This window comes from Gossypium hirsutum, chromosome A05 (assembly GCF_007990345.1).
Source record: "Gossypium hirsutum isolate 1008001.06 chromosome A05, Gossypium_hirsutum_v2.1, whole genome shotgun sequence".
Classification (NCBI taxonomy): Eukaryota; Viridiplantae; Streptophyta; class Magnoliopsida; order Malvales; family Malvaceae; genus Gossypium; species Gossypium hirsutum.
The window spans coordinates 5,924,836-6,065,860 of NC_053428.1; the positions used below are offsets into that span (position 1 = coordinate 5,924,836).

Consider the following 141,025-nt stretch of genomic DNA (forward strand, 5'->3'; position numbering starts at 1 on the left):
CCCCTGTTTTGACTTTGGAAAATCACTAAAAATTGAATAAAATTAATTAGAGTCTCAAATTTATATACTTAGAATCCTTAATGAGTCTATTTTCAATAGAAATCAATGGGAACATTATCCGAGTTTTGTACTATGATATAATTAATTTTTAGTGAAGAGAGGTCAGAACTATTGGATAGTGAAACAGGGGAAACTTAAATGAATAAACTGTACTAATTGGCTAAACCAAAAATTCTTAAAATTTTATTGTGGAATGATATGTGAGTCTAGTTTTAGATAAAATTTATGGATCTTAATTTTGAGCTCTGTAGCTCTAATTATAAATAATTGAGTGACTATGACTCGTGTGAACAGATTGATGTGAGCATTAATAAGTAAATTGTGAAATCGTACTTACAAGAATGTTATATACATTAAGGATGTGGAATGGAGAGGAGGAGGAGGAAAAATATATATGAATATTCAGTTAGCATGGCTAATTTGCATGTTTTAAGCTCATGGACTAAATTGAATAAAAGTAAAACTTTAGGGGGCAATTTTGTAAAAATGTCAAAAATGACTAAATTGAAGAGAATAAATTGTTTTATTATCTAAATTAATAAATTGAATGAAATTATCAATTTAAGATTGGGTGAAATTTGGGAAAATGGTAAATTACCAATATGCCCCTAAATCTTGGTATTTCTGCAATTTAGTCAGGTAGGTTCGGATACCCTGAATGAGCATGTAAATATGAAAATTTAAGTATTGTATCGTATTTTATATGATATTTTGAATTGAATATATGAAAAGGATGTTACATGAAACATGAAAATGAATACTAAATAATATAAATTAATTGAAATTATTCTGAAAATTTCGGTAATGCCTCGTATCCTATCCCGGTCTCAGGTACGGGTATGGGGTATTACAAAATGTGTAAGACCATGGTTGAAAGATACCATGGCAACATTATATGAAATGTGTAAGACCATGGTTGAAAAATACCATGGCAACAGGATATAAAATGTGTAAGACCATGGTTGAAAGATACCATTGCAACATGATATGAAATGTGTAAGACCATGGTTGAAAGATACCATGGCAACAGGATATAAAATGTGTAAGACCATGGTTGAAAGATACCATAGCAACATGACGGGAATTAATAAGACCATCGTTGAAAGATACCATGGCAATATAACATGAAATAAACAAGACAATGGTTGAAAGATACCATGGCAATCTGACAGAAAATGAGTAAGACCATAGTTGAAAGGCACTATGGCATCATGTCAAAGATAAATAAGACCGTGGATGGGAGACGCGATGACATCTATTGAACAATTGATATTCAGGTAATATGTATCAGATGACGAATGGTTATATGAAATGGTTGTGTGAAATGTTTACAAGAACTGGTCATATGGAAATGTATGTACAAAATAGTTGTATGAAATAATTATGACGATAGATAAACGAAATAAGAATAAGTATATGGAATATAATTTATGTTAAGTTTGATATAAAATTTACCGGAACAAATATACATAAAATAAATGGAAATGATGGAGCATGAATATTGATATAATGAAATGATTGATATATATTTATGAAGAAACGGTAAGAGAATGATATGTTTCATGACATGTACATAGATATGTTTCATGACATGTACATATATGATTATCTTTGATATGTTGATACAAGGAAATTATGTAAGTAAAGACAATTATTAAACTCAAGCGTGACATGTCGAGAAAATAAGTATATCAATGTTGAATTTATATGAAATATGTGCAAGTATACTAACAATGATGTTGTTTGACGCTTAGACAAGTGTCAAGCTATTGATTGAATGGTAACATGTTTAATTATAAGAAGCATTGAAATGGTAAGTACTTAGATGAAAATATTTAAGATTTTGTGAAATTTTTTTATGATCTCGATTTAATTCCGGTTGGTTTTTAATGTATGTTTGGGGCTTCAAGGGCCCAATAGAGAGACTGTAATGACCTGAAATTCACGGGCACCGGAAAAGTGAGTTATAGGGCCTCCGTCATAGTGAAATAAGTTCGAAAATAATTATTAAAAATATTTATGAGCCTAGTGGTGTGTCTAATTAGGATCTAATTAAGTGAATTTAGATTAATTTAGAGTAAGTAATAAAAAGGATTAAATTGAATAAAGGGTAAAAGTTTAATTATAAAGCAATAGAAAATAAAAAGGATTAAAATGGCAATTAAGCCATTGACTACAAATGAGGTGGCATATTGGTGAAATAAAATCAAATATTTTTTTTAGGTTTTATATATTATAATGATTATTATTATGGTTTTATATTAAATTGTTATGATTATTTAATTGATAATATATTATAAATAAATTAAATAGAAGACAATTGTATGGTAATAAAATATATATGTGTAAGAATTGTATGGGTACATTTGTAATTTAAATATTTAATTACTTATAATTTAAGTATAAAAATATTTTATAATTATTAATTGTATTAATTAAATCATGAGATTTTTATTTAATAAGCAAATTAGATAATGACATTTGTAATAATATAAATATGTACACTTGTTATATAATTATTAATTTACTTAATATTAAAGTAAAAGATATTTTAATATATTATATTAATATTATATTATGTTAATAAAATAATAAAGTATAAAAGAATTAAAGAAATAAAGAAACAAAAGGAAATAGAAACAGAGTTGAAAAAGAGAAAAAAAAAGGGAAAGAAAAATAAAAGAGAAAACTAAAGATTTGAAGCTTGGAGTTAATTTGGTAAGTCAATTAAGTCCTTTTTAGTTAATTTTGATGTTTTAGGAGCTTCGAAACAAGATTTTGATGAAATTAAGTTGATAGTTCAAGAGTTCATATGTTTCCAAGTAGGGTTCATGTTGGAAAAATTATGGAATTAGGGATTTAATTGAATGAATTCTAAGTTAGAATTGATTAAGGGATTAAATTGTAAACTAGGCTATAAGTTTTATGTTGTAGGGACTAAATTGAAGAAATTTCGAAATTAGGGAAATATGCTGGAAATTTTATAATTAAATATAAGTTTAGACAAAATTTGAATAGAAAAAGAGAGTGAATTGGATTAAGAAAATAATTAAGTTTAGTTAGGATTAAATTGGGAATAAGGTAGGAGTTGTGTAACAGTCAAATTATTCAGTGGTGTCGGTGTAATAGCCCGATTTTAGGCTTAGTCGGAACAGTGGTTTCGGGACCACAAATCCGACGAAAAAAAAATGTAATGGCTTGAATTTTCAGAGGTGTCGGAACGGTGATTCGAGATCACTAAATTCGACAAATGGGTAGAAAATATTATTAATTTAGTAAGTATAAGTTAAATATGAAGTTAGGAAAATTTTTGAAATAGTGAATAGTGCAGTAGAAATAAATATTAAAATAATTAGAATCGAAATGAGGTATCAAGACCTCGGGGATTTTAAACTAAGCCATAAATATTTTTATAAATATTTATGGAGTGTTAAAAAGTTAGTATTAAAGTTTCGTTAAGAAATTTTAAAGTTCCGATAATTAATTGAACAAAAAGGACTAAATTGTAACAAATGCAAAATTTTGGGAAATGATTAAATAGCTTAAATGATAAAAGGAAGAGGGCTTAAAAGGCAAATAGACCCAAGGTCTATTTGGGCTGGACGGCAGAGGCATGAAATCAGCAAGAAAGTAAGGAGAATTAAGGGCAAAATTGGAAAATTGCAAATTTTGCTTAATAAAGTTAGGACCCAAGTGGAATTATCCAGATTTCTCTTCATTTTTCTGAATTCTCATCAGCTAAAACACCATGGAAGGGCTTCTTCAAGCTGGTTCTTCATATTTTTATTACAAGTAAGTTCAATTCTTGACTATTTCTTGAAATTTTTGTATTTTTATGACTTTTACAACTAGGCCCACTTGTTAAATCCATTAGTTTTTGATTTTATAAAAGAAGTTGAAAGTTGATATGAATATGTGCTGGAAGTATATGATGATTTAGCATGAAATTAGAGCTTTAAATTGTTCATATGCTGATTTTATTGAAAGAATTGAATAGAAAGTGAATGTTTGGGACCTAATAGTAAAAGAGTTTGAAGATAGAGTTATATGTGGAAATTCTGAATTTCAATAGTTGTGTAACAACTTATAATGTCTAGTAAAGTACTAATTGAGAAAATTAGATTAATTGAGGGGTTAATTGAGAAAGGACCGAATTGTATAAACTGTGAAATTTGGGGCAAAATGGAAATCAACATTTTGCACTAAAGCAGTTTTGGACAGCAGCAGTAGTGTAACTTTGAAAAATCACCAAAAATTGTAGAGATTGAATTAGAGGATGAATAAAATATGAAACTAAAGCTTATTGAGTCTAGTTTCTTATAAAAGAAATGATGTGAGCAATGGAATTGTAAATCATGAGATATAATAGATTTTGTGAGACAAGGTCAGAATGAATTCGGGTTCCCCTGTTCTGACTTTGGAAAATCATTAAAAATTGTACAAAAATGATTATGAGTTATAGTTTATATGGTTAGAATCCTTAATGAGTCTATTTTTATAAGAAACAAGCTAAAACATCATCCGAATTCTGTACAATGAGATAATTAATTTTTAGTGAAGAGTGGTCGGAACTGTCAGACAGCGAAACAGGGGAAACTTTAAAGAATAAACTGTACTATTTGGCTGAACCAAAAATTATGAAAATTTTATGGTATGAAGATATGTGAGTCTAGTTTCAGGGAAAATTAACGGATCTTAATTTGGAGCTCTGTAGCTCCAGATAAAAATAATTTAGTGATTCTGACTCGGATAAACAGCTTTGAATATACATGTTAGTGAATATTGAAATTATGGTTAATGTTGTTTAAGTGTGTTATACACATTAAGGATGTGGAATGGAGAGGAGGAGGAGGAAAATTGGGAAATATATGAATGATTCGTGTATAAATGGTCATATGTTTGATTATAACTCATAAACGATGAAATATGAATGATGCTTATTTTTGTGCATTATTGGTCATGGTTTAAGCTCATGTGTGAAAATAAAGTTTCATAGTATGTGTGTATGGTATATTCAGTATATGATTTGGCATGAAATAATACCATGAATGGTTTATGAATTAACACATGTTGGTAAGCCTGATATATGAATAAATGATCAAATTGAGCGGAACGCCGGATTTGAGTACTTCTGATCAAGTGACAAAGTGATAAGTGATAGCTTCGGCTACACTTATCTGATCAAGTGACAAGTGAAAAGTGATAAGTGATAGCTTCGGCTACACTTATCTGATCAAGTGACAAGTGAAAAGTGATAAGTGATAGCTTTAGCTACACTTATCTGATCAAGAGACAAAGTGATAAGTGGCTACACTTATCTGATCAAGAGACAAAGTGATAAGTGGCTACACTTATCTGATCAAGAAACAAAGTGATAGGTGGCTACACTTATCTGATCAAGGACAAGAGATAAGTGATCATACGTAAGACCATAGTTATACTATGGCAAAGTGAAAGTGAAGTACTCAATTTTCCGTGACCGTTCCCTAATTTGATTAAGGATGGTAAGTGACAAATGGGCCCAAAAGAATTAAAGTAAATGGATAAGTGGTAGTGTATTTATATCAGGACGATGTTGTTATTCAAACTAAAGTGATATTTTCATTGCTAAATTGAGAATTTCATAAATGTGTTATTGAATGGTATAATCAATAAACATTGAGTTAAATGGTAAATACGTATTAGTTTTGAATTTGATGTCATTGAATTGTACGTGAATTAAATGGAAATTTCTAGTGATATGATTTAAATTATGAGCATGAGAAATTGCGAATTGAATGAAATGGAAATGAAGCATTAAATTGCATGAGTATGTATCGGGTCTCGCAGGCCCTAATTATTATGATTATAATATTTTGAGGATATATTGTGAAAAGTTATAGAAACATGTTAATTATTTTGAAAGTTTTAATTTTGATGAAATTTTATAACTCGGTTAAATACGTTTACAAGTGTATGTGTTTTGGTAATGTCTCGTACCCTATTCCGGTGTTGGATACGGGTAAGGGGTGTTACAGTCGGAAACAGTGATTCGAGATCATTAAATCCGATGAGTAATTTTAAAAATTTTAACAAATAATAATTATAGGCCAAGCGCGAACTTAAAAGAATTATTTTTTTATTAGTGAATTTTGCGACTTTAAAAGAATTAATCAAGAAATTAGGGTGAAAACGAGGTATCGAGACCTCAGATTCATAAATCGAGCCATAAATATTTTTATAAATATTTATGGAGTGTTATTAAGTTAGTATTAAAGTTTCGTTAGAAAATTTTAACGTTTGGTTAGTCAATTAATTAAAAAGGACTAAATTGAAAATAGTGCCAAATTTATTAAATTGTGATTAAATAGTTTAAGTGATTAAAAAGAAGGGATTTAAAAGGCAATTGGACCCAAATTGTATGGGCTGGACGGTTGGGCAAGAAAATTAACAAAAAAGACAAGGAGAAACAAGGGCAAAATGGGAAATTTTGTAAATTAAACATATAAAACAAGACAAATTTGAAAAATCTAGAGATATCATCATTTTTCTTCAGCAAAAACACCATGGGAGGTCTGGAAGCTGCTTTTTTTTCATACTTTGACATATGTGAGTTCAATTCTTGCCCTTTTCTTTGATATTTTTATGTTTTTGTGACTTTTACAATTAGGTCCAAGTGTTTAATTCATTAGTTTTTGATTTTATGAACAAAATTAAAAGCTATCATTGATAAGTGTTGGTTGTTTATGATGATATAAAATGAATTTGAAGCTTTGATTTTGTTGCTTGATGATTTTATCAAGTAATTTCAATAGAAATTGATTTTAGGACCTAATTGTGAAAAAGTTGTGAATTAAGGTTTAGTGTTAAAATTCTGATTTTCAAAGGTTGTGTAATAGTTTAGAATGATGGAATAAAATGTTAATTGAGAAAAATTAGCTTAATAGATGGGCTAACTGAGCAAGGACTGAATTGTATGAGCTGTGAAATTTAGAGGAAAAATGGTAATAAACATCTTGAACTAAAACAGTTTTGGACAGCAGCAGTAGGTTGACTTTGAAAAATCACCATAAATTGTATAAATTGAATTATAGGATGAATAAAATATGACATTAAAGCTTATTGAGTCTAGTTTCTTATAGAAGAAACGGTGTCAGCAATTGAATTGTAAATTATGAGATATAATGAATTTTGTGAGACAAGGTTAGAACGAATTCAGGTTCCCCTGTTTTGACTTTGGAAAATCACCAAAAATTGGATAAAATTAATTAGAGGCTCAAATTTATATGCTTAGAATCTTTAATGAGTCTATTTTCAATAGAAATCAATGGGAACATTATCCGAGTTCTGTACTGTGATATAATTAATTTTTAGTGAAGAGAGGTCAGAACCGTAGGATAGTGAAACAGGGGAAAATTAAATGAATAAACTGTACTAATTGGCTAAACCAAAAATTCTGAAAATTTTATGGTGGAATGATATGTGAGTCTAGTTCCAGGGAAAATTTACGGATCTTAATTTCGAGGTCTGTAGCTCGAATTATAAATGATTGAGTGACTATGACTCGTGTGAACAGCTTGATGTGAGCATTAATAAGTAAATTGTGAAATTGTACTTACAAGAATGTTATATACATTAAGGATGTGGAATGGAGAGGAGGAGGAGGAAAAACAAATGATATATGTTTATAAGAAAACAGTATGAGAATGATACATATCATGACATGTATATATATGACTAGTTTCAATATGATGCTTGTTGGGTATGAAGTTGGATTGAAATGTCTAAGGCAAGTATTTTATTCCGCGCATCTGAAATGTGGTATTTTATAAGATATGATCTAGCTTTAAATATATATGCCTGATGATTAAGCTGAAAATATTTGGTAAGATGATAATCATGGTATAAAAGTATAAGTGGTACCATAATAGACAAGGTAAAATGAGTATGAGAGACACATGTATGATGACATACAAATGCTATGTTTGTAGTTTAATTGAGAATGTTTAATCATTAAATGAATACCATGTTATATGCTTTTGATTTTGTATAAGTGTGTAAGAGATTAAGGTCGACCAAGGCTTGGAAAATAGCTTAGATATTGACCACACAGGTAGAGACACGGCTGTGTGTCTCAGCCGTATATGGAACACGACTTTAGGACACGGGCGTGCGATGTGGCCGTGTGCCCCTAAATTGATGATGATGTCATAAACAGAAAGCTCCACAGACAAGGGACACAGGCGTGTCCCAAGCCACACAGGCGTGTGGAATCCACACGGCCTAATCACAAGGGCGTGTGGGTACTGTTCACAAGTAAACTTTTTTAAAAAAAATTAATTAAGCGAAAATTTTTACGAGAAATCAGTTGAGCTCCGACTTGATTTTAATGTTCATGTTGGGCTTCAAGGGCCTAAATAAAGGTCGTTATATATATATGATCTCAGAAAGTGAATAGTAATGTTTCGATTAATCTGTAAATGTTCTGTATGTATTGGTAACACTCTGTAACCCTGTTTCGGCGATGGATACGGGTTAGGGGTATTACAAGTTGTTTAGAAATTTAATTATTTATTATAATTAATGTTGTAAATAATAATGTAAATTACTATTATTTTCGTAGCCAACAAAGAACTGGAAGCATCAGCATCGAAAGGAAATGAGAAAGTCATCGAGGACTAAAACGGGAGAATTACGGTGTGTATTACTATAATTCAAATTTTAATTATTATTGATTGCTGAAATTTTAATTGTTATGTATGGTAAATAAGACTTGAGGTAAGTATGTGAAATCGATATGAATATTGAGTGAAAATGAAAGTGATATAAATTGAATCAAATTGAATTGAATAAGTGAATTATGGAATATGTGATTATTTGAAAAGTGTATTGATTGAAAATAAATAAATTGTGACAAATGTATTGTGTTGATGGTATACACTTGTGTGAAAATTAATTTGTATATGAATTAAGATAATAGATATTTGAATTGAATGAGTATTGAAAATTTTTGTGTAAATGAAATTGAAATTAGAAAAAAAATAAATAATACCCTATTAACTTGTCGGACTAGATTCGATACAAATGGCATGCCATTGGATTTGTGATGTGATGAAGAGATTGTAGTTCGGCCGAGAGGATGTTTCTGTTATTATATACTTCGGTTTATCCGAATAGGCATTTAATGCCTTATTGGTGTGTTTGGGAGGATATATTATACCGGTGTGTTATGGAGGATTTACAATATTCCGGGTGTGTTTGGGTTGGACATTCTGGTGTGTTTGGATGGAATCCACGTATCTGTCATAGTCCGAGCTTTGTTAATAGGGTAAATAATTGAAATGAAATTTTGAAAATGAGATTATTTGTTTTAGTACTATTGAAAAGTACAAGAAACGAGAAAGAATGTATGAACTAAATTATGAATTGAGTTAGTATGAGAAAAATAAATTATGAATTTAAGATTTATGAAGTAAAATAATTTTATATAAAAGTAGTTTAAATAATTATAAAATTTATGGTTGATGTTTGTAATTTATTAATGTTAAATAGTCTTGATTTATAGTAATACCACTGAGTATGTCCATACTCAGTGTACGGTTGTTTCCGTGCGCAGGTTAGTAGAAGTCAAGTGTCCTGGCTCAGCATCCAGAACAATCCCGACTCCAACACAAACTTGGTGATGTATATTTTTCTTTTGGGTAAAGGTGGCATGTACATAGGTGTTATTTAGTCACTTGAATATGTATATTACTTTGGGTAGTGAAGGATGAATTATAAAATTTAGATGGTTAAATGAAATGGTAAGGAAAGTACATGATATTTTGATACATGAACATTAAGTTGTTAAATGAATGAAGTTTTTAATCAATTTTGAATGATGCTATGATAGTTATTAAATTAAAATTTTGTTAATAATATAAATATTAGTATATGAATGTGAAATATTGGTGTTGCTTGTTTTGGTTTGAATTTGCAGGAGGTTTAGGTAAAAATAAGCAGAAATGCTGCCGAAATTTTTATAAAAAAAAAAAATTGGAATACTCGAACAAGTCCCGTTCTACTTTTAATATGTGTTTGAACTTCGAGAGTTCAAGATAGGGACTTAATTATTATATTATACTATGAAAGTTATATTAATTGTAAATTTATTCGTAAGTTGTCTGATATGTCTGGTAATGCCTCATAACCTCGTTCCGGTAACGGTTTGGGGTTAGCGGGTGTTACAGAGACGCTATGATTATTTTCAAAATATGAATAATAAATGACTCAGAATTATCTGAAAATGTTCAATAAACTCCGGTAATGCCTCGTACCTATTCCGGCAATGGATACGGGTATGGGGTGTTACAGCTACAACCTACTCAACCATCCACCCTAGCTAAAGGAGTATAGACCTTTCGTTTTCATAACCATCCGTCTAGAAATCCCTTATAGCCTACCCCTCTGCTTCTAGGAATGGGGCAAGCATCTACTTTTTAAATGCGAACACTTCTCAAGTGTAAACACATCTTCAAAACCACTTAGACCATCTAGGCATAACAATCTCATACTGAATGACAAAATGAACCACACTAATGCATGTCCTTCGCATATTGCATAATGGCAGCATCCTTCATAACAACCTACCGCATCACGCTAACGGACAAGGGACTATAACACCCCTCACCTAATTCGACAATAAATCTGAATAAGAGACGTTACATTTAACACTAAAGTCGTCACTTAAACTTATTATTTCATTATAACCAAATTAATTTATAATACAAAACATTATGCTTCATACATAATTCACATTATTACTAATAATCCTAAGGGCTTGCTCTGCAGTGCTTAAAAAAAGTATTTCTGGCTCCAAAAACACTTTTGGAAGAAAAGCTCTGCTAAACAAGCTGCTTTTGGCTGAAATTTTTAGCTTTTCAGAAGTGCTTTGAAAAACACTTGTAAAAAGGAGAAGCTAAAATTTTTAGCTTTTCCTCTTCCAAAAATACTTTTAATGCTTAATTACGTTTTCACTCCTCTAATAACATAATACTTTCCCTTTTTTTTTTCTTGATGCTTAATTACAAATGTGTTAAAATCATTAATTAAAAGTAAACAAATATTTTTTTAAAAAAAATACTAATTACAAATATTTAATTGTTATATTTAAATATTTAAAATATATTTTATATATTGTAATTAAATTTTATAAATAATTAATATTTATTGCTTGAAAATATTTAAAATTTCTATTTCATATATTAAAATATTAACAAGTTATAATAATTTTTTTATATTTTTACTAAAATTTAATAATATTAACTAATTTAAGTATTATTTAAATGTATATTTGTTACTTGATAATAACATGTCTAAAATGGACATTTTATTTCTCAAAAGTATTTTTTGACAGCAATGCTAAACACTCAAATTTTAAACTAAACTTTTCAAAAGCACTTCACTTTTCCACAGCATTTTTTAAAAGTATTGCCAAACTAGCCCTAAGTACATGTCAAACTAAGTCCAAATCTATATCCTAGAGGGCTTAATTTTGAAGCTTGTGGAGTGGTGTGATCCAAATTGAAGTAGAAATCCTTGAATCTTTATTGCTTTTGTCTTTCACTTATGTGTTTAAAACAAACATGTTAAGCTACGTGAATAGCTTAATAAGTATCTAATTTAATTTAGTAGCATACCGATTCATTTGTTTCAACATATTTTAAATTATTTAAATTAAAGCAATTAATAAACTACTTATACTGCGAAGTAATATAAACATAAACATATCGTAAATAGAACTCCAGTATCCCTTTCACCTATCGTAACTCCCAGTTCACTAACCCTAATCCCAACCAAACCCGTAGCCCCTCATCACACCATAATCGTATCATGTATCATTTCATTTATTCATTTTAGTTCATTGACATTTATCTTTGCATATAATCATATACTAACTTTTCAATTTCCTTTGAATGCATGTATACGTAAGCATTTCTTTTTAATTTCACATGTACTTTCTTTTCTCTCTTACATTATTAACTTAATTCTATTTACATATTCATCATTAAATTTATTATACATATTTAAATACCAAAGTATGTCTTAGACTCACTCATAAATTTTGACATCCATGACTTACTTCTATTTAAACATAATTATTACAATAATGTAACTTAATCAGATAACTTTTAAACTTTATTCATCATAGTATACCTTTAAATTTATATTTTACTTAGTTATTTTATACTAAAATTAAATACTCAAGCATCTAAATTAAATTAAGATAAGCAAACATAAATTGAATTAAGAATTTATCTATTCTCTTCATTTAAACTTTAACATTTCTCTTTGCAATTCAAAACTTTCAAATACATAAATACATAAATACATAAAACATAATATCATGTTTTCAATAAATCTCTACATGATTTCACTTTCAAATAACATGAAAATATTGAGAAAATCATAAAATCATACTTCTTTCCTTTACTTTCTCATTACTTTGCTTAAGTTTTTCCTTCACTTTCTTCTTCTTTTGTTTTTTTGTTTTTGTCTTTGTCTTTTTCCTTTCCTTTATATTTTTCTCCCTTTCTTTTTTTCCCTTTTATTTTGCCGCCCCAAGCTGCTGCCATTCAGCCTTCCAGTTGTATAAAAAATTCTACACTTTTCTTTTTCTTTCAGTTTCATCCTTATCTTATCAAGCAATCACATTTCAACACATTTCATACTTAATTACCATTGATTTTCTCTCCCTTATACCTTATTACATGGATATTTTAATCTCATCATTATGTCTCCAAAAATCTATTAATAATGGTAAAATTGCATATGGCCACTATCTCACAAAATGGGAAAATTGCACTTAGTTCTTGCACTTTTCCACTTTATTCAATTTAGTTCATATTTCGATTTTCCAATTTCATGTACCAATATGTATTCATGTCACATTCATAATTAAATGTTCACCCCTTTTCTTAAAATGATAAATGTGTACTTTTAGTCTTCCAACTTTCAAGAATCCTCAATTTAATCCTTACTGAATTTTATTATTCGTACTTCCTCTCCAAATACTTATTTCGCATTCAATATTTTTTTTTTCAAAAACCAAAATTTTGGACTATTACATGACCTCTCTTATAAATAACTTCCAAACAATGAGGAAGGAATCGACCTTTTAAGCTTTGAGTATACTCTGAGAAATCACTCTTTCTTCCTATACTAAATAACCTCTCTTATAAATAATTTGTATTCTTGTCCATTTAAGGCTCTCCGTCTCTTTAGCTGAACTGACCTCCTCAATACCACCATACACTTATCTTTATCTCTTCCCTTGTTGTACATTGTACCAGCACCCAGGACATTAATCTGATCCTGAAGCATCGAGAGCTTCTAAATGAAAAACGACAGCTTTTAATTCCTCATCCGTGACCTCGACTTCAAGAGTCACCCATTATCTTGGGTGACCACCAATTCAATGGGATTTAACATAGCCTCCATATTAGAGTTTGGAACTTCATCAAAAAAATTGTTGCACAGATCCGAAAAGTCCTTTTACCAACCTCATCTTCAACCCATGTTCCTTCTTTATTCTCGTGATAGCATGGCTTCTTTTATGTATGATTCGCAGCAATGGCATGAAAAAACCTCGTGTTTTTATCCCCAGGATTGAGCCATTTAACTCGTGATCTTTGATGCCAACAGTATTCATTCATTAACCAAAGGGTGCCGAGTTTCTTTTTTAGTATAACAATTTCGAATATGTTGTAATAGGATTGGCTTGCAAGAGAGTGATACAATTGGTGATTCCAGAAATTTCCTAACGCGGATTACCAAACTTTCTTTTATTCCATTCAATTAGTTTATTCCTAGTAGCGGTGATCTTATGCAAGAAACTGTTGTAACTACCCTTTTCATCTTGGCACCAAGAATTTGTAACTATTTCATCCAGAGTCAACTTTTATTCGAACTTGAAGCACTTCCTAACCCCTCTTCTTTAATGAAGCTGAACAATAATCGAGAGTGATCTGATTCATTGGCGGCTTTAGCAATCCCATTCGCGTTTGGGAAAGAAATGCTCCTTTTTTATAAAAATAACCTAAAAAATTTAATTAATTATCAAAATAATTTATTTTTAATTAAATATAAAAATAACTTAAAATCTACGGTAAAAGTTGGTGGAGCCAAAGAGTTTAACTCCACCATCATGTCACGTCAGCAACCAGAAAAAAATTAATTTTTTGGTGGAACCATGTAGAATGACATTACATGTATAAATATTAAGAAAATTCTGTAATTTCTTAAAATATAGGGGACTTTAAAAAAAATTCTATTTTTTGGTAGAGCCATTTCATTTGGCGCCACAGATTCGTTGACACCCTTTTTACTTTTTTTTTTGGTCCTTCTTTCTTTCATTTTTTTCCTTTTTTTAAGTTTTATCTTTATCCTTATTTATTTTATTTATTAATTTTAAAAAAATTGAAATGTATATTTGAAATGTTTTATAATATATATTTTTAAATTTTAAATATATATATTTTAAATTATTTTTTAAAATTTTAAATATTATTTTTTAAATATTAAATATATTTTTTAATAATATAGAACATTTAAATATTTTAAAGATACGACCTTTCAAATTTATTATTAGTTTTATAATATTTTAAATGTATATTTTAAACTTTAAATATTTTTTAATTTATTTTATAATATTTAAAACAAATAAGGATAAAAAAGTAAAAAAGAAAAAGAAAAAAGAAAGAAGGAAAAAAGTAAAAGGGTGCTAGCGAATCTGGTGGCGCCAAATAAAATGCCTCTACCAGAAAATGAAATTTTTTTTAAAGTTCCCTATATTTTTAGAAATTACAGTATTTCTCTGACATTTATACAGGTAACACCATTCTACTTAACTCTACCAAAAAATTGATTTTTTTTCCTTATTGCTTATGTGGTATGTTGGTAGAGCTAAATTCTTAAGCTCCACCAACTTTTAATATAGATTTTAGGTTATTTTTATGTTTAATTAAAAAAAGATAATTAGTTAAAATTTTCGAGTTATTTTTATAAAAAAACCGAAATACTCCGCCGGTTGTTGAGAAAATCTCTGTCGAGTTTCTCTTGAATACATTCCGAATCAACTCTATTGTTCAACTAAGTGAAACCCCCACCAGTAACATTTAATTCCATAAATTCACAAACATCAATCCATTCTTCAAACTCCCTACACGCAGAATGATCGACTGGTCTTCCTCCTCTTTTCTCAGTCTGGGATTTGATGGAATTGAAGTCCCCCAAAGTCAACCAAGGCTTCTCTTTGTCATTATTCAAAACCACAATATTGTTGAGCACCCCTCTTCTATTTTTATCTGCGGGCAACCTTATAAAAAATTACATTTCCAAGCAATGTCACTAATCCAATGCATAATTGTATGGATGAAGTTCTTACAGGAATTAGTAATAACCATCCCAACATCAATGGTCCACAAAGAGCGATGCCTCCAGACTAGCCTTCTGGCTCAACATAAAAACCTTCAAAGAAACCCAACCTACTCCTTATTCTTTCAAGTTTAGCACTCTTTTGTTTAGTTTCCATAGGGATGATGTTTGAGGATTTGTGCTTAAAAGAAACCCTTTCTGAAGCCCGAATGGTAGGGGCTTTGCCTAAACCTCGACAGTTCCATGAGAGAATACTCTTGGTCCCTAATAACAGAAACGTCAGGTCTCAAGTGGAACCCGAAAACAAAAGAGTGGTCAGAAAACGGAAAAGCACCTTGAGGAAAAGCCAAAGCACCTGGAAAAGAGAAAAGCCAAAACAACACTGAGGCCAACCAAACTGATTCTTTGAGGCAATAAAACAAATACCTAGTTAACAACCATAGAATAGATATATCAGTAGCAGCACATCAAAACAGAAGCGATGCCAAACAACTGAAGGTTGAGAAAGGGCCAAAATGTACCTCAACACCGATGAGATCAGAAAATCGAGCTAAAATTCTGACCAAGAAGCAGAAAGCTGAAGAGCAGAAAGCTGAAGAGACCCAGCAGAATGATGAAAAAGGATGTTCTACTCGAAGGAGAGAACAGAGAAAAGCAGAGCCAAAGCCTGCTGGAGAAAATCCCGTCCTTGTTCCTTACAGGCTCGAGAAGTGGCTTCAATAGATTTATCCTGATCATTTAAACCCAAATTCTACATTTCCCCTTTCACACATTTTCCTTTCGGAAAAGGAACAAATTTGATAATGATATCATCATACTAACGCATAGAAATAAGATTTTTTTTTAAATAACTCTTTATTGTCTATATAAACAACTAATTATTGTACGTGTTAACAATTTCAATCAATAAGTAACAATTGTTGTTTCTTTTCTCATTTATAATGAGATAAGATTGTAAAAATACATGGTGTGATTACAATTTGGAGACAAAGAACGTACGCTATTCAACGGGCAAAACAAATAAATTTTATGGTGGTTTTACAACCTACAACATTTGGCAACAGACAATAACAGAGAAATTATATACTATTTGGAAAGAGGAGGTTCACCCAACCACTTAGCCCGAAATCCAGTTCCTTTGCAGTCAGAGCAGCACGTTGATCCCTATAATATAACCAATGAAAAGAATATGTATTTTAGTTGGGCAGTTGGCCATACAGGAGGTCTATTGCATGCAAATATGTCAATGTTGTATAGAGATGACTATACCTTCCCAGCACAAATCACGCAAGTGGTATTCCTAGAAGGAACTTGGCAGAGCATATTATCCCCAAGGATAAAGAAGCCTGTACCTCTACACCACTGGCATTCAACGTGCCCTTGGAGTTGCATGAAGAACAAACAACTGGCCTCGGTTGCTAGAACAAATCATCAAGAGAAATGAAAATGTTAGGACCCAAAAGAGGAAGTAAATTTGTTTTCAGCCTTGAACAAGTTTCCAGAGCATCCCTACATGGATGTCTTCAATCCCTTATTTTCCCCTGTAAATTCAGTCTCAGATGCATTTTTATAGTATTAATACTATATATCTTAGAAATTCTTTCCTATAGTACTTCTCTATCTCCTGGCAAATGGAATGGACCAATTGGAAATTTAACACTTTATGTATCATATGTATCAGCAGTGTTCATGGAGTTCACCAAATACAAAGGAGTACTTACCAGGGAACATGGAATACAACCACGTGCTTGAATATGTAAAGAATCAATGAAGAAAAATGGTGAACTACTCAATCCCATCCTGCTTAACATCTTCAATCAGATAAAGCCATTGATACCGGAGCTTCCAGAATTTAAATATCTAAGATGCGTCCAATATCAATCACCCATTATCACTTATCACAAAATTTCAGAAAATAAAATCATTCCACATAAACCCAACCAGATGCAATCCAAATTACTTTAAACCCAATCCCCTATCAATCACCCATTATGCACAAATTTGCAACAAACAAGAAAATCTATCATCATGGGAATTGAATCATTGATATAATGTTGATTGTGTGCCAATTCGAAACCCCCATTGAAACTAATAAGATTTGAATTACAGGCCACAGATGGTAAGGTTTAAAAAAAAAGAGAAAAGATTGTACCTGAGAGATGAGCCAAGCTTTTTCCATACGCTCAACAAAATCGGAAGAGCTCCCATAGGAATCAACAGCAGAAGCTCTGACAGCCAAAACCTTTGAACCCTTGGACCTTGCGGTTGTTGTAGCTTGAGATAAAACCCCAGCACCGAACGCCACTCTATTTGTCGACACAAAGCTCATGTCTTTCTGGTCGATGGATTTGGCCACAATCACTGGGCGGTAAAAACACGCACAACTCTTCATGTCCCGTATTACTATCTTCCTTTTGCAAAGATATTGGCTTGTGATTTTCTACAGGAAAAAAACTATATTAGAGAAAGAAAGGGGAGAATTTGGCTTTGGGCCTGGGGGCGTAATCCCTCGATTTCAATGGGAAAACTGCAGAGACAGAAAACTATGAGCTTTGGGCATGTCGTGTTTGGATTGGAGATTCTTTTGCTATTGTTAGAATGGATGGTCAAAAGCTGGAAACGTAAATATATCATATCAAGCTGCGGCCAAATACTGTTGCGTAATAATAAATTAATAATACTAGTAGTAGTTGTTTCTGATTTTTCTTTCTTCCTTTCTTTTGATTATTTTTTTATGAGTCTGCGGTAATCGGGCAGAGCCTAAATATGCATCTCGGGTAGATTGGGCCCATCTTGCCCTATATTGTTCCATCATCTAAATTGGAATTGGGTGGCTTGCGAGGGAAATTTTCTAACGAGTCTTCTTTGACACCTTTTTTTTTTTTAATTTCCTATTCGAGTTATAATATTTTTTATTACTTACTATTAAAATATTACATGTATGAAATTTAAAAAAAAATATTTTGAGAATACAGGAAACTAAAAGTATATTTCATATAAAAAAATTTACATATAACTTTAAAATATTACGTCATAATTCGATTGACATAGGTATTATTACCATTATAAGAAGATGTGAATTCGAGTGTGCTAAAGCGTATTATCATCTTATTTATAGATTATGAAGGGGTTATAGATAATTTTAGACATTATGTTAAAAAAACAAATATAATCAAAATTTATAATAAAAATATAATCGGACAAACTCCGGTATGTAATAAGATAGAAAAAAAAAGAGAGAAAATTATTTTCTTTTATCCTTTAAATTTGATGGCTTCGCATAATAATATCTTTTTATGTTTAGAGTGATTATAGAAGATAGAAGATATACACGTATAACAAGTTTTATATTAAAAATAAACGTTTTCTTGTGTTGCATGTGGTTGTAACCAAAATCATTGATGTAAGTGGAGAAGCTATTGTTGGGTTCAAAATCTTAATTTGCAAGGTAAGATGCAATTTATGGGGTCTAATATTGGTCCTTTCAACTTCTTTAAATGCTCCTCTTTCATCTGTTAGAGAATCATCCCCCACCATTTTAACTTGTTCCTGATAAGATAGGTAGCTGGTGCTTATGTATATCCATACATCATTTGCTGTTCATTTAATTTCCTCAATGATTATCAACTTCTTCCAGACCTAACCACTATCATATTTTTTTAAAAATTTTCTAATTATTTTTAATTATATTTTAAGCTAAATCATCGGTTTAAAATTTATTTATTTATTATGAAAATTACTTATTAATTGTGTTATCCTATTTAAGGTCATTAATAACATGGACAATAAAATAAATAACCACGGAAATAAGTCATTTTATAAAATTTACACATAATAATCTCACATGTTGGGACTTGAATTTGAGTACTTAAAGACCTATAATCTCAACCTCTACTAAGAATGCTTTTTTTATATATAGATTTGAAATATTCTTTGTATCAAATTTGATGGTCTATAAAAATAATAAATATAATATAAATACAAAATAAAATCAAATTGATATAAAAGCATAAACATGCAAACATTTAAAATAATCAAACAAAACTCATATTTGAACATGAGTACTTAAATACCCATAATCTCAACCTCTAGAAAGAATGCTTCTTTTTATATAGATTTAAGGTATTCTCTATAATCTATAAAGATTAAATATTTGAAGTTGGTGTTTACTTTTTTTTTAATAATATAATATATTTTACTAATATATCCAACTTTTGTGGTGAGGTGATTCATAATATTTTTAAAATTTCAAACAATTAATTTTTAATTTAAACGATGGAAAAAGTTAGTCCGGTAAGGGATTTACATCGACGGCAAGTGGCACTTGCCCTTCCATGCGCCCATGTCATACAGTACCCTTTCAAATTCAAAGCAACTGTTTTATTTATTACCCAAAAATACATTACTACTGTCGCTGACAACACATATATACAAACATCCCTTCAAACATTCTCTTTCGTTTCTCTACAAAACCATCAAAAAAATTACTTCAATCGTTTAATTTTAGCCCAATTTTTCGTTCCTCTAAAGCTGATTATTGATCCCTCTTTTTTTCCTTTTTCTCAAAATATTTCTAGCTAGCTAGCTAGCTCCTCTACTTGCAATGGGAAAGCACCTAAGCAGCATAGATTCACCATCACCTGCAACGCCATCTCCAACAACTTTCGTTCAGGCTGATGCAAACACCTTCAGGGACCTGGTCCAAAAGCTTACAGGATTTGCCCACGACACAGAGAAACTCCCTCTTACTTTCCGGTTATCTTCCAAAACCTCCCTTCCAAGTGACCCAACAGCCCCACGCCGTCCACCTTTCAAGCTCCAAGAACGTAGGCAACGACAGTCTATGAGAAAGCTGGAGATCAAGCTTGGTCACGCCACCATACGCAACTCACCTACTCACTACGTCTCTCCCCCCAGCCAAGCTCCTCTCCGGCTTGACTCGCCCATTCGCAGTCCAGTGACTCCACTAGGATCTGAATCACTCTTTTACTCGAGTTCTTCTGGTACCCTATCACCATCATCACCTGCTCGTATGGTTTCGGAGGAGGAGAAGGTAATCGCTGAGAAGGGCTTTTACTTGCACCCATCACCATTAAATACGCCTAGAGGAACGCAACCACCGGAGCTCTTAACACTTTTTCCAATAACTTCACCAGGTCAGGAGAAACGAGATTAGGTTATTCTATTAATATGCTAAAAAAAATGATAGTAAAACTTTTTACAACTTTTTCCCCTTGGATCATTTGTGGGTTAAAAGGTGTTATTATTACTATGGGTGTATGAGTATCCTTGTCTGAAGAGGTTGATATCATGGTTTCTTGTAGTTTAACAGGGTAGAAATTTTGTTAATTACATGTTACAGAAATTATCATGAATAATTATCTTTATTATTCTCATCTGCAACCCTCTTATTTTCTCTAAAAATAAAGTAGAAATTGTGTATGAAATAATATTCAACGTCTCAGAGATTATCCATGGAGATTTAGAAACGAGACCATATGTAATGGCAACATTGCCAACCTGATAATGTCTGGCTTTCTTATTTTTAAATTACTTTGATTTGACAGACCTTCCACCTGCTTCTGACTTACGGATGATAAAACATGTTTAAACAATAATAATTACAGTTACAAGTCATAAAGTTTACCACAATTGGCTATAACTTACCTATCAAGGATTTTTGGTGAGGTTAGCAACTAGGAAGCTGTGTATCCGTCTCTTTTATTAGCAAGTGGGATGAGAGAAATTTATTAGTAAATTTTCGAACCTTTAATCTGACTGTAGTACTACAATTTCGGACTTTAAAAGTAGTCGTTGTTTTAGGCTTTTGACCTTTTTTCCTCAGAGCAATAGTGTGATTAACATGGTTAGCATTTCTCAGTTTAATTTATATTTTTATTCCTTTTTTTATGATTAAAAGATTATCTAATGGGGGTAAAGAGTGAGTAGCAGGGTTTAAATATGTAGTAAACAGGTGTTTTATAAAAAAATTAATCATTATTTTACACGAGTCAAGACAAAAGATTATAAAATATTATGCACTAATGTAAAAAGAATTTTAAAAATATTTGTAACAAATCTGTGAAATAAAAAATTCATAAGAATTTCCGTGACCGTGGTAATATCTGTTATATTCTTAATTATTATAGATTATATAATAAATAAATAAAAACATTTAGGGGTTATAACTTCTTCAAAATTACTATTATCTAAGTCTCTAATTGAGTGACGTAATAATTAATTAGATAAATTATAAAAATATTTTTTCACAATTAGACTAAGTTATATTATTTGAGGTTATTTTACTTTTTTTTAATTTTAACAAAGAATAGTAAAGTTATATTTTAACCCACGTTAATTAGATTAATAAAACATTCAATTTACCATAAACTAAAGCTTCATTTTAATAGTATTTATATATTTTTTTCATTTTAATATACCCAAGTTATTACCTTTATCTATTGTATATATTAATAATGTTATTGATTGAGATGGTATTACAAGTTAATTCAACACCAACTCAAGATTGATAATAACACCATTGTAACAATTGTAGCCATTTAGTATTCTTAACTTGATGTATTTAAGCATTTAAATTTTATTTTTCTCACAATTTAATTTAATTTTTATCTATTTAATATTATACAAATTTAATATATTATTAATTAATTTCAAATCATATTATTTCTAAACACTGATTTTCATACAAATTTGTAGTAAAATAATAAGTAATTAGTTTGCCCATGGTTTCCCTCTTGACGCGGTTTCCAATTGCTCTACCGTTGAATTTCATGAGACTAATCAAAGTCGTGGTCTAATCTAATCAATTGCTTTACACGATTTTGTTTGGTTTCGTAGTTTCTACATTTTCGTCTGATGATAATGATTGGATATCCCCTGTTTCCTGCTTTAGTTTGACTTGAGTTTCAATTGGCATTACCTGTACAAATACTTTAATTATTATTAAAATATATAATTTCATAGTAATAATTAAAAATAAAAATTATAATACACAATGAAAAAAATATAAAAAGAAATCAAATAAAATTCCTCAAGTAAAAGACTAAATAGTAAAAATATCTAACATACGCAGTTAATGATGTGTGTGTAATTTTAATGTTTGGAGAGCAACATTTTTCACAGTGAAAACACTCTCAAGACATTCATACCAATTTAGCTAGCATCAGAAAAGTAAAACGTGTGGGTCTTTTGCAGACAGTGGCGTAATGGAGTTGTTTTAGCTAATTATTATATGCTTCGTCCATCTATTTTCTACTAATTCACATTTGGCCAAATGAAAAATATACATTAATTAGACCAAATCATTAGATATCTAAGCCTATTTGTGTTGTTTTCAAAACTAGTCAATTAAGCAACAAAATGAGTATATTTCACATTGAAGGATAAATTACGGGGGCAATCTTGATGGAGACTTGCATTATCGCCTTGTCCTTGATTAACTAGAAACCCTTATGTGCTGCAGTATTAGAACTTGTGCGTGTCGTATGGGGGTAACTTCAATAACGTGGATTAGTTGCTAAGTTGTTTGCTTTGACAAGAAAACTGGATTTTCCCTTTGCTTTAATCAGGATCTACTCTTCTTTAACGACTAATGCAGTGCTATAAAACTGAATGGTTCAGATATAAAGCAACCTAGCTAAAAAAGCATCAGAAAAAATGCTCCGAAATTTCCTTGGACAATAAGATGTTCTTTTTCCCGTATAGACACATTAAAAAAAAGGTCAAGCAATACATCAAAATCTGGCCAAATAACGAGAAACATCCATGATTGTTAACTCAACATCAAAGGGTTGGGAATGGGAATGTGCAATTTGAAATTGTCACTTGGACAAGACATTTCCATCATTTCTTCTTCGTGATCAGCCTTTGAAATTTGTCAATGATAGTGAATTTGAGAGCATTCCCTCCACTTCTACACACCACTTTTCTTTTTTATCAAACAAAGAAATTCTATAGATTCTAAAGGCGAGGAAAAAAAAGTTCAAACATATATATTGGATTATATCACTCTCATGATGGGATAAAATAAGTTTATGTAAATAATATATTTATAGAAATTTTATTCATTTGATCAATCATGGATGGAGTATTGATGAAAGATTTGAATACTAAATCTTCGTCAATTTCAAATTCAATATTTGATTATATAATTTATTAATGAGATTTTATAATTCTTTCATTTACATTGATATTTGATTAATTCGATTAAGAATTTTATAATAATATAAATAGAAATATTTTTCATCATATAATTGGACCACTCAAAAGACTGACTTATCCATATTAAAATTTATCCATTTTCTTCAATTCACGTTATACGAGTATATGACCGTTGTCCTTCCTTCTATAAGATGTCTAGACCCGGTTGGATGCCTTTATTGTTACTTGAAGTTTGATGATTCATGTATATATAGACTCTTGCCTCAATTGAGGATTGGATTGGCATATCCTTTCCTTTCCTTTCTTTTATTTTCTCAATAAATATCAATCAACTCTTATTACTATTTTTTAACTTTAAAATTATTCTATTTATTATATAGATTTTAAAACCCTAGATTCAAACCCTATATCTTTTAGATCCTAAATCTTAGTCTAATATTCTCCCTAAAATCATAAATTTTAAAATTCTAAGTTTTAGTTCACCATACCATAAATCATAAATCTAGTTGAACAAAAGAAACTACTAATTAAGAGTAAAATATTATTAAGAAGAATCAATTTAGTATTAGAAAGTGTATTATATTAATTAGAAGTTGTTTTAAAAAATATTAAATGACACATTTTATTAGATACTTAAATTTTTTTTTAAAAATAACCCTAAAGCAATCATTTATTTTATGGTTTTTTTTATCTCTTATACGATAAACAAAGAAAACGTTGATGAATGTTAGACGATGGCTGAAGTCAAATAACTCAATGTATACACATTTAAGCATGATCGGGAAAATCTGACTTAATTATGCACCTACATCTTTTACACGTAATTAATGAACAAATATACAATTAAAAAACCAACAAGAAAAATAACATTTCAAAAATTGTTGTCTTCTTTTAATTAATTAAACATGGTATATTAGCTTAGGTTTTAGGGGTTTTCCTTTATAAGAATTTACCTTCGCTTTGTTTTCTTGTCATTATCATATAAAATATTAAAAATATTCATTAATTACAATCATATATAGAACCATTTAACTATGGATAAAAACTGAAAAAAATAAATAAAAATACAGACTTTCTGTTGGGATTAATAATACCTTGTTTTGAATTTTTACATGAGAGTTTGAATTGTATATGAAAGTTGAAAGTTAAATGATCATCTATTATTTGAAAAAAGAAAAGAAAAGAAATTTCACTATGAAAAACCCACTTATAACAGGAGATTTGTCATTGGATTTGGATCTTATTTTGATTCTATTATGTCACTACACCAGGGGCGAAGTTAGAGAAAATTTTACAGGGGGTCGAAATAAAATTTTAATTTTTAATAGTATATATCTTTATAATTTTTAGAGGGTTAAATCAAATTTTTATAATTTTGGGGTTAAAAATATAATTTTATTTTTACTAATTTAAAATTTTAAAATTTTCTAAAAGACCTAAATAGTTAATTTTTTATTTTAAGGGACCGATACCCCTGCTAGCTCTCTAGATTCGTCTCTGGACTACACCTTTTTCTTTTTTTTTTCCTAAACTAGTACATTTTTTTATAATTTATTCTTTTATAATTGTGCTTTAAGGTATATATCACATATTTTTTAAAAATTATACATATTGTATTTGTATTAATTTTTTAGAATATATGGTACCCATGATGTAGATGAAGTTTACATGTAAATTTTTATCAATCTTAATTGTTTAACCTTTATTTTGAAAGTAAACATTTAATTTTATATTTAATAATTGAGTATGAGTAGAGTGATGATAAAATAATTTTAAAGTATATTTTTATTTTAAAAATGTAGTGTTTTTTAATTATCACGTCAATTTTGTTGTTAATTTCTAATGATTAATAAAAAAATTTATTAATCAAAATTATCAGTTCAAAAGTTAATTAATTAAAAATAATAGTAAGCCTTATCAAATTACGGTGTGCACGTCCGTATGATGCCTTCAATTTTATTTAATTTTTTATGCACAAAAGTACAATCATAAACGACGTAATAATGGTTTCGCCCAACTATAAAGATTATAAAGATAGCAAATTTCTCGACACGAGACTTTCAAAACCTCTACCCAAACCCAATAAGTACTTTCACATTTTTGGGCTACCAAAAGCCTGTATTTCTTTCTAACCAAATATCTTTTATGTCAGCCCGAAAAATAAAAAAAATTGAGTAAAAATATAAATTTAAAAAATAAGTTAAAAAAAAGAGTAAGATTCACTCAGAAAACAGGTGGACATTGGGTAAATTTTTTTTAATCTAAGCTCAACCTAAATTTACAAAAAAAAAAACTATTGTTTTATTGTCAATTTATTATTATGTTACTATTATTTTATTGTTATTATTTAGATATTGTTAATTTTGTTATTATTTTATTACCATTTACTCAAATTTACTTGTTAAATTACACATATATTAATAATATTTAAGTATAGACATATTCATTTTCAATTTAATGCCAACTCTAATCCAGACCATGGACAACTCTATTGCCAACTCAGTCTAATAATGGAATCTCCACTATGTAATGCAACTTTGCTTCCTCTTAGATATCCTGGATCCTTTTGGGATTAGCCAGATATTAATATGCCCCAAGAATTAATTACTCCATTTTCCTTCGGCTTTCTAGTTTCATTGTCATAATTCCGACTTTTGAGCAAATGCAAGAAAGCTTGACTTTGGGTAGGAAAACGGTCATTTAAGGCATACAAAAGTGAACTCCCTGATTTGGGGGGTTCAATCAATTAAAATCTTTGTCACTATTAACGCTCAGGCAATTAATTGCTGAAAGTTTACAGAGCTTTCTAGTGTGTATTGCCTTGCCTTGCCACGTTGAAGGACTCACGTGCCAACGGTTGACCAGTAAATGGACTGGGCCCCACAAATCCTACGACAGCATGCATCTCCCCCTTTTTATCAAAAGTTCAGAAAAAAAAAGGGCTCCTCCGAAGTTTAAATCGCCACTTCAGCGGGGCTCGTCCCAGATATTAACGATCTTTCCTTGACATTTAACCACTTGTCACTCTCGCAGTCTTGTCCTCAAACTAACGGCAATATTAAAAAAGAGAAAATTCTCAAATCAAAGACTTAATACCTTTCGTCATTAACGCACATATTGGTTCCACCGATTGTTTGTGAATCAGTTTAAAAACATCCCCCCTGCTTCAGCTAAATATGGTTGCGTGATTGCACACAAATAAGATCAGAGAAGATCCCGACACAGCTTTTACCATGGAACTCAAAGTTTTATAGCAATTTCAAAGCCAATTCTTGTTTCTTCTTTCTTTTTTGTAAAAAGTCAAAGTTTCAGCGTCTACCATACTGTTTGGTGTTTTGGGGGTGATGGGTTTGAAGTATAATGCTGGGCTAGGATTGATTGCTACTGTTGTGTTTATATGGGTCGTATCTGCAGAGGTAACACAGGTGTGTGTGTCTATTTGTTATACCCTGTTTCCTTTTATTGTTTGCTTGCCAATAAAAGGCTGGAAAAGGAAAGAAAATTTGAATTGATTTGTGTTCTGAAACGTTTACAGGAACCAAGTTATTGCTTTGTTTTCTGTGCCTTTCGTCTTTTCTGATTTGACTATTTTATGAGGGATACTTTTCATTGATTCTCATTTCTCAGTCCTATAACATTTTATAAGAATTCCGAAACTATTGTTCTAGTTAGATAATTTGAGATTTTTATGGATATTTTTTTGGTTAATATTTATTGAAGATCAGATAGTTCATTCGACTCGCATCCGCATAGGTGGAGTTAAAGAATCTGTTCAAAACTTGATGATCAATTTTCGGCTAATCCTTATTATATGTTGTTGTTGCAGAGGATTTTCTCAGAATACAAACAGCCATTTGCACTCACTTATCTTGGAGTGTCCCTTATGGTTGTTTATTTACCCATAGCACTTTTAAAGGATTGGATCTGCAACTTATTTAATTCGAATTTATATAGAAACCTCTACGATGGCAGCTCGGTTATCAATACCTCAATTGGACTTGATGAGTTGCCCCAAAGTGCAGAAGCTGACCTTAAAAGATGCCTGATAACTGACAAGGATCTTAGTGAAAGAGAAGAGGGGCAGCCTCTCAACTCAAGTACTGAGAAAGATGGACCTGACTTGCCCGACCATGTCGGTGGAACGAGTTCATGGGAAACTGCCAAGTGCAGTTTATATCTAACTCCAATTTGGTTTACAACTGAGGTAACATAATTTTGTCCTTATTTCTTTTGTCAGAATCATTAGTTAATTACACTTTTTATTAGGGGGCTGATATAAGTTAATACCAATAAGATTTCAAGCATGTGTGCATTTGTGGTGATGCATGATTAATACAGTTGCTTTGATATCTTGCAGTATTTATCAAATTCTGCACTGGCAAATACCAGTGTTGCGAGTACTACCGTCCTAACATCTACTTCAGGGCTCTTTACACTTTTCTTCGGAGCTCTCCTCGGCCAGGACAGTGTAAATGTTGCGAACGTGGTTGCTGTATTTATTAGCATGACTGGTGTTGCTATGACCACAATTGGAAAGACATGGGCATCGGATGAAATGCTTAGTGTCTCTGAGTGCGTTGGGTCTTTCTTCGCTAGTTATTTCAATAATTTATAAACATTTCCTTATTCCTAAAGAATACGTTGAATCTACCGTGGAAGGTTTATAAATTCATGCTGTAGACTGTTTAGGCTGCTCGAGTAGTAATATGCATAAGATGCTCTTCGTATAATCCCTGCAATGGAAATGGTTTTTGCATTTTTGTTTCATGATTTTCTTTTTTATGGAACCATGTGTTGTTCATGTTGTCTAGAGCTAGAAGACACTCCATCATGGGGAATATATTTGGTCTTCTGTCTGCAATTTCATATGGTTTATTTACAGGTAGGCTTTTTTCTATGCATCTAAATTGAATACTGACTTTAATCTATTTAATTTGGTGAGACTGCTTCTCTGCTCTTCTGTTTTATTCAGTCACTGGTCAATTTATGCAGTTCTACTCAAGAAATCTGCTGGATCAGAAGGAGAGAAAGTCGATATGCAGAAATTCTTTGGATATGTCGGTCTCTTTACTCTTCTTGGCCTTTGGTGGCTTGGTAAACAATCTGTTAAATCTCCTTGTAACTTGGTGCATGCTTGTTCTATCTTTTCTCTTAAAATGTAAATGCTCATCTTATTTGCAGTGTGGCCACTTAATGTTGTGGGGATAGAACCTCCATTTGCATTCCCCCATTCAGCATCTGTTGGAGAGGTAGTGCTTTTTAACGGCTTTGTAGGAAGTGTTCTCTCAGACTACTTCTGGTATGTATGTAAACCTCCTTTCACTTTTGAACTAATTGAATGCTACTAGGACCCGAAACGAGCGAACCATTTTCGTTGCGTTAATCTATAGCCAACAACCGTGTCAGTATTATGGACCTGGCTTATTGCTCAGTTAGCACGAAGAACCAATCCAATACAGGGTGATGGTTTTGTTAGAGATTTTAGTCGTTGAAAAAAATGATGCAGGGCTCTTTCCGTGGTTTGGACAACTCCATTAGTTGCAACATTAGGAATGTCATTGACAATACCCCTAGCAATGGTAGCTGACATGATTATACATGGCCGACACTTCTCCGCAGTATACATCTTTGGGTGCATTCAGGTAGCTTAACTAGTATTCTCTTCCGTTTTTACTTTCTCCTTGGGTGCTGGTTGAAGCCTTGGCTTTCTCGAGCTTCTTACAAATACTTTAAAAAACAGTTGTGTATAACTTGTTTCACCACATACGTGGATACAGGTGTTTGCAGGTTTTGTTATAGCTAATGTGTCCGACAATTTTTCGAGAAAACCGCAATTGTAGCAAGTTTCAGAGGAGCGTAAAATGTTTTTAATATTTTAAATGTAAAACAATGAAACAGTTGTAGGGGTGTGGGAGATTAGACGCTTAACTCAAGTAATGTTGTCTGGTATTAGAGCAAAACATGAACAATAAGGGTCAATCCATATTAGCTTTGCTTTCTATATGTTAAATCAAATATTACATGAACAATGGTTTGTGGCTTGAAACGGGGATGTTGAATTTGGAATATTTTTCCACTTAGAAAATAATTTGTTGAAAGAAAAAGCATATCATATCGCAAAGATTTTTACTTCTATAACGAGATATCACATTCACATGTTTTAATAACTTTTGTAAAATTAAATATAAATATTACTTTAAAAATGCATTTAAAATAAATGAACAAATTGATTATTTGGATATAGAATTAGTAGAAACTTGAAACCTATATTTTTACAGGGAGAATATAGTACATTTTTATTTTCTTGATTTAAAATAGGTAGATTTAGAAATTAAACAAAGTGCTTTTACTAAATATGTGCTGCAAAACTGGAAAAGTTTATTTTATAATGAATCTAGTTTTTTTAACCCTTGGGATAATATGATTCCAAGTATTGTTTCTGTTATATATTACATACAATCATGTAATTAATAAATGTTAATATATAAATATAAATATTTTATTCTTTAAATTAGTATTGAAATAGATAAACAAATAAATTCTTTTAAAATTTGCATATAACTTATTTAATTTAATTTTTAAAATATTATATAATTAGCAAGAAAACACAATTTCATAGGAGAATTCTCATCCATAAACAAAAATGTGTTTTTTTTAAATTGAAAATATTTATCCTTTTTTTTTACAAAAAAAAAACAACTTTTGAAGTTTTAGTTTGGGTCAGAGTTAAAGAGTAAAAGTTGTTGGAAAAAGATTTGGTTATTAAAATATAATCCAAATTGGAATTAAATTGAAATTTAAGGATTAAATTGAAAAAACTATTAAATTTGAGGATTAATGCGAACTTAAAAAGGTTGAAGGATCAAGTTTTAAAAGTTTCCAAATTCAGTGATTAAAGTTAAAAGAAAAATGTAAAATAGTAATTGATTAGTGTATTATTTAGTTTGGGTTTGATTTTTGGTTTTTTTTATTATCTTAATTTGATATTTGAATTTAGTTTTAACCTTAATTTAATATTCAGATCAAATATAATATCATATAATTTAATTAAATATTCTACAAGAAAGGTATAGATATTTAATTAAGAAAAAAAAATCTCAAATACTAATTAAATATTAAAAAACTCAAATATTTAATTACAATAAAAAATTAATATCAAATTAAAAAAAACTCAAATATCAATTTCAATATTAAAATAATATTGAAACTAAACCCGATACAATATTAACCCAACAGTAAAAGCGGCCGTCAAAAACGAAGGAGAAGCTGCCGTAGTCCCAAGTACGAAACCCGGAAAGGTAGAGAGAAACGAAAAGAAAGATGGAGAAAGGCAAAGGAATAATGGGGTCCGGCCGAAGATGGGCCGTTGATTTCTCCGATAATTCCACTGCTCCTTCTTCTCGTGACATTCCCGATCCTCCCGGCTTCGCTCGTGCCTCTGTGGATCAGGTTTCCCTTTTTTCTTTTCTAGAATTGTTTTCTTTAATAAATGTTTTCACTTTCAATTTTTATTAGGTTTCACTTTGGGGGCTTCACCTTTTTTATTTTGACAGGACGATTCGACTGTAAGTCGTCAAAAGAAGGATGCTGAATCCAATTGGAAAGCTCAGGTTTCTCTTTTTTAACCCTGTGTTTTAATTTGATTTCCTTTTGGATCTTAAACACTTGAATTTTTCAATTTTGTTGTGATTTAATTATGGACGTAGTTGGAAAAACTATGCATCTAACTGGAAAATTACTATTGCAAGTCATGAATAAGTGTACTGGATGTTTAGGCTAATAAGTTCATGGAACAGATTGAATTCATCTGGGGCTTTTCTAGTTATTCATAGGGCATTTGTTACAACGAGAATTGTTTCTGTATTGCTGGTCCCTTATTCACCACACTTTTAGCCAATGCATGTTCAGAAAGCATAAGGTCTGTGGCATAGCAATAAGTTACTACCTATGTTGTGATGCATGGATCATCAATGTTGTTTCTTTATTAGATGTGTAACACTAGATCGCATTTCAGTTCAGTATGTATGGAAGATTTAAAAGTAAAGATAAAGGGGAAAGCATTGATGATGTCTTGCTTCATGCATGATTAAGATTTGAGGGTTGGTATGTGGTTTAGTTCTAGTTATTGTTTGATGCTCATGGGAAATAGTATTTGATGGCAAGATTGAGTATATCACATTTAGCTGGTTTATGCGTTCCTTTAGAACCAATCAAAATCTGTTACTTAAGATGGTATTTCCTTTACTTTTGAACAGAAAGCTTGGGAGGTGGCACAAGCACCTTTCAAGAATTTGCTAATGATGGGCTTCATGATGTGGATGGCTGGAAATACTGTGCATCTCTTTAGCATTGGTATAACTTTTTCTGCACTTTGGCAGCCTATCAGTGCTCTTCAAGGGGTTGGGAAGGGTAAGTGGCCTCTTACTACTAAATTTCTCTTATCCTGTATTATTACCTTATTGTTTTTTCTTCCTATATTTCTCCATGATTTGTTTTATTTATTTTGAGTGGCTAAATTTTCAAAAGAGGAAAGAATAAGGTCGGTAAGATACCCTAACCAAGAATGAAATAATTAACCCTTTACGACTACAAGGTACTAACGAGGCATTTCGTTGTTAAGAAGAAACCTATCTAATTTGCTTGTGTAGTCTCCATTTATGCTTGGCACTTCATTGTTAACAAGCTTAATTGTTATAATCTCCATTTATGCTTGGCATCGCTCTCCATTTCTATCTAGGTACAATAGCCTATTTCCCCCTTGTAAAATGTATAGGATGTGTAAGAATGACAATCTGCAAATGTTTTTGAGCAATTTCTTTTCTAAAGTTGATTCTATTTCACTTTGGTTATGCAGTTTTTGAGCCTTATAAAGACAATAAAGTAGATCTTCTTGGGCCTAAGTTACTTTTCATTGCCCTTAATTTGGGGGGATTAGCACTTGGTGTTTGGAAGGTGAGTTGCAATTTCCTTTTGTCAGTTCCTAATGATTTTCCCCATGAAGACTATTAGACAGAAGGAAATGGGACAACACCTGAGTTATCTAATATCGTGCATCTGTTTACTTGGTTTATTTGGTTCTACAGCTTAACACGTTGGGGCTTCTTCCTACACATGCATCAGACTGGGTGTCATCCTTACCCCCTGCTCAGGTTGAGCCCTTTTTCCTTTGCACAAAGTTTATTTTCAGTTATTGTTCCTATGGAATCCAGCACAATCCAACAACAAGGTTTAAAGTGAAAATTAGGGGGCAGGGGAAGGGACTGGATTAATGAAATATTTCATCTGATTAAGTAACATCTAATGCTAAGTGCTAGTGGGTGACTGTAGATATATGAAGATTCCATTATATGTTATAACTGGCTCTGACCATCTTAAGCAATTCATCATTTAAATCCATGTCTACTGACTTGATAAAACTGTTCATGCTTTTTTTAGCATATGTGGCTACCATTGTCACAAATGGTGAGCGTATTTGATGCTATGACTGGTGTTATGTGGAGCCTATTTACTAACTCTCGCTTTAAATTGATCAAATTTTCAGGAGGTAGAGTATTCGGGTGGAGGTATTCCTCTATAATAACGTGTTTGTTTGTCTTTGGTGATCTGATCAATTTCTGGAGGTGGTGAGTTGACTTGTGGAAGGCGAGTCGAAATTTCTTGTGAAGATGGAGAACAACACCACCTTTATGTTAAATTTTATGAAACATGTAGTTGTAGTACGGCACGACATGATTAAGAACATAGGAATTGTTTATTTTGTTGACTTACGAATCCAAACCTAAATTATGTTCATTATTTGGGAAAATTCGATTTCGTTACCATAGCGATGGAGTTTTTTGATTTCATAAATGAGATTAAAAAATTATCTCATTGTTATCTAAATGATTTATTTCTTAAATCTAAAATAAAATTAGGAGTGTGATTCTCTTCATTTGTAAAATCCAAAAGCTGCTTTGAACTGAATTTGGAGAGGGCATATCAAAATTTTTAACTTGAGCGTTAAAATTTTTGGTATTCGCGTTAACATTAAAAATTTTGTTATGCTTTGTTCTTTTTTCGAGCACATAGCCAGACTCCATAATAATTTGGTCAATTCAACGGCAATGACCCCTCAAAGCCCGTCTAATGGAAGACAAAAATTGAGCCATCCCTGGGAATTCATCGAAATCTGGCGAGGGTATCTTTTATAAGTTTCTTCATGGTATAAGTGCTGGTAGGTAAATCCATGATGCAGACAGAATACAAGAGTAGCTTTGCCTTTAGCAATCAGGGTCGATCTCCTTTGTCCCTCGAATTAATGGCTACTTCGATTGAATTAGGCCGCTCTGCTCTACCTGCAGGCAAAATTAATGTGGTCTACAGGAAGCTTCCAATGGTTGCCAAATCAGGGTTGACAAAATTGGTTGCACTGCATATTGCCATCGGTACACAATCTGAAATTTCTGTTCCTTTACGACGTTAACAGTCTAACGATGCGATTTAGCATTTCGAGGAAGGAATCGTTAGAGGTTAAGCTTTTGCCAACTCTTAACCTGTTCTTTATAGTTTACTTTTCCAAACCTCTATAACTTTGCCTGGGTTCCTACAAACTATTCTCTTGTTCTACTTTTTATTAATGAAATAATCTCTTTACAAGTTATTCTACTTTTGAGCAGTAATCTGTAGTAATATTAAAACTAGTTAGTACCATGACTTAATGAAGACACCAGTTCAGTTTAGAAGTTGATGTGTTCTTAAATGTTTCATGTGAAGGAGCTCGGCCAGGTGCAACTAATGCATGACTACCCATCTACCTCTCTGACAGAAGAAGCTTAAGCCATAAATGCAGCTTTAACTAGAGGAAATTCATGGGGGCATGGCGACCTTTGGCCATTTGAACGCCTCTTACTTTAATTGGATCATTCTCGGTATAAATATTATAAAACTGACGGCCACTACTAGTTTTGCACTTATGCTTGACAATCAGGGCTTCCATGGAGTCCAAAATTTCCATCTTTCTCCCAACATATAATCTCTGCAATCTTCTCGTTCTTGTTTTCTTCTGTTTTGCTGCTTGTCCTTCACTTGGTCGCCTCTCTTTCAACTTCTATGCAACATCATGTCCCGCTGCAGAGTTGATGGTGAGCAACACTGTCAGGGCAGCTTCCTCCAATGATCCAACCATCCCCGGGAAACTACTGCGCTTGTTGTTCCATGACTGTTTCGTGGAGGTCAGTCCAATGGTGATTAGACACCTTATCACCTTGAAAGTTGCATGATGTATTTTTCTAAATTGTCATGTTCAGGGTTGTGATGCATCAGTACTATTACAAGGAAATGGGACAGAGCGAAGTGATCCAGCTAATACCTCTCTCGGAGGATTTTCAGTTATCGATTCAGCCAAAAGGGTGCTCGAAATCTTCTGCCCTGGAACCGTATCTTGTGCTGATATTATTGCTTTGGCTGCAAGAGATGCAGTTGCAATTGTAAAATTTCCCATCCTCGTCTTCATTTTACGTCTTTAAGTTAATGTTCCCTTCCCTTTTTTTTCATCACCATATCTGCACTTCGGTTGTGGTATTAACCATAGTAACCATGGAGCAGGCGGGCGGACCTGCATTTCAAATTCCAACAGGGAGAAAAGATGGGAGGATATCCAACTCTGTTAACGTCAGGCCCAATATAGTAGATACTAGCTTTACCATGGATGAAATGATAAAGCTCTTCAATTCTAAAGGCTTGTCTCTAGATGATCTTGTTACACTATCAGGTACTTAAATACATAAAAGCAAATCATACATCCTTTACTAAAATCATAAATGCAGAATAAAGTAATAGTAATAGTATACATGGTAGTTTATATGGCTGGTTTCAGCTGGATTCAGGCTTTGATGGCTTCATAATTTGGCCTTACAGGTGCTCATACAATAGGCCTAGCTCATTGTAGTGCTTTCAGTGATCGGTTCCAACAGGACTCCAAGGGAAAGCTCAGGCTGGTTGACACATCCCTAGACATTACCTACGCAAAAGAGCTCAGCAAAAAGTGTCCAGCAGGTGGAAGTAGCACATCCAACACCGTCAGCAACGATCCCGAGACATCCTTTGCATTCGACAATCAGTATTATGGGAACCTATTAGCCCACAAAGGGTTGTTTCAGTCAGATTCTGTTCTACTAGAGGATGGAAGAACTAGGAAACAAGTAGAGGAGTTTGCAAATAATGAAGAAAGGTTTTTCCGGAGTTGGGGAGAGTCATTCTTGAAGCTCACTACCATTGAAGTGAAGACAGATAATGAAGGGGAAATCCGACAGTCTTGCTCCTTTACTAATTAATGGCTTCTTTGTCTCACAGTTCAAACTCAAATAATGGCTCTTAATATGTTAACAAATGCCTGTAATAATATCTTTATTCATGTGTTGGTGTTCATGTAGCGTCACCTTAACTTGGTTATTTTGATGTTGTTATGGTATTTAAACTTGTATATTTTGATCTCTAGGCCCAAGAGGCCTAGGTAAAGCTTAAAGCCCATAACTATTTGTTTATTTTTTTTATCTTATTCATAACTCTGAACTTGAGAACTTTTTCAACTTAATCCTTATGCTTTTTCTTTCCACGTTAGTCTCAAATTTGGCAAGTGTTTTTAGTTTTGGTTCACTTCATCATGGGCTGGCAAAAAAGTGAGAGAATTTGGGTAAAAAATATAAACTTAAAAAAATAGATTTAGGCAAAAAAAAATAAGACACATTTTTTAAATTGGTTGAGTCTTAGGAAAATTTTTTAGCCAGAATTAAAAAAAAAAAACTTGCTACTGTTCTCACTGTTTTGGTGTTGTTTTATTGTTAATTTTGCTATTATTTTAGAGGCATTTGCTTGCTAAGTTGCACCTATCTTAGTGTCATTTAAGCATAAATATTAAATACTTTTTGTTTATTTTTTGAACAATCTCATTACAGGTTTTAGTCATATTTGCTCTTTTTGACACAATATCTAGAACTACCCATAGCCCCTCCCCAAACCATAAATAAAATAATTGTACCCTTCAGGCAACATTTGAACTCATGTCTTCCTGCATTGGCAATAATACTCATGCTAGTTGAGTTAAAACGCAATCAATGAAATATTAATTTTAAATATATTTAAGTAAATAATATAAATTATTTGTCAATTTTAATTTTAATATATATAAATTATATTTTTATATTAAAATCACACATAACTATAACTCTTATAAATTACAAATAAACATGATTGATTTAAATGTATATCATGATGTTGTGTTATTATTTTGGTCTTAACAAATATTAAACTAAAGTTGTAAAAAATAAAATGGTAACACACTGCTAATATTTTAATATATAAAATGTAAATTTTAAATATTTTTAAATGATTAATATAATTGTTTATAAAATTTAATTTAACTACATAATTATATGTTTTTAATTAATAATTAATATATTTGAAGGACTAATTTATAATTTAGCAATCAAGCTAACTTTTGAAAAGTTAAAAAAACTAGACTTTTCAACTACCATTACTTTGCTGATAAAAAAAAAAACTAATTTTGTCTAATAAACTGATTTGAGAAGCAATAGTAAACAAGGCTGACCGTGTTGACTGAACCCCAAGATTCCACCGATATTAATTGGCATGACTTATAAAGTAAATTCTACTAAATGTCCCTAAATCATGATTCACATTTTAAATTAGTCCTTAAATTTTAAAATATTTTAATTACATCTTAAATTATCAAGATTATTATAATTAAGTTCTTCCGTTATTAAAACAGTTTATTTCATCATTAAGTGACACATCATATTATGGCATAATTTACAATTAAAAATTAAGGATAAATTCAACCTTAATTTAAAAAAAAGTTAAAAGTAGAAACAGAAACAAATTGGCAAAATGTTGCTGAATAAACTCAAAAAAAAAAAAATTTCAAAATCAAAATCAAAGTAAAACTATAAATTGTAAAAAAAAGTCAAATCTTATTTTGGTTTTGATTTTTACTTTCTAAGTTTAGTTTATGTGGCAAAGTTTTGAGGTTTCATTTATTTTGATTTTTCACAACTTCTTTTTAAAAATTTTAAGGTTTTTTTTAATTTTTTAATTTTAAATTATACTATATAAGATATGATGTATCATTTAAAAATAAAATTAACAATTTTAATAACAAAAAGACCTGATTGATATAATATTAATAATTTAGAAATATAAGTAAAAGATTTAAAAAATTGAAAATCGATTTAAAATCTAAGTCATAATTTGAACAAGTTTTGTACAATTTACTCTAACTTGTCCTATAGGCCTAAAAGTGTTCATGAACTTGTCCGAGCAGTGAGACCTAGATCAAAAAATATTTAACATATTTAATATAAAAAAATACTTAAAATGAATGATATTTTGTAAGTAATAGTACAATATTAAAAAATATTTAGAATCATAATTTCACTTTTCAATCCTTCTTGTTTAGATCATTAGAAAACCGATATAAATAAATTAGTTATATTATAGATGCACAAAATAATAATATTTTTTCGGTTACAAAATAAATGTTGTATATCTATTTTTTTTGCAATAACACTTTATTGTAGATCACATTTTTTGTGTATGTTTCTTTTTTCGTGCTTTTCTTGTTTGACTTGACTAAATTTTTTTATGAAGGCATTGAAACACCTTTAGATAATGCAACATATAGTTGTCCATTAGAGAAAATATGAGAAAATATTTTGTGGTGAATACACTCTTACTGTTGGCATTATTTGATCTTGTGCTTGGTAATATTCTCGTCAATTATTATATGAAATTATGATTATATTTAAATGTTAATTTAGCAATATGATAAAAAAAATGATATACTCGTCAATTCAAAAAAAAAATTCAAACTCAAATTTTTATATATATTATTGTAATAACCTGAAATTCACGGGCACCGGAAAAGTGAGTTATAGGGCCTCCATCTTAGTGAAATAAGTTCAAAAATAATTATTAAAAATATTTATGAGCCTAGTGGTGTGTCTAATTAGGATCTAATTAAGTGAATTTAGCTTAATTTAGAGTAAGTAATAAAAAGAATTAAATTGAATAAAGGGTAAAAGTTTAATTATAAAGCAATAGAAAATAAAAAGGATTAAAATGGCAATTAAGCCATTGACTACAAATGAGGCGGCATATTGGTGAAATAAAATCAAAGATTTTTTTTAGGTTTTATATATTATAATGATTATTATTATGGTTTTATATTAAATTATTATAATTATTAATTAACATTATGGTTTTATATTAGATTATTATTATTAGCATTATTATTAAATAAATTAAATAGAAGACAATTGTATGGTAATAAAATATACATGTGTAAGAATTGTATTGGTAAATTGTAATTTAAATATTTAATTACTTATAATTTAAGTATAAAGATATTTTATAATTATTAATTATATTAATTAAATCAGGAGATTTTTATTTGATAAGCAAATTAGATAATGACATTTGTAATAATATAAATATGTACACTTGTTATATAATTATTAATTTACTTAATATTAAAGTAAAAGATATTTTAATATATGATATTAATATTATATTATGTTAATAAAATAATAAAGCATAAAAAGAAACAAAACAAAAGAAACAGAAACGAAGCAGGGAACAAAACGAAAACAGGGGAAGAAAAAGGGAAAGAAAATAAAAAGGGAAATTTGGATTTTAAAGCTTCAAGTTTAATTGCCAACAAAGAACCTGAAACGTCAGCATCGAAAGGAAAGGAGAAAGTCATCGAGGACTAAAACGGGAGAATTACGGTTAGTAGAAGTCAAGTGTCCCAGCTCAGCATCCAGAACAATCCCGACTCCAACAGAAATTGGGTGATGTATACTTTCTTTTGGGCAAAGGTGGCATGTACATAGGTGTTGTTTAGTCACTTAAATATGTATATTACTTTGAGTAGTGAAGGATGAATTATAAGATATAGATGGTTAAATGAAATGGCAAGGAAAGTACATGATATTTTGATACATGAATATTAAGTTGTTAAATGAATGAAGTTTTTAATCAATTTGAATGATGCTATGATAGTTATTAAGTTAAAATTTTGTTAATGATATAAATATTAGTTATATGAATGTGAAACATTGGTGTTGGTGATTTTGGTTTGAATTTGCAGGAGGTTTAGGTAAAAATAAGCAGAAATGCTGCTGAAATTTTTTATAAAAAAAATTCGGAATACTCGAACAAGTCTCGTTCTACTTTTAATACGTGTTTGAACTTCGAGAGTCCAAGATAGGGACTTAATTATTATATTATACTATGAAAGTTATATTAATTGTAAATTATTCGTAAGTTGTCTGATATGTCCGATAATGCCTCATAACCTCATTCCGGCGACGGTTTGGGGTTAGAGGGTGTTATAATTATAGATATAGATAATCACAAAATCAACTTTAATTTAAAAGGAACAAAGTTGCTTGATACCTAATAATTTATTAATGGAAATAATTAAATCGGCATTAATTTTATTTTTTTACTCACTTTTTAATTTTTCATATATAAGAACTAAATTATTCCATGAAAGAAAGTAAATTGCTTACGTCCTTGTAATCTAATTACCTCTTATGTGTTTATTTTGATTAGAGTTAATTGCATCAAACATTTTAAATTATAATATTTTTATTCTAAATCATTTTTTAAATTTTTAAATGTTTTAATTATATCTTTAAACTATCGATGTTATATTAATTAGGTCCTTTCATTATTAAAAATTATACATAAAATTCTATGTGACACAATTTAGAACAAAAATTTAAAAATAAAATAAAATGTTTCGAAAAGAAGGTGTGCATGTGAACAATTGTTTTTTTAAAAAGTTTTAAAAATCTGAAAATCAAGATTTTTTTACATTATCTATTTTTATAATATCCATTTTTCTTTAAAATTTTTATTTTATGTTATGTTATATAAAATCTTATATATTATTTAATAGTTAAATTAATAGTTTTAGTAATAAAAAGATGTTATTAATATAAAATTAATAATTTGAGAATAAAGAGGAATTGAAAATAATAATACTATTATTTTAAACTTTTGGAGACCTAGCGTAGACTCCTCAAGTCAATTGTTTAATAGGTGGGAACGTTACACACTGAATTTCCATTGACAACTGGCATGCGTGTATGTCAAAAATTCCCACTAATAATAATGGATTATTAACAAATCGACGGAGGACCCATTCAACATTTTACTCTTTATTTTTGCAAAAGTTCGATATATTAAAGATTTTATTAGAAATTCGGTGATAATTATCTTTTTTTTTGTCAAATATATCAATTGTTGAAATTAACATTTATGAAATAAAATTCAAAATTTTAATTATAACATTTTCTAATAATTATCAAGAAAAGTTAAATTATTATTAGGTTTTTTAACACCAAAAAATACATATATACAAAAATTAAAATATGCACCCAAAAAAATTGATACATTTAATATATGATTAAATTTAATATTAATTTTTTTAATAGTTTTTACTTAAAATACATTTTAATTTTGTTTAGATTTTAGAACTTTTTAATTTTTAAACTTCAACCAAGGATGACTGTATTTATAGCAACTAAATTGCTTTTGAATTTAACAATTTTTCATAAAAATTAAAGTAATTATCAATTATCTTTTTTACTCACATTTAAAACTAAAAAAAAAACTAAATGACTCTATTTATTTCGAGACAACTTTATAATCTAAATAATTATTTTAAGTATTTAATAAAATATTAATATTGTTTAAAATTGATTGAATTGATCAATTGATCAGAATTAATTGAGTATTAATCTGATTAGATGAATTAAATCAATTATTTGAGGAATCGGTTAAACCAGTGATTAAACTCTCTCTTTTTCTATGATATTTTTAAATCGGATATTAAATTAACTGTAGACTCCAAAAATCAATTATTTGTTAGGTGCGCATGTTGCGGCCATTGGCATTCGGCATACGTTAGTGACTTTATGTCAAAATTTGCACTAATACTAAATTCTACCCCTATTTATTTTCTAAATAATAATGGATGGCAACCAACGTATAGATAATGTCATGTTAGGTAGGACCCAACGTGGAAACTCTCAAAGAAGAGAAATTGCTTAAAATTGTATTTTTTCCGCTTTCATGCTTCCCTTCCACTCTTGTGATTTTAGCCTTAATTTGGCGATCGCTATTATTATATACCTTCACTTTTTCCATAGTATTTGGCTAAATCAACCACTTTGGATGATTTAATCAAGTCAACCCTTGTACAAAGACTATATCTCGTCTTACATGACTATCAACAATTGTTTCCGTACACCCTCCCAATTATATTAAAACTCTATATAATTCTTACATGCATATGTTGAATGTGATTCATCAAATCTCTTACTCATTCGAACAATTAACTTTACATCAACAATATATAAATACTCTTTCATTAGCTTAAAAATGTAAAATAAATAATTAAATAAAGAAAATAAATGCTCCGTAAAAATGAAAAAGTGTTGTTAAAATGATGAGAAAGCCGAATTAATAAATTTGGTATCAAAATTAGTACATATTTATTAACAAGTTTGATATATTATACTAGTTAGGGGAGAATTCAAATTTGAATTTTGGAGATCACGGTATTACGAGAGTCAATCACAATTCTAAAAGAATTAATTTTTTTAGTCAAAAAATATATTTAAGGGATTATAAAACGGATATAAGCTACCTTGATTTTAAAAAGAAATATTATTTTTTGAAAGAAACATTATTCTTTATTAAATAACATGTAATTTAGTCTATTTGATATTAAATAATATTAAATAATTTATTTTAAATAAAAATAAAAATACAATTGTAATTTCATAATACTTAAATCAATTTAAAAGTAAACAGTTTTATGATTTTGTAGTTAGAAGTGTAATTGCATTTATAAATAAGCAATACATTAGAAAGTTACTTTTCAACCTTTATTCAAATGAAGTACATTATAATATTTGAGGATCAGTAATTTCAGATGGAAATTTGATATTTCTTAATATATTCTCATAAATTAAAATTTGAAAAATTATATAATAGTGAAATTTAAAATTTGTGATTTTAGGATATAATAAAACATTAAATATTTAATAATAAAATACTTGAGAAATTTTTTAAAAAACGAACTGTCAAATATAAACCTTTACATTTTTAGAAAGTAATTACTTTCGGTGGAAATTACGGGCAGCTTGCATCCTCTATTAGTATATGAACTGGCTATTGACTTTTGATTTTAGTCAATTTACCCCTCCAATAACGTTTTGTTCAATATTTACGAGGCTCTGTCCTATAATCTAAATTTAGAAATTCTTGATTGATTGTGGTGTTATAAATTAATTAATGAATCGATGTTATAATTCAATTGAAAAAATATTAAAAATTATAAATTTTGTCAAATTGTTATCATGATAAGAGTTTTAAGTCGTAAGTATGAGCGTTCAAGTTCAATCTCAAACAACCTTTACTTTGAATTATAAAAAAAAAATTAAGATAATGCTAAAAAGCGACATTTTAATTATTCAATAAAAAATATGCCACTTCAAATTTTTTAAAAAGAACTTCTAATAAATATCATATATTTTCTAACATTAGATCAATTCTCCTCAATAATATCCTAACCTTAGTTAGTGTTGATTAATTAAATAAAAAGGAAAATATTTGATACGCTATCAGTGAAGTTTTTAGATTCCACAAGCAGAGTAATATCTTATAAGGGGTGTAATAAAATACTAAAACAATAAATATTTTTTTAGAAAAAAGATACACATGTCAAATTTTTAAAGTTTAGTGTGGAATAAAAAAATATATACTGTCAGTGGTATCAAATACTCGCCCTAAATAAAATTAATTTAAAAAATTAAATAAAATTAGCAAACAATAATAGTAATGCAAGGTTTATGGTTTTTTGTTTAACTATATTTATGATTTATGGTATATTGGATTAGAATTTAGAATTTAAGATTTAAGATTTTAAAGAAAAGATTATTATTTTAAGATTTTAGATTTTGGGGTGTGATGTTTAAGGTTTTAAAATTATATAAAAAAATATTTCAATTTTATTAACTTTAGAGTTAAAATAGTAATAATAATTAATTTGATGTTTTTGAATGTATTATATTATTCATGAACTCTAAAAAAATATGATGTGGCATGACATAATTGGATGTCTAAAAAGTCACTTTTGGAATCATTCTAATCTATGTTAAACTTTTTTTTTTAATAAAGTTAGTCATATTATTATAATAAACGTTTTTGTCTTATTTTTACAGATAGATCATGGAACATGAACTTCACACATTGTAGTTTTTAAATGTTAAAAGTTTATCATTATAACCAAACCTTTTGTTATATAAAATTTTAATAAATATATATTATATTTTTTCATTCCCGTCACGTGTATACTAATTTAAAGTAATTGATTTTTTTTGAATAATTAAAAATATGTTCAGAAAAACATATTATATAAAATAATAAAAAATAAATATAAATAATTATATTATTAATAATTAATAAATACATAAAAATAATGTTACTTTTATGAATATTATTAATTATATGTTAATCAAATTATAGCTAGTTATAAATTATTTATTAAACGAAGTTTAAGTAAATACAAAAAACTTGTCGATGAAAATAGATAAATGAAATCTTTTTGTTTAATTCATTTATTAAACAAACCTCAAAATTTTAACCTTTTATTAATTTACAACCCAAAAAATTACAAACTAAAATTACACTATGATGGCCCAAAAAGGGGTTTCATAAGCTAACTATATTGCTTTTAGGTTGCAACTTCATTAAATTGTAGAGAAATATTAGGAAAGAAACTTCACATGGTATGTATGTGTGTATATATATAATGGAGTGTGGTTGGTAGATGAGAAATTAAGCTGGACCATGGGTACCACTATCATTTCCCCGACTTTCCTCTCTGCGTATCTTCTTCTTTTATGCCTTGTCTGCTGTTTGAAGGAGGGGTATGGCTTGGGACGGAGAGCAACTGCAGAGAGCCACCACCTTGAGCACAGCCATACAATCCAAGTCACTTCTCTTCTGCCCTCCTCTATTTGCAGCCCCGCAACCAAAGGTTAATTACCTCAACTCTCTCCCACACTAACCGACCACTCAATTACTTTAGGTTTTTACAGCAAAATTACTCGTTAACATTATGCTATTGTTGAGTCCCCTGTGCTGGCTGGCTAGCATCATGTCAGCGGGATTGTCTTTCTTGATTGTACTCGTACATGGAAGGACTCCATGCAAAGCGAAAGAAGTACAGCCCATTAAACTCCACATTTGCCTTCTACCCACTCCTCTAACACCGTCTTTTGCCAATCCCTAAGAAACTTTAGCATAATTGTCTGCGTTCTGAGACAATATTATTACTTACTTTTTTTTTTCTTTGACGATGAATGTTCCCTTTATTATTAAAATACTTTTATTTCCTGCTAAAAGAAAGAAAATAAAGGAAAGTTAATTATCCTCAAAAGTACGTACGTAGTTCTGAACTTGAAATCGTAGTCCTTGGGGGCAGCGGGTAGGTTATGTTTTTTATTTTAAACCTATCCTGGTATTATTTGGTCATGAACACTATAAAAAGAAGTTAAAAAATAAGAAAATATTTTGTCCTGAAACATAACTCTGACAGCACAATGAAAAGGAGTTTGGTCGTTGACAAATAATAGTGCATTTCTCCTTGTCACTCACACCTCATTGGCTAAGGTAATGCGTATGAATATGGTGATTGAAATTGATTTTTTTATTGAGGTAGTCTTTCATATTTCAAAATTTTAGTTTTTAAATTAATGATTTTTATTTTTTTTAGAATTAAAATATTTTAAATTCAAGATTTAAATTTAGATTTAGATTTCATAAAAAATTATTTTTTAAATTTAATTATTTAGGATGATTTTGAATATTATTGTTTGAATTGGACTGGACCGGCCAGTTGGATCAGGAACCAACTACGGTACACGTAAGGAAAAAGGCATTAGACTAATTGATTCAGGAATTGATATGGAACAATTGATTGGGCTATTGAACAGATTGGACCAATTTTTTTTATGAATTTTTTAATGATTTATTTAATAAATAGGATGGGGTGGTAAAATCGTTCGAATCAGTCAAATAGACCAAACCAGTTGAATTGACCAAATCGATAAAACTAGTGGCCTAATTATGGATATTATAAATTGAAAGTCAAGGGTTTATAAGTTAAAATAGCGAGAATTATGGTATAAATGTTTTTTTAATATTTTTATTGTATTTAATTAAATGCATCAAGCTTCGTCATTGTTTTTAGAATCGAATTGGTCGGTCAGATTGATTGGGTTGAGAATCGATTGGGGTACTAGTATGGAATAAGGGGTTAGATTGGTGGGCTCATGAACTTGCTGAACCAATCGGACTGGCCGAACTAATGGTCGAACTAGTTTTATCTATTTATATATTTTTTTTATTTTTAATAATTTGTTCAATTGAACTGATTGTATCGATCGAACTGATTGAATCAAGAACTGGTAGTTTGACTGATTCCCCTATCAATCCAATTTTGAAAATCTTGAACTTCGTTGATGATATATTATAAGTAAAATTAATTAATTATTGTTTGGGTTTTGAAGTACGAAAGAAAAGAGAAAAAAAGCAGTTCCCATGTTTTTAAATCAATTTTTAATTTTGAAAATTTCAAGTTTTAAATGGATTTTAGAATCTAAAATTTAATTGTCATGAAATTAGACTTGGATTTGTCCAATTTCAAATCCAACTTTTTATATATTATCCAAGAATTTGAATTTTGAAATCCAAAGTCTAATTTTTTTTATTCAAATAATGGTTTCCAAACAAAATAATCTAAAAATATTAATTTTTTAAAAAATATAATTTTGCTTTGAAAATTACTTTCCTTAGCATATGAAAATTTATTTACTTTGAATAATATTGGGAAAATAATTTCTGATATAATTAAAAAGTTAAAATTTACGAACAAAATTTTTTAATTACGAAATCATAGAAATGTTCTAATTTTATCAAATTAAATTTTGATTTAAATGTCAATTAATTTCTAATTATACCAAGTAATTAATAAAAAGAGAAATACTTTTTCCTAAAAAAAAAGTATCCATCTTTTTTGGTTTCTACCAAGCACATTAATAAACAACATTTTTTACTACTCTACTCCTTTAATTGCTTTTAATTAAATAATATTTTTCAACCTCCAATCATCTTAAATCTCAGAATTCTATGTTTATGGATTTCCTGACTTTCTCAATTGTGGTTAAGACATTTTTCAATCTTTAGCCAAGGGCAGTCACTTGAATCAACATAATATCTATAATAATACCAATTTATAGTAAAGAATCGATGAATCAACTTGGCAAGGACGTGAAACGATGTTAATCCAATTGTTCCATCATCAGAAATTGAGTTAATTTGTAGATTAATTGTACAATATTGTTCTTTCATTACTAAAACATTCTGGTATTGGAATGCATATGTGATGCACGGCTTCCACTTTCAGAATTGAATAAAAAGTCATCTTTACGAGTTGTCCACAAGCATGGTCCATGCTCCCAACTCCATCGTCAAGATAAAGCAAACATCCCCACTGACGCCGAGATCCTTCGACAAGATGAATCCCGGGTCAAGTCCATTCACTTGAAACTTGCCAGGAGCTCAGGCTCGAGCAATGTCGACCAGATTGATGCAACCAACCTCCCTGCCAAGGATGGTAGCGTGGTGGGGTCAGGCAATTACGTAGTTACCGTGGGTCTAGGCACCCCGAAGAAAGATTTAACTCTCATATTTGATACTGGAAGTGACATCACATGGACACAATGTCAGCCTTGCGCAGGAAGTTGTTATCAACAGCTGGATCCAGTGTTTGCTCCTTCCCAATCCTCAACATATTCCAACATTTCATGCAACTCAACAACCTGCACTTCACTGACTTCTGCAACAGGTAACTTTCATGACAAACTTGCCGAGATAAATTTTCATGTAAGAGAAAAGGGAAACGAAAGTTTTATGAGTATGAATGGGACTGCGGCTACTCGGGTGAGAAAAATTGTTGATTCGTTGTTATTAATTATTATATTATATGCTTTCAGGTGTTAAACCTAGATGTTCATCGTCTGCTTGTGTCTATGGCATTCAATACGGAGACATGTCTTTCTCAATTGGATTCTTTGCTAAAGAAACGCTCACCTTGACATCATCTGATGTATTCAAGGACTTTCTATTTGGCTGTGGCCAAAACAATCAAGGTCTTTTCGGACGAGCTGCTGGTTTGATAGGACTTGGACGAGATAAATTATCTCTACCTTCACAAACAGCCTTAAAATACAAGGGAGTCTTCTCCTATTGCTTGCCGTCATCTGCCAGCTCAACTGGTTTCCTCAGTTTTGGCGACACTGGTACCTCAAAATCCGTAAAATTCATAACATTGTCCACAGTCTCCCAACGTTCAGCCTTTTACGGAATTGACATTACTGGAATAAGTGTTGGTGGACAAAAACTATCAATTGCAGCCTCTGTTTTCACTGCTGGTGGTGCCATCATTGACTCTGGAACTGTCATCACCCGGCTACCGCCCACAGCCTACGTGGCACTGAGCTCAGAATTTAAGAAACAGATGAGCCAATATCCAATGGCACCAGCTTCAAAGCTGCTGGACACATGCTATAACTTTACCAAGTATTCTTCAGTTAACGCACCTAAGATTAGCTTCTTCTTCAGCGGCGGTGTTGAGGTGCCTATTGCAGCTGAGGGAATATTTTTCGCTACAAGTATCTCACAAGTGTGCCTAGCGTTTGCCCGCAACAATAATGACACAGATATAGGGATCTTTGGGAATACACAGCAAAAGACATTGCAAGTGGTATACGATGTTGCTGGTGGGAGGCTTGGGTTCGCTACAGGGGGATGCACCTAAGTTTTCAAAGCTAATTGAGAAGAAAATCTTCGAGTTAGCTGTCGAATCATAAGTCATATAATATAATAGTAAGTTTGGCTTAAGATTGAAATAAACGATGCACTAGTAAAACTTATCAGTACTCTACTCCCTAGGTGGATACCTGTCTGCGTTGTTTACCCATCTATCATTCAGGAAAATAAATTGTTCGCTGCAAAATTATGTTCAATGATGTATGATTTTGTATGGCAATGTTAAACCTCCAAATCTTAAAGTATGAATCTCTTGAATGAATATATCTATATCTGGCGCAAGTTTAAGAGTTAAGGAATAAAAGCTTCAGTTTCAGCAGGTTCTAGGATAATAACTCGAAAAGGGGCAAGCCCAAGATCCCTATTTGAGTACAAGAGCAGTCCGCATTTTATCCTGGATCATTGCTTGTTTTCCCTCCCTCGATCTTATACTTTCAATCCTTGGTTTGTCCAAGCACAGCCCTAATAAGTAATCCTAGTCTTTCTTGAAAATATGTGTGTATACACACACATCGTCTCCCCCGTTGACTTTTGACGTTCACGTTAGGTGGTTACTGTTCCAATTACAAACATATTTTATTGCTAGTGTATCAGCCATTAATTAAGTCAGCCAAATTTCCATTGATGTTATCGTCTCTCTCCAATGGCTGCTTGATTCATGGCCCACGGTCACTCAAGTAATATTGTACACATGAAATTATATGAATCTAATCCCAATTTTACCACCTATTTTTAATTAAATATGCGAGATTCATTGAAAGAGAGTGCAAAGCTGTGGATCTGATCAAAGCCCATTGCAAGAGAAACTATGGATGGCTTGGGCTCAGCTGATCAAGGGGCCCAGGAAAGCCATCAAGGTTCAAAAACAGAAAACTCCAAAATGAAAACCATACGGTTCCAAAACAAAGCATAATCAAAAGAGAACCAAGGGACGGAGCAGGGCAGAAAATGCCGCAGCAGAAAACCGTGCATTCCATCTAAATGGGAAACTTTGCATACATACGAGAAACTTAACTTTGCCAATGCCTATTGTGATTGTACTAAACTTTGACTGCATTCCTAATTGTCTGCTAATTCCCTCGTCCTCGTCTTGCTGAGTCTCTGCTCTTCGTGCAAGACTACATATGCGTTCCAAGGGACAAATATTAGTTTGGATGGCAAGTATTTTCACTATATTCTTCACGTTAATTCTCTATTAGCATCAGCCGCTTGCCACTCATTTATCCAAGGTTATATTAATTTAGTAATATACTCCTTAATCATACGCAGATTTTGCTTTTACTAATGTCTTTACCTTCTATATATTTTGTTACTGAACCTTATCCATTATATGCATCTTAATTGAACAAACAAGTGTACACATCCCCTTTTATATGTTAACCGCTGGGAAGGTGGTGAGGAAGTGCCGATGAATCTGCAATGGAAGGAAGCTGTTGTGTTGGGCTTGGCTTGTTTTCGTGTGATTCTTTGTTCTGCAATTGTGGAACACTCATTTCTTCTCGATTTTTTGTACCGACTGCTGCAGTCTTGTATTTTCATTAGCTAGTGTCCCGCTAAGGAACAAGCAAGGGAAAACGTGTTCTAGTTCAGCTTAGTTATTGCTACTAAGATTTGTTACTCCACGGAGAAAAGTGGTACAGACAAATTAATTGGCTTTGGCTTCTTGGCAATGATCCACTTCCATATCCAAAAGACTAAAATAGATTATAGCGTGGAGATTTCCTCATTTCTGACTCTCTCTAGTGCCAATCGCTGGTTTCACTATGATATAAATGACTACATAATTGAGGAAATTAAATATTTAAAAAGGTCAGCTGCTTTTGAAGATTCTGGGATGAATCGATTTTCAAGGAAATATAAATTTGAATAATAGAAGCTTTCTTGATAAGAATGTGCTCAGGCCTGAGGCACCACTACCTGTTTGTTTTGTTTGAAGTCTGAAAAGTAAAAAGTAAAATGCATGCCCCTTATCCTTTGAATTAGTAGCCTACCATCCATTTCTATAATTCTATTCTATTCTATCCAATCCCCACTAGCATCGATGGATGATTTTTATACTTAAATCAAATATTTGCACCACAAATTAAAATATGATATATTTATGAGATAAAATCTTGCAAATCTATTAGTCTTTAAATTAAGATAGATTAAATTTACCACTTAATTAAATAAGCTTTAATGTCTATGAATGTTCTAATCCCGTGACACTAGAACCTTATACATCAATAGTTATTGTCTACAAATATTTCAAAATCTACTTATGAGAGGTAATAATTACGGCTATATTCCCAACAGCTTTTATACTATGAGCATTAGCTACTTTATTTACCTTATCTAGGTGGTAACTAATAGTCAAATTAGAATTCTTTAATAAACCTTATCTAGGTGGTAACTAATAGTCAAATTAGAATTCTTACTTCTTACCATTTTCATGGTATCGTATTCAACTTTTGATAAAGAAATAGATATTTTAATTTATTGTGATATATAAAATATCGAAAATTAATTACGAAGTTTTAAAAATAAAAACATCGAAAATAATGCACAAATTTTATGGGTTAATAATTTTGAATATTCTAATTTACGATCCCATTTCTTAATATCATGTAATTTCTAAATAATATAACCATACCATATAAAACAACATACTTCATTTATTTTGAATTAAACTCCAACCCTTGAAACAATATTTGACCACATTTAAACGTAACTTGGAATATAAATTTCAAGCTCTTACTGTTTTCTTCATCTTACCCTTCATCAAAGTTATACTGTTTGCATAAATTTTGTCCCTATAGCTGGAATGCAAAGAGTATGTGGAGGAGTAGAAGCAAATGGTGTGCACCAAACTCAGTTTTCTTTTTCATTGATAACTGCAAGTATTTGCCAATTCAGAGCATGCAATTTTGTACACTTTAATTCATTAATTGCATAGCCAATCCATACAAGTTAAATTGTCTATGACGCAATAATTTGATTGTTTGTTGCAAAAATAATTAACGAATTGAACCCTCACCTAATTCCGTTCCATTTCCTTTTCCTTGTAACATAATCAAGTGGGAACCTTGCAAGATGATAAGATGGTAGCCCATCAAGCTCTCACTTACAATGGGGACACAAGAAAAGATTCCAGCTTCCAATTTCAATCACCACCCAATAGAAAAAATAATGCTTGGTTGGGTTACAGCCAAACGGGATTCCACTCCATCGCTTACAAAAGTTCAAAGATTCCACCTATATTAATTCCCACTAGCAATGCTTATACTGACCAAAACTAGTTTCCGAACATGTATAATTGAGGACTGGACCCTACTGCTTCATGTCTTTCTAGGCAACACTGACAAGGATGTCCAATAACTTTGAAGATTCATGGAATTTCCAAGCTACTTCAACTAATTGGTATATTGGGTTCCTCTTCTTTTCACCAACATTCTTCAACTAGAATTTTTATAAACTTATGTATTAGGTACTGAAGCTTCTGTGGGTTTGCCATCCTATCAAACATTTTCATAATTCAATTAATTCATAGGATTACATAAAACAATATTTAATAAAATTGAAATTTAAATCCAATATTTATAATCTTTATTTGTAAAAGTATATTAAATTTTTAAAAAAGATTGCTGTTCCCGAGAAGGAGTGATTCTAATGTGATAATGAGTGTGGATAAATGTATTAAGGAAAGTTGGAAAAGATTTTCTTTTTGGTAAATTGCAATGTTTGGATAGGTTAAGCAGCACTTTCAGCTATAATTATTTTAAGCTTTGGAGGTCTAACGTGGACTCCTCAAGTCAATCATTATTTGTTAGCTGCATGCATATATTATGTCCATTGCCCATTTTAGTTATTCGTAGTGCTTGGAATTTCCATTCCCATCTAGCATGCGTCTATGACTCTATGTCATAACTTCCACTAACACATATACTAAATTCTACCACTATATAATAATAATAATGGTAATTTCTAATTTATAAAATTATTCATGGGTCGGATTGAATTACGTTTAAAAATGAAACAATTTGAGTAAAAATATAGGCCCAAAAATTAGATTTGAAAAAAAAATAAGGTGCATTTAGAAAATAGACTGGGCCTCGAGTAAGTTTTTTTTGGGTTAGATCAAACATGAATTTGCAATAAAAAAACCTTGTTGTTTTTTTTGCTATTTTTTTTTCACTTTTTACCATTGTTTTATTACTCTTTCACTATTATGTTGCTACTATCCTGTTGTTAATGTTTAGATATTATATACCACTTATTTTATTGTTAGCTTTGTTACTATTTTAAAAACATTTCCTTGTCAAGTTGTATTTATCTTAATGTTATTTAAGTATAAAGACTCTTTTTAATTTATTTTCAATTTGTTGGGAAACATTTAATTTAATATTTTTAGTATATTTGGTGTATTATATTTTTTAAATTTTTATATAAAAAATTAATACGATCAGACCGGCCAAAATTTTAACATTTTTATCTGAATTAACTTAGATAAAAATTTAGACCCATTTTTATATCAGATCTGAGCCTAGAATTCTGTTTGAGTCGGCCCGACAATGAAAAAACTCTAATAATAAAGAATGAATGAAATTAGATAATATCACACGAATAAATATCATTATAGGCAGGACCCGATGTGGGAATTCCGAAAGAAGAAAATAGGCAGTCTAGGCATAATTTAGGCTCCATTCCAAGCTATAGCATTAACCTGGTGCGGTTTATTTTAAGGAAAAAATTACTTAAAATTTGCCCCATTCTTTTGGTTTACAATTTCAGGCATCCCCTTCATTTTGTAAGAACTCATTCAAGATGTTAGCCTTAATTTGGGAAATATTATATAAGAGGTACCCCACGAGGAGTTGCTATCGATACAGCTAGATTGAAAGTCCAATTAAGAAATTAAAGAAAAAGGGCTTGATGGGATTAGTTCACATAAATATATAAAAAATACAAAAACTAAAAGACAGAGAAAGAAAATAATAAAGCAAAAGAAGTTGCTTGATCAATAATCATGTTCGTATAAAGTATAAACAATTTGTTTCTTGTATTTTTCAGATAACTATCACCATTTCCATTTGAGAATTTCATTAGACGAATTATATTTTTCACATTAGCCGGCTGCTCATAAAAACACATACGCCTGGATTTTGTGATAGAATTTGAAAACAAAATTCTATTCTTTTCCCATTAAAATCATTAAACACCTCTTTTTTTTAATAAAAAAATATACCTTTATCACCTTTAAATCCCAATAATGTCTAAACACACAATAATTAACGTTGCTGTGGTTTCAAATTGTCACTATTGTCCCGAAAATACATTGCAGTTCGGCACTGTTAATTTTAAGAACACTTCTCAAATCTGGCATTAATTTGCAGCATTAGGGACCCAATTTTGAGCAAGCAACAAACGAACATTAAATCAGATTAATTAATTCCAGGGTTGATATTGCTGCCGTGAAGAAGCTTCTGATTTGATGTATACAGAACAAATCAAAGATAATATTGTTGCCAAAAAGAAAAAGGCTTTAAACTTAGGGTGAAATAAGGAAATATATTGCTTTTAGGTCACAACTTCACCAAGCTGTAAAGAAATCTTAGTTTGGACAATAACAATTGTAATCAACGAAACTTTAACACACCATGAACTCAAAACTTAGCATAGCTCTTCCCAAGTACCGTGCTTGGTAGGCAACGTGTTGAGTGCCTATTAGTAGAGTAGTTTGTTAATTGTGCATTATGATATATGATCCAAGGATGACGTGTAAGAATGGGTAACCTATATCTTGTGTCTCCACTCTCATACAGAATATATATAATGGAGTGTGCTTGTAAGATGAGAAATTAAGCTGGACCATGGGTGCCACTATCATTTCCCCGACCTTCCTCTCTGCTTATCTTCTTCTTTTATGCCTTGTCTGCTCTTTGAAGGAGGGGTATGCCATGGGACGAAGAGCAACTGTTGCAGAGAGTCACCACCTTGAGCACAGCCATACCATCCAAGTCAGCTCTCTTCTACCCTCCTCTATTTGCAGCCTTGCAACCAAAGGTTAACTACCTCATCTCTCTCTCGCTCTCTCACACACCAACCAACCAGGCTTGAGCTAGCTCTTGGCTTGTTCATTACTTTAGTATTTTACAGTAAAAACAATCATTAAGATCATGCTTTATTGAGTCCACTGTGCTGGCTGGCGGGCTAGCATTCATGTCAGTAGGATCGTATTTGTTGATTAAGCTTATCGTTATACTCAACGTATATAGTCATGTCTGCTGTCTGCTGCTTTGCCAGTTGCAGAGCAGTAGTTAGCCTTTCTTCTCTTTTCCCTGGTCCATTTAGAATAAGTCATTTTCAATAGTCTTTTTTGGACAAAAGAATAATTTGTTCATTTATCCAAAAGAAGTAGCCAAGCTGCTACGACAAAAACACCATGCCAGTAGTAGCAGTACAGCACACATACTAAGCTAATTAAACCTAGAGATTCGTTCAAAAGAAAAACACAGACATGTTCAGCACCCAAGCACGGCAGAGATCGTTTTTAAACAAGTGTCTAGCAATATTTCTAATTCCATAAAGCCTGAAACAAAATAGACAAAAAGCAGCAGTGTGCTATTTTTCCCTCCATAAATCTTGTATTTTCTCCTTTCCAGATACTGTAAAAGGGAAGCTTTCCATGCAAAACGAAGAATTACAGCCAATAATACAATTTCCTTTTTGGACTTGAATTGAGTCCATTGAAACTCCACTAACCTTTTCGTACTTGGAATATATGCCAACCGACTCTAACCAGTGCCACACCCGTAGGACCCTCTTTTCCAATCCGTAACAAACTTGAGCTAAATTGATTGTCCTTCTTGATGACTTTTTAAGGCAAAGATAAATTTCATTATTTGAATTTAATAATGAGTTTTTCATTAATTATTAAAATACATTTTTTTCTTTAGAAAAAAAGGGTAAGTTAATTATTATCCTTAAAAGTCCTAGTCCATGGGAGGCCAGAGGTAGGTTATGCTTTGAGGCCAGTTCAAGCATTGTTTAGCGACTTTGGTCATATGAAAAGATATAAAAAGAATCTAAAAAAAAGTAAAGGAATAATTTTGTCTTCAAACATTGCTCTGACAACATAATGAAAAGGAGTACGGTGTTGGATAAATACTCGTTGCTCGTAGGCAGTGCAATAGCTAAGGTAAGGTGCATGAATATGATTGGTGATGCAATGATTGAATCTAAGGAAAACTTTTCATTTTTCTCCCTTTTTTTTATGATTTCAAAGCTTTTGGAACTAATATTTTGAAATTTTTAATTAATTGCAAAGATTTAAGGAAATTTGGTTTTGTTTTTCATTAATTCAAAAGATTAGCTAACCACAATCTTAAATCTCAGATAATTATATGTTTTTGGATTTCCTGATTTTCTGTATTGGAAAGCAATGCTCTGTTGTCGTTAAAACATTTTTCTCAATCTTTAGGTAATGCATTATTGGGCAGTCACTTTCATCAGCGATATATCATACCTAATAATAGCAATTTAATAGTAAATTATCAATGAATCAACTAGGGAAGGATGTGAAACAATATGTTAATCCATTTTTTCATAATCAATTTTAAACAAATAATTTGCATTGACCCCATCATATATTAATTAGCAGTTTTAATTTTATCTTTAATTCTTAAAACATTCTAGTATTGGAATGCATATGTGATGTATGGTTTCCACTTTCAGTATTAGACAAAAAGTCATCTTTACAAGTTGTCCACAAGCATGGTCCATGCTCTCAACTCTATCATCACGATAAAGCAAATATCCCCACTCACGCCGAGATCCTCCTCCAAGATGTAGCCCGGGTCAAGTCCATCCACTCAAAACTTGCCAAGAGCCTAGGCTCTACCAAAGTCGACCAGACTGATGCAGCCAATATCCCTGCCAAGGATGGCAGCGTGGTGGGGTCGGGCAATTACGTAGTTACCGTGGGTCTAGGTACCCCGAAGAAAGATTTAACTCTCATATTTGATACTGGAAGTGACATTACATGGACACAATGTCAGCCTTGTGTAGGAACTTGCTATAAACAGCAAGATCCTGTTTTTGCCCCATCCTTGTCCTCAACATATTCCAACATTTCATGCAGCTCAACTACCTGCAATTCACTGGCTTCTGCAACAGGTAACTTTCATCGATTTTGTTGCATATCTTTCAAGCCTGGATTCAAATAACTAGATAATTCGTTGTTATTATATACTTTCAGGTAACACACCTGGCTGTTCATCATCAGCTTGTGTCTATGGCATTCAATATGGAGACTCATCTTTCTCAGTTGGAATCTTTGCTAAAGAAAAGCTCACCTTGACATCAACTGATGTGTTCGATGACTTTCTATTTGGTTGTGGCCAAAATAATCAAGGTCTTTTCGGAGGGGCAGCCGGATTGATAGGACTTGGCCGAGATAAATTATCTCTACCTTCACAAACCGCCTCTAAATACAGGAAATACTTCTCCTACTGCTTGCCATCATCCTCCAGCTCAACAGGTTTCCTCAGTTTTGGCTACGGTGGTGTATCGAAATTCGTAAATTTCACAACGTTGACCACTATCTCCCAAGGTACATCCTTTTACGGAATTGACATTGTTGGAATAAGCGTTGGTGGCAAAAAACTACCGATATCAGCCTCTGTTTTCACTGCTGGCGGCTCCATCATTGACTCTGGAACTGTCATCACCCGACTACCACCGACAGCATATACAGCACTGAGCTCTGAATTTAGGAAACTGATGAGCCAATATCCAAAGGCACAACCACTTTCAATCCTGGATACATGCTATGACTTTACCAAGTTTTCTTCGGTTAGTGTACCTATGATAAGCATCTTCTTCAGAGGGGGTGTTGAGGTTCCGATTGCCGCAAAGGGAATTTTGTATGTTAATACTATCTCGCAAGTGTGTCTAGCGTTTGCCGGTAACAATGACGACACAGATGTAGGGATCTTTGGGAATACACAGCAAAAGACACTGCAAGTGGTATACGATGGTGTTGGAGGGAAACTTGGGTTTGCTACAGGGGGATGCTCCTAAGTTTTTTAAGCTAATTGAGAAGAAAATCTTCGAGTTAGCTGTCAAATCAAAGAATAATTCATATGATAGCAAGATTGGCTTAAGACTGAAATAATCAATACACCACTACTTCAAATGTCGGATTCTTCTCTGCTTTTTTCTTCCCATACATCATTCAAGAAAATAAAATGTTTGCTGCAATTTATGTACAGTGATATAAAAATATGGTTTCGTGTGACGTTGTTACACCTTCAAATAGTAAAACACGTATCTCTTTCTTGAATTAAAAAAAAATTAATGGATACATTGGCTCTCAATCATTACTTTTGTATATAATTTTAACAGACCTGCATGTTGAATGCATTAGACAAGCATTAGGCAATAACTCAAATCCCATTTCAGTGAAAAACGGAAGAGGGGCAAGCCCAAAGTTGCCAATTGGGTACATGACAGCCCATATTCAATATCTTTCTCCCCATTCTCCTCATTGGAAGTCAAGGATCAAGCACATAGGCTGGACTAGTAATGACTTTTGACGTTGACTTGGGGGTGTCATTCCTTCTCCAATTACGATGTTGCTGTTAAGTTTGGCAAGTTTCCATTGAATCTATCCCATTGGCTGAGTCCACTCAAAGTAATATCTTTTTGATAATGGGTAGGGTAAGAGCTGTTTAAAGATTATATCAATTGAAATCTTGAATACATTTGTTTTAGCACTTTACCTGTTGTTTAACCCACAAAATAATATATATTATAGAAATACAAGTAATATTTTTTATGAAAAAGAAAAACACAAGTAATATCAAACTCAAGTTTTAATATTACACCCACTATTTTATATAAGTTGTGAATTGAATTAATTTGAATAATTTTAGTATTTGTATTTTTTGAATTTGATCACTTTTAGTTTTTATATTTTTTTTTAAATTTTGAAATTTTATTCTTCATCAAACCGCAGTAGCTAAATCTATTTGGTAAAATTTCCCTATAAGTCTTGTATTATGCGTAAAATTGTATATTTAGTCTATGTTTTTTAATTGAGTCATTTTTAGTCGCTTTATTTTATGAATTTCAATCTTAATTCGTTAAATCTATTTAACTAATTTTTTGTGTGAGTAATATATGAAAGTAGTAAACTGATATGGCATTACACATGCCATAATATGTTGATCGCATCAAAATTCTAAAAATACAAAAATTTGAAAGTGATCAAAGTATAAGAATTTAAATCCATAACTTACCCCATAGCTTAGGGGCTAATAGTAGAGTTTAACTAAGTGTTCCTAATTTTATTTGTTTTTTGTCCTCAAAAGTTTTCATTTCTATAAAACTTTATGTACTAACCTTTTAAAATTTACAGTAAATTGGTCACTAAATTATTAGTAAATTTATATTTTGATCAATTAATTTTAAACAAGTTATAAAATATTAATAAACTATTCAAAAATTTTTATTTAAACCATTGGACTGTTAAGCTTTTTTAAAAAAGGAAAAAATTGACTAGCGAGCGTCAAGCGACGATTTAATGATCAATACAGTGGATTAATATTCATTAATGAGTAGAATAACATACCTTAGATTCAATTCGATTTTCGGTTAGCGTTAGAGAATGGAGAAAAAAATTGCTTAGATTTTGGTTTAAAGATTCATTGCGTTCAAAGTTATTTCATGAAAAAACTTAATTGTAGAAGAGAAGAAGAATGAGAGCTTTTGATTGAGGGTTTTCGATTGATACATGTGACTTAAATAAAAACTTTTGAATGATTTAATACCATTTTGTAACTTTTTAAAGTTGAACAACCAAAACATAAATTTATCAATCTCTATTAAAGAAAAGAATATTTTTGTTTCACCCTTAAATATTTTGAAAATTTTAAATACTATACATTTTTTTTTGGAATAAGATAAATTTATCTTTTCTCTTTCTAAATTTTTATTTTGATCCGTAAAACAAATTATAATTTAATATAATAAATTTAATCACACTTTTAATTAAAACCTCAATAATTATTAGGTCAATTAATATTTTTATTCTTATGCTTACGCTCATAAGAAAGAAAAATAAAAGTAGAGACAAGAATGGTTTTGGAAGGCATTTTTATCGCTTTAAACATGTCGAGATTGAATGTGATAATACTGTACTAATGGATTTACTTTTGTCAAGTGGGGGAGATAATAGCAAATTGATGGATTTACGCTTCCTGCATCAACTCTTAAGAAAAAAGTGGAAAGATGGCTAAATGCGTTGCAACAGGAAGTTCAAGTCTGCATATATTTGAACACCCCCGACTGCAATTCAAAGCTTATTGATTGCTAATCGTATCATGTCGATGCCGAATTAAGCTTTAATTGATTATTATTTTCGCTGTATATTGTATCTTTTTACCTAAAAATTTAAAAAAAACCATTATATTATTTAATACAAATCATAATATTTTATGAATTAGTGTAGTTCATAATATTCTTTTATTTAATACCTCAGCCCGGCCACTTGTTTCTATTCCTTGCCTCCCCATATTTGGACTAGAAATGATTACAAGAATATTTTTTGAGAGAATAATTGCAACATTATAATTAAATAGTGGAGATGCAAAATGTGGATCTTGTTGACTATATTGTATCTCCAAGTCCAACCAATTAAAGGATCTAATTATGGTTGACTTTGACTATAATCGCATGTCCAACTTTTGCTTCCCAATAATCTTACCTTTGTGTTGGAAATTTGATAATCAATTAAATAACAACTACAAGCATTATAAAAGTAAAGGTATTCCCAACATCGATATATGTAGGTGAGAAAGAAGCAGGTAGCACCGATCATTTGAAATATCACATAGGAGGAGTGGTACAATTTTGTCAATGGCGACTATGATTGTACCAAACTCTATAGCTTTCCAACTTTCTGCTAATTCTCTCTTCTTCCTCTTCCTCATTATCTTCTGCTCTTCCTGTAAGACTACATATGCATTCCAAGGGACAAAAAGCAAGTCTTTTCACCATATCCTTCACATTAATTCTCTACTCCAATCAGCTGCTTGCAACTCATCTACCCAAGGTTAATTTCGAAATCGCTTGTTCTTTGTTCTTTCATTAAAATATATGTTGCATGAAATCAAATATACTTGATTGAAGAAACAAGGATAAACAGCTTTGAATTTCAGGTCTTCAGCACCAAAAATCATCTTTACAAGTTGTCCACAAGCACGGTCCATGCTCTCCGCTTCATTTAGACAGAGCCAAAACACCTCCCACTCATGCAGAGACTTTCTTCCAAGATGAAGGCCGAGTTAGATATATTCAATCCAGGCTAGCCAACAAATCAGGTTCCAAGGCGGATGTGAAGGTGACTGATGTGGCCAATCTCCCAGCCTGGGATGGCAGAGTGGTGGGCTCAGGGAATTATATAGTCACCGTGGGTATTGGCACACCAAAGAAACAACTGTCTCTCATATTTGATACAGGGAGCGATATCACCTGGACACAATGTGAGCCTTGCCTAGGTTATTGCTATCAGCAGAGGGATGCCAAATTCGACCCCTCTGTTTCTTCAACATATTCCAACGTTTCCTGCAACTCGGTACAGTGCAGTTCACTCTTGTCTGCAACAGGTAATAATATAAATAACTAATTGGAATTCAGAGTTTACTCTTATAATTGAATAGATTATGACGTGAACCAAATGCTATCAGGTTATCTACCTCTTTGCTCGTTGTCAACATGTGTCTACGGAACTCAATACGGAGACTCTTCTTTCTCGACCGGATTCTTTGCCAAAGAAAGGCTTACCTTGACGCCATTTGATGTGTTCGACAACTTTCTTTTCGGTTGTGGTCAAAACAACCAAGGTCTTTTTGGTGGTGCAGCTGGTTTGCTGGGACTTGGCAGAGATCAGTTATCTTTACCTTCACAAACAGCCAGGAAATACAACACAATTTTCTCTTATTGCTTGCCATCGTCCTCCAGCTCGATTGGTTTCCTAACTTTGGGCAAATGCAAGAGGTACGGCTCGAAATCCGTAAAATTCACTCCATTGTCCACAAGCATTCAAGATTCATCGTTTTACGGCCTTGACATTACTGGAATCAGCGTTGGTGGCAAAAGACTATCGATTTCAGCATCGGTTTTCACCACAGCTGGTGCAATCATTGACTCTGGAACTGTCATCACACGCTTGCCACCGGATGCTTATGCAGCACTACGGTCTGAATTTCGACAAAGGATGAGACGGCATCGAATGGGTAGAGAACTTTCAATACTTGACACATGCTATGATTTCAGCAAATACAAATCTGTTAATATTCCAAAGATAAGTTTCTTCTTCCGCGGAGGCGTTAAGTTGACAATCCCACTCGTGGGGACTTTGTACGTTGCTAATGTGTCACAGGTATGCCTAGCATTTGCCGCAAACAGCGATGCCAGTGATTTGGCGATATTTGGGAATACGCAGCAGAAAACACTGCAAGTGATATACGATGGTGCTGGAGGGAGGGTTGGCTTTGGTACCAAGGGATGCTATTAAGTTAGTAATCTAATGAAGTGAATCTTCAAATAGTCTCCACCATCATACAATAATAACGATGGGATTAAGATTGAATAACTATTATTGGCTAAAGCTATCTTTCAGTAGTATTAAATTTCAACATTTCTGCAACTAGTCTTGTACTCAAATTAAGAAATGATAATAGCAGGGTAAGATTTTGATTAATTTGACTTAACCATGCAATTCCATTCCAAAGTACATGACATGATGGAACAAGATTTGAAAGTTTACAATTACACCCAATAACTTGGAAAGAATTGAAGGAGCGGTAACTTGGCTCTTATTGCATTTCCACTTGCTTGGCGTCATGATCCAACCTTGTACGGTCATGTTGGATCATGGCAGGGTAGGGTGTCAAGGGATTACCCATGTAGAAAGCTGTGGCAAAGGGTAGATGAACTTGGGGAAGAGTAAATCTTTTGTATTTAGGATAAGTATCCTCATTTCAAACATTTATTTAGGATAAGTATCCTTATTTCAAACATTTGTAAGTTTCGTGGTAAAAACGTTTTAGCATTTTTGTAGGGGTGGACAGTCAATAGTTGTTTGACTACCCTTACGACTCATCAATAAACACAGTTCTGGGGGTTGTTTGAAGGTGTGGCCGCCCAGAGCCCAAGGCTAAAAGAAATTTAAAATATTGTTTTCTAGTTATTAAGGGTCCAAATAAATATTTTTAACTTTTAAAAGCTAAGAAAAATCTTTTACCAACTTTTAATGGGTCCAAAAAGCTTTTTTTTAGCTTTTGAGGGCTCCAAATTTTTTTTACTAAATTTTAAGGAACTTAAAAAAAAATTTACAATTTTTTAAGAACCTAAAATCTCATTTTATTATTTTGCTTATGACCCAAAAAATTGTTAAAAACGGTAATACTCATCAATGGGTAAGTAAGTCTTTTGTAACCTGTTCTAATACTTTCAATATAATAAACCCATCTTTTCCTTTGGGAAAACGTGAAGTAATGTGAGAGTATCCACTATGCCCGCGGAATCGGACTGTGGTTTAAGACTAGCCTGTGGCTTGTTCGTCTTGATAGATTATCGAGATTGTTAAGTGTGTGAAAAGCAGCACTCTCTTTACAAATCTCCTTTCGTCTTAGTTTCTCGAAAATTACGGGCAGGTTGAATTTTCTTTTTCTACGTCGACATTCTGCCACTTCAATACTCGGTTGTTATACTGAAATCGTTGATTCATTGTCTTTTGATTTTGCCCCTCGTCTATTTCGACATTCTCTCTCGTTTATGGACCCAACGATCGACAAAACTGGATGCCAAGGATTGGTCTCATCCTTTTGCTTTTTTGACTGGTTCGTGCGTTTACCACCCTTAATTTTATAGTTTGTGGACCCAACGAGAAAGGATCTTTTCTTTCTGTAAGGTATGAAAATGTTCTTCTGACATTAAGTAAAACGTAATTCATAAAATATATAAATTGACTACACTTGACTTACTATTATACCAATCATATTTGATCTTATGGTCTCATCTTCAATGCACTCACACACGATATAGACGCTAATCTACCAAGTCAATCAAAGCTTGCAAAATCTAAAATAAATAATAAAATTTCTTGAAAAAATAAATAAAACATTCTGCAATCAAATTAGTGAGATAGAATCTCCTGCCATCACAAATATCCCTGTATATTTGTTGGGTTAAACATTAATGGCAATAAAACCGACACTAATCAGATGGCTCCCTGTAACTATGAGCTGTACAGGCAGCCCCTACATTAAAAGCTGGTCATTGTCTCTTGTTCATCATGACTGCAAAAATGTATAAAAGTCATCTCATTCACCATGTAGAGTTGCGCGGAAGTGTGTGAAAGAGTAAAATTATTGTACTGAAAAATCACACTAAGTTCAATTCCCAGGAAAGAGAGGTGGATCACGAGGATCGCTTACATACCAGATCTTTCCTAGCCAGAATATCCCTCTATCGTAATTTAATAGCACAATAAATCACTACAATGACACTTGCAAAATATGCAGAACAAAAATAAAGAACACTAGAATTTTAACGAGGTTCAGCAAATTTTGCCTACGTCCTCGGGCACTACCAAATATATTTCACTCCAAAAATACAAGTGAAAGTTTACAAATAGGGAGAGAGAACAATTGCCTTAAGTAGAGAATGGCAAGTGTGGGATGAAGAAAGTAAGAAATGGTTAGGCCTATTTATAGTTGAGGTTCAAGGATCAACTTGCAATGTCCCTATACAATTAGGGACCAAAATTGCAATTATCCCATGCCAACTTTTAACCCAACTTGCCAACCAATTTTACTTTCTACTTTCGGTGCCCACCCTTTTTGACTTTTCAAACAATGGGTGGGTTCTAATAATCTCCACCTTGAAGATTTGATTAGGATAATCTTATCTTCACACAATTCTTTCTGCATTTGACAACAATACTTGATAGTGCCTTCTTCAACTGTTAAACTTGCAGGATATTAATCAAGTTCAAACAATGTTCGAACTTGGTTGCTGTTACCACCTTGGTCATCATATCTGCGGGATTATTTGCAGTCTTGATCTTCTGAAGACAAATTTTCCCCTCTTCAATAATTTCCCGCACAAAATGGAATCGTACGTCGATATGTTTTGTACGTGCATGATAGACTTGATTCTTTGCTAAATGAATAGCACTTTGACTATCACAATACACGTTAATATGCTCCTGAACCAACCCCAAGGTTTTAGCCATACCTTGTAACCAAATAGCCTCCTTTACAGCCTCTGTTACAGCCATGTACTCGGCTTCTGTGGTTGACAATGCAACTGTAGACTGTAGTGTAGACTTCCAACTTATTGGTCCTCCAGCAAGTGTAAACACATAACCGGTGGTTGATCTTCGCTTGTCCAAATCACCGGCATAGTCAGAATCAACGTACCCAATAACACCTTTACCAAGTGTATTATCCTGCTTGAACAGTAATCCAACATCCACGGTCTTCTGAATATACCGTAGAATCCATTTCACAGCTTGCCAATGTCCTTTTCCAGGATTATGCATATACCTGCTCACTATACTAACTGCCTGTGAAATGTCGGGTCTTGTACACACCATTGCATACATCAAGCTACCCACTGCATTAGAATACGGAACTTGCAACATGTATTCTCGTTCCGTATTCGTCGAAGGAGATAGTTGTGCAGAAAGCTTGAAATGAGAAGCCAACGGGGTACTTACAGGTTTGGTCTGCTCGTTCATGCCAAACTGCTGTAGTACTTTCTTCAAATACTGCTTCTGAGACAAGCTAACTCTGCCATGAGCTCTATCTCTACATATTTCCATGCCAAGAATCTTCTTAGCTTCACCTAGATCTTTCATCTCAAACTCGAGATTGAGTTGAGTCTTCAATCTCTCAATCTCAACTTTGCTCTTAGATGCTATCAGCATATCATCAACATATAAGAGCAAGTATATGAAAGTTCCTTCTTGTAGCTTCTGAAAATATACGCAATGATCAAATTTACTTCTTGTGTACCTTTGCCCTTTCATGAACTGATCAAATCGCTTGTACCACTGCCTCGGAGATTGTTTCAATCCATAAAGCGACTTTGTCAGTTTGCAAACCCAATTTTCTTTATCAGCAACATTGAATCCATCAGGCTGAGTCATATAGATTTCCTCTTCCAAATCACCGTGTAAAAATGCTGTCTTCACATCAAGCTGAACTAGTTCAAGATCGTATTGCGCAACCAAGGCTAGCAAAATTCGAATAGACGAATGCTTCACAACTGGAGAAAACACTTCATTGTAGTCTATTCCTTCTTTCTGAGCGTAACCCTTTGCTACCAATCTAGCCTTGTATCGAATTTCATTTTTACCAGGAAATCCTTCCTTCTTTGCATATACCCATTTGCATCCAATTGCCTTCTTTCCCCTGGGCAGTCTCACCAACTCCCAAGTCCTATTTTTATGAAGAGACTGCATTTCTTCATTCATAGCTTGCTTCCACTTTACACCATCAGAGTTACTTATTGCTTCTGTGTAAGTGGAAGGAACATCATCATCTGCAATTGGAAGTGCATAGGCCACCATATCATCAAAGCGAGCAGGCTTACGAATCTCTCTTCTTGGCCTCCTATATGCAATTGAATCTTGTTGCTGTAGAAGTTCTTGGGTCGAAACTTCTTCATCATTTGTTCTTTCAATATTAGCTGGATCATCATTAACCTTTTCAAACTCCACCTGCTGCAAAGTACTACTGGTTTTGTCATCCTTTTGTGAATCCTCGTTCTTCATCATGGTTGATTCATCAAAAGTTACATCTCTACTGAAAACAATCTTCCTTGTATCAGGACACCAGAGACGGTATCCTTTTACACCACCAGTTATACCCATGAATAATGCTTTCTTTGCTCTTGGGTCTAACTTAGATTCTTTTACATGATAATATGCAGTGGAACCAAAAACATGTAAAGAATCATAATCAGTAGCAGGTTTACCAGTCCACATCTCCATAGGAGTTTTTCCATTTATTGCAGCTGATGGCAATCGGTTAATTAGATGGCACGCATATGTAACTGCCTCAGCCCAAAATTCCTTGCCCAATCCAGCATTGGACAACATACATCGAACTTTCTCCAGTATAGTCCGATTCATGCGTTCTGCCACCCCATTCTGCTGTGGTGTATCTCGAACAGTGAAGTGTCGCACAATGCCCTCATCTTGACATACTTGTAGAAATGGATCATTTTTGTACTCAGTACCATTATCTGATCGAAGTCGTTTGACCTTTCGACCTGTCTGAGTCTCCACCATCTTCTTCCACTTCAGAAATGCATCCAAAACTTCACTTTTTCTTTTCATTAGATACACCCATACTTTTCTTGAATAATCAGTAAGAAAAGTGACAAAATAGTGCATACCTCCCAAAGAAGCCACTTTGGTAGGTCCCCACACATCACTGTGAACATAGTCCAGAATTCCTTTCGAATTGTGAATTGCTGAACCAAATTTTACCCTCGTCTGCTTGCCCAGAACACAATGTTCACAGAATTCCAATTTGCAAGAATTTGCACCTTTCAACAAGCCTTGCTTCGCCAAAGACTGCAAAGCTTTTTCACCAGCATGTCCCAATCGCCTATGCCATAACCTGGTAGCCTCTGAATCTGCATCTTTCGCAGAAGCTGTTGATGTTGATCCAATAACTGTACTTCCATTTAAATAGTACAAGTTATTTCTTCTAGTGCCTTTCATCACCGTCAATACCCCAGCTACTACCTTTAGTAATCCATCTCTCAAAGTGATTGTGAGCCCTTTAGATTCTAGGGCCCCTAATGAGATGAGATTTTTCTTCAAGCTGGGTACATAGCGAACATCTGTCAGAACTTGGATTGAGCCGTCATGGTTCTTCAATTTGATTGTACCTACACCCATTGTCTTACAGGCACTATCATTGCCCATAAAAACAACTCCACCTTCTAGTTCTTCAAGACTAGAAAACCAGTCCTTATTAGGACACATATGGTAAGTACATCCCGAATCCAATATCCACTCATCCGTTTGACATGCCATTGCCATGCCAACCAAGCTAAAGTCTGACTCCTCATCATGCTCCGCTACACATGCATTAGAAATAGACTTGCCCTTTTGTAACTTAGGACAATTCTTTTTCCAATGCCCTTTCTCACGACAAAAGGCACATTCATCAGGAAGGGAACGACCTCTTACTGTTAAGACTTCTGCAGTTGTATCTCTGTGATCTCTTTTATCTTTCTTTCGAGTCTCAGATCTATACAACGCACTACAGACTGCATCAAATGTGATTGAATCTTTCCCATGAAGCAATGTGGTGGTAAGATGATCATATTCATCAGGAAGGGAATTCAACAACAATAATGCCTTGTCTTCATCTTCAAATTTCTCATCCAAATTTAGCAAGTCTGCTAAAATTTTATTGAATGAGTTCACATGGTCATTCATCGACATACCGGGTGCATACGTGAACCGAAAAAGTTTCTTTTTCATATAAAGCCTATTTTCAAGACTTTTCGTTAGAAACTTTTCTTCTAATGTATCCCACAGCTTCTTCGCTGATGTCTCCCTCATGACGGAGTACTTCTGCTCTTTGGCCAAACATAGGCGGATTGTACCACACGCCTGTCTATTGATCTTGGCCCACTCCTTGTCATCCATCTTGTCAGGTTTTTCTTCAAGGGCTATATCCAGCTCTTGCTGACATAAGACATCCAGGATCTCACACTGCCACATACCAAAATTATTGGTACCGTCAAATTTCTCTACTTCAAATTTTGCATTTGTCACAGTAGTCCTTGCTGATGACGATGCTGCTGCCATTTTTCTCCTCAATCCCAACTACTGTATACGTGAACAGTACCGTATACGTGAATAGTGCCGTATACGTGAATAGTACCGTATACGTGAATAGTACCGTATACGTGAATAGTACCGTAAACGGTCGTATTCCCCAAGTACGAACCTGGCTCTGGTACCAATTGTTGCGCGGAAGCGTGTGAAAGAGTAAAATTATTGTACTGAAAAATCACACTAAGTTCAATTCCCAGGAAAGAGAGGTGGATCACGAGGATCGCTTACATACCAGATCTTTCCTAGCCAGAATATCCCTCTATCGTAATTTAATAGCACAATAAATCACTACAATGACACTTGCAAAATATGCAGAACAAAAATAAAGAACACTAGAATTTTAACGAGGTTCAGCAAATTTTGCCTACGTCCTCGGGCACTACCAAATATATTTCACTCCAAAAATACAAGTGAAAGTTTACAAATAGGGAGAGAGAACAATTGCCTTAAGTAGAGGATGGCAAGTGTGGGATGAAGAAAGTAAGAAATGGTTAGGCCTATTTATAGTTGAGGTTCAAGGATCAACTTGCAATGTCCCTATACAATTAGGGACCAAAATTGCAATTATCCCATGCCAACTTTTAACCCAACTTGCCAACCAATTTTACTTTCTACTTTCGGTGCCCACCCTTTTTGACTTTTCAAACAATGGGTGGGTTCCAATAATTTGTATAAACAAGTAACAAAATGAATTGAGATGTGTTGAATTTGATACAGGGAGTGTGGTAAGGGTTGAGATTTGTATTAGCATATAGAGTTGTATATGGTAGACGATATATCCAACTGACAAACTCTAAGAAGTAATTCATTGGATTTTTTTGTGGGTTCAAAGTTAATTATTGAAAACTCAACTTAAAATGATTCATGTTCGAGATCACTAAAACCATAATAAATTCAAGGATTGATAATTCTAAAACAATGTTAAAAATCAAGATACTATCACACAGTTTATTTATCTGCTAGACTGTAATATAAAGACTGATTAAAAGGACAAAGATTGATTCCATTTGCAATTCTGCAATTGTAATCTTAAGATTGATTAAAACGACGTGAAGGAACAGGATTTAATAGTTTACAATTAAACACACTGACATGGAAAGAAGTGAAGGAGCAGGAACTTGGGTCTTATATTGTCATCTCATCAGCTGAGATTCCTGCAGCATGAAAAGTTAGCACTTACCAGGTCCAATTTCCAACCTCTGATCTGGGATGTTAAAGAGTATGTTGAGCTTCTGCTGTTGATGATTACCAATGATTGTGAGGTCCCCCTCATCCTCTTTTGCAGCAAACGCGAAGCAAACTTGAGACATGCCATTGCCTTTCCAGGTAACTGCTGTTTGGTCCAAATATACATCCAAGTTTTCAAAATGTAGAACCATCTCGGGTATTGCCGGATTGTCATGATCCACCAGGTTGTAGCACGCTTTCAGTACTCCATCATCAGAAGGATTAGCAGGAGGGAACTCCGACATCAATCTATCGAATTCCTGGCTCAGCTCCAAATAGACTGAGGAAGGAAGATGAGTAATGACAGTTCCTGAATCTATAATGGTTCCTGGGGATGATGATAATATACCCGAAGGCACTTCCACTTTTTTCTGGCCTAGTGTTATGGCAATAAGATTTACGAAATAATAGGAACCAGAAAATGGTTTTCTTAGAAGCCGTGTGTAAGTACCAGAAAACGGACATTGTTCACGAGCTTTCTCACCAAAATAAACATATCCTGAGTTACTTGACGAGGGAAGACAATGACAAAATACTCTTCCAAACAAATTTGCAGTTTGGGTTGCAAGGGAATAGGTAGCAAAGTCATCGTCAGAGCTGGCCAGACCTAGGCCTAGTATCCCATTTGCTTCACCAAAATCCCCGATTTGCTTATCCGGTACCGCGCATAGGAAAATAAATTCAGGAATCTGGTAATCCTGCCCTATGGAAACCGTATCAAGGACAAAAGTTCCGCCGGACTCGGATTTGTCCAAGTACGGTTGCGTGTAATTACACTCTGGCGAACATGGGGCGTTAGAGGAAGTTGAGGAAAAAGAAGGATAATACAGCGACGCGTTCTGCTGTTGTGGACAGGGAGACTCCGTGCAAGGTTCGCACTGTACCCAGGTTACGTAACTCCCCGTGTCCAAAGCCAAATTAAAATCTTTTAGAGGCGTGCCAAAACCAACGCTCACCAAAAAATTACCGGCACCTGGTAAGTCGTTTTGAAGATAAGTGCCTGTCGTCCCTTCCCCTTCCAAACCAATTGTACGCCTGTTGTGTAACCTGGAATTCATAGCCCGAACCCTGAGTTTATCTTGGGCCAGAATCTGGTTTACCACGGCGGATGTTTTCTTTAGGCCAGATGGGGAGCAGGGTCCGTATTTATGGACTACCCGCAAACCTGTTGTAGTACCTGAACATTGGGATTTGTTTTATACTGTTGTGTTAATACAATAATGTTAATCCTCAAAGCTGACTAATAAAAGGCGAGAGTTAGGTAATTACCTGTACAGGAGGGAGGGGCGTGGGACTTGTTACTTTCCACCACAGTAGCACCATAACCTAATGCCTTATTCGCATGGAAAGAGAAAAACAGGGTGTAGCACATTAAAATATGGCCAATGGCCATCAACGCTGAGGAACCAGTCATATTTCTTATGATTGCACTTCCACTTGCTCGCTATCTTATTCCAATTTTAACAGGTATATATAGAATGAGAGATGAAATGAAATCGTGGGACACTATGGAATTGTTTGCAAGGTCAATAGATGTAAAAGCTGAACCTTCTTCATTTGCTTTTGTTGTTTATTCTGACAAGTCTTGGCGTGTGAAGAGAAGCACTCTCTTTACAAGTCTCCCCTTTTCGTCTTTTGCTCTGCGGAAATTACGGGCTCCTTACCACTCTCTATTTTGTTTTGGTTCAAATTATTTTTTAAAAATTTTAGAATTTACCCTCTGTATTTTTATTTTCAGAAATTTATTTCTTTTATTTTTTAAATTAAAAATTCAATTTCAACTATTATTGTTAATAATTTTTTTGTTAAATTTGTTGTGGCATTTCGAGATAAAAAATTACTTAAGCAGTCATATAATTAAAAAAAGACATTGTAATTAACTTTAATTCAATAAGAAATTTTATAAGTGTTAATCGTTAAACTTAAATTTCATGAAACAAAAATATAAAGATTAAATTCTAAATATTCAAAAAATATAGGGACTTATAACAAATTTTAACCTTTATTTTTCTACGTTAACCTTGCCCCACTTCAATACTATTAATATACCAAAATCGTTCTCATTGTCTTTTGATTTTGCCCCTTCAACGACGACGAAGTGTTGAATCGAAGGAATCGACTTTTCATTAATCGAATTAATTTTTAATCTTAATAATATTGACCGACAAATTACGTTTATATTAATTGAACCGAAATAATTTTAAAAAAATTTGATTAGTTTTGTTTTAATGGAGCACAAAATTAACTCTTCGGCATGTTTTTAATAATTAATTATATAAAATATCAAAACAAATCAATTTTATGATTAAAAACATACTATTGTAATAAAATCATAAAATCATATATTTTTCATATATTAAATATCAATGAATGTATAATTAGATTTTTAATTAAAATCATAAAATCATAATCATAAGAAAAATATATGTAATTAAAAACATTCTATTATAAAGTCAAACTTTTACATTAGACAATATAATAATAGATTTTTCATCAAAATTATTCCTTAAAAAATTACCCGTCTTTCTCAGCAAGATCTCCTCAGAATATTAAAAAAATAGAAAATTATATAAAATTAAAATAAAACAATAAAATTAATAAAAAAGATATAATAAAAAATAGGTATGCTATAATATTATCTTACCATCAATCAAAATATTTTTTTATCTTTTTATTGTGCCATTATTATTCAAAAAAGACACGAACACTACTTTAATGCTCTATTTTTTTTTATAGATGATTTTAACTTGTTAATGGTAACAATCTTTGTTATTTTTACTAATAATTTTTTTATACTCAACTTGATTGAGCATGACTAATTATTAGATGCTATTTATAGAGCTAAATTTAAATTTTAATTAATAATATAATTTTAATATTTTTTTTATTATATTTAGAATTCTATTCAAATAAAAATTAAATATTTTTATTATAAAAAAAAACATTACAAATATATATTATATTTAATAATATGATGAAAGAAAATGATTTCGTTGATTTCAAATTTTTTCTATATATTATAAATTATAGTTTTGGACAATAATAGTAATAATAATTCCAAATCGATTTTGTCTCTTGATTCGTCCATTTCAACATTCTCTTGTTTATTCATCATATCTTGCATTACAAGTTGCGCTTCAATTGATTAACCCAAACACTGTTAAGTTCTGATTTAAAGAAAAAGAAAGCATATTTTATTCATTTAAAAAATGAAGTTATACAATTTTTTTAATAAAATAGAATTTTAAATTCACATTGATGATAAATTATGTATTTTATACAATAAGAAGAGAAAATAAATTTTAAAGATATAAAAATGTTCACCTTCTGTTTAAGTAAAACATTTTTCATAAAATACATAAATCAAAAATTTTAAAATATCTATCATTTTAACTTTAGATCATTTAAAGTGAATTTAAGTTTTGAAAAAAAAATATCATTTAGATTATTTTAAATTAAGATGATTATCAATTTGAGATATTTGAGTTTAAAGTTTGAGTATTTCAAATTGGGCCATTGTAGTGTAGGATCATTCTGAGCAAAACCAATTTCAAATTTGAATACTTTTGAGTTGAAATTATTTTATGTAATATCTTTAAAAACTCTTTGGTTGTAAATAATATGTGATAAAATCTTACCGAAATAAGGTATAAGATCAAAGAAAATTTAAGTTATAATATATCAAAAAAGATTTAAATCAAGAAGCATGACATGATGCATTAAGGAAGGAGTAAATCGTAAATTCAATTATTATTGAAATGAGTTAATGATCTATATTAATTAAATAATATGATACATTGATCTGAAATTTTCAATAATTGCTTCGGCAATGAATGTGACATCCTGATGCCTTGACTCGGTGACCAGGTCGGGTATGAGGTATTACATTTTAAGTTCAGATCATTTTAAATTTGAAATATTTAGATTTGATGTTCAAGTAATTATAATTTTAGATCATTTTGACTTTAAATTGTTTTGGATATAAAGAACTAAATTTGTTGACTTTTTCATAATTAAATTGAGTTAAGTTAATTTTGAATGTGAATAAATTAAATCATTTTTTTGGATTCAAGTAAGAATATAATCATCCTAACAAATTCAATAACTTCGAGAAAAAAAACCATATTGAATCCTAACACATATATTCTATCAAGTAATGTTTTCAAAATCGAATTTATAGTAAAACTGATTAGACCACCAGTTTTCAGTACGATCAGTCTAAACGTGAATTCAATAGGCGTAAGAATAAAAGATAAATATAAAACCATAATAAATTCAAGGATTGATGATTATAAACAATGATAAAAATCAAAATGCTATCACACAATTTATTTATCTGGTAGACTGTAAAAAACTTTTAAGGTGCCGAAAATTAATAAACGAAATTTTTTAAGGCACTGAAATAAAACAAAAGTAAACTCAAAAGTGAAAGCAACAAAATAACTGAAAAGCCACAAGAAAACAATGCATGCAACAATACAAATTGAATTATTGATATTAGTGTTTATTTACAATATTAGAGTCCTAAAAAACTCTATACAATCTTTATCCCTTATGATTCACAATATTTACTGTGGTAACTTTAGTTTTAATTTAAGTGCTTCACTGGACCACCATGCTTCAAGTAGATGGTCTTCTTTATAAGTTTCACAAATCAGGCCAATTCAAGTTAATTAAATGAGCCTCATTTAATCAATTGACCTCCATAAAACATTTTGTACGCATTTGTCACAAGTATTGATTCGCAGTCCATGATATATGCCTATAATGTGACCTAGCCTTAACCTATGTTCATCTTAGACGAGAGTCTAGTAGGGATGTTCAAACAGTTAACTGAATCGAACTAGTATTAACCGAATTAATCAAAATGTATAATCCTTTAACCGTTAACTGAACCGAAAAAAAAATTAACCAAACTGAAATATTTTGATTAATTCAATCGATTAATCAAATTAACCAAAATTTATATGTTTTATTTTTTTTTGTTAAAACAAGTATAAAACATATAAAAAAATACATTAATAATGTTCATTTGTCTCGAAAGTTAACGGAATTAATCGAATTAGCCGAAATTTTAAGTCTTGAAACAATATATAATTAAAAACATTACATAATTAAGTTCAATTAATTACTCAATTTCAAACTAAATTAACCAATAATTAAACTGTCAAAAAATCATTAACTGATCTCTGACCAAATTACATCGTTTAACCAACCAATTAATTAAATTAGATCAATTCAATCGTTTAATTTAATTTTAACCGAAATTTATGGAACACTCGAAACCTTTTTGTAGGACCTGAAAAATGGAAAGTATTATATAATGTTATGTTAACACATAATCTTAATCCTCAAAGCGAGAGTGAGGTCCTTACCTGAACAGTGGAATGGAGGGGCGTGTCCATGACCAAATGGCTTATTAAAAGAGAAAACCAAATTGCACTCCCACTTACTTATGTATATTAATTTTAACTTGAATAAATATATACCAAATGAGAGATGAAATGAAATCTTAATTTTCAGGACACCCTCAAATTGAATGGTCTATTTGGTCAATGAATATGTCGAAGTCCTAGGGACCCTAAAACCCCAGTTTTGGTGTGAGAAGAAGCACAAGTCTCCTCTCATCTTTGTGCCATATAAATTACGGGCAGGTTTTTGAGTCTAATCGATTTTGTACGTTAATCTCACTGTCTTTATTATTTTGGCCCTTGAACCACGTCTAGTTCAACTTCAACACTAGACATTCTCTCGTTTATGGACCACACCTTCCCCTATCATCTTCGGATTTAATTTCTCCAATCCAAACATTGAAGCAAACTACTATTAAGTATTGATTTAATCTTTCCTAGCAAATTCAGTCTGATGGTGAAAGAATGAGGATTTATAATATATTTAAATATTAAGTTGAGTAACTTAGACGTTAAGACTTGATAATGAATTTAAAAAATATGGAGAAGATTCGATTGTTCATTTGTTAAAGGGAAATAAACAACGATATAGAAAACATATTTTGTTCATTTGAAATTTGAAGTTATACTTGATTCGTGACACATTGTATTTTATGCAACGAATACATAAAAAAGAAAAAAAAAGAGCTAAGATAAAAAGTCTTTTTTGTTCTCTTCAATAAATAAAAATGTTGATCACTCATTAAGTAATATATTTCATGAAATATATAAAGTAAAATACAAGTTAATTTTGGATCAAATCAATTTGAATCAGTCAATTTAAATTTTAAAATAATTTTAATTATTTTGTTCGAGTAATTAATGGTTGGAGACAACTGGGTTTAAGGTTTGAATATTTCTAATCGAATTATTATGGCTTTGAATCATTCAATCTTTATCATTTTTGGTTCAAATAGTTTTGAGTTTAAAACATTTGAATTTGAAGCTCAAATGATAATTATTTTAAATCATTCTAAATTCAGATTGTAAACAATTTAAATTATTAATTTTTATTATTAAATTAAATTAAATTCAACTTAATTAAATCGGATTTTTGAATTCAAATAAAAATAGTATTAGAATGTCTAGTACTATTTTATGTAGTGAAGATTATTAGGATCTTGGTTAAGACTTAAAGAGTCGAACTTATCATACTGCTAAAGAAAACCGAATGACTCAGAATGAGCAGGCAACCGGTCAGGCCCAAAAAACGAACCTAAGGCCTTTAGGCCCATGCCTGGAACGAAACCACACAGCACCCAACGAAGGATCACCTGGCCAAGCGCATCATAGTCCACGTGTCAGATAGTATGAAGCATAGTAGAGAGATCTGATTGAAGTTGCAGAGGTATAAGACTAAATAAAAGATTGGGAACTTCATTGAAGATGCAACTTAATGTTCATGTGAAGAGAGCCGGTGATGAAGATAGCGCATAAGGGACACACGTCTGGTGGATATATAGAGGAGTCTATCTTCTTCTTCCTCAAAGAATGCACACAGACAATACAATAACAATGCAATTAGTTTTTTGGTGAAGAGATGCAAAATATTAAGAACAAGAAACAAATGTGTTAAACATTTAAGTCCATCCATGCATTTGCAGTTTCTTTTCTCATTACAAAAAATGGGAACCCATTTGCTATTGATCTTATTATCTACAAAACTCCTCCAAAAAGGGACCCGAATTATCGTAACGTGGAAAAAGAAAAGAATGAATTAAAATTAAAAGATAAAAAATGGTTTTGAGATTAACCCCCGTCGCATCATTTGTCATTAGCATCGCCACCGCTGGCTTTTATGGTGTTTAACCTTGAAAGTCCAGTCTCTCTCTGAATCGATGGCGTAAGTGCGTTAACCTCCGCCTCATCATTTGTCATTATCATCGCTTTCGCCATCATCAGATTTATGGTCATTTACCTTACAAACTCCTATTCCACGCCCAGCCGCTGTTTGAACCGATGGCGTAAGTGCATCAACTACGGTCGCAGACGACATCTCCATCTTACTAACTCTAACCGCACCGATTAATTTTTCCGGCAACTCATCCTCGGTCTGTCCTTCCACTACAAATCCCATATCGATTACTACGCTCGTCGCGCATCCCAATGCGAGGTGTAAAATCGCGTTGGCAACCGCCGAGCTAGCAACGTCAACGTCAATCTCCAAGTAATTATCTCCTCTATAATAATTACACGTCAAAGCTTTACCTATCAAGCACGCCGCATAGTTGCCCACCGCTTTTTTGACGATCCACGGTCCTTCAACAATCCGGTTAACCATCTTCAACCGGTGGTTCCGGAAGGCATCATCGCCATTGACGAACCGGTAAAGTAACGAACCGGGAGGGATAGGATCCTCTGTGGCAAAATAAAAAACAGCACTATACAGATCTTTACTGGGGACCTGGATATTGACGGCGAAAATAAAGCTTTTCATAGATTGGCCATCGGATTGAGCTTTTCGGAGGGCGTTAGAAACACGATTATCAGGACGGGCGAGTACGTTATCGAGCTTGGAATCGGACTTGAGCCAGTCCATACCAATGGGAGAGAGTAAATAATCGCCGGCGGGGCATTTTTGACGTTTGGTCAGGTAGCTTTGAGAACGGAGATAGAAGAGATCACCCGGGGGAGAAGACCAACCGTTGGTTCCGTTATTAAGGTCAACTTGTTGCAGGGCTCCACCGTTGATTGAATCAACCATCCAATCGGGAATCGATGTAGCGTCAGCCGTTGAACAGGTTATAGAGTATTTATCGGCGAATTCCTTGGCGGATCCCCGGTCTTTTTGCTCAGTCTGGCACATGATATTTTCTTCTCGTCGTTCTTTCACCTGGCCTTTGAATGAGGCAGAGATTGAAAGGTGGCGATCTGTAGAGTGAGGGGAGGCGATGGGAGTGGGAGTGGCTGTTGTGATCAACAGGTTTGGAAGAAAGTGCCCCTGGATTTCCCCCCGAAACTACGGCACAGCCACTTTATTTACCACGGGGAAGGGCACCGATGGCTATAACCTATCAGATCCCTGATCCGATATGCAAATTTATAATCCTTCAATTCTAATTGAGTTTGGTTTCTTATTTATACTGTAATCGAATAGGTTTAATGCACTACTAACTCTCGTCATTGTGCACCTTAACCCGATACGATCCACAAATACGAGAAATTTTTTTTTTATTTTCAAAAAGTATTATTTTTATTCCTAAAATTAAAATAATTGGTCATTACTTATCATACGTTAATATTTAGTTGCATTAAATAATATAAAAAAACAATTATTAAACCTTAAAAATCAGAATTTAAAAATATTCATTGGTGACATTATCTCTAGTAATAAAAATAGAGAAAGGGGGCATAAAGGACAATGACACTAATGAAATTAGCTGAAGAATTAATAAGATTGCAGGCAACACTAGAGTTGTACACGCTCAGACAAGTAAATGAGTTGACAAAAGTTGAAGTTTAAAAAATAGGTTTGGTTAAAAAAAGTTAAAGTTTAATGGGTTGAGCTTCGGATAAGTTTTTTTACTCGAGCTCGACCCGGCCTTGCTTGAATTTAAAAAAGAAAAAACTATTAAAATTTTTTTATGGTTTTGCCACTATTTTTTTATTATTTTGCTATCATTTCGCTACTTTATTGCTATTATTTTATTATTATTGTTTGAATATTATATAATTTTTATTTTATTATTAATTTTGACACTATTTACAAGTATATATTTGCTAAGTTGCACATATTTTAATGTTATTTAAGTATATATATAAACATTTATTTTAATATTTTTAACATATTTAATTTATTATATTTTTTAAATTTATTTTTATATAATAGACTATAAATTTTTTTAATACAAACAGACTAAACTCAAGTTTTAACATTTTATTCAGGCCAAACTTATACAAAATTGTAGGCTTATTTCTCAAGTTGAACCAGACCTAAAAATTTAGCCTATTCCTTTTCTTGGCCCAATCCATAAAAAACCTTCACGGGCTATTCTTTGACAACCACACGTGGCATCATGGACCCACAGCTTATATCAGCAAGGTGGATTTTTAATTTTTAATTTTTCTTAACTTGAGATATCTGTAACTCTTAAGCCACGACTAATCTACATGTTATCACACTTGTAGTCTACTATCATCTCTAGGACAGATTTTTATTTACTTCTTTTTTGTAGGCTTGCTGATTTTGATATATGGAATTAGGAAATGACATGCATTCACGGTTAGTATTATTAGATTATTCTTCTTATTATACTATGGATGAAAGAGAGTTTATCGTAACTTGGGTGAAAGGCGAGAGAATAGAGGGAGAAGGTCCACATCAATCATCATGTCAAAGAGTTTGGTTGGGGTCGTATTTGTCCCCTGGTGAGTGGGAGTTTAGTTGAGCCACGTGTCATTTCGTTAAGCTTTAAAGTTTGCGCTAGATAAGATAGTAGACCTTGTCGAGATGGATATTTGGCGAGGCCTTCTCTCGAACGATGTTTATTATCTGATATAATCTTCTTAAAAATATAATTAATTTTTTGAATGAGGTAATGTTAGATTGGCAGATAATGTATGTGTATCTACATATTATCAAAATAAGGAAACAAAAAAGATGTTAAAAGATAGTATTCCAAAACAGTAAAGCAAGAAAGGTAGGAAATCTATCCGACTGAAGAGGGTAAAAGCGCAAAGGCAAAATCTAAAAACATCTGGAACAAACAATGCACAAACATGGAATATGCAACAAATATAATGTTGAGTAAAGCAGCCGTTACATGACAGGTTCACAAACTGTAACCTGACAATGAACACAGATTTATATGATGGTTGTATAAATGGAATGGACCCAATTAAGATGATGAAAGCTTCATTCCTTATATCTTCTTACCCTCTTCAAATGCAAGTGCCGTGTATATATGGTAGATATAACCCACTGAGAGCAGTTTATAAGAATTCGCAACATCTTTCCCTGTCCCACAACTCCCTGTGTTCTTGCAAATAAAAAAACAGAGGTTTAAATGACAGTCAATCATTAATGTCAGTATAAAATTCCAATCATTGGCATTTCAGGCAAATATGACATCACAAATATCATATAAAGCAGCACAATACAACCCTCCTCGCACTGGACCAAGGGAGTATATACATATCAGATAGAATGTCTCTAGCACTTCTCGTTTCACAACAATAACATACACTAGAAATGAATAAAGGTGAGGGTGGGAGGGATTTAAAACATTTAAACTAAAATGAGCAAATGTAAGTTAAATGTATGAATTTATCAAGACTCTGTGGAAACAAAAAAGGCAGTTAGATTGATATGAAAAGTTTAATAGCAATCTACTTTGATCTGATCACAGTTTCTCCAGATTTGGAAACAGGGGGTTTTCTTTTCCAAATACGATGAATGCTGACGATGTTGTAGCAAATTTCCCATCAATCATAATTTGGTAATTTACTTAACATCAAAGGAAAAGCAGTTTCACAAACCTAATGTCATATAGTGAAGATTTTTAGTGCGTCTTTCTTCTTTCGGGTTGTTTGTCAGTAGCTAGTCTGAAAATCCAGTAAACCTACAAAACAAGTAAAACAATAAATCAAATATCTACAGTGCAAACAAGACGATACCGATTAGAAATTTAAAAAAAAAAAACGGTGACATGAGAAGAATGAAGGGCGAGGGATTACCAAAGCAAAGACATGAGCAGCTATGATGAGAACAACCAACATTGGTACCAAATCCAGAAACCAAGGGTGCAAAGGTTCCATTTCCTTGGCCATTTCACTTGCTGAGACCGGAAAATTTGGAGGCACGATCTTACTGATAAGCCCTAGAGCCTGGGTTTTCAAATTTCTACACACTGAGCTGACGGGGTGGGTGGGTGGGCTACTAGATTTCTTCAATTAATCGGGCCCGATTAAAGCTTTGGGATTTTCATTTTTTAAGTGGTTGCGAAATTTTTATTTTTACTATTTCTAAACTGAAAATTACTCCGAAAAGGCTAAAAGTTTCTTCTTCTTCTTTTTTTTTTTTTAATGTAAGAAAAGGCTAAAAGTTGAAAGAAAATATTTGGTACTAACAATCCACTCAAGAAAGGGTGTATTCGGTTTAATTCGGTTCAGTTTTAAACAAAAATTAAGTAGAATCGTTTTATTCGATTTTTAATTTTTGAAATTGAAACTATATAAAAAAAAATTGTGGTTGGGTATATGCATTAAATAATTATAATTGCTTAAATTAACAATGTGTTATTCAAACTATACATTATTATTACATTAAATATAAATTCATAATTTAATTACACTCATCCATTTATTTTTTACATAAAAGTTATATATTTTTATTTTATTTAAAATTTTATTTTTTATGATTATTATATTAACAAATCCTTATAAAAGATTTCTAAATATAAAATAAAAAGTACTGTAACTGTATCACGTGGGCCATCAATCACTGCCTCATCCCTAATCCGGCAGAATCTAAATCCATTAAAATGGGAGTTGGGCCGATGTTCTTCAAAACTGATCCATTATATGCAGAGACCGGAGAATCCAGTGTCGACTGGTAAGACTTGAGATGAGAGAGGAAGACAAATTACGTGCCAATGTTTCCCGCAGTAGGAAGCAAAAAACCGTTTCGCAAGCCGGCCCGGACCACACGTTTCTTTCGGTGACTTATTAGTCATTTTCACAAACGAACTGTGATCACTAGTTAGAGCTTACTATGGGTGCCTGATCTCTTTCGTACTTCTTTCTATGATTTTTGCCCGATGAGGAATGCCTTCGCCACTCTCAACCGTCAACGCCGTCTCTCCACCGGTAAGTGGTGCCATTTATTTTATCCGCTCATTATTTGGTCAATATTGATATAAACAATAATATGATTTGCAATCTGCTCCGAGCTTAAATTCATTTGATGTTAGTGTTGTTATAGTATTTTTGTTTACGGGGAAAAAGTAATTTTAACCGGTGAGTTTTAGGATTGTGAAAGTTGGGCATTTCTGGAACTTCCCACCAATCTAATATTTGATTGGATCATTTTTGTTTCTAAGGACGACTTTTGACTGCGTTTATTTAGTAATGTTCTTGCAGTTTGTCTTTGCGACCTTTGTGGGATGCAAATGTAATTCTTACGTTTATGTTGGTTAAACTTCACCTCTTGCAGCAGTACACCATGATAGACCTGTTGGAACCATGTTACGTCGTTCTGTTTCTCTGGAAGTTCAGATGGAAATTGGAATCGGAAGGACACCGGATACTTGGCGCCCATCATACTTGTTGCAACGAAATGTGTAAGTGCATGGATATTTACCACTTAGGACTTACTTTTGATGCTCAGAATTGCACTCAATAAGTGCTAATGAATAAATAAATCGGTACCGTGAATGTGGTGCTTCTAATCTGTTTATGCTGTAAAGCTTTTTTGTACAGGTTTTCTAAGGGTTTTGTCAGTGTGCATGGGGAGAGGCCTTCTGCCGAGTATGCAAAGTTGAGGAAAGAAACACTGGCAAGTGAATTCGGGCATACTGTTGGAACACACAGCTCCAAAAGTGTGTCTGTTGTCTACCGATTTGGTCCATTTTTGGCATTGTACAGAGCAGCAATCATTTCATTTCATGTATTGAAGTTGACCATTTGGCGATTTTTTTTTCGAGACATTAAAGAGCGTGCTTCCAAGGTATTATAATAATTATTATATTCTTAAGTTTAACCATGTTTTGATGAATAATTTGAATTGTTCATATTATTCTTGGATGCAAACAAATGCACCCTATATGGAGCATGGTAAAGTACTGGACGCTTGGCATAGTCTGGCTAACTTTATACTAAAAGTTTACATCTTTTAAGTGTTGCAATTTTGTGTTATTTGAGCCTGGAAATTGTTAAAACTATCACATCTTTCTATGAATAAGCCTTCTTTTTTTGGTCACTACTAACTTATTGCAATTTTTACACTATTTCAGTTTCGGGAGACTCTAATTCGCTTGGGTCCTTTCTACGTTAAGGCAAGCTACTTTATCTTTGCTTTATCATTTTCCATAACTTTTTTTATTAAGTTGCTTATTGGGTTTTGTTTATTCTAGTTTCTCTTTACCATAGTTTACAATATTTAGCAAACTTAACTGTTCAATCCTGCTTTTTTTGTGTCATTGAATCCAATTGCATGAAATTTTCTACTATGGATCTGAACTCTGAATACTGATGTCAATTTTTGTAAGGAGTTTGAAGATTCGATGGTTTCTTATAGACGTTAGGTTAGACTGTAGATATGCTTTGCTCATATTTGTTTTTTTGTTTGCTTTTGTATCCAAATAAACTTTTTCTTTTCTTTTCTTTTTTAAATTCTTGGAGTAAAAATCTTACCTATTTTTTTTTATCTTAATCCTCCTGGGTTGAACTTACAATTTTGGCCTAATTTTATTTGGGTATATAGATTGGGCAGGCTCTGAGCACTAGACCAGACATATTGCCACCTGTTTATTGCCAAGAACTTGCTAAGTTACAGGTACAAAACCGTTTCTGCATGGTTGCACCTGTAATTATGGCTCATGTCAAGATTTGTTTCTGATTGACTTTAGCAGTGATATTTGTTCCTTGGTTGTTGTTGTTTTTTTTTTTTTCTTTTTTTTCTTTTTCTGATTTGAAGCTCTTATGTTAATACCAGGACCAAATTCCCCCATTTCCAACCCATGTCGCAATAAAATCTATTGAAAATGAACTTGGTATTCCAGTTTCAGAAATATTTGCTGATATAAGCCCGGAACCTATTGCAGCTGCATCTATAGGACAGGTGTATAAAGGTCAGACAACCATTTCTGTGAAACAGAAAACAATATATCTGTTCTTTGTTTCCCATTCTATCTAAACATTCCATCTTTCTAATAGCACCCTTCTGACTACTTTTTTGAGAATTGTAAAACTGAATACTTGCTCCATCGCTTTAAGTCTTGCAGCTCACCTTCATTCTGGAGAACTTGTAGCTGTTAAAGTACAGAGGCCTGGTATTTCACTCTTGTTGACCCTTGACGCATTGTTATTCCACATGATTGGGGGCCAATTAAAGCGATTTGCAAAAGCCCACAAAGATTTGTTAGTTGCTGTAAATGAAATGGTGAGTCCTCCTTGTTTTGAGTGTGCAGATATTCCAATAATGTGTACATTATATCATCAGTTATTATTTATGCATTTGTAAATAATATATCAGGTTTTGATCTTTGCAATAGATGCGCTTGGCATCTGGACTTGCATTGTTAATTTTCATATTGTTTTTGCAAAGTACCTGCATTATTACTATCATCTTTTTATTGATGAGATTGTACATTCTTATGGACATCTTCAGGTCTCTTTTAAATGAACAGGTAAGGCACATGTTCGATGAAATCGATTACATCTTGGAGGCAAGAAATGCCGAACGCTTTGCCTCTCTTTATAGTGACTGCATTAGTAAGTATATATAATTGCATGTGGACCCTAAAGTTCATGTTAAGTAATTTTAAGATGATCAATTGTTTAGGCTTCTCTGAAAGTAGAAAAATTAAAGGGGTTAACTTGTAACCTCTACATGACCTGAAATCATCTTTTGTGTGTCATTTGCTTGTATGGTTGATTTAAACTTTTATAGTATTCTGTGGAGTTCAACTTCACAAATTCACTTTAAAGTATCAAAAAATTTTTGTTGATGTTAGAAGTTTTAACTCCTGTTAGTATAACCTTTTGCTGCACTTTGTCCTAATGATTTATCAGTGGTTATTTATATTCATACAACGTCCTTATGAGTACAGTTCATGGCCAAACTTGTAATCAAAACTCTAAAGATGGGATTACCAACAAAACCAAAAATGCAAGCGGAATAAAAGTGCCAAAAATATACTGGGATCTCACTCAAAAAGCTGTGCTTACAATGGAATGGTTAGATGGAATTAAGCTTACAGATGAAACTGCCCTGAAGAAGGCATGTCTGAACCAAAGGCAACTGATTGACCAGGTTTAATCCATTGTTTTATTTGAGCTTTTGTCCATTCAATACTCATTAGTTTTGCTCCGTATGTATGGTCTAACTTTGTTTAGTCTGACTTTACCCGCCTTTTCATGGGTTCTTAGGGAGTATACTGCTCTTTGAGACAATTGCTTGAGGTTGGGTTTTTCCATGCTGATCCACATCCAGGAAACCTATTTGCTACTAGCAGTGGCTCCCTTGCATATTTAGACTTTGGGATGATGGGAGATATCCCTCGCCATTATCGTGTAGGACTTATTCAAGTGGTAAGAGCCGTTCTATTGATAATTATACCAGGTTGCTACTTTAAATATCATTGTTGTCATGACTGGTCTCCTACAGCAACTAGGGCATAAGCTTGCATGAAGCTAAATAATATTTCAAAACTGGAATTTTATCTTTTTCCTCTAACTCTTGAGCAGAAATCAGTTTTTATTTTTTATTTTTTTATTTTATTAAAGACGACTCAACTAGTGTTTGCATGTGAAAGTTTACAGTAGTATTTTATTGATATCAATGTTGAAAAAATTAATGGAATGAGTAAAGCAGTAGTTATTAACCTAGGCTCTAAGTAGTCTTTACCTGGTTACTATTCCATGCACGTCATAATCTTCCTTTTCATCTTTTATTCTTTAGCATGTTTTTATTATTTTGTAATCCTCCCTTTACATCTTTGCTACTTTTAACATGTTTGTTATTTTCCGCATCTTGATCTTGTGTTTTGTGAATGTTGATGCTGAGATTTGATGGTTATTTCCATGAGCTTGTATTTGTGTTGATAAGTTCTTGCTTCTCTCAGCTTGTGCACTTTGTTAATCGTGACTCTCTGGGATTGGCAAATGACTTTCTTTCTTTGGGATTTATTCCTGAAGGAGTTGATATACAATCTGTGGCTGATGCATTGGAGACGTCTTTTGGGAAGGGAACACGACAATCTCAAGACTTCCAGGTTTTTGCTTGTAGTCTCCTTACCTTGTTATTCAGATCTGTTTCCTGGCAAGTAGTTATAATAAGCACTTAAAAATGCCACTGTTGTAGATTTTGTAGTTCTACAAGTTTGTCTGTTGTTGTTATTATTATAATAAATAAAATGGTTCTCGATTTCTTTTCTTAAGTAAAACGATGAAACTTGACAGTTGTGGGGAAATATTTGCATCAAAGATTGTAAGCAGCTGCTGGAAGTCTGGAACATATTACTTTGTTGTGTTGCATAATTATAGCAAGTATCCATTTGCACTGCCTTAAGATGAGGCCAAAATAGCATTTCTGCATTCAAACAATTGGGTTACAGCGTGAGATTTATTTATCAATCTCGTTAAGATCTACATATCTGTTTATATCTCCAAAGTTTGCATGGCAGCTCCTACTAGACATTTTATTCTGTGCTGGTCACTTGTCTCATCCATATTATAGTTTCTGTTTTACTATTTTCATAAGTAAAAGCTTGACGCCTGTAATTTCTTTCTGTTGCTTTGGATCACAGAGTATAATGAACCAGTTATATGATGTTATATATGATTTTAACTTCTCTCTTCCCCCGGACTATGCTTTAGTGGTAAGAGCTCTTGGTTCACTAGAAGGGACAGCTAAAGTTCTTGATCCTGATTTCAAAGTTGTTGAAACTGCATACCCTTTTGTGATTGGGAAGCTCTTGGCTGATCCAAATCCTGATATGAGAAAAATTTTAAGGGAACTTCTCATCTGTAATAATGGATCCATTAGGTGGAACGGCCTAGAGCGCTTGGTAGGCGTTTTCTCTTTAGTTATTATAAATGCAGAGTAGTCCATCTTTACAATGAAATTATATCTGCTATTAACATATAAGTACAGTTGTCTGTTTTAGTTCACGATTTGGCTTCATGCCTTTAATGACTGGGGTTCATCTTGTGTCAGATAGCAGCAATATCAGAACAGGCATCTGAATCGTCTGAGGAGCCTCCTAAGTCTGAAGAAAAAGGTTCGCATCCCTTGGGATGGAAGTCATTCGATATGCATGCTGTTGTTGCTGCCACCGAAGATCTCCTGCTTTTTATTCTATCTGAGAAGGGTCAAATAGTGCGGGTTTTCCTCCTGCGTGATATAATTAGAGCAGCAGATATATTTCTACAGGACGAAGTTATGGGTCGTAGACTAGATGCTGAAAGTAAAGCAAGAAAAACTTCAGAATCAGAGGTTTGTGATATCTTCTTTATTAATCCCATACACTTTAAGCCTAGCTTTAATTAACATAAAAGAAATTTATATGCAATTTGGGTGAATTGATGTGTTTGGTTTGTTGTAATGTTGGCAGGACGATGCGATTATGAGAAGAGTTATGAATGGGTTTGGGTCACTGAAAGAAGCAGTGAAGTTGGGCCCAGAGGTGTGGACCCCAATGTTCATCCGCATAGCACTGAACCCACAAACCCATAGGTTTTTTGCAGATATCGGCCTTAATGATGCGGCTCAGCAACAAATTTCCAGACACTTTCTGGGTTTGCATGTCTACACTAATTCACAGGGTGGCAAAATCCCAACCACCTCACACTCCATCCCATCCTATTACATAAATAATTATAGTAAATAGGGATAGGGAGAGAATGATGAATTATATATGAGAGTAGGTTGGTGTTTTTAGTGTGGAGGCCTTCCATTCCCATTTATCTTTAATTAAATTAGGCGTGCTATATCATTGCCATCTGGCAACTCATGCTATCTTCCTTGTAGGATAGGATAATGTAAATAATTTGTAAAGAAAAGAAATGGGTATAAAAGATAATAAATAATACAAGTCTCAACTTTAATCATTTATATCAGACTGCTACAATTCCCATTATCTGAGGGAAAGGGAATTGAAATCAATAAGATCATAAGTTAGCAAGATTTGACACGCAGAGGCAACTATTATTGTTTTCTATTTTATTATAAATATCAAGACGAGTAAGAGCAGTACCCTTGGCCTACCTTTGCATTTCTAAAGAGCGAGCTTAGATTGGACGTGATTTCAATTGATTGATTTCTAAAACAAAATAAAAGAAGGAAGGGACGTGATGTATCCTTCCTCTGCATGTGCACCACTTGTATGCTTCAACGTCGTTCAACCACCTAAAATAACACCACTTGGGTTGACTTAGTCTTCTTGCAATACAACCAAACACCTTTCGCCCCTTTCAATTATTTTTCTTGGTTTCGTAATAAACCAAAATACAACAGAAACAGGAAGAAATAGTTTCGTCTCTCTAAAACCGTCTGCTAATCTCTCTTTGTAAGTCTCGTCTTTTTCTTTGCTTTGCTTTTCAGTTTTCCCTTCACACTTATTATGTATTCCATTTCATTTCCCTCTACGGCCCTTATCCTTCATCGAGGTATCATTTTTGTTTCCCTCCTCCTCCTATCTCACTATTATAAACTAAACTCTCATTTATTCCATTTGATATGTTCGCTTTCAGTTAGTTTTTAATTTAATTTATTGTTTGGTTATGTTTATTTAACATACTGTGCACGAGATTGAGACCTTAAGATCTATGCATTTCAAATTGGTTTAAATTGGCTCTGGATGTTTTGATTTCTTTGCAGGTTATATGATTCATAGTTACGCTCAAGTTTAAAATGATCCTCCCTACCTGAACACTGATTTGGCTTTTTCCTTTTTATCTGCTAAAATATCACTTGTCAAATACACATGTTTTTGCTATTTCCTGATTTGGAATTGGATACAAGGGTTAAGACGTCTAAATTCTGAGAAACTCAAGCGATAATATGGGATATCTGAATTCGGTTTTGCAATCTTCAAGCCAGGTTCATTCTGAAGATCGTCCTGCCAGTGGCGGAGGCCTTAGGTAGCTGCTTTTTCTTCTCTTTTCATCATTGTTTGCTTATATATAAAATTTTGGTTGGATTGATGCTCTTTTTTGCGGTGTAAATTATTATTTTTCTAAATTACATATGGTTCAACATCATGTTTATTTTTTGTTCTGGTTTGCATTTCTTCTCTAATTTTAACTTATTTATTCCAAATTCTATCTTATATTCTTTTTTATGAATTATGAAAATATATGTTCATAATACTACTTAGTAGCTTTTCATTGGCCTGTCAAAAAAGCTTTTCATTGGAAATTAAATATTGAAACTTATCCTTTTATGTTCTACAATTCTGGATAATGTTACTATGTAATAAATTTCCATATAGACGAATATCCTCTTTAAGTTAAAATCTACCGATGCATCTCAATGACATAGGGCGTGAGAAGAAGCCTACAAGAAAAGAATAGAGGGAATGGAAGCAAATGAATTTACAATTAATACATGCCTCTATAAATTTGGAAATTTTTTACATATTTTCTCAAATTTTGAGTTTGTCATGGGCTAAACTTTTGTGGATCTTTACCTTTTTAATGATGTGTCACTGCATAATGTGGGAGACATCAGCAACGGTATGAGGTATCTTTAATTTGTTATTTACGATGCATGCAAAGCAATAATATTTCTTTTCTAATCATGATTGTGAAGTAAACTTGTGTTTGTTCCATTCTTTATGGGTCAGAATTAAAGACTTTGTAGTGTTGCCTGTATTACTCTGGCTAGAACGAATCATTGTTTGCTTTTGTTTCATGTATCTGTCTTTCTTAATCCCGAAAAGGCAGTTTATGGTCCCTTCTGGCTTTGAAGTAAATTTGTTGCATCTTGTGCATTCAAATTTTACTGTATGTTTAGTCATGTGATTTAATCCTTGCAACCTTTAAAGATGGAAACTTAGATTTTGTTAAATCTTTTTCTGGAATGAATTAAGAATAGAAATGCGTGAAGATTGAAGAAATATCTTTTGAAATGATAATCAAGCACATAAACTATTAGATTAAAAGCCACTTCAACATGTTTTTCTTAAATTCGATGATTACAAGAAATATATGGTTATTGAGTTCACATATTTTCTTAAATGATGCAATGATTTGGACAATAACTAAATTTAAGTGTCACATTTTCTGGCTACAGTCAAAATGGAAAGTTTAGCTATGGCTATGCAAGCTCCCCAGGGAAGAGGTCTTCAATGGAAGATTTTTATGAAACAAGGATAGATGGTGTTGACGGAGAGATAGTTGGTCTTTTTGGAGTATTTGACGGTATATCCTCTCTTACCCTTATTTATCTTTCTCTCTCTCACTCCTGCAAACATGTAACATACTAATGGTTTAGACATACTTCACCCGAGCCACATATAAGTAAATACATTGTACCATCTGTCGTGATTATTATGTGTGTTATAAAGCGCATGTATGATTTGTCAATGTTCTCTTATGCTTAAGTGATTAAGGTTGCTGGACAATAAGAGTAGAGCCTATACCTACTTATAATGCTACTGGTATTTGTCATCTGAAAGGATTTTATGCAGATTCTGGTATTTGTTATCTGCTCCGATATTGTAGCAGTACTTCAAGCCATTTCTCAAGGGCTTTTTTTGGCTCAGGATGGAGCATTCCCGTGGTAAACTATGAATTTCATGCTGAGGCAGTTTATACCATTGTATTCTGCCATAGAATAGTTTCACTTACCTTGCATCCTTAAGAAACATATCCTCCTTTGCTGAGTAACGTAAAAAAGTCTACCAGCATGGTTTGTTACAAATTGGTTAAATCAATCTTTACAAGCATGGTTGTTTCAGGTCATGGAGGTGTACGAGCTGCTGAATATGTGAAGCAAAACCTTTTCAGTAATTTGATCAAACATCCAAAGTTCATTTCTGACACCAAATCTGCTATAGGTTATTTACTTATAACTGTATCACATGGTTGTGACTTTCCTAGTGGGTTGGCCATAACTTGCCTTTTAAATTGTTTCCAACCTCCAGCTGATGCATACAACCACACAGATTCTGAATTTTTAAAATCAGAAAACAACCAGAATAGGGATGCTGGATCGACCGCTTCTACAGCTATTCTTTTTGGCAACCGTTTGCTAGTTGCAAATGTTGGGGATTCCCGAGCTGTTATCTGCAGAGGAGGCAATGGTAAGATTCATCTTTTTTTTTTTTTTCTTTTCTATTCTGATCCCATCTATGACAATCCATATGAAGTTGCCTTTTGTTTTACTTGTAATATGAAAGCTCACAAGGCTTACATATGTTTCTGTATAACTTAACAATCTTATGTAATTGCTCGCTCGCCCTTTTTTTTTTTTGTTTGTAAATTTCGTGTTTTTTTTTTGAAAATCTTGGTTAAATTATTATTTGATTGCTGAATTGATCTTTTATACATGGCTTATCTATTGCATTTCCTCTTTCAGCTATTGCTGTGTCTCGTGATCACAAGCCTGATCAAAGTGATGAGCGACAACGGATTGAGAACGCAGGAGGATTCGTCATGTGGGCTGGTGTGGATTTACATTTCTCCATTTCTCTTTCCTGTCTTACCATCCTCTCCTTTTTCTGTTTAAGCTTTTGCTATGATGTGTTAAAATGCTTGCAACTGAAATTATATCCGTAGGAACTTGGAGAGTGGGAGGTGTTCTTGCTGTTTCTCGTGCATTTGGTGACAGACACTTGAAGCAGTATGTTGTTGCTGATCCAGAAATTCAGGTCTGGTTAGAAGACTTGGTTGAAATATGCTGAGTTCCTGAGATGTAATCGTACATCATAATTAAGATAGAAAACCGTAATGCACAAACCCAACATGAAAACTCTATAGGATTCCAAATTGAGAGATGAACTATAATTTATATGGGTATTAAAGTTTCATGTTCTTTTACTAGGATTTCTATTGACTTTGAGCATTTTGTAATCTGATATGAACTTTGGAGGTTGCAGGAGGAAAAGATTGACAACTCTCTTGAGTTCCTTATACTTGCAAGTGATGGACTATGGGATGTTGTTTCAAATGAGGTACGAAATGGTTTGTTCAGTTAAAGCCTCTTTCTTTACTAACATATCCCAGAATCCATTAGTGTTTCTGTCAAGCTTAATTGATAGTAGATTGACGAAAATTGTTGTAATCGTGGATGGTATTCTCCTTACCCTTTTTTTGTTCTAATCGAAGAAATGAAGCGTAGCTAATAAACTGCTGCTTTGCCTTTGACCAGGAGGCAGTGGCAATGATAAAGCCAATACAGGATCCAGAGCAGGCAGCAAAGCAGCTGATGCAAGAGGCATACCAGAGAGGTAGCGCAGATAATATCACTTGCGTGGTGGTCCGATTCTTGGTCAATCAAGGGGGTTCCTCTCGCAATGCTTCTGCGACTGCATAAGGAAGCTATCCCTTCCCACCATGGTTTTAGGTTTTGGGTATGTGGCTGATGGGTAAAACTGAGGGTTAATGAACTTCAATACTAATAGTAATAGCTAGTGAAAGAGAATGTATAACAAACGTGCGCAGGCACTGATGTATATTACATCTGTTTCCGAAGCGATGTGCCCGTGTAAAGGGGTTTCAGACGCCAACTCTACTTATGTATGTTGTAAATGTAGTAGTACTTCTCTTGCTTTAGTTAGTCCACCTGTGATGTTGCTTTCCACCAGCACTTTCTTTTCTTTCTTAAATCATCCTTGGGAGCTGAATTTTGATAACCAATTCATTTCATCTCTAAAATTATATAGTTTCTCCCAAAGCCATTGAACTTTTGTAAAATTATGTTACCATAACAATATTTCTTCTTCTTTTTTTCTTTTTTATGAATGATGAAATTCATTAATCCAAGTAAGCAGTTAAATTGTTACAAAAGAAAAAAAATATTGTGCAGTAATTTTAAGCTATACAAACAAATTAACCAACGATACTCCCAAGAAGCACAAAGTGAAGCATTAATAAGATTAGTTCTATTGATTGGCCTTTCTCCTAGACGAGCTCGCACAATCTCTTTAATCTGCACCAAAGATAGCATCTTCAGTCAAGAAAGATGTGTCAAAATACCTCTTGTTCTTCTGTCTCCATATCACATACAAATATGCACTCCAAGTAAGCTTGAGTATAGCAACAAGCAAAGACTTTTTAAGTTTCAAAATTGCCCAAGTTAACTCTTGGTTCAAAATTTTTACATCCCTACGAATGGAGCAAAGTTGCAAAACTAATTGCCATACCTTCTTTAAAAAATTGATTAATAAATATGCTAATTTAAATATCTCAATTTTTTAATAAAAAAGATAATTTATTTTAATTTTAATAAAATAAAATTCATTTAATATTTTTTACATAAAGTATAAGTAGTTAATTTACCTATTTATGTTATTCAATAGTTAAAAAATTTATATTAACTAAAAAATTAAAATAATTATGAAATACATTTAAAATATTAAATGTTAAAAATTTTCAAATAAATTTTTTAATGTTTTATGAAAGAAAAATGAGATGTAGACCACAGTAATAAATAAACTAGAAAGAACGAAATCACCAAAATGGCCTTTGTCTACCACACGTGATCTTTGAGGACCTAAAACAAAAAGTGTCGGATAATTAACTTGTTGAATAATAGTCACCCAAACAAAAAATATATGCGAATCTACAACTGAATAATATGCATGAATATCTACTCAAGTTACTTGTCGGATATTTCTTACCTTACAAATTAATTGTAAAGACTTGAATTTTAAACCTTAACCTGCCAACAAAAAAAACTTCATACCCATTTTAGTTTGACCCGTAGGTTAAACATATATTCTAAATAATTTTCTCAGCAAAAATAGACTTGATTGTCAATTTTGATTTCTTTATATGTGGAGGCATATGTTGTTCCAATAGGGTCGGAAGCGTGTAAATTATTGTACTAAAAAATCACACAAAGTTCAATTCCTAGGGAAGAGAGGTGGATCACAAGGATCTCTTAAATACCAAGTCTTTCCTTAGTCAGAATATTCCTTCTAACGTAATTTAATAGCACAATTAAATACTACTATTATACCCTCAAATATTGAAAGAAAAATAGGACAAAAAGAACATAAGAGTTTTAACGAGGTTCGGTAAATTATACCTACGTCCTCGGGCACTAACACCAGATGATAACTTTACTATCTCCAAAATATTACAAACAAATAGAATTCCTTAAGAATTCTCAAATAGGAGAAGAGAGAAAACTAAGAGAGAAAGATTGGTTGGGATGGTGTAAATGAGAAATGGTTAGGCCTATTTATAGTTGAGGTTCAGGGACTAACTTGCAAATGGCCTAAAAATTAGGGACCAAAATTGCAATTATCCCATTCAACTTTAAACAACTTGCCTACCATTTTTTTCTTTCGGTGCCACTTGCACCTCCCATTTTTTTGACTTTTCAACACCCCTTTTAATTTGTCTTTTCAACAATCTCCACCTTGAAAATTTGATTAGGATAATCACATCTTCACATACTTCCTTCAACTCCCCAAATTTGATAAAGCTATCTTGTGTAGTGCCTCCAAATGCGCTCTCGAGCGCCATACACCTAAAGGTGCTCAAATTCTCAGGATGTTAATCAAGTTCAAACAATGATTAAACTTGATTGTTGTTACCACCTTGGTCATCATATCTGCGGGATTATCTGCTGTCGGAATCTTCTGAAGTAGAATTTTTCCTTTTTCAAAGACTTCCCGCACAAAGTGATATCTTACGTCGATATGCTTGGTTCTTGAATGATAGACTTGATTTTTCGCTAAATGAATAGCGCTCTGACTGTCACAATATAAACTTATGTGACTTTGAACAACTCCTAAGTCTTTCAACAATCCATTAAGCCAAATAGCCTCCTTAACAGCTTCTGTAACTGCCATATATTCTGCCTTTGTAGTAGACACAGCTACTGTAGACTGTAAGGTAGACTTCCAACTCACTGGGGCTTTCGCAAGAGTAAACAGATACCCCGTAGTTGAACGACGTTTATCTAAATCACCAGCAAAGTCGGAATCAACATATCCAACTACAAACTGACCAAGTGCTTCATCCTGTTCAAAAATTAAACCAACATCTACGGTTTTTCGAAAATACCGTAGAATCCATTTCACAGTTTGCCAATGTCCTTTTCCAGGATCATGCATATACCTGCTCACAACTCCAACAGCTTGTGAAATGTCAGGCCTCGTACACACCATCGCATACATCAAACTCCCAACTGCATTAGCATATGGGACTTTCGCCATATATTCTCTTTCATCTTCAGTCTTCGGAGATAATTGAGCACTAAGTTTCAAATGAGAAGCAAGTGGGGTACTTACATGTTTTGTGTTTTCATTTACACCAAAACATTGTAATACATTTTTCAGATATTGCTTCTGATTTAAACAGAGCTTGCATCTCGGTCTATCTCTACTTATCTCCATGCCGAGAATCTTCTTGGCCTCACCTAGATCTTTCATCTCGAACTCTTGATTCAACTGAGCCTTCAGCTTATCTATCTCATTTTGGCTCTTCGAAGCGATTAACATATCATCAACATACAAGAGTAGATAAATGAAAGATCCGTCATGCAGCTTCTGCAAATATACACAATTGTCATATTTGCTTCTTGTGTACTTCTGCCTTATCATAAAGCTATCAAATCGCTTGTACCACTGCCTTGGGGATTGCTTCAATCCATATAGCGATTTGTTTAGCTTACAAACCCAATTTCTACCACCAGCATCTGTGTATCCTTCGGGCTGAGTCATATAGATCTCCTCTTCTAACTCACCATGCAAGAAAGCCGTCTTAACATCAAGTTAAGCTAGTTCCAAATTCAACTGTGCTACCAAGGCCAACAAAATTCTAATGGAGGAATGCTTCACAACAGGGGAAAATACATCATTGTAGTCAATTCCCTCCTTCTGACCGTAGCCTTTAGCTACCAATCTTGCCTTGTAGCGAATATCCTTCTTGCTAGGAGATCCATCTTTCTTTGCGAATACCCACTTGCATCCGATTGCCCTTTTACCTTTCGGTAATTGCGCCAATTCCCAAGTATTGTTCTTCAGGAGAGACTGCATTTCTTCATCCATGGCGCTTTTCCATTTATCACTTTCTAAGCTTAGCATTGCTTCTTGATAAGTGATAGGAATATTATCAACAACGGGAAGGGCGTAGGCCACCATATCAGTAAATCGAGCAGGTTTACGAATTTCTCTCCGTGGCCTTGCAACTGCAACTGGTTCTGGTGTACTTAGTGGTTCTTGGGTCAGAACCTCTTCAACCTCTAATTCCTCCATTGTGGCTGGAGAATTAGACTTATTAACTGGGCAAATCCCTATCTGCTCAAACTCCACCTGTTTTGGAGTACACTCCACCTACTGTGGAGTATTGCTCGTCTGAATATCTTTATCTGCTACCTTTTTCAATGTGGCAGATTCATCAAAGGTAACATCTCTGCTACAGATCATTTTCTTTGTGCTTAAGCACCAAAGACGAAATCCCTTCACTCCAGAAGTGATTCCCATAAAGAGAGCTTTCTTTGCCCTCGGATCTAACTTTGACTCCTTCACATGGTAATATGCAGTGGATCCAAACACATGTAAGGAATCACAATCTGTAGCCGGTTTTCCAGACCATACCTCCATAGGAGTTTTTCTTTCTAATGCAGATGATGGCAAACGATTAACAAGATGGCCAGCGTATGTCACAGCCTCAGCCCAAAATTGCTTGCCCAACCCAGCATTGGACAACATACATCGAACTTTCTCCAGCAATGTTCGATTCATACGCTCTGCCAATCCATTCTGCTGTGGTGTATCCCTAACTGTGAAGTGTCGAACAATACCATACTCTTGGCACACATCGAAGAACGGATCACTTTTATATTCCCCTCCATTGTCCGTCCTAAGCCGCTTGATTTTCTTGCCAGTCTGGTTTTCGATCATAGTTTTCCATTTAAGAAAAACTCTAAGCACTTCATCCTTAGTTCTCATGGTATACACCCAAACTCTTCTGGAAAAGTCATCAACAAAAGTAACAAAGTAGTGTTTTCCTCCCAATGAAGGTGTCTTGGAAGGCCCCCACACATCTGAGTGAACATATTCCAAAATACCTTTTGTATTATGGATAGCAATACCGAATTTCACTCTCTTTTGCTTTCCCAGAACACAATGCTCGCAAAATTTTAATTTGTAAGCCTTTGCACCTTTCAACAATCCTTGTTTTGCCAGAATTTGTAAGGATTTTTCGCTGGCATGTCCCAACTTCATATGCCACAACTGCATTGAGTCCAATTCTTTGTTACCGAAGCTGTAGCGATTACTCCAATAACTGTACTACCTTGGTAGCAATACAAGTTATTTTTCCTGATGCCCTTCAATATCACAAGTGCGCCAGATGTCACTTTCAAAATCCCATCTCTCATAGTAACAACTGAACTATTGGATTCCAAGGCTCCCAATGAGATGAGATTTTTCTTCAAACTGGGCACGTACCGAACATCAATCAGAACTCTGGTTGATCCATCTTGATTCTTTAATTGGATTGAACCTATCCCAACAGTTTTACAGGCATTGTCATTGCCCATATAAACAACTCCTCCATTTAGTTCTACTAAATCAGAGAACCACTCCCGGTTAGGGGACATATGATAGGTACAACCCGAATCCAATATCCACTCATCTGAATGGAACGACGATGATGATGCAACCAGTGATAGTTCAGAGTCACTAGTATCATGCTTAGCAACACAAGCATCTACAGCAGCTTTTCCCTTATTCTTCAGCTTTGGACAATTTTTCTTCCAGTGGCCTTTCTCATGACAAAAAGCACATTCATCTTTCCCGAGTCTGGACTTTGACTTTGATCTCCCCTTTTGAGTTTTCTTCCGAGTGTATGAACGACCTCGGACTACTAAAGCTTCTGTATCTCTGATTGAGTTTTTCTATTTGTCCTTCTTTCTCTGTTCATAACTGTATAAGGCCGCACAGACTTCGCCTCAGAGATATATCACTCCTGCCATGAAGTAGAGTAGTTTCTAGGAACTCAAACTCCTCAGGAAGTGACCCCAACAGCATCAAAGCCAAATCTTCATCTTTGAATGTCTCATCCATATTCATCAAATCAGTGACTAACTGATTAAATTTGGTGATGTGATCATTCATTGTGGTACTTGGGACGTATGTGAAGCGAAACAGACTTTTCTTCAAGTGGAGCTTATTTTGACTGTTTTTCTTCAAAAAAATTTCTTCAAGTGCCACCCACAACTTATTTGCAGAAGTCTCCTTTGAAAAAGCATACCTCTGCTCTCGAGAAAGGCATGATCGAATTGTGCCACATGCCAACCGATTGATCGCCTTCCAATCTTTCTCCTATACATCATCTGGTTTCTCTTCATCAATGGCAATGTCTAGACCCTGCTGAAAAAGGGCATCTAGAACCTCACTTTGCCACATACCAAAATGGCCCGTGCCATCAAAGATCTCCACGGCCAATCTTGCATTTGCAATTGTCGGTCTTGTCCACATGGACGATGTTGAAGCTCCTACACCGACCGTTTTCTCCATAATCTTTCAATATACCTAAGGAAATCTTTTCTAATGTGGAAGATCAGTTTAAACTGCAACCACAGAGCATACTACGATTAACCTTCGGCTCTGATACCACTTGTTATTCTAATAGGGTCGGAAGCGTGTAAATTATTGTACTAAAAAATCACACAAAGTTCAATTCCCAGGGAAAAGAGGTGGATCACAAGGATCTCTTAAATACCAAGTCTTTCCTTAGTCAGAATATTCCTTCTAACGTAATTTAATAGCACAATTAAATACTACTATTATACCCTCAAATATTGAAAGAAAAATAGGACAAAAAGAACATAAGAGTTTTAACGAGGTTCGGTAAATTATACCTACGTCCTCGGGCACTAACACCAGATGATAACTTTACTATCTCCAAAATATTACAAACAAATAGAATTCCTTAAGAATTCTCAAATGGGAGAAGAGAGAAAACTAAGAGAGAAAGATTGGTTGGGATGGTGTAAATGAGAAATGGTTAGGCCTATTTATAGTTGAGGTTTAGGGACTAACTTGCAAATGGCCTAAAAAATTAGGGACCAAAATTGCAATTATCCCATTCAACTTTAAACAACTTGCCTACCATTTTTTTCTTTCGGTGCCACTTGCACCTCCCATTTTTTTGACTTTTCAACACCCCTTTTAATTTGTCTTTTCAACAGCATAAGGTAAAAATGTCGATAAAAATGGATTCAGATCATCAAGACGAATGAATCAACAAGACAAATAAGCCATTTTGTAGGACGAGCGAACCTTTGATGTTTTCATCATCATCAAGTTAAAATCGAAATAAAAACAAACACGGAAAAACTTGCGTGAGCAAGGCACATAATAACAAATAGAGAGGGCTCATAGCATTAAGAAATAAACGACAAGGAAATTTTTTGCCATTACGTACGACGAGCGAACCTTGATATAACTTCTTCATCGCCCTCTATTTTTTAAACATATTTTTCTGAAAGAAGTAAAAACCAGTACTTCAAAAAAAACAAAAAAAAAAACAATGAAAGTGAAAACAAAGTTTGATTCCATTGAATTTTTATCGAAAAGAAAAAATGAGTGATGAAGGCGATTCTAGCTCTAGGCAGCCGGAGCACTGAAAAAGGAGGAAGTGTGCATCCATGGCCATGAATTGCTGCAGTTAAATAGTGATGAAATGAGATTGTTTATTGCAGTGTATGTTTGATTATTACAACTTGGGGAGGTTGTTAATCAATAATTAAGGAATATTTAAATTGATAAAAGTGATAATTGGGAGTTCAATGCAAGGAATGTTTGACACTTGGTCCCCAAGGCATGAACAGCATGTTTAATTGTTTATATATATATATAAAAAGGGTCAAATACAGCCAGCCAATAAAGGCGATCTCGATTCTCAGTCTCCAAATAATTTGAATAAACAAACTCCTACGTCACTATTACTTCAATACTTTTGTTTGTCTGTTTTTCAAATAGTAAAACACGAAAGGATTGAACTGGATTTAGTAATTAATCTTCATTTATGTTTTGTTTATTTTCCTTACAAGATTGTGGAGGGAAACAATTGTTAAAAGTAATTAACATGAATCAAATAGATTAATATTAGGGACTGTAGAACCCCAAATATTCTCCAAACCTCACGTACTTGGTCTCATGGACTTTTGTAATAATGGAAACCCATTTGAAACTCAACCAAGCACACTACCTCTTAACACAGTTTAAATTATCCACTAACTTTCTCTCTCAATCCATCTTCGTTTTACTGTTGATAAAAATTAAGCCTCTGGTAAACGTCCCTCCACTCTAGAGTTAAATACGATTTCTTGGGTTGAAAATTGAAACCTGTAATTCCAATAAGAAGAAAATTGCATCGGAACGTAAGCCTTTCCTATGGATAATGGGCCATTTGGACCGTCCAGACTTAAGATGGTCCAATACTAGCTAGTTGATTGAGGCCAATAATTTGAGAGATATTGATATGAATATATGCATGCATGCGTATGCAGATTATCGAATAGACTAGCGGGAAAAAAAGCCAGGAAATGATAAGAAAGGTATAACGTGCAAGTCACCTTCAGGCCTTACGTCCCAACACGACTCAGCTTTTCAACCCATTATTATGCTTGTTCAAAAGCATCGAAACCAACTTGACCTGAAGCATCTCAAATTAAACCCATTGCATTGCCTTACATGGTCCTCACCCACCAACCAACCTTCATTAACTCTACAATTTGCTTTCACTTTTATTTGCATTTTTTTTGTTAATGTGGATCAGGGAGGGTAACCTACTTCTCTCTTGTTATGGCATGAAAAGGCTACCAAAAAAACACAGTTGAATGTAAAAGTTTTATTTTTATACCAACTTATCAACCAAAAAATATATATTATACAAATCTAAGTTTTGAACATCTGCAACAATTTGTTAATTCCCATCATCAATCAGATTTTGATTTCATTTTTCTGTAGTTAATAACGAAGCCGATTGCTTTGAAAAGAAAGGAAACTGAAAATCAGCCATCTTTCCCTCTTCAACCATATTACCTTCATGTCTTCATGTCTCATTCCCTCTTACTACTAAATATAAGTAGATGTTATATAAAACTGTAATTTTACATCGTCCTTATTTCTTTCTAATAGGAAAATGAAAAATTAAAATTTTTCTCCTGAAAAAATTCAATTTCAATTATTATACCTATCCTTTTTCAATAAGAAAATGACAAATTAATTTTTTTTTAATTTTTTAACATTTTTAGTTAAATTTAAATTTATCGATCACCTACAAAAAAAATAAAAATGACGTAAAATCACACTTTTATACAATTATTTCTCGGAGATAGTTTTAAGATAAAACTAAACACTTCCCAATAATTATAAGAAAGAAAAAAGGGAGAGAGAGAGATGGGAGCAAGACCTTAGTAGAAACCTTGAAAGCATCCATGTATGTCTTATCAGAGAACACAAAGCTACATGATAGTATTGATAACTCCCAAGTTATCTATAAACCCCCAAATGGAGAATTTTCATATTAAAAAAATAGGAAAACGTTAACGATGGAGCAATACCTTTCACTCGCCTCTCCTAATTATGAGTTCATTATTCAATTAATGAATTAATTGCTCACAAAATCACATTTGGGGAGCCAATGGTCCAATGGAGTGACAGATTTTGATACCGTACCCCCCACTAGAAAAATCCTTCCAACTTTTTAAACACCAAATCACCATCCATATAAACAATACCGACAATATATATAATATTGGTTATTGTTTGAAACCCTAAATAGAAAGCAGGCGGAATTGAAGAAAAAGATCCGCTAATCACAACATTAAAGGGAAAAAAAAAACTTGTACAAAAACAATGGTCAAGTTTCCATTGTTGGGTGGGATTATAACACCTTCTTCATCATCATCACCTACTTATATACATAACATAAACATTAATTTCAGAACCTGCAAAATAACACCTTTAAAACCCAGAATCCTTTCCCCCAAAACGCCTCAGGACAAAAGAGAAAGCGATGAAAATTAAAAAGTTCAAAATTGAACATATTACTAGACCATGCTGGAGAAGACTGGAGAGGTTAAGTTCAAAACGACGGGACAACTCCAAACCCATACATGTTACTGCGATCCACTTCGACTTCTATGTCCGTACGCTTCGCGAACCTTCCTTTGATTCTCGGCCTCATCTCTGCGTATGCTTTTCTGGAGGCGTAACGGATCGTCTTCTCGAATTTCCTGTTCTTTCTCTTCTCTCTGTACCTCAGCACCCTTGCTTCTCGGTCCGCCGGTGATAGCTGCACCGTCTGATGTGTTGACTGAGGCCCTCTTCCGTATGGGTTTGATATGTCCGTCATCGTACTTCCGTCTGGGACTACCCCAACATCCAATGATGATGATGATACCTGTAAATCAATATCGAAAACCAAAGTTCAAATTTAAATTCAGAATGACAATACTACTTTGTAATGGCGAAATGTTTCGAAGCTCGTTTGCTTACGCTGTGGCTGATGAAGTTGGGGTTGTAGCCATAAGAGAAGGGTTTGGATCCGGTGAAGTCCAAGTCGAAACAGTGATCGTTAGCCGACGGAGCTTGAACATTCTTGCTTTGGACAGGGACCACCCCATCGGTGCCGGAGCTGTTCTGCTCCTGGGCATCCATTTTTGGATCCCCATGCCCGTAATCTAGATCCAGATACGGGTCCATCTCCGAGAACACGTACTGCCCCGAGTTCACGTCCGGGCTGTCCACAGCCTTATGGTTAGGGTTCGGAAGCAGCCACGACGCCGCCTCCGCTTCCTCCCGGCTGACATCAGCGTCTCCGTCCACGTCGGAGAAGTAACGCTCCTCCAGAAAGTTAACAACTCCGTTGGGTTTGACGGCTGGGACTGAATTGACGGAGTCGTAGAAGGGGGTTACAGGGAGGCGCTCGTGTCGGCGAGCAAGAGGGTTGGCGGAGTGGATGTCACGGTCGCAGGTAATACAGAGAGCGGCTGCATCGGCCTTGCAAGTGACGTGAGCGGGCGCTTGCTCGCAGACTTCGCAGACCCAAACTCGAGCGTGACGCGAGGCGAGCTTGTTGGCCGCGTGGATTTTGGAGTCACAGTTGGAGCATAGAAACGCCGAGTCAGCCCGGCAGAAAAGAGTCGCCGTCGCTGATTTGCACGAGTCACACAACTTCGATGCCATTTCAACAACCCAGTTTGCTAGAAGTTATGTTTTCTCCTCCTCTCTCTTTCTGTGGGTGTGAGCTGAGTTTGGGAAGGCTTTTCAGTTTTAGTTCTGCAGAAAGTTTTTTTTGTGGGTTAAGAATAACGAGTTATGCTAAAAAATAATAATATTTAATAGGTATATTTTTACAATATATATCTAATATCTTTAAAATAAAGGTATTTTTTTTAATAATGCGTCTTCTTTTAAGGAAATAATATGTTATTAATATTGAATATTACATTAAATATAAATTCTAAAACTAATAATTAAAATAGGGTAAATTTGAAAAAAAAGGTTGATTTTAAATAATAATTAGGGATTTAGACCAATTTTTTAATATTTAAAAAAATAAGTTGATTTTGGGGAGAAATAAAAAACACGACGAAGTGTTTTTTATTTTTAAAACTTGTTCTTTGGTTGGTTTTAAAATTTTGGGGAGAATAATTTATTTTTATTAGTGTTTGAGGAGACCGTGTGATAGTTTTAAAATGTGTTTAGATTTATGGTGGCGCTTGATGACTCACACTTTTCATCTGTTGTGTTAGGAGGAAACCATCACCTTAGAAGCCCATCACATTGCAACTCGGGATTCAGTTCACAGTGGTTATAGGTTGAAGATATTTAGGAGTCCTGGTTGATCGTGATTATGCGGCCACAGGTTCAAATTTAATGCCACCAGAAGAAAATGCTTTATAAACCCCGTATATAAGTTTAAGACCATAATCATAATAAAAAATTAAGGGGTTTTCTGGTATAATCAACTTATTCTTTTTTCTCTATCTCCACCAAAGTAGTATCCTTAACCTCATTGCCTATAAATTATGACAGATGTAACACCCCTTACCCGTATCCAACACCGGAATAGGGTACGAGGCATTACCAAAACACATACACTTGTAAACGTATTTAACCGAGTTATAAAATTTCATCAAAATTAAAATTTTCAAAATAATTAACATGTTTCTATAACTTTTCCCAATATATCCTCAAAATATTATAATCATAATAATTAGGGCCCGCGAGACCCGATACATACTCATGCAATTTAATGCTTCATTTCCATTTCATTCAATTCGCAATTTCTCATGCTCATAATTTAAATCATATCACTAGCAATTTCCATTTAATTCACGTGCAATTCAATGACATCAAATTCAAAACTAATACGTATTTACCATTTAACTCAATGTTTATTGATTATACCATTCAATAACACATTTATGAAATTCTCAATTTAGCAATGAAAATATCACTTTAGTTTGAATAACAACATCGTCCTGATATAAATACACTACCACTTATCCATTTACTTTAATTCTTTTGGGCCCATTTGTCACTTACCATCCTTAATCAAATTAGGGAACGGTCACGGAAAATTGAGTACTTCACTTTCACTTTGCTATAGTATAACTATGGTCTTACGTATGATCACTTATCACTTGTCCCTGATCAGATAAGTGTAGCCACCTATCACTTTGTTTCTTGATCAGATAAGTGTAGCCACTTATCACTTTGTTTCTTGATCAGATAAGTGTAGCCACTTATCACTTTGTTTCTTGATCAGATAAGTGTAGCCACTTATCACTCTGTCTCTTGATCAGATAAGTGTAGCTAAAGCTATCACTTATCACTTTTCACTTGTCACTTGATCAGATAAGTGTAGCCGAAGCTATCACTTATCACTTTGTCACTTGATCAGATAAGTATAGCCGAAGCTATTACTTATCACTTTCCACTTGTCACTTGATCAGATAAGTGTAGCTAAAGCTACCACTTATCACTTTGTCACTTGATCAGATAAGTATAGCCGAAGCTATTACTTATCACTTTCCACTTGTCACTTGATCAGATAAGTATAGCCGAAGCTATTACTTATCACTTTCCACTTGTCACTTGATCAGAAGTACTCAAATCCGGCGTTCCGCTCAATTTGATCATTTATTCATATATCAGGCTTACCAACATGTGTTAATTCATAAACCATTCATGGTATTATTTCATGCCAAATCATATACTGAATATACCATACACACATACTATGAAACTTTATTTTCACACATGAGCTTAAACCATGACCAATAATGCACAAAAATAAGCATCATTCATATTTCATCGTTTATGAGTTATAATCAAACATATGACCATTTATACACGAATCATTCATATATTTCCCAATTTTCCTCCTCCTCCTCTCCATTCCACATCCTTAATGTGTATAACACACTTAAACAACATTAACCATAATTTCAATATTCACTAACATGTATATTCAAAGCAGTTTATCCGAGTCAGAGTCACTAAATTATTTTTATCCGGAGCTACAGAGCTCCAAATTAAGATCCGTTAATTTTCCCTGAAACTAGACTCACATATCTTCATACCATAAAATTTTCATAATTTTTGGTTCAGCCAAATAATACAGTTTATTCTTTAAAGTTTCCCCTGTTTCGCTGTCTGACAGTTCCGACCACTCTTCACTAAAAATTAATTATCTCATTGTACAGAATTCGGATGATGTTTTAGCTTGTTTCTTCTAAAAATAGACTCATTAAGGATTCTAACCATATAAACTATAACTCATAATCATTTTTTTACAATTTTTAATGATTTTCCAAAGTCAGAATAGGGGAACCCGAATTCATTCTGACCTTGTCTCACAAAATCTATTATATCTCATGATTTACAATTCCATTGCTCACATCATTTCTTTTATAAGAAACTAGACTCAATAAGCTTTAGTTTCATATTTTATTCATCCTCTAATTCAATCTCTACAATTTTTGGTGATTTTTCAAAGTTACACTACTGCTGCTGTCCAAAACTGCTTTAGTGCAAAATGTTGATTTCCATTTTGCCCCAAATTTCACAGTTTATACAATTCGGTCCTTTCTCAATTAACCCCTCAATTAATCTAATTTTCTCAATTAGTACTTTACTAGACATTATAAGTTGTTACACAACTATTGAAATTCAGAATTTCCACATATAACTCTATCTTCAAACTCTTTTACTATTAGGTCCCAAACATTCACTTTCTATTCAATTCTTTCAATAAAATCAGCATATGAACAATTTAAAGCTCTAATTTCATGCTAAATCATCATATACTTCCAGCACATATTCATATCAACTTTCAACTTCTTTCATAAAATCAAAAACTAATGGATTTAACAAGTGGGCCTAGTTGTAAAAGTCATAAAAATACAAAAATTTCAAGAAATAGTCAAGAATTGAACTTACTTGTAATAAAATATGAAGAACCAGCTTGAAGAAGCCCTTCCATGGTGTTTTAGCTGATGAGAATTCAGAAAAATGAAGAGAAATCTGGATAATTCCACTTGGGTCCTAACTTTATTAAGCAAATTTTGCAATTTTCCAATTTTGCCCTTAATTCTCCTTACTTTCTTGCTGATTTCATGCCTCTGCCGTCCAGCCCAAATAGACCTTGGGTCTATTTGCCTTTAAAGCCCTCTTCCTTTTATCATTTAAGCTATTTAATCATTTCCCAAAATTTTGCATTTGTTACAATTTAGTCCTTTTTGTTCAATTAATTATCGGAACTTTAAAATTTCTTAACGAAACTTTAATACTAACTTTTTAACACTCCATGAATATTTATAAAAATATTTATGGCTCAGTTTAAAATCCCCGAGGTCTTGATACCTCATTTCGATTCTAATTATTTTAATATTTATTTCTAGTGCACTATTCACTATTTCAAAAATTTTCCTAACTTCATATTTAACTTATACTTACTAAATTAATAATATTTTCTACCCATTTGTCGAATTTAGTGATCTCGAATCACCGTTCCGACACCTCTGAAAATTCAAGCCATTACATTTTTTTTTCGTCGGATTTGTGGTCCCGAAACCACTGTTCCGACTAAGCCTAAAATCGGGCTATTACAACAGAGTTGGGGACAAGAGGACTTTCAAGAGGGGAGTGACTGGCACAACAGAGAAAAAGTTGAAACTCGAGTTGAGATGATAACGATTATAGTTATTAATGAGTTCTTTAATCACAACAATGATTATGGACACATTTTCTATTTCTCTTTAAAATCAATTTATTTCCCTATATATGAGAAAAATCAACCTAAATCTCTAATTATTTTTTGAAATTGGCATATTCTATTAATTTACCCAATTAAAATATGAAATAAAACATATTAAAAATTAAAATTAAATATATTTTTTCAAAAATATAAAAAATAATATATATTAATATTTTATAAATAATTATGATAGAAATATCCATAGTCAATTTATGTTATGTTTGATAAGTACTGAAATTTTTATTACATTGTTAACATAATGTAAGATAATGAGATGAAATGTGTTAAATGTGTTATATTTAATTCATTGTAATGAAAAATTTAGGTGTTTAATTGATCAAATGTAAATTATTAAAAAATATTTTTTAAAATTATTATTGTATCTTAGTTATTTTTAGTCTTAATTTTTAAAAAATTATGATAAATTAAAATTAAAATTATTTTTATTTACAAACTATATATTAATGAGTAAAAATATAATGATGAAATAAATGTATAAATCATAATTATAATAATTTAAGAAAAATGAATTATAATCATAATTAATCTAAATCATTAGAATAAATATAATAATTATAATTTAAAGTATCACATCTATTAGTTCATCGATAGAAAAAGAGATTTTTATTTTTAGTTAGAATTAAATATTATTTGAAAAATAGATTAAAATAATAAAAATAAAAAGGTAAATTGCTTTGAATTTTGAAATTAGGCCTATAAGCAAATACTACCAAAGGAATAAGTGATAATGAGGTTATATTTTATATGGATAAATATAAAATTTAGATATGAATTTTGTTTCAATGTGCAAATTAATATGTGAATTTGGACTTGATGCAATTATATACATGAAACTTAAATCTATGATTCATATGTATACATGAAACTTTTTTTTTGATTTAATGTACACATATAAAGAAATGCATGTATATATTTATTTTTATAATAGATTAATATAATAGTTTACATATGTAATACATTATATTGACATTATTTATGAATGTGAGATTACGAATGATTGAAATGATAAGAATTCAGATAGTGTAATTATACTTCTAAATGTAACATTACGGGTTATAGTGTAAGATTCAATCTAAATAGCTAAAAAGAGAAAGCTTTTAAATTTTTTTCTTTTAAATACATTTTATCATTGTATTAAATATTTAAAGTTATTAAAATAAAAAATTAAGAAAATATTAACTTAATTTTTTTAAAAAGAAATTTTATTATTTATTTTAGTTTTTAGAAAATAAAATATTTGAAATCTAATATAAATATTTTATTAATAAATTAAATTATAAAATAAAAATGTAAAATTAAATAATTTATGAAACAAAAGGTGAAGAGAGAGTTGAGATGAGTTTTAGAAACGTGAAGTTGAGACAATGGCGTATGGAAGTAGTCTATCTGGTGGGGCAGGGGAAATCCAGGAGTAACCAATGGAAGTGAAACGCGTGGAAGAAGCTTAGCCAAAACAGAGACGATTTTATTAAGGTCTGAAAATTAGTGGGAGAGAGATGAGAGGGTTGTCATTTTCAATTAGGATGTGGAGCCCAGCCCTTGTAGAGAGTGATGGAGAAAGGTGCATTTTTGTTTTCTAGGCTTCATCATAATAATGCTTGACAACAACAGTAAATGCAATTCGAAGTTGGGGGTTCACACCTCACCCTTCAATCAATTATTCCATTTTTAGCCTTCACTTTTCTTTCCCTTTCTTTTCAATATATTTTGTCTTCATTTTCAAATATATATTTATATAATAACTATACACTAAAACCAATCCTTATCTCATAATAGTCTCATTATTATAGGATGATGTGGTGAAACCATGAAACTTCCTACCACTTTCCCATTCTAACGGGCTACGCAAATGCATTTGTTTTCTACTTGTCCAAATCCAAAGGTTTCGTTGTATGTTTTTCTCTTTCGAAAATAACACGTTGATTAAAAAAGAGGGAAGATTAGAGAGGAGAGCAATGGTGGGTGGTGTCTGCCTCTGCTTTGGCCTGTGGTTGCCATTGGGTTGCATAGGTCCTATTTGACCACAGTCGTCACCTTGCGAGAGCAAAGATCCTTTGTGACTTAGGAATCAATGCTTTTGAACAATGCTACATGCGCTTATGAATTTGGGGTTTGATTCCTTCTTCTTGTCGCTTGATTGGAGGAGAAGGTGGGGATGCTACTCCCTGTGTTCCTGTGTTCCTGTTTTTCCAGCCTTGGGTTTTATACGGTCTCTGGTTTCGATCACACACGCATATATATTCGCTTATCAGTGATAATTCTCACGACCAGAAGACAGTGCATTCCAATTTATGATCCATTAAAAAAGAAAAAGGCCGGATATGGGAACCCCATCCATCAAATGGCTAAAACCATTGGAAGAAACTTTTTAAGAACAAAACCCTTCCATTTTCCAAAATTGGTTCAAACCAAGTTTAAAACACCATCTATCAACTCAAATTGTACAAGTCTTGACCTGTAATTTAAACAACATAAGAAACTGCAAGTAATAAATCACATGCCAACCGCAAGTCAATGGTGGTGAAACTTATGGGTACATTTAGTAAAAATCTTGGGATCTGGAAATAATTTAGCCACCTCCTGATTTGAGAGTATTACTTAACCTGCATAACGGTTTATTATATTAGATGGAACCTCCACTCTCTCAACAAAATTTCAGCAATAAGTATATCAGCACCATAAATGATTATAGTGCTGCTGTGCCTGTGATCATGAGTAAATTTAAAAAATTTAGGTTCTTATTAATATTTATGATTGTGTTCCCGCAAAAGCATTTAATTTTTTTAACGAAATGATGTGCCTTCACATTGATATCTGATTTGACTAAGCATCTATAACAGATTAACATTTCCCTAGTTTTGTCATTGTTCTTAGAAAGTTCACGTTGAAAGCACAAGTACAGAACCCTAAATCAGCAACGCCTCCATATTATCATAAGCATGGAACCCTATAGTCACTCACACTCAACAACAGTTCCTATAAAAACCTACATCCCAATGTAAACTAAGTTTGATACTAAACAACTATCATGACTAGATACTAGACCAGACATAAACTTCTTGAAAGGTAACATAAACAGTTGTGTTACTAGAGATGAACAAAGAAGCTGTACTTACCAGTCCATGCCCTCAAAAAGTCCTTCACCCTTGACTGCACATGTTTTAAATATTGCCCACTGACGGTTTTTTAATTTGTGCAACTCCAAAGCCTCGGTCACGGCAGCAGCATCAAGCGCACCAGGTAGATCCTGTTCATTTTGAACAAATTTGTTTTAAAATTGTAAAACTTGAAAGATCAAGATCATCGAAACCTTGTCCTATGCAGAGTAGAACATTTTACAACTACTTTTGCAGCTTTGAATGGTAGAGCATAGAGTAAATGCAGTGTTCACCTGCTTGTTAGCAAAAATAAGGGCTATTGCACCTTTAAGTTCATCCTCCTGCCCAACAGTTTAATGATTCAGTCAGCATCTACCATATGACATTAAAAGAGTTACAGAGGAGTTGAGGGAGACATGACTAGCCAGTTTAGACATAAGAATACCTCTAAAATGGCATGAAATTCTTCCTTGGCTATTCCAATTCTATCAGTGTCACTTGAATCAACAACATAAATTATTGCTTGTGTATTGGGGAAATAGCATCTCCAATATGGCCTGTAAAAGATGCAGATTAAAAAGAAAAGTGGAAGACGAGTGTTGGAGGGTGGTGAAGTCAATCGACGTGTTCAACAAGCAGCAAATTGCCCGATGAAAGGACTAAAATCATCACGAAGAAAGCAAATTGGCAATGAAAAATTCCGAAAAACAAAACTACTTCCTGGTTAAATAAATGAAAAATGATGAATCTTCTTTCATCCCACCTTATTGTCCAGCTAAAGAGCAGCCAGAAAAACCCACAAGATATCCCCATATCAGAATTAAATAAATAGAGGAAGCAAAGTAACTTAAAGGTTGCATCTCCATCAATTAGAAGACACACCACAACAGTTAAAGCTACTTTAACAAATCAATTGAAAATCTCATCTGTACCAAAAGTATTGGGATGTTTCCTTGAGAAAACAAAGCTTAAAAACAAGTACCTGATGCTTGTCTGACCACCTGCAAAAAACAAAACTACATTTGATTTAAACTGGAACAAAGAGTTAAATGAATGTTACAACTTTATAGAATCTCACAGCTGATAAGCAAAACGGAGCTACACGTTTAAACTCAACAACTGAAACAATTTCTCTGTAAATTCAAGCCACAAAAGTTTCTGCTGATATAATCTTATACAATTCAAACTGTAACTAAAATTTCCAAAGGCCTTGTGGCAAATGCCAATGCAAGCAGGCCAACCAGATAACTATAGGATCAAAAATGAAATTCAATGATTCAATTTTAAGTAAAAGGATTAAGGCAAATTTCAATGATTCGATAAATTAAATTGAACTCCATTTGTATAAACTACATCAGCTACTATTTCAGATTTATTAACGTTAACTTACCTAAATCCCATACTTGAAACTTGATATTGTTGTATTGTACAGTCTCTACATTAAACCCAATCGCTGCAAAAATAGAGTTCAAAAAAAATGGAGCATCGAAGCTGTCAGTCATTTAGAAAAAAATATGAGAACCCAAAACAAGAATGATAAAGAAGAATTGAGAGAGTAGCCGGCAAAGGCAAACCTACTTGGAATTGTAGAGACTACCTCACCCATCTGAAGCCGATCTGTTGGAAGATGATCAAAATAATAATTAAAAAAATATGGAATAAATAACACCCAAAATTAGAAAATAAAGAGGAAAAATGGAAAAGAAATAAAAGCGATAGGCTTGTTTAGGAAAGATCGAAAGGTTACAGAGAATAGTAGTTTTGCCAGCATTGTCAAGACCCAGTACGAGAATTCGAGCTTCTCTGTTACCGAACAGAGAGGAGAACATCCGAGTAAAAACAATACCCATTTTTTCCCTGTTGATTCCTTTAGCAATTGCTACCACTAATTACGGATCTAACACAGATTCTAAGCTACTTTAGTTTTAGTGTGGCAAGTAGTATTTACAAAAATCCAGGTTTTTTTTTGTTTGTTTGTGTTATTTACATATTTATCTTAACTTTAAAAAATAAAAAATGTTTGTGTAAAGGAAAAGAATTAGGAACGTTACGTACGTAAATACTAAATAATAGTTGTATTTTTTTAGCATAATAATAGTTATGTTGAGAGTATAAATAAGGTATTGATATTTATAAACTACTTAAATTCGATTCGAAAAATTTTAAACTCAAATCAATAATTATCAAGCTCAATTCAAGCTTAATGATATTAGACCCAAATAGCTTAGGAACGATATTAAGTTTATCATTTTTTATTATTAAATTATATTACTATTCTTAATATATATTATTAACTATAAACTTAATTATTTAGTTAAGCTTGAACTTAAAAATAAATGTTTAATTTGATTTAAGTATTGAGCTCTGAATCTCGATTCGAGTTGGAGCTTACTAATATTTATGTTTGATTTACTCAAAGGTCAGACCATCCCTTTAAATCTTGATGCTGGCTTGAATTATAAAAAGATATGGACAGTTTGAAAAGTGAGTTTAGGAAAAAAAAATTAAAAGCTTGAACTTAGATTTTAGCTTTCAAGGCTAAAACTTTACCCATCAATTTTATAGTTTTGTAATGTATTTTTATTTTATTGTGCATTTTGTATTATATAAAATTAAATATATATAACATAATATTATATAGAAATTAAAAATATAGTTTTTAATTATTATAATATTCAGGGCAAGGGTGAGGAAGAATGAGTTTAAACTCGTACGTTGTACATACCACACGAGATTTTTAATCCATATTATTTAGAGATTTATCCACTATTCTAAAAAATAGTTAAATTGTGTATATTTCAAATTTTAATAAAAGAAAAAATCTATAAAATTAAATATTAAATAAAAAATAGTATATATTTTTTAAAATATAGGTTATTCCTAGAATGAATTTAGATTAAATATTCATAAATTTCGATATGTTAATATAAACTTTAAGCATATATTTTTTTATGAATAAATTAGACTTAGATACCAATTATGTATATAAATAGCCCCGAATGAGAAGCTGTGATTTCCTCGGAAAAAGAAAAAGAAAATCTCCTGCCTACCAGGCTTTCAAATAGAAAAGTGGCAACAGACTAAGGCTTCCTTTGGTTCACCGTTTACAGCCAGTGAGGTGCAGTTAGACTCCCAACCTCACTGGGAAGCTGTTTGGTTGAGTGTTTCAGTGCAACCAAAATCAATTCTCACCACACTGCTATCCCAAAAATCAACTGGAGCTTTCAGCAGCAGTAAGCTCACTGGTTGAACTTCCATTTATTATTTTACCATTTTATCCTTAAAGTTTCTTTATCAATCTGTTATTTTTTTCAGATTTGGCGGCCAAATTCTGCTATCTATGTTGGAGTTTCAACACACTTTAACCAGGTAAAGTTAGAATTTCAAACAGAGCACCAGCAGCAACGTATTATATCCGAGTAAAATATGAAAGAAAAATGCTTGAAGTTCAAGCTTTTAGCTACTGTCAAGAATGGAGAACAAAACTTAGAATTTTTAGAAGGCAAAGGAAGAATGGAGCATATGGAAGAAAATCTGATGATTTCATTCGTTTTAAACATTGGTTATATAATAAAAAATTAAAAATTAAAAATTATTATCATTTTATCTAATAAATAATTTAAATTGATTATATAATTCATTAAAATATTTATAATAAAATATTAAAAGATACATTTTAATATTTTATTAAATAAATTTATAAATTCACATATTTTAATAATTTTATATAAGTAAAATAATTTAAAAACTTCTATTATATATCAATTCTAATATAATGTCTTTAATAGTCATTTTTCATTTTCACCTCACCGCTATAGCTGCGTTTGAATCCAAACACATACTCCACCGTTGTTTCTAATCTCACCGCTACAGTATCAAATCTCACCGCTACAGTAACTAATCTCACCGCCACCGCTGTTTTTAACCTCACCGGAGGTAAACACACCGCCCATCCAAACTAAACCTAAAACATAAAACCCCATTTGATAAAAGGCTCGTTAATGTCTTAGTTATCATGCTCAACTCAGATCCAAATCAAAGAATAGTGCAACACCCTGAATCCCAAAGGTCGCCTTTATTAAGGGCAACAAATTTGGGTAGATCCATTTTTAACAAAATCATTTTTAACAAAATCAAACATCCCATTTCATTAGTAGAAAGAAATCATATGCAGCTGGAGCTTAGATCCTGTGCAAAATGAAAGACCTACAACGAGGCCAAAACTTGTACAAGAAAAGGACTCGGTTCTAAATTTAAAACAGAATTAAACAGTGTTAGGGTTAAGCTTATGCGGTTACTGACCACAGACCACTCCATTAATGTTGTTTTAGGATGGGTGCGAAAGAAAGATTCTCGTCTGTAACTTTGACAGTTTACTGATAGTTGGAAGTATCGTGGAGCGTGAGAGTTCCCTACCCAATCATTGCTTACCCAATGATGAGACTTTCGCAACAAGTTGACGAGATAAAACCCCTCAATAAGCCAACTAATAGTCTCTGATGTAAGAGAAACCTGCCAAATGCTGCTCTTAGTTTCCCTAATAGCTTTCTTTAACCGAGCTCTAAGGGTGAAGCCGTGAAGGGGGAAAGGCCGCCATAAGCAACAACATTAGTATCACCCAAGATATGCCAAGGTCGTAGGTTGCATGGTTGCGAGACTGACTCCACCAAGATGAGGTCAAAGCTGCTGTTGGACCCCACAAAACACCATCCTTGATGCCAAAGAGAAAATCCCAACTAGGGAAACCAACAAAATGACGTCTTTTAAAGAGGGCATCAAGTAGGAAGATCCATTGACTCTCATGCTAGCCCTTGATGTCGTTGAAGAAAAACAATGGAGAGCGCCATAAGCTCCAAGTATCCCGTAGCAATGAGAAAAAAGAGAAACGAGCACCGACCAAGTGATCGAAAAATAGAGGGACAACAAACTTGAGGGAAAGGGCAGAGTTGTGGCGACCGACAAAGCTACCAATCACTTAAGCGGCAAAGAGACAATGAAGGACCAAAGCCTCAGGAATGCAAAATGAGAGAGAAAGATCCACTCGAGAGTCCTAAGTAGGGTAGATCCACTCGTTGGCGGAAAACCGTCTAAAAATTTTGAAAAAATTTCATCAAGTCCTTCAAAAGTTTTGAAAATTTTATTTAGACCCAAAAATCCTTGAAAATTTTAATTAAGCTTACAAATGTTTTGAAAATATTAATTAAAACCCTCTAATTTTTTTTAAAAAATTCACATTAATTTTATCAAAATTTTTAAAATTTTTAATTGAACTCCAAAACTTATCACATTTCGCACTGGATAAACCCAATTTAATAATCATTCATCTATTGCACATTAATTCAAAAAAAGAAGAACATTTTGTTATTTTAATGCCATTTCACTAATTTGAAAACAAAAAAGAAAGAAATTCGCAAACTAATGAAACTTTACTAAATTATTTTCTATATCTGCTATCCAACTTGTCTCCACGACAAATTATTTAAAAGTAGGTGAAGTTTCTTCCCATTTCGGGAGCTTCCGTCTCTCTTCCAAATAACAGTTGGCTTCCATGAGAGTTGAAGATCACACATTGTACTAAGGCTGTCCTTGCACTTAGCATGTTCCTCAGTCAACACCTCTTACAAAAATATCTCCACTTTGAAAATTTGGCCAAATAATAGTGTAACTAGGGTAGGGAGTTAATTTAAAGAAGAAATGGTGGCGTCGAGTCACCGCGCAGTTGAGAGTTGGGACAGGAGCACACCCCCAACCCAGCTGCTTAAGGTTTGCTTTAATTAATGGTGAGCACGTGACCCCTGTGAGGTTGCCGCCAAGCAAGAAAGAGAAAAACTGCTGACTTTGCATTGCATACTTTTGTGAATCAACAACGTTCCGTTTCCCTTCCTCTTTCGGGGATGACAGCTTTTTTACGAGCGGCACTAAAACTAGAACTCTTTTGAGGAATATGTCCTTTGCTTTGATTTGTGTCATTTTCTTCCTTTCCTTTATTCCTCTACAAGTACTTTAAAAGTGAAATTTATAATTCGTAAAAATAAAAGATCATTATTCCCATCAAAATTTTTTATATATCATATTCTTTGTACTAGCAAACGGCTCAAAACGGTTGATTTCTGTGCAACGACAGGCTAATAATAATTATAGGGTATAATTAAAGGTCCATTTCCATGTACTTTCCATTTTGCTCTTGTTTATCAGGCCTTGGCCAATAATCCACTTGGGACTTGAGTTTGCTATAGTTGGCAGGCAAGCAAGCGTATCCAGACTGTCAGTAATTAAAGAACTTTGTTGTTATTGTGTCGCAGTAAAATATAGCTGGTTACTGATGACACGATGAACTATAAGTTGCTTTGTCTTATGGAATTTGGATGTGGATTTGGGAAGAGAACTCACTCACTTCTAATTTATGTTCTCATCAAAATTTACATTTTCCGACTATCAAAATCGAACAACTTCTCAGGACAGAGAAAGCAATCAAGCCAAAGAGATAAAGAAAAAATGAAGAAGAAGAAGAAAAAAAAGTGAAATTTCTCTCACCCTCTCTGCCAAGAGGGACCAAATTGAAAAAAAAAAGAAAAAAAGAAAAAAAGAAAAAGGAAAGCAAGTAAGCAACTAAGAGCTAAGCTCACTGGTTTGATTTTGGTCTGGGGTTGGTTGGCTGTCATGGTTGTCATGGTTTTCAGAGTTGTCTGTTACTGTTGGAAATTGTTGATCATCATCGTCGTCGTCATCGTCATCACCACTCATCTCTCCTTTAACTTTCTCGCCACTTTCATCTTTCTTTGATCCATCCTTGACATCATCAACCTTGCCATTTTTATTATCACCGAAAGAGGAAGCTTTAGTGCATACAATTACAGGGGTAGCCAAGAACGTAGGTTTCTCTTCACCGGCCATTATCACCAGAATCTTCTCCTCATAAACTTTCACCTGCTTGGTTGAGTCGCCCTCATTTTCACCACTTTCGACATCCCTTTCGACATCACCTCCTTCACTGTTGTTGTCCAAACGACCAGAAAGCCGCCAGTAGGAACAAGCTAAGATCAAGAGAGCAAAAGCAATGAGGCCCAGCATCGCTGCTAGGCCGCCAAAGAGGTAAGGCACAGGAGAGTGCCATGGAGAGCGTGGTTGCCCCATTGCTGGTGGTGACATTGAGGGCATAGCTGCTGTTTCTACTGTGTTAACGCTGCTAATTGGTCTCATTTTTAGTGTTTCTTTATAGAACTCGATTTCTTCTTGTTAACAGAGAAGGTGGTAGTTTGGTTGAGGTAGAGGAAAAGAAGGTGAAGAGTGTGAACCTGAAAAGCAGAGAAGGTGAGGACTGTTATTTATAAGCAGAGAAAGTGAGGGAAATCTCAGCACCCGCACCCCCCCCCAAAAAAAAAAAACTCTCACTGCTTTTTTATTAGGTTAGGGTCACGGACTAGGCCCTGTTTACGTAGTTTTTTCACTCTATTAACGATGGCCTGGTGCACTCTGATGTTGGCTCAGATCCTCGGCATCCCGGGAGTGACCCTAATGGACCATGGTGCGTTCTGATCGGGCCTGAAGGCTAGAAACATAGGACCCACGTTGCTGGTGTGGCTCCCCAAACCACCAATGGCAGCTCTGTGTCATGGGAGTATAAGCATATTAGGCAGTAGCATTTTCCTTCGGATAAATTTGTATTGGTTTTTATTTTTTATTTTGCCATTAAGATATAAAATAGTACACTAAGCTTAAAAAAAGTTTTCCAAATATCTAACCTGATTTGAAATTTGGTGGATGCTGATTCTATTATTTCATTTCAAATCTTTAAAGAGTGCCCATTTTCGTCCTTTACACGCACACAAATAAAATAAAACTACATATATGCATAATATATATTCCCTTTTATAAAATGCAAATCTCAAATTCTCCCTATGGAAAACCCTTCAGTTTTAGTGCCCAAAAAATTCAGTGTTGGAGCTAGATTCATGTTAATCCAAAAGGCATTGATGCTTGAAGTGCTAACTCAACATCAATAGACGTAAATGAGATCAAAGTGACATATCCCATGCTCATGTTTTAATTTGGAATCAAGAAGTAATCGATTTGGATCTAATCCTATGATGTTGCTGCTGCTAGCTACTTGCTGACACAAATTTTATTTTCATATATTGATTGTGAAACATTATTATTTAGCCCCAATATATAATGCTAGTATCGATCCCAGCAACATTTTGACTTAGTTGCTGATGACATGATAATAATAGGGAGATTGTGATTTGTATGTAATACACAATTTTTTTTTTCTTTTCTTGTGAGTGTGATCGAATAATAGTCCATTCCTTTTATCATTCCATTTTCTCTATAATTACATAATGACTCTTGTAACAACATAGGGCAAATTCAAAACTGATATATAAAAGAATTGTCCAATATCAACATAACCAAAATTATTAATTATGTTGAAATTTTAAATACAATATAAGATGTAACATGTTTCATCGGTACTTCCAATTATTAAAAAAATTTAGTGTAAATTGAGTAGTAAATTATTAAAAATGCAACTTTCATGCTAATATTGCAAATCCACTGATGTGCTAAAGACTTATTTAGCAATGAATTTGAAAACCTTTAAAATATTTTTGGATTTGACAAATTCAAGTTTTCATATTTTTGTAGATTGAATTCAATAATTTATATAAAATCTATAATTTTTATTTCTATTATTTACATAATAAATGAAATCCAAATCCAAATTCACAAGGAAAGAAATAAACCATATATATACTAAAAAAAGTTTTTTTAAGAAAAAAAAACCATTAATGTGTAATTGAATATTAGTTGAATATGGATGTCGTCATTGGGAGACAGCATGTTGATATAGTGATAAGAATGAGGCCAGCCTACACAACTGATTAATTTTGGTTCAATAGAAGAAAAGGAGAGTTGTTTACTTTCAAAGCCGACGTTGGCTAGAAAAGAAAGAGTGGTGAAATAAGGCATTGTGCAAGTAATTATAAGAGGGAAGGGCACTCAAGTGTTTTATGTGTACTTGTGGGGGGTCCATACCATATCTTTGTGCACTGAGTTCAAATTGCTGAGATCAACCACAATCATTTAATTAATAAGCAAGATAATAGTGAAAGCATTAGCTTTGTGGGTAAAGTGGGTGGCAATGGCATCACAACAATGTCTTATGTGGCTTACCTATTCATGTCTCGCTTGGGAAAAGAAAATCATTCTTCCAAATGTGCCTTCATCTCTATCTACTATTTTCCATAACCCCATACCCATATTTTATGGTGAAAATGGTAAAGCTATATAGGAAGTAGCAATAAGTCTCTAAGATCATACTGCAGTTAGGCTGCTACCTCTATAAAATAAGATAAGATAAGATGCCTTTTTTTAATCATCTTAAGATAGGCCTACAGATCTATAATAAGTATTAATTGGTGATGATTGTTACTAAAACTGGGGCATATCAATCATGCCCTAAGGATGAAAAAGGTGTGGGATTGTGTATTTGTTTAGTGTTAAAAACTGCAGTGGTATATTTTATGGATACGTAGAAAACTCAGATGCAAAATTAGCTGTACGTACCAACGACACAATTAATAGAGATTAGCTGGAAAGAAGCATATGATCAGGATTTTCTAAATAGAAAATTTTATATATTCACCACACAATATATATGTGAATCCTACAGTTTGCATATTGATTCACGGTTAAAAAAGAGTCAAATGGCATGTGAACTGTTGGGTGCTTGCCTTTCAAAAGTCAAAGAAAAAAAAAACATTTGCTGTGATGATATGATGAATGAGGTTGGGTTTTGAACACCATTTAATGGGTATAAACCTTACAGATCACCACTGCCACGCCTGCAAGAATGGTTGACTCTGGTTGGACATTAAATGAAACGAAATTAGTTGAGTCACAGGAAATAGGTTAACCTGTGAAATTTGGTTGGACCAACAATTGCATTTGCACGAGCCCCCTCACCTTCCCCCCCTCTCTTCTATTTCTCTATGCTAAACTCATCATTCTGACAATGATTTCGCATTGACTAACATTTTAGACACGTCAGAGTCATCACTAATCAATTATTCACAGATTACAGGTCAGATATTATTTTGATCAGTTACCTTCGCACTGCATCCATTGGCCTACATTTTTTTATTCAGGTATTCACTCACACCCTCTCTTCATTGGATTTCAGCTTCAGCTTCAACTATGAAGGTAGTGGTAAATAATTGAGCAAAGAGATGGGGTCAGTGTACTCATGAAAGTAACCCAACATAAAAAATATGGTAATGGGATCTGCCTTCCGTACATAAGCTCTACTGTACAAGAACTCATATGACAAATGGAGTATTCCCTACTTTTCCGTTCCGTACCTTAGCAAGGTTGTGTTTATTACGTACCCTCCTAATTTGAAACCTGGAAACTATTCATGCACACAACATTAAAACTATAATATATGAAACATACCGTTTAATATACGAAGCTAATTATTCAAACGTACCGTTTAAGGCTCAAATAAACGGCAGAAATATTCAAACACAATTAATTAATGGACGACTTAGCTAATTAGCTTAACCTTGGGGGTTGGTGTGGTCTAATCAGCATTAACATTAAGTTTCCAAAAATTAAGCAAATGTAAATCTAGACAGGGTAATGTGTAATAAAAGTAGAAGGAATTGAAGCAGGTAGCGGAGGTGAGATCAGGTGGAAGATGACTGGGATGGGGACCCATCGGACACCTTTTGGACACCTTTGGGAGTCGAGGACAAAGAGGAATAATTGGTGCACTATCAAAGAGTTGAAGACCCCACCGAGCTGGACTGGCGTTCAACCACACCATCATCAAGCACTTTATGCTTTTGCTTGCCACCCTCTCCGCCTGGAAGGTCCCATTGCTCTTGGACCTTGGCGCTTCGCACTTGGCCTCACCTCTCTTTCGTTGTTTGGATGAATTCATAGCTAATCATCCAATATATACCGTACAGTGAGGGAGCGAGGGGGTCACGGCGCACTTAAACCTATGGGTCCCTTAATTATCTTGAACGACTGTAGTTGCTTTATTTACTTAAATTATTTTCCTTACCCTTCACCCCCAAGGTACATATTGCAAAGACTTTCGCCTCTATCTACTATATCCAATGTCTTCACCTTAAGTTACTTTACATGTACTCTTTGCTGCGTCATGATTGAGTCTTTTACAATTGATCATACTTTATTCACTTCATGATGTTAAGATATTTTCAGTTTGCTAACAAATAAATTAATCATTTGTGTTATTAAAATTTATAAGTCTAATGGTCAGAAGATGCGTGTGAAAAATATCATCCTTTTCTAATACAATCAAAGCTTACATTAGCTTCTAAATGAAAAAAAGAAGATGAAGAAGAGATTTCACAAGGATTGAACCTTATGTAGTATATACTTGAAACCCATGTACAAGTTGCCACTAAATGAGTAGTTTATGGATAATATAATCTTAGACAACATGACAACACTTTTAACTCACATATAAGTTGCCATCAGATCAATAATTTATTGAAAAATAAACAATTTTAATTTTAAAAAAGTGATGATAATTCAACTTAACATACATTTTGGAGTACCACCGTTTGGTTAAGTAACTTGTTTACAAAGTGGTGATATTTAGGATTGAGCAAAGAAACTAAGAAGATCGAAAAATCGATCTATTCTGTTCGGATTTTATATTATTCGGTTCAATTTTAAGTTGGTGTTATCATTCGAATCCCACAATTCAATTTAAGTTTAATTTTTTTACATTAAACCCATTTTATCCAGATCAAACTAAATTTTACATTTAAAGCAATAGTCCTAATAAAATAATAAATGGACCATTTCAAACTCTATATAGACTAATTCATTTAACCCTATAATTATTATCATTATTATTATGAACAATAACAATTAGATATGATTATAGAAGAAGACAAAGTTATGGAAAGATTTCATAAAAAAAGTTATAAAAGTGTAATTTCATATTAGAGTAAGTGAGCCATAATTCTAATTTTAAGAAAATAATTTGTTAAACATTACAATATTTTATTTATAAAAAAAATTAATTTTCACAATTAATTAATTATATGACATATGTAATCATTTAGTTATAACTAATTTAAAAATGACAGAAAAACATTAGGTATATTGATGATTTATATATTAACTTTCCTTTTAACAACTTTGAATGATTTATCATCTTAATAACTTAACTTAAAATAATTTTTTAAAGTTTTATTGATGATTATGATATTAATTTAATTATTTAATTCACTTTATAAATGTAAATGAATTTAGAGAACATATAATAATTGTTGTGAAAAAAATTAAGAATCGAAATTACCAATTTTAAATATTTTAAATATTATTTGAAATGATTTCAATTTTGATTTTTGTCCAAAAATTAAACCAAACTGAATACACCCCTAATGATGTCCTGGATCTCATTCGCTTTAGCTTGTTTTTGTCCCCTTCTTCTTTGAATGGTACAATAATGCGGTCATAAACATTTTGCTTTTTCTTTTCTTTCCTGTACAAAAATCTGCCTTAGACCCCGCTTCAAGTCATACCCAAAATTTGGGTTGTTTATGTACATTTTCTTTTTCCTTCATCAACTTTTATCTCAAAGTAGTATTCATGTTATAATAAACGTAGATAATGGTAATAGAAAGATCACAAAGTAATAAGAAAAAGAATAAATAAGAATATATAAACTTTACATAAAAACTATTTCTAAGAAAAATCACAATTTACTAATATTGAAAAGAGTTGAAAAATTATGTTTTAGTCAAAGTTAAATAGAAGAGTTTCGCCCCAAATCCTCTCATTTTACTATTATATTTAATTTTTTCAATAAGTGAGAAAATTCAAGTCACATCATTCCTAACAATACAAACACCTAAAACAGCCATTAAATTAACTATATTCTCACCTTAATTTTTTTTTATTGTGGGAAAAATATATAATCCATGTTCCAACAAAACAATTGTAATGATTAGTCTTCTATTTAATCATATCATTACATAAAAAAAGTTGCTCTCCCTATCTACACTTGTCTGCAACTATTTTGATGCTTTGTGTTTTTTTTTTAAGCACTTAATCAATAGTTATTCGTTTCTTTTCGCCCTAAGCCACTTGAGCATGAAAAAATGCGCCCTAGCTTTTTCTTATTCTTGATTGAATTTGATGGTGTCACCTTTCTTTTGGACAACTTTGTAATATAATCAGATTCCACTTTTGTACTTAATCCCTTCTCCCTTTATTAACCATAATCTTTGTTATCTTTAAAATAATAATATTCCCAATCGTAATTAGTGGCTAGCTGTACCACCATTTTTAAAAGGTCAATGCCAATGTACCACCAAAATACTACTGTATATATACATCATGTTATACATCACATGATAAGCATGGATTTACTCCTAACACTATACGCACTTATATAAAGACTGTAATATATATATATATATCATATTAAAGATCACATGAATAAGCATGGAATTACTCCTAACACTATATACACATTTACCCAAGACTGTATCCAGATCATTTGTTTACAGGTGATATATGTCGCCATTGATGCACAAATAATCTGCAGATTTTGGTGTAAAAAAGTTGCAGAATCATGATTATTTGTGAAAGATGCGTTGCTATCCCAATGAGATAATCAGTTTTAGGTAACCAATTTCAAGCTACTATTATAGATTGGTAGCTGACTGAATTCAGTTAATCAGTACATTATTTTTCCTTATACATCGTATATAACTAAGCATCTTGGCTATTGTTCAAATTCTTTTTCCCTTTGCCACAAAATATAGGGCAGCTGAGAGTGATAAGCTGAATATATTAGTTCCCAATGTAGAAATTCATATCATCATCATCAACTGCTTTCTAAGGTTCTGATGCTTAAACTAATCACATCCCATTTTGGTGCCTTAAAGTAATTAGCAAGATAAGAAATGATGGTAAGATGGTACTAATGAAGTACTCATTAAAACTTTAAAAAAAAGGGGGGGGGGAGGGAACAGTATTATATTATATCTCATTATATCTTAGGAATTTTCTTTTATGACGTTAAATATATTTTATTAAATTAGACAATGGTTAAAGTAGTGGATAGGGCACTTTGTACTGGGCCAATGCATTAATTCATCACTTTCAATCAAAGGTTAGCGTCCAAACTAATCTATTAAACTTAAGACTTTTGGCTCGGTGTTGGAATCTTTTGTCACAACACAATATGGATTAAAAATGAATAAATTAAAAGGGTCGAACATGGGTTGCCTTTCGCTGCCTGCAGCTACCCACTTGAAATATGGGATCTATGGCGTAGTTTCGCCAAGCTACCACATATATTTGTAATATCCCTTTCTTTTATGCATATTTGGGGTGTGCCCTCTAGTTTTTTTATTTTATTTTATAAGTCAAAACATGATTGTTGATAGGTTAGTTCCCAATAGTGTAACCAAATAGAAAAGGAGGCTATATGCAGAGACGCATGTGTTGCTCTCATGGCAGGTTCATGTGAAGTTAAAAAGATTTGACTCTATGGCATGGAGATCGAATCTCTTGGAAGGGAAATGACGTAGGAATTGTGCATTCTTCACTCTTGAGCATATTTCTTTGTTCTTTTGTCACACAGATTTCTTAAATTTAGTTTTGGTTTGACATGTGTATAGGCATGAGGCACTGGATTCTTTACTCATCACCTGTTGCTGCTTAGTCTCTATAACAATATGCTGTTATCTCGTTTTCTCTATTTATTTCTGGCAATATATATAATGGTAGGCCACTTCCAAGTTTATGCTTACTGTTTCGACACGTCTTCCATGCATCCAACACAACCGGAAACCTCAAACTACAGTATTCTTAGTGATGCAGCTTGTCATTGCCTTTAGGCCCATTTCTTGGTCTAAAAAACAACTGCAATAGCCGAAGCCCATTATCGAAGCCATTTTGGATCCCTAACGTAGCCCAAAATTTAGACCCAAATTTATCACTAAAAAACTGGTTCATCAAGGCGGGCTTTAGGGTCCCCCCAGTCATACCCAAACCTAACCCTGAAAATACATTTTAATTTTAGGCTGAAAAAAAGGAGCCACATATACTACCCTACCTGCCGTTACGGTACACGCCATGTGTACTTCCCCTGTCGTGCGTGCCTGAGTTTTGTTACTTTCTTCTGCTCTAGTAAGTTCATACATATTCTTTCTTTCGTATTTGTTACGGGTAGATTCTTCAACTACATATTCGAATTCAATCATTCATAAAACTTGCATTGTTTCTGTTGGGAGTGAGTCTTTATATGTTGCTTTCAGGTGCGAAAAGATTTGTTTATATCTCCGCTGCTGATTTTGGCTTGGCAGGCTATTTACTTAAAAGGATACCTTTCTGTTTGCTTTATCTGTTTTGTATATCGTTATTGTCTGATTTTAATATTTGATTCTTAGCATTCTGCTCGAAAAGTGGTAGATTAGCATATACATTGAAAACATTTATTTTGATAAGTAATGGAACATATGACTCAAGAAGTCTTGTGGTTCACTAGCTGATTAGTATTCTCTTTTTCTTGTCCTGTTTGGCGCAGAGAGCTGCTGACCAAATTTCCATTCGGAGATGGGTTTTGTTATTCACTTGCTGTAATTTGTGCAAATATTCTGCACTTAACTTCCACATTGCTTCTTATTTCCTTATTGCTAATGGTAAGCTTGCTAAGTAATAACATGAAACTATCACCATCTAGCAGTTATGGTTCTTTACATCACTTAAAGATTTTGCGTTTCTTATTGCAGGAGATTTTGAGGCATGGCTTCATTCATGGAACGCGCACTGTTGGAAGCATGATGTTACCTCTAGGCGTTATTTGTTCACCACTGTAATGGTAAATCCATGTGGTTTTAAATTTCTTTTTCTTCTGCATGTAGTCTTCACTTGATCTGTTCCCTCACCTAAACCAGCAAAAAGGTTGGGTCCAATGATGCATCCCAGTTTATAGGGAGTTGGTGAGAATAGTCGGCATTTGATGCATGATGAAATATGCCTAGGTGTAATGGTTCGTGGAAAATTTTCTCACAAGTCATCGACTAAGATCACTTGTATCTCTGCAGGTTCTTCAACATGCAAAACCATTGAACCAGCTACCACTAGTTGGACCCTTGTTCTCTCCTCCCGTTCATGTATCTTGCTGTTTCCAAGGTTGCAGTGAGAGCAGCAACTTATCCAGTTTTCCCCCCAGGCATCGTAGGTGTCAATGGAATGCAACAATTTAGCCAGCAAAGGTCAAGATAGATCAGTTGAACTTTGAGTTTTGCGCTGTTTCCTATTGTTTCCATCATGGCAAATATTGCTCGAGACACTCTTTCAGTTTTTGGAAAGTTACAGGCTTTGAAATAAACGAGTCCATGCCATTTGCAGAACACTCATCAGCACTCTCCGACAATGCATTTGCTGTCATCTGCATTTATGCGTAACATATTTTTGTCAGCGTGTGCATAACATGAAGACTATCTGCTGGGATAATATGAGCTTAAGCTTGTTTATTAAGAGGCAGTTAAAGTGATGAACTCACTGCAATTATGGGGATACGCTTTGGAGGTGTACAATCTGGTTGTAATGAATCAGAAGATGGTGAAGGCTTCTCTATCCCAGCCTTTGCTGCTTCATCCCAATTACCAGTTTCCTCAAAGGAACGAATCAATCTCGTTGTTTGAAGACCATCCATGACCGGCATGCACACATCCTGCAAGATAAAATTCGTAAATGGGTGCTAATAAACTCCAAGTCTTTCAGAACTCGAATGCAGACGTAAAACTTGAGCAGATTTAAACCCTGTAGAAAGCAACTCTTATATGCAGTAGGGAAGGAAAGAGAGGAAGGAATTACCATCAAGACAAGATCATAACTATGGTACTGAATTGCACGGACAGCTTCTACACCATTGTTCACAACATCTATTGTGTGGCCTAACTGCTTCATCATTGACCGCGTCACCATTACATTAATTTTATTATCTTCCACCAGGAGGATCTTTGGCTTTGAGATAGAATTTGATGCTTCTCGGCTGCTGTTTAAAGTGGACTGAAAACCGCTGTCAGATCTCTCCTGCCTCTCCGCTGGTAGCTGGGGCTCAGTTATCTTCACTTTCACATCCACCTCTCTGCTTGTCTCTGAGCAACTTGACACATCTCTGGTAGAAACTCTGTTCTCAGCATTTACAACATTGTGATGATGCTCGTCTCTGCAAATTGCACTTTCATTATCGTGGTCTGGGCTGTGACTAAATGAACTTTCAGGCTCAGGTGATATCTCTAAAGCTTCAGCAACAGAACAAGCATCCTCAACTAAATCCATCTCCTTTGTTTGACCATTACTCATGGGAAATGAATAGCAATTCTCTGAGAACCCATTAATTTTATGCGAATTCACATAGCCAATATTATGTGGTAATAAATTTTGGGTTCTGCTAGATCCATTAGAAGAAAATAGGGAACCCAAAGTACGTGGCTGGAATTGGAAAAAGCCAGCCGTTGCATCATCATCCGTAGCACCATGATCATCCATATCTGAGAGGTCGTCATCCGGGTCATCAGAATGATCACATGATAGAGAAACCTTGTAAGGTAAGATAAATGTAAATGTAGAACCGCAATGCACTTGGCTAGACACAGTGAGACGGCCGCCCATTAACTCAACCTGTAGCGAAGGCAAGGAATGTTAGGACTTAGTTTTGTACCAGCAAGAGTATCAATCAAATCTCTGCAAAAATCAACAACTTAAATCTTTCAAGTAAAATGAAAATATGCTTAAAATATATAGATTTACAAACTTCCCAACTTTTCAATGATCTGGAATTTAGCATTGTTGAGAGTAATGAGCTGTAAGTAAACACTGCAGATATTTTGGCATGTGAAGAGCAACAGTGTCTTAAAAAGGAACTAGAAGATGTTGAAAACTCGGAAAGAATCTATTTATATTCTAATATCAAATTATATGCTTTTCTTAATTGCAAAACTAGGATAGTTAGTTAAACTAGACCTACTGAGATTTATATCATAATTATCTGATCTGCTAAACTGTTTCTTTAAGCAGAAGCAAGAAGAGGGAAGGCAAATTGTATCAATTGTGGCGGGGGAAAAACATTATTGTTGATGGAAGGAAGAATTCACCAGCTGTTTACATATTGCGAGGCCCAGTCCTGTCCCACCATACTTACGGGCATGATCGGCACTGACTTGCATGTACTTCTTAAAAAGTGTGGGTAAAGCATTTTCTGTCGCAGACACAGGAGAATGTATCAAGTTCTAACAAAACCTCTGGTTTCTTGTGATAATGCAAATGATTAAAGACAAGCATATTCATGTACCAGGTATGCCAATTCCAGTGTCATATACATCACAGCGAATCCAAACTGTTGTTTCAGGTAATTCTGCTTGCTCCTCGGTTACATCTATTGTTCCATTCGTTACTGGAGTACCACGTTCACTTTGTGAACGGTCTTGGCAAGAATCTTCGTGTTTCTTACCACGAAATCCTCTCTGATCACTGCTAGTTTGAGACGTTGATGTACATGTCTCTTCTTTCGGTACATTAGTTGTGGATTGATTAGCAGTTGATCCAGCAGACCCGTTCTGAGATCCTTCTTTTGCAAAAGGCGGCTCGGGGACTACATAAAGTTTTACTCCTACCTTTCCTTCATGTGTAAACTTGATCGCATTGCTGAAGAGAAAGAAAGGTTGTTCACATAACATGCAAGAAATGAAAGTAATGAATACTAATCATTCAGGAAGATTTTCTCAGCATAGTTGTCAGAACCATTCAGTTCCTAATGACAAAAAAAACTAAGTTCATAGTTGCTGGAACACATGACATTTAATTCTCTAAACAATCAGTTACACACAATGTTTTCATGATAATCTATAGGAAAGTTGAAACATGTGTTTTTGTAGTTCAATACCTGATCAAGTTGGTGAGAATTTGTCGAATTCTTAGCACATCTCCTATGACCTGAAATCAATGCATAAAGCTCCACAAAATGGGGGAGGATGAAAAAAGAAATTTAATTTTTTTAAATAAAATACTCGAAGGAAATGTGTCACAAGACTCTTACCTCAATAGGAACATCATCTGCTACATTTCCTTCCAACGTAAGAATCTTCCGCAATGATGCTGCAGCTGTCTGGAGAACATGCTTTACAACCTCTCTCGGTCGGAATTTTGTAGCCTCCAACTTCATGACACCTAAAGAAACAGAGAAAAGAAGACACATTTAGAAATTCTGATATATGAGAAAAATAAAATTCCATGATGGGGGGCATCCTATATTGAGATAAAAAAAAGTATGATGTGATTGTGAATCAGAAATACGACTTTCTAAACATGAACCGCAAATATCACACTTTAAGACCAAATCTCTCACACTTGTTGCTATATATAGTACTACACTGTTCAACTTGTGATTCATATGTGATGAGCAAAATAATGAGATTAAAGAAATTAATATACACAATTGAATATTTAAAAATAACACGAGAATGAGATTTTTATGCAATTTTGGAGTAAAATCCAAACCTGATTCAACCTTGGAAAGGTCAAGGATGTCATTTATAAGTTGAAGGACCAAATCTCCTGAAGATATCATAACATCTAACAATTGTCTTTGCTCTCGGTCAAGTTTGGTTGTGGCCAAGATCTCTGCCATGCTAACAACCCCAGATAGAGGAGATCTTATCTCATGAGACATGGTTGCCAGCATCTGTTTTGCACGCATTGTCTCCTCTAGAGAAAGTGTAAAAAGAGGGCAAAGCAGAGTTAAAGGTATAGCAAAAGAGTAATTCACAAATATTCAGTTGTCACTTAGTTGATGAACCTGTTATGTGTATGGTTCTGTTGAGTTCTGTTTCCTTTGCCTTTTGTACGGCAATCTCCTCTCGTATCTTTATCATCCTTTCCCTTTTCCGTACCTATACAATCAGAAACATAAATACGCATTTTTCGCCTTTTCAATTAATAGCTTAAACAACCAATATGAACAAACAGAATGTACCTGATCTGTTATATCCATGCCCATGTAATTTATACCAATAGTCTCCCCTGCCTTGCTGAAAACAGGTTCCACATATATCAAGAACGTTTTCGACCCAAATAGTTCTGTCTCAAATGTGATTTCTCTTTTTGCAGGCAATCCTTTATCCATCACTTCTTTTTTAAAATCCTGAGACTCCTTAACACCAGATCCAGTAAAAATTTCCACATCTGTTTTTCCTAAAATGTCCTGAAATGAGAACACGTTATAGTTCTTATGCCACTCACTGTAAATAAAAGGGACTGCAGAAGGAGAGGAAGTTACAATCAAAAACTATATTACGATAACAATCGTGCTCACAACCAATACTTCAACAAAAGATTATCAAACCTTGAATAAGAACTTCTGGTGCAATAAATTACCTCCTCTTGTAAACTTGGAAAATGGTTATAAATAAAGCGATACCGCAGCTCTTTATCCTGGTTGATCAAATAACAAGTTTCATTAGTTGAAAGATTATACTATGTCTCCTCATGCTTTGGCTAATTTTGGAAACTTTAGTTGATGATATCTCATCTACTGAAAAGATAAACTATTTAACAGCTTTTAAATTGACATTACTCAAAAGCTTAAAGCAATGAATTATGTGCATGGAATAAAGTTTAATTGTGAGGCAGCTTCTCATATCACTACATTTTTCTTGATTACCTGATGCCCAAACACAACGGGTGCAGTTTGAAGTACAAAATGTAAGAAATTATCTGCTCTTTTAAGAACTTGGGACAACTCTTCTACTGGTGAAGACTGTTTTTCCAGATTTTTTATGCTTTCCTGCAACTTTTCCATGAGTAGCTGCTCTCTCTGCATGCTTGCTTCCAGCATTTTCTCCAAGTGCGTGGCTCGCTGCTTCCAGTATATGACAGTATCATACTCGGCATCAATTTCAACTCTTTTACTTGGAACCATAATATTATTTTTCCTCCGAGGAACTTCTTGCCATATATCATAAATGCCATCCAGTATGGAAATCGGGCGTTTATCTCCTCCATACCTTTCCTCGAAACGATGTTCCTCCAATATCTCTAATTTCTGGAGCTCAGATTCCTCTCTTTGTCTGCTTAAATTGTCAAGTTCTTCTCTAAGAAGACGAACAGCATTCGCTTGCTTATATTCCCAGTGTTTTACAAGGTATGCTAACTGAGACGAGCCCTTGTCTGTATAATTAGTTAGCTCTATAAGATGTTGGAAATCAACTATGGTTGGCTCCCCCACAATTGTTACCTCTTCCAACATATCTTGGTCACCTCTTGGGTTTTCTACATTAAACTGCTTCCCAGCTTCATGTTCAATATCTTCAGGCCACATTGAAGAAAGGACTTCGACGTCCATGTCTTCAATTGGATCGGTCTCCATCTTACAAACCATGGAAATCAGTTAATTACAACCTGTTTGAACTGTTGAGGACATAAATCAACATCAATAGATCACCAATCTATGCTTCTCGTACGTCTCTATAAATCATCTTTTAATCAGAGCAGATCCTGCAACATAAAGTATCGAGCTTGAGCCTTCAACATAAAGTCAATAAACCATTGATTCTAAGATTTGTCCAGCTTTACTGCTTCATTTCAAGTCAAATTTTATTTGAAAGCGAATTAAATGACAAAGATGTGTAGCTCTCGGAACAGAAAATTGTAGAAAACCATGGCAACCAGAGAAAGAAAATAATAGATATGTTGACTGAGGTGGAAAAACAGCGATTGGACACGAAATAAACGGTAGAAATCTCTTTATTCGACGGAAATATAAATTCCAAAAGTTGATAGAATTTTATATATTAAAAAGATGAAAAGAAAAGCTTTGAAAGTTTCAAGGGAAAGGAATCAGAGATTCAAAGTCATGCTGGGGAGAAGAAGCTAAATTTCGCTAAACATTTTGATCATTGATCATTAGCAACAGCTCACATTCTAAACCAGAAGTAAAAGGGAAGTCATCGGAATTCAAGATAATGATCCTGAAAAAAGTGCAAGATTCATTAAACAGAACAACCGAGGATAAGTTTATCCAATAGATACGAGTGAACAAACACACTACGTGTTTTCCTTTTCCTTTTTCTTAAATAAAAGCGAATTAGGCGATCAATTAAGATTAAGCAAACACAAACAAACCACATTAGTAAGCTAACCTTTGAGATTGAATCACATACAGTTCTGAAAATAACAAAGCCTTGACGGATAAGAAGAACAAGCAACAGGTTGACGACAACATCCAAAACTCAAAATATTTTTCACTGTAGATCTGAGGAATACCTTTTCTGTCCAGATATTCAGTCAACAGCCTTCAAATGCTAATGAATAACTCTTTTTTAATGCAAAAAAAAAAAAGAAGAAAAAAAAAACGAAAGGGAAGAAGAAAGGCTGAAGCGGGCAAGTTATAAGAGGAGAGAGAGAGAGGAGAGCATGTGACTGAAAAGAAAAACAAAAATGTAGGAGAAAAGAAGCCATGTGCGATCAGAGGTCAAAAACAATAGATAATTCTCTGAATCTTGCCTTCTTCTTTTTTCCTTAGTATTTTATATGTATGAAGTGTATTTTTGTGGGAGTTGTCTGCTTCTCACCGTGTGGAGGGGAAAAGGGAGAGGATTATTTTTTAAATTTGGGTGCCTTCGCTGTACGTATTATAACAATTGATATATGTTATCAGTAGCAAATGATGAATGTATTATTATGATTTTATAATGTGTATTTCCTTGTTGGAACATCAATAAAACGTTATCATTTCATCAATTCTAAAATAAATTCTTCTGTATCCATTTATCTTCTCTATCTCATTTTAAGTTCAATTAATTTATTTTAAAATTAAATTGCTTTTACTTTTTTATTTTTTTTATTTTCTTCTATCTTTAAAAACACCATCCACTCTTTCTTATACAAGAAATTTGAAACTAAATTTTCAAGTATTTGTTTTTATGGGAAAATTTATTTTAATATGTTTATCTCTTTAAAAATTAATTAAGTGACAGTTTTATTGGTGTCTAAAAATTAAAGATGTTAGAATTATTGTAATATAATTTTTTTATTAATGATATGTAACGTAAATTTTAAATATATAAATAAATTAACTTTATATATTTAAGGTAAATTATTATTGATATATATCATTATATATAACTATGTTATTATAATATATAATATGTGTTATACCACCTTTGCAAATCACCCTATTAAGCACACTTTTACCATCGACTACCTTCGTCAAAATGAGATTAATTGGCACCCTACATCTAGAGGCCCTTCCATATAATATGCTTACAATGGCATCTCATATCTCTCGTATAAAAGCTCTCTAGTTCAATAAATAGGCCTATGTTACAATTTTCACACTCTACTCTACAACCAATCTTTCTCGCCATTTCTCCTCCTCCTTTGCTACTTCTCTTTGACAGCTTTTCGTCTTTTGCACCTCGCCAACTTTTTTTCTTATTAATTCTTTGTATTAACAAGTTATTATAGTAATTAATAAACATTTTAATCCAATTTCAAGGGATACTAAATTAGACAAGCCTCGTTTAATATTGCCTAAAAAGATTAAAGAAATATCAGTTTATAAATCAAGTAAAAATTAAAATAAACAAAAATACATTGATATATTTTTTTCATAGAAATGAATATTTTTAAAAATCAATAAAAACACTATGAGAGGTTAGAACTGCCTTAACTGGGTTTAATCATAAGCAAATTGTGGATTATTGTGATACAATCCCTTTCTTTCACTATATTATAAACATGTGTCTGAGTATTGTATAGAAAATTTTGATGCATGTGCCTTTTAGAGAGAGAAAAAAAAGACATGATTAAATATGTTTAATATCATGTTTAAACTAATATGTAATACTTAAATTGATAAATAAGTCTAAGATATGATTAATAAAAATATTGATACTTTCAATACTTAATTAGAATATTTTAAAGTTTACATCAATATTTTGAAGGCATTTAATGCTATTAACCTCAAAATTCAAATAATTTAATTTTTTAATAAACAAATGTACTTAAAATTACACATAACTTCTTCTCAGCTCTTAAATAAAAGAAAAAATATATTTTATTATATTCAAAATTACATTTTTTTATACTGACAATAAAAATAATATCAACGAAGTAAAACAACTTAATTTCTTTTCTATCCACCTGCCATCACTCTCTTTTATAACTAACTAAATAACCTAAAGAAATACTTAAAAAGACATTGCTAGGTTGGCATAAAATCATGCACTAAATTTTCAAATTCTAGCTGGCAGTTCTTTGAGATAAGTAGTTGAAAATAAACGGTGGTTTCTAATTGGACCTGGTCCATTTCCCAACCGTTACAAGAAAGAAAATTAAAAACAACAAATTTTCCTTGAAAAAAATAAATGACTAGGGATTCGAGCATTGTTAAATAAAGGCTGCACAAAAACTCAAGGATTGAACGGAAGCAGGCGGCCCAAGCTTTTCTTTTCTGCCAGCAAAACTAAAGTAGTCCATTCATTTATCTTCCAATCATAGATTTTCCCCTGCTCACCTGGTCCTGACCGACCATTGTTTTTGCGGTTTTCTTTATATATTTTTTAAATTTAGAAATTAATTTTTATATTTTAATTTTAAAAAATTTAATATTTTTATTTTTAAAATTTCAAAATTTATATTTAACTGTCAAAAGCTGTTTAAAGTATGTGTTGAAATTTGTATAAAAATTAAATAATGTTTGATTAAAATAGTAAAATTAAATATTTTAAATTAATTGTATTATGAATTTAATTTTCATAATAATTGAATTTTTATCAATTCTATATAAAATATAAAAGGACCCCTAATAATAATAAAAATAATTCATTTTATAAAAGAGTATTTTAGTAATTTTCCAATTATTTTGATATTTGATCCATTTGTTAGATTTAAATATAAGTATAGATATATAGATAGTAAAATAAGGCTTTCCTTAGAAAGAAAAAGGAACAAAGCTTTGCTGGTATGGTTAAAACATAAACGACTGGCACAATTTTATATCTAAAAGATAACCGATGAGTTATTTGCAACTTAAATCCCTCTGTATTTTTTATAAGTCCTTTTCACCTTTTATGTTTACTAATTTAGTTTTATAGTTATTCTCAATTTAAAAATAACTTAATAGTATTATCTACATTAGGTTCTATATGTTTTTAATTACTTGTGAAAAATATTTTTCTCATTTTTTTAAAATTTTTATTTATAAAATTCTAGTAACATAAAGATGTTAATCTCTATATATTAATACTTAACATATAACTTTAAATAATTAATAGATAGATATTATTATATTTAATTTTTTTACTAATAAATATTAAAGAACTCAAGAAGTAAATTTATTAATCGATAAAGAATGTAATCGTGCCCGAGATAAGAAATCAATATGTAAATTCGCTTGTATGATACTGTAGCGCGTATTGAATTGTGTGAACTTAAGATTTAACTGTATAAAAAATATTTTAAAAACTACATTTATTTTCAGATATAAAATTAAAATTTAAGTATATTAAAAGAAACCAAATTTATTTTTTTAAATATCATATTAAAAACTATATTTTAAATAAATTGAAGCCATTTTGGATCCCTAACGTTACGTAGCCCAATAATTAGACCCAAATTTATCACTACAAAACTGGTTCATGTAGGCGAGCTTTTGGACCCACCCACTAAGACCCAAACCTAGCCCTGAAATACTCTTTAATTATAGGCTAAAAATGAGCCACATATACTACCCTACCTGTCGTTACCGTTACGCGCCATGTGTACTTCCCCTGTCGTGCGTGGCCGAGTTTTATTAGAGACTTTTGCCCTTTTTCTCATAGATGCTGAAAAAAGCAACCTCCAATTTGTGAAGCAAGGTTTCAGAAAAATTCAAATTCACAAAAGAGAACGATCGAAAATACCACTAGTATTTTGAAATAAGCTCCAATCCATGGCTAAACGGTTGATCTATTCCAGACTCTCACTCTCTAGACTCTCGTAAGTTCATATTCTATCTTTTGCTCCTTTGATTCGTATTTGTTACGGTTAGATTCTTCAGCTACATATTCGAATTCGACCATTCTTGAACTGTAAGAACCTATACACAATTCCTTATTTTCTTTTCCATTTGTCGGAATCTGAATTCCTCTGATTGCACTATAATGTTAGCATAGGTTTTGTTCTGTGGAGATGAAAAAGTTGAAATTTTTTGTTCTTTATTGTTGCCGAATGGATTAAGATTTTTTATTTGCACGGCTTCTCCTTTGCAATAAAACAGTGCAATGGGTGGACCCAAGAATGGAAGATTTCTTTCAACAGAGTCTAACAAGATTGATGAGCCTTTTAAAGTTGAAGAAGCAGAGACCGTGAATGTACCTCCTCCTCCTTCTGAGAAGGTGCTAGTTAGAACTTTTGGACCTATATATTGTCATTTTATTAATGTCGGGTTCTTTTAATTTATTATTGTGCATGCATTACTTTCGACTTATTGTTATATTGTTCATTTTAGCTGCTCGTGTTGGGTGGAAATGGATTTGTTGGCTCCCATATCTGTAGGGAAGCTTTGAACCGTGGTCTGGCTGTTGCAAGCCTCAGCAGGTATTCTAATTTTATTTCCAGGATTTCTTTATAGAACATTATGTTTATTTCTCATGTGGGCTCGGTTTAGCAATGAAGCTCATGAACTAATGGAGTTTGCAGCTATTTTATCTTGCATGATGAGAGTACATAAGAAATTTCAAATATATGATTGTTGCACAATGTTTTTCAGAATTAAATTTTCAAATATCATGGAAAGTGACCAGTCCTTTTAACTTTAGGGGCATCTAATTTCGTACTCTTTAGCTGGAAATATTCATCTGGACGCTTTCTGCTGTTATTTGCATCTGTATTAGAAAGATTGCTTATTTACTATCCCCCATGATATGCTTCCTGTTCTTGTTACAAATATGCTCTGCTCATTACGCTAATGCTTTCTGGTACAATGTTCAAAATTTAGAGCCTAGGTAATGATACCCTACATCATTTGTATGTGAAGATGCCTAATATTTTTCTGCTGCTTTCCATTTTCGTCAATTACTGGTATTTCTTCAACCCCTTAATTTGGTTGCTTCTTTCTATTAGGTCTGGCGGATCATCTTTACATGACTCTTGGGCTAAGAATGTGACATGGCATAAAGGTTTCTTTCCTTTATTTGCTTTGCTAGATGTTATTGGTTGCATGTTGTGACATAGCTAACATGTTACTTCCAATCAGGGAACCTTCTTTCTTCTGATTCGTGGAAGGAAGCTCTGGATGGAGTTACATCTGTTGTATGTAGTCCCTTTATTCTGCAGATGACCTAACATCCAAAAATCAAATCTGAGCTAAATTTACTTGCACGGCTATACACAATGGTTCCATATTTTAATTATGGCATTCATATTACAATTTCCTGGTTACTTGCAATTTAATTTGAATCTTACTCTCTTCTTCGACACTCTCTTTTTTTCCTGCTAATTAAGTTTAATTTTTTAGATCTCTTGCATTGGCGGTTTTGGATCTAATTCATATATGTATAAGATTAATGGGACTGCAAACATCAATGCTATCAGAGCTGCTGCAGATAAAGGTATATAGATTATTGATCTGTGATGTGTCTCCTTTTGTGACTAATTTCACCCCTTCTGGGAAAAAGAAAAGGGAAAGGGAGAAAAAATTAACAAAAACTTCAAATGCGTCAGTGTTTTGTTTCTGTGTGCTTTTCATTTTTATTTCTGGGCGATTGCCACTAGTAACTTCTTCTTGGACTTTTTACCTTGTTTCTGTTGGGGTTGACTTTTTATATTTTGCTTTCAGGTGTGAAAAGATTTGTTTATATCTCCGCTGCTGATTTTGGCTTCGCAAACTATTTACTTAAAGGATATTACGAGGGGAAGGTACACTTTTCTCTTTGCTCTCGATTCCTGATGACCATTTGCTCAGGTGTCTGTTTTGCATAACATTATTGTCTGATTTTATTCTTAGCATTCTGCTCAAAAAGTGGTAGATTAGCATGTACATTGAAAACTTTTCTTTTGATAACTGATGGAATATATGGCTCAAGAAGTCTTGTGGACTGCCTGCTGATGGAAAATTCTCTTTTTCTTTTCCTGTTTGGCTCAGAGAGCTGCTGAGACAGAGTTACTCACGAAATTTCCGTATGGAGGTGGGTTTTGTGATTCACTTGCTGTAATTTGTGCAATATTCTGCACCTAACTTCCACATTGCTTTTTATTTCCTCTTCTATTGCTAATAGTAAGCTCTGATAGTTTTGGTTTGGCTGGTAGCTTGCTAGTAATAGCATGAAACTATCATCATCTAGTAGTTATGGTCCTTTACCCTTTAAAGATTTTGCATTTTCTATTGCAGGAGTGATTTTGAGGCCTGGCTTCATTCATGGAACTCGCACTGTTGGAAGCATGAAGTTGCCTCTAGGCATTATTGGTTCACCACTGGAAATGGTAAATCCATGTGGTTTTAAATTTTACTTGCCTTCTGAATGTAGTAAGTATTCATTTGATCTGTCCCCTGACCTAAACCAGCAAAATGAATGGGTCCAATGATGCATCCTAGTTTGTAGGGAGTTGGTGAGAGTAGTCGGGCATTTGATGCGTGAAGTGTGCCTAGGTTAACTGCAACGATCCGTGTCGGTGCATAAGCTTGGTGGAAATTTGTGTCTGAAGTTATCAACTAATAAGATCACTTGTATCACTGCAGGTTCTTCAACATGCAAAACCATTAAACCAGCTACCACTAGTTGGACCCTTGTTCACTCCTCCTGTTAATGTTACGGCGGTTGCCAAGGTTGCAGTGAGAGCAGCAACTGATCCAGTTTTTCCCCCAGGCATCGTAGATGTCTATGGAATACAACGATTTAGCCAGCAAATGTCAAGATAGATGAGTTGAAATTTCAGTTTTGCGTTGTTTCCTTTTTTTCAGTATAAAGCTATTGAAGGTATTTAAGTGGAGGATTGTAAATTCTTGTAATGGTTGCTGCTGCGTTTAATGAAGGAAACAAGGTCAATAGTCCACTCACTCGGGTTCAATAAAATTTCAGGCATTAGCCTCTATTATAGTGGAAGGAGTTTAAAAAGGCTGTTTTGTGCTTTCGAATGAAGCATTCCCATGATTTTACTCAACAAAAAATCTCCCTTTATCTCCATCTAAATATAAAAGGTCTTTTCTTTACTATATATGCGTATTGCTCTGTTTCAGAACATCTTTTGGAATTTATTAATATTTTATTCATAAAATATTAAATAAATGAGATCGTAATATTTATTAATTATAAAATATTCATCATTTATATTATTTATTAGATTAGTTAAAGTTTAAAGAAATTAATAATTATATACATTATGCTCCGTTGTACAATGTATCGATTGGTGTGATTGCAGTTGAGCAAAACGAATCAGTATAATTAATACATGTCGATATTTTCACTAATGTCAAGAAAGGATTGATTGTTCTACTTTAATATTAAAATGATTAGAACCAATGCGAAACTAACGAAGGTTGTGTTGGATTTTTGGACACATTTTACCTTGCTCTCTTACTTTTATTATTAAATTAGTCTTTTTATTATTAAATAAATTAATTTCATTAATATATAATTAAAAAGAATAAAATTAAATCAAAATAGAAATAAAGTTAATGCTTGTTGTTTAAAAAATGACATGAAAATTATTTTTTATTTACAGTTTCATCCACATAATTGTAAAAAAAATTTCAAAATATTATTTCATTTAACAGTGAAGATATTTTTTAAACAGTAAATATTAATTTTATTAAAATTTAATTTAATTTAATTATTTTTAACGATAAAAAATAATTTGATTCAAATATTAATTTAATAAAGAGAACTAGTAGAGACATTCATCGGTATTTAAATTATAGTAGCATTAGCCGGAGCATTTGGGGCTTGTAGGAGTCCAGTATGAGTACCCAATGAGAACAAAAAATCAATTTAAGAAAGCACGAGTCAGACTTATGAAAAGGCTCCATTAAATGTATCTTCTTGCCGGGAGAAAAAGAAACACGAAGCAGTTTTCCATATTGATAAAGGCAGTGAAGGACTGGAAGAAGCAAAGAGGAAGGGGAAAGGAAATAGAGAATGAATCATAATCGGCAATCCAACGATGGGAAGCATGATGATGACTCTGCTCTCTCCGATTTCCTTGCTTCTCTCATGGATTACACTCCCACTGTACTCTTTTTTCTTTTTTTCTTCAAAAGAAGGGAATTCCTATAATTACGTTTCTGAACCCTTTTTTTTTTTTTCAAAATTCATTGCAGATACCTGACGAACTGGTGGAACATTACTTAGCCAAGAGTGGTTTTCAATGTCCCGATGTTCGATTGTAGGTTTTTCTCTCTCCCTTTTTTTTTTTACTTTCCATTTCCTTTTATCCTCTGTTTAGCTGCCCAGCCGGAAATTTTCAATAAAGTATTTTCTTTTATATATAAAAATTTCAGTTAATCTTACAGCTTTTATTGGTCTTCATGACAGAGTCCTAATTTCAAT

The 141,025-nt window shown here is 32.9% G+C and overlaps 17 protein-coding genes, 1 long non-coding RNA gene and 1 pseudogene across 40 annotated transcripts in view; 12 read left to right on the top strand and 7 right to left on the bottom strand.

Moving 5' to 3' along the window:
* Positions 1–15,054: 15,054 nt before the first annotated feature.
* Positions 15,055–18,173, bottom strand: LOC107958968 (chaperone protein DnaJ-like; annotated as a pseudogene).
* Positions 18,174–19,855: 1,682 nt separating this feature from the next.
* Positions 19,856–20,849, top strand: LOC107958966 (VQ motif-containing protein 33). Its single transcript, XM_016894893.2, has one exon. It carries the CDS (start codon positions 20,057–20,059, stop codon positions 20,627–20,629), a length of 573 nt encoding a protein of 190 aa, XP_016750382.2. The 5' UTR covers positions 19,856–20,056; the 3' UTR covers positions 20,630–20,849.
* A 5,735-nt stretch (positions 20,850–26,584) lies between these two features.
* LOC107958965 (thiamine-repressible mitochondrial transport protein THI74) lies at positions 26,585–29,680 on the top strand. 3 transcript variants are annotated; one of them, XM_016894892.2, is made up of 8 exons: positions 26,585–27,059; positions 27,461–27,838; positions 27,992–28,206; positions 28,446–28,516; positions 28,627–28,728; positions 28,816–28,933; positions 29,141–29,276; positions 29,412–29,680. In XM_016894892.2, the coding sequence occupies exons 1-8, from the start codon at positions 26,979–26,981 to the stop codon at positions 29,472–29,474; spliced, it is 1,164 nt and encodes a 387-aa protein (XP_016750381.2). In that variant the 5' UTR covers positions 26,585–26,978; the 3' UTR covers positions 29,475–29,680. The 3 variants fall into 3 exon arrangements, with proteins under 3 accessions (XP_016750381.2, XP_040968933.1, XP_040968934.1); XM_041112999.1 differs by having other exon boundaries at positions 26,622–27,050; XM_041113000.1 differs by lacking the exon at positions 29,412–29,680 and having other exon boundaries at positions 26,623–27,059; positions 28,816–28,937; positions 29,141–29,275.
* Positions 29,681–30,842: 1,162 nt separating this feature from the next.
* LOC107958964 (ER membrane protein complex subunit 4) lies at positions 30,843–33,504 on the top strand. Its single transcript, XM_016894891.2, has 6 exons — positions 30,843–31,083; positions 31,188–31,244; positions 31,890–32,043; positions 32,489–32,586; positions 32,718–32,783; positions 33,176–33,504. The coding sequence occupies exons 1-6, from the start codon at positions 30,955–30,957 to the stop codon at positions 33,209–33,211; spliced, it is 540 nt and encodes a 179-aa protein (XP_016750380.1). The 5' UTR covers positions 30,843–30,954; the 3' UTR covers positions 33,212–33,504.
* Positions 33,505–34,589: 1,085 nt separating this feature from the next.
* On the top strand, positions 34,590–36,144 carry LOC107958963 (peroxidase 46-like). Its single transcript, NM_001327684.1, has 4 exons — positions 34,590–34,844; positions 34,920–35,099; positions 35,218–35,383; positions 35,530–36,144. The coding sequence occupies exons 1-4, from the start codon at positions 34,608–34,610 to the stop codon at positions 35,943–35,945; spliced, it is 999 nt and encodes a 332-aa protein (NP_001314613.1). The 5' UTR covers positions 34,590–34,607; the 3' UTR covers positions 35,946–36,144.
* An 8,357-nt stretch (positions 36,145–44,501) lies between these two features.
* LOC107906802 (aspartyl protease family protein At5g10770) lies at positions 44,502–48,845 on the top strand. Its single transcript, XM_016833919.2, has 3 exons — positions 44,502–44,746; positions 47,177–47,617; positions 47,766–48,845. The coding sequence occupies exons 1-3, from the start codon at positions 44,557–44,559 to the stop codon at positions 48,587–48,589; spliced, it is 1,455 nt and encodes a 484-aa protein (XP_016689408.2). The 5' UTR covers positions 44,502–44,556; the 3' UTR covers positions 48,590–48,845.
* A 5,491-nt stretch (positions 48,846–54,336) lies between these two features.
* Positions 54,337–57,943, top strand: LOC107906801 (aspartyl protease family protein At5g10770). Its single transcript, XM_016833918.2, has 3 exons — positions 54,337–54,642; positions 56,314–56,754; positions 56,837–57,943. Exons 1-3 carry the CDS (start codon positions 54,450–54,452, stop codon positions 57,658–57,660), a joined length of 1,458 nt encoding a protein of 485 aa, XP_016689407.2. The 5' UTR covers positions 54,337–54,449; the 3' UTR covers positions 57,661–57,943.
* A 2,471-nt stretch (positions 57,944–60,414) lies between these two features.
* On the top strand, positions 60,415–62,344 carry LOC107906800 (aspartyl protease family protein At5g10770). 2 transcript variants are annotated; one of them, XM_016833917.2, is made up of 4 exons: positions 60,415–60,694; positions 60,801–61,247; positions 61,329–61,877; positions 62,024–62,344. In XM_016833917.2, exons 1-4 carry the CDS (start codon positions 60,499–60,501, stop codon positions 62,059–62,061), a joined length of 1,230 nt encoding a protein of 409 aa, XP_016689406.2. In that variant the 5' UTR covers positions 60,415–60,498; the 3' UTR covers positions 62,062–62,344. The 2 variants fall into 2 exon arrangements, with proteins under 2 accessions (XP_016689406.2, XP_016689405.2); XM_016833916.2 differs by having other exon boundaries at positions 61,329–62,344.
* A 7,168-nt stretch (positions 62,345–69,512) lies between these two features.
* On the bottom strand, positions 69,513–71,343 carry LOC107905132 (aspartyl protease family protein At5g10770). Its single transcript, XM_016831707.2, has 2 exons — positions 71,012–71,343; positions 69,513–70,919 (listed from the first exon to the last, which is right to left on the bottom strand). Exons 1-2 carry the CDS (start codon positions 71,154–71,156, stop codon positions 69,685–69,687), a joined length of 1,380 nt encoding a protein of 459 aa, XP_016687196.1. The 5' UTR covers positions 71,157–71,343; the 3' UTR covers positions 69,513–69,684.
* A 5,419-nt stretch (positions 71,344–76,762) lies between these two features.
* Positions 76,763–78,245, bottom strand: LOC107905131 (protein ENHANCED DISEASE RESISTANCE 2-like). The gene has a single exon (XM_016831706.2). It carries the CDS (start codon positions 77,996–77,998, stop codon positions 77,060–77,062), a length of 939 nt encoding a protein of 312 aa, XP_016687195.1. The 5' UTR covers positions 77,999–78,245; the 3' UTR covers positions 76,763–77,059.
* Positions 78,246–81,683: 3,438 nt separating this feature from the next.
* Positions 81,684–87,963, top strand: LOC107905129 (uncharacterized protein slr1919). 6 transcript variants are annotated; one of them, XM_041113001.1, is made up of 14 exons: positions 81,691–81,999; positions 82,349–82,472; positions 82,599–82,858; positions 83,145–83,186; positions 83,615–83,686; positions 83,846–83,981; positions 84,135–84,292; positions 84,540–84,624; positions 84,963–85,165; positions 85,282–85,443; positions 85,977–86,126; positions 86,661–86,921; positions 87,071–87,349; positions 87,468–87,963. In XM_041113001.1, exons 1-14 carry the CDS (start codon positions 81,958–81,960, stop codon positions 87,741–87,743), a joined length of 2,250 nt encoding a protein of 749 aa, XP_040968935.1. In that variant the 5' UTR covers positions 81,691–81,957; the 3' UTR covers positions 87,744–87,963. The 6 variants fall into 6 exon arrangements, with proteins under 6 accessions (XP_040968940.1, XP_040968935.1, XP_040968937.1 ...); XM_041113003.1 differs by having other exon boundaries at positions 82,612–82,858; XM_041113004.1 differs by having other exon boundaries at positions 81,693–81,999; positions 82,346–82,472; positions 85,977–86,136; positions 86,731–86,921.
* Positions 87,964–87,970: 7 nt separating this feature from the next.
* Positions 87,971–92,631, top strand: LOC107905130 (probable protein phosphatase 2C 59). 2 transcript variants are annotated; one of them, XM_016831705.2, is made up of 9 exons: positions 87,971–88,421; positions 88,733–88,995; positions 90,149–90,276; positions 90,816–90,914; positions 91,002–91,160; positions 91,436–91,522; positions 91,636–91,727; positions 91,956–92,030; positions 92,228–92,631. In XM_016831705.2, the coding sequence occupies exons 2-9, from the start codon at positions 88,916–88,918 to the stop codon at positions 92,390–92,392; spliced, it is 885 nt and encodes a 294-aa protein (XP_016687194.1). In that variant the 5' UTR covers positions 87,971–88,421; positions 88,733–88,915; the 3' UTR covers positions 92,393–92,631. The 2 variants fall into 2 exon arrangements, with proteins under 2 accessions (XP_016687194.1, XP_016687192.1); XM_016831703.2 differs by having other exon boundaries at positions 88,119–88,521.
* A 9,211-nt stretch (positions 92,632–101,842) lies between these two features.
* Positions 101,843–106,619, bottom strand: LOC107905128 (zinc finger protein CONSTANS-LIKE 4). Of its 3 annotated transcripts, XM_041113007.1 has the most exons (4): positions 106,500–106,585; positions 103,784–103,889; positions 102,546–103,328; positions 101,843–102,450 (listed from the first exon to the last, which is right to left on the bottom strand). In XM_041113007.1, the coding sequence occupies exons 3-4, from the start codon at positions 103,233–103,235 to the stop codon at positions 102,133–102,135; spliced, it is 1,008 nt and encodes a 335-aa protein (XP_040968941.1). In that variant the 5' UTR covers positions 103,236–103,328; positions 103,784–103,889; positions 106,500–106,585; the 3' UTR covers positions 101,843–102,132. The 3 variants fall into 3 exon arrangements, with proteins under 3 accessions (XP_040968941.1, XP_040968942.1, XP_016687190.1); XM_041113008.1 differs by lacking the exon at positions 103,784–103,889 and having other exon boundaries at positions 106,500–106,619; XM_016831701.2 differs by having other exon boundaries at positions 103,784–106,585.
* Positions 106,620–109,702: 3,083 nt separating this feature from the next.
* On the bottom strand, positions 109,703–112,419 carry LOC107937899 (ADP-ribosylation factor 3). Its single transcript, XM_016870892.2, has 8 exons — positions 112,183–112,419; positions 112,014–112,052; positions 111,826–111,888; positions 111,418–111,436; positions 110,881–110,992; positions 110,729–110,776; positions 110,454–110,584; positions 109,703–109,940 (listed from the first exon to the last, which is right to left on the bottom strand). The coding sequence occupies exons 1-8, from the start codon at positions 112,283–112,285 to the stop codon at positions 109,907–109,909; spliced, it is 549 nt and encodes a 182-aa protein (XP_016726381.1). The 5' UTR covers positions 112,286–112,419; the 3' UTR covers positions 109,703–109,906.
* Positions 112,420–116,807: 4,388 nt separating this feature from the next.
* On the bottom strand, positions 116,808–118,145 carry LOC107937901 (protein GLUTAMINE DUMPER 2). Its single transcript, XM_016870895.2, has one exon. It carries the CDS (start codon positions 117,633–117,635, stop codon positions 117,045–117,047), a length of 591 nt encoding a protein of 196 aa, XP_016726384.1. The 5' UTR covers positions 117,636–118,145; the 3' UTR covers positions 116,808–117,044.
* A 6,677-nt stretch (positions 118,146–124,822) lies between these two features.
* LOC107937934 (uncharacterized) lies at positions 124,823–129,226 on the top strand. Of its 12 annotated transcripts, none has more exons than XR_005926976.1 (6): positions 125,002–125,016; positions 125,111–125,621; positions 126,019–126,133; positions 126,224–126,312; positions 126,539–128,050; positions 128,520–129,226. It is a non-coding gene; the product is annotated as an uncharacterized lncRNA (long non-coding RNA). The 12 variants fall into 12 exon arrangements; XR_005926969.1 differs by lacking the exon at positions 125,002–125,016 and having other exon boundaries at positions 125,608–126,133; positions 128,520–128,684; positions 128,797–128,850; positions 128,980–129,226; XR_001694794.2 differs by lacking the exons at positions 125,002–125,016; positions 125,111–125,621 and having other exon boundaries at positions 125,760–126,133; positions 128,520–128,684; positions 128,797–128,850; positions 129,022–129,226.
* On the bottom strand, positions 126,135–132,846 carry LOC107937931 (histidine kinase 5). Its single transcript, XM_016870946.2, has 13 exons — positions 132,638–132,846; positions 131,161–131,993; positions 130,875–130,931; positions 130,474–130,701; positions 130,297–130,390; positions 129,999–130,205; positions 129,538–129,668; positions 129,385–129,434; positions 128,794–129,146; positions 128,597–128,700; positions 127,314–128,123; positions 127,000–127,170; positions 126,135–126,885 (listed from the first exon to the last, which is right to left on the bottom strand). Exons 2-13 carry the CDS (start codon positions 131,875–131,877, stop codon positions 126,763–126,765), a joined length of 3,045 nt encoding a protein of 1,014 aa, XP_016726435.2. The 5' UTR covers positions 131,878–131,993; positions 132,638–132,846; the 3' UTR covers positions 126,135–126,762.
* A 3,446-nt stretch (positions 132,847–136,292) lies between these two features.
* Positions 136,293–139,576, top strand: LOC107937932 (uncharacterized protein At1g32220, chloroplastic). Its single transcript, XM_041113009.1, has 10 exons — positions 136,293–136,478; positions 136,759–136,876; positions 136,990–137,078; positions 137,604–137,659; positions 137,737–137,792; positions 137,998–138,091; positions 138,319–138,398; positions 138,625–138,667; positions 138,871–138,962; positions 139,219–139,576. The coding sequence occupies exons 1-10, from the start codon at positions 136,432–136,434 to the stop codon at positions 139,396–139,398; spliced, it is 855 nt and encodes a 284-aa protein (XP_040968943.1). The 5' UTR covers positions 136,293–136,431; the 3' UTR covers positions 139,399–139,576.
* A 798-nt stretch (positions 139,577–140,374) lies between these two features.
* Positions 140,375–141,025, top strand: part of LOC121203640 (transcription initiation factor TFIID subunit 10) — a 1,884-nt gene continuing 1,233 nt past the window's right edge. The window contains exons 1-2 of the mRNA XM_041113010.1: positions 140,375–140,707; positions 140,797–140,861. Coding sequence (XP_040968944.1) covers positions 140,615–140,707; positions 140,797–140,861 — 158 coding nt within the window. The 5' untranslated portion in view covers positions 140,375–140,614. The remainder of the gene's footprint in view (positions 140,708–140,796; positions 140,862–141,025) is intronic.

Bases quoted from the DNA above. Each gene is read 5' to 3' on its own strand.
- LOC107958966 (XM_016894893.2), top strand. From the start codon at position 20,057: ATGGGAAAGCACCTAAGCAGCATAGATTCACCATCACCTGCAACGCCA.
- LOC107958965 (XM_016894892.2), top strand. From the start codon at position 26,979: ATGGGTTTGAAGTATAATGCTGGGCTAGGATTGATTGCTACTGTTGTG. The intron at 27,060-27,460 runs GTGTGTGTGTCT...TTGTTGTTGCAG, and splicing joins TATCTGCAGAGGTAACACAG to AGGATTTTCTCAGAATACAA. The intron at 28,517-28,626 runs GTAGGCTTTTTT...CAATTTATGCAG, and splicing joins TTCATATGGTTTATTTACAG to TTCTACTCAAGAAATCTGCT.
- LOC107958964 (XM_016894891.2), top strand. From the start codon at position 30,955: ATGGAGAAAGGCAAAGGAATAATGGGGTCCGGCCGAAGATGGGCCGTT. The intron at 32,587-32,717 runs GTGAGTTGCAAT...TTGGTTCTACAG, and splicing joins TAGCACTTGGTGTTTGGAAG to CTTAACACGTTGGGGCTTCT. The intron at 32,784-33,175 runs GTTGAGCCCTTT...TCAAATTTTCAG, and splicing joins CATCCTTACCCCCTGCTCAG to GAGGTAGAGTATTCGGGTGG.
- LOC107958963 (NM_001327684.1), top strand. From the start codon at position 34,608: ATGGAGTCCAAAATTTCCATCTTTCTCCCAACATATAATCTCTGCAAT. The intron at 34,845-34,919 runs GTCAGTCCAATG...TGTCATGTTCAG, and splicing joins TCCATGACTGTTTCGTGGAG to GGTTGTGATGCATCAGTACT. The intron at 35,100-35,217 runs GTAAAATTTCCC...ACCATGGAGCAG, and splicing joins CAAGAGATGCAGTTGCAATT to GCGGGCGGACCTGCATTTCA.
- LOC107906802 (XM_016833919.2), top strand. From the start codon at position 44,557: ATGGGTACCACTATCATTTCCCCGACTTTCCTCTCTGCGTATCTTCTT. The intron at 44,747-47,176 runs GTTAATTACCTC...TTCCACTTTCAG, and splicing joins TTGCAGCCCCGCAACCAAAG to AATTGAATAAAAAGTCATCT. The intron at 47,618-47,765 runs GTAACTTTCATG...ATATGCTTTCAG, and splicing joins TTCACTGACTTCTGCAACAG to GTGTTAAACCTAGATGTTCA.
- LOC107906801 (XM_016833918.2), top strand. From the start codon at position 54,450: ATGGGTGCCACTATCATTTCCCCGACCTTCCTCTCTGCTTATCTTCTT. The intron at 54,643-56,313 runs GTTAACTACCTC...TTCCACTTTCAG, and splicing joins TTGCAGCCTTGCAACCAAAG to TATTAGACAAAAAGTCATCT. The intron at 56,755-56,836 runs GTAACTTTCATC...ATATACTTTCAG, and splicing joins TTCACTGGCTTCTGCAACAG to GTAACACACCTGGCTGTTCA.
- LOC107906800 (XM_016833916.2), top strand. From the start codon at position 60,499: ATGGCGACTATGATTGTACCAAACTCTATAGCTTTCCAACTTTCTGCT. The intron at 60,695-60,800 runs GTTAATTTCGAA...TTTGAATTTCAG, and splicing joins TTGCAACTCATCTACCCAAG to GTCTTCAGCACCAAAAATCA. The intron at 61,248-61,328 runs GTAATAATATAA...AAATGCTATCAG, and splicing joins TTCACTCTTGTCTGCAACAG to GTTATCTACCTCTTTGCTCG.
- LOC107905132 (XM_016831707.2), bottom strand. From the start codon at position 71,156: ATGACTGGTTCCTCAGCGTTGATGGCCATTGGCCATATTTTAATGTGC. The intron at 70,920-71,011 runs GTAATTACCTAA...CCCAATGTTCAG, and splicing joins CGCCCCTCCCTCCTGTACAG to GTACTACAACAGGTTTGCGG.
- LOC107905131 (XM_016831706.2), bottom strand. From the start codon at position 77,998: ATGTGCCAGACTGAGCAAAAAGACCGGGGATCCGCCAAGGAATTCGCC.
- LOC107905129 (XM_041113001.1), top strand. From the start codon at position 81,958: ATGCCTTCGCCACTCTCAACCGTCAACGCCGTCTCTCCACCG. The intron at 82,859-83,144 runs GTATTATAATAA...ACACTATTTCAG, and splicing joins TTAAAGAGCGTGCTTCCAAG to TTTCGGGAGACTCTAATTCG. The intron at 85,166-85,281 runs GTTTAATCCATT...ATGGGTTCTTAG, and splicing joins AAAGGCAACTGATTGACCAG to GGAGTATACTGCTCTTTGAG.
- LOC107905130 (XM_016831705.2), top strand. From the start codon at position 88,916: ATGGGATATCTGAATTCGGTTTTGCAATCTTCAAGCCAGGTTCATTCT. The intron at 91,161-91,435 runs GTAAGATTCATC...TTCCTCTTTCAG, and splicing joins TATCTGCAGAGGAGGCAATG to CTATTGCTGTGTCTCGTGAT. The intron at 91,728-91,955 runs GTCTGGTTAGAA...TGGAGGTTGCAG, and splicing joins TTGCTGATCCAGAAATTCAG to GAGGAAAAGATTGACAACTC.
- LOC107905128 (XM_041113008.1), bottom strand. From the start codon at position 103,235: ATGGCATCGAAGTTGTGTGACTCGTGCAAATCAGCGACGGCGACTCTT. The intron at 102,451-102,545 runs GTAAGCAAACGA...ATTGATTTACAG, and splicing joins CCAACTTCATCAGCCACAGC to GTATCATCATCATCATTGGA.
- LOC107937899 (XM_016870892.2), bottom strand. From the start codon at position 112,285: ATGGGTATTGTTTTTACTCGGATGTTCTCCTCTCTGTTCGGTAACAGA. The intron at 111,889-112,013 runs GTAGGTTTGCCT...CTATTTTTGCAG, and splicing joins GGTAGTCTCTACAATTCCAA to CGATTGGGTTTAATGTAGAG. The intron at 109,941-110,453 runs GTAAGTACAGCT...ACCGTTATGCAG, and splicing joins CTTTTTGAGGGCATGGACTG to GTTAAGTAATACTCTCAAAT.
- LOC107937901 (XM_016870895.2), bottom strand. From the start codon at position 117,635: ATGAGACCAATTAGCAGCGTTAACACAGTAGAAACAGCAGCTATGCCC.
- LOC107937931 (XM_016870946.2), bottom strand. From the start codon at position 131,877: ATGGTTTGTAAGATGGAGACCGATCCAATTGAAGACATGGACGTCGAA. The intron at 130,206-130,296 runs GTTCATCAACTA...CACTTTCTCTAG, and splicing joins CAGAACCATACACATAACAG to AGGAGACAATGCGTGCAAAA. The intron at 127,171-127,313 runs GTAATTCCTTCC...TTTATCTTGCAG, and splicing joins GTTATGATCTTGTCTTGATG to GATGTGTGCATGCCGGTCAT.
- LOC107937932 (XM_041113009.1), top strand. From the start codon at position 136,432: ATGGCTAAACGGTTGATCTATTCCAGACTCTCACTCTCTAGACTCTC. The intron at 136,877-136,989 runs GTGCTAGTTAGA...TGTTCATTTTAG, and splicing joins CTCCTCCTCCTTCTGAGAAG to CTGCTCGTGTTGGGTGGAAA. The intron at 138,963-139,218 runs GTAAATCCATGT...GTATCACTGCAG, and splicing joins TTGGTTCACCACTGGAAATG to GTTCTTCAACATGCAAAACC.